This window comes from Uloborus diversus, chromosome 4, assembly GCF_026930045.1.
Source record: "Uloborus diversus isolate 005 chromosome 4, Udiv.v.3.1, whole genome shotgun sequence".
Lineage (NCBI taxonomy): Eukaryota > Metazoa > Arthropoda > Arachnida > Araneae > Uloboridae > Uloborus > Uloborus diversus.
This window is the reverse complement of record NC_072734.1, coordinates 86,467,930-86,592,267: the sequence shown is the minus strand read 5'-3', so window position 1 is coordinate 86,592,267 and position 124,338 is coordinate 86,467,930. Positions and strand designations below refer to the sequence as shown.

The window sequence follows — 124,338 nt, the reverse complement described above, 5'->3', positions numbered from 1 at the left end:
GCAAGTTACGTGCATTTCCTTGTATAATGCCGTAGAATAGCTATGGCACTGCGCGGTTCCCCACAAAATGGAACTGTACAATTGTCCCACACTTAAGGCAAGTGACATGATCTAATTGAAGCAGAAAATTTGTTTACCAATTTTTAGATTGTTTTACTTTGAAAAGGCCATGTCACATATTGTTTGTTTACATAAATTATACACACCAGAAAATATGTAAGTTGGTACTTTCAAGGAACAAAAATCTCAATTCTTTTCGGGGGGGGGGGGGCCTTCGTGCTTTAACATACTCCCTAGACCCCGGTGACATCCGGCACATCCAATAATTTTTTCAAGTCGGCGCCCCTGGGCATGGCTTCTTATCTTCCTTGATTGAATAGTGCATCTTAAACAAATCCATACCAAGTGCTTTTCGAACTGTATTTAGTAAAATTGTTTGTTATTGAAACATAGATTATCTCTTCTCTCTTTTTTTTCAGGTTTCAAGATTAATAAATCCATTGATTTTGAACAAATTTGATAAACAGTCTATGAAATGCAGGGAAAGTAGTTACTTATCCAATAAAATGGCACCACTCGGCAAAGCTCCTGTATTTAACATACCTGCTAAAACTTCTGAATTGAGATTTGGAATTGCTAGTAACAAAGGTAAATTTAAATTAAAAAAATTGTGGAGACGTTTTGAAAACTTGCTCAAGATAAAAAGCATTGTAGTCTTGAAATTATATCTAAAATGAAAATGTTTTGCCTAAACATTTAATGACCTTTAAATCATCTCTAATTTTGAGTCTTGATTTTTTACTTCTCTTTTACTCTAAAAATGTTTTTGTATATTGTTCATAGAACTACAAACCCACTTTTTTTAGCCTGTAAAGTACAAACTGAGAGAAATACATAACTCTTTGGTTTTTTTGCTCATAAAATCTTTCTGTAAACTATACAGTAGAAGACCGTTATAACACCGACCTATATAACGCAATTCTCTATAAACCGCACAACTTTTCAGAAGTAAACAATTGGTTTTGAAGCTTAAAAATCCCTCTGTTTTGCTTTGCAAAAATAAAAATTGTTAGGCAAATTAAATTTTGAAAGTATTTCATCTTCCCATCTTAATTCAAAGCTTTTAAATTTAGAATTAGTAATCATAATAAACAGAAAATACCAGAATGCTCTTGAAAATGCAGCGTTTATGCAAACCATGAAACTAGCAGAATTGCAGGATAATGCACTTTCTTTTGATTGTGAAACATATTTATTTGTGAATAACTAATTGTAATACATAAAAAGTAGTCGAAAACTTTGTACTGCATAGTGAATAAAATATGACAACGTATATAAAGTACAAATTCAGAATGAAAAAAGGTTAAAAAACCAGCAGGTTTTGCTGGTATGCTGGTTTTTTAACTTTTTTTCATTCTGAATTTGTACTTTATATACGTTGTCATATTTTATTAACTAATTGTAATATTGGTGCTTTAATACTCATTGCAGATAAAACTCATTCTGAAGTGCTAATATATAGATATATTCTGAATGTTAGTTTCAAAATTTGTGAAATGATCTATATAACGCAAAATCCTGTATAATGCAAAAGCTGTGGTCCCAAACATGCGTTATAACGGTCTTCTATTGTAATCCCAAGCTCTGGGCCCAGAGCCTGTTGCTGGTCGTCATTTATGTTTATATAAAACATAAATGGGGAAAAAAGAGCCAAGTTCGGTCGAGATGATGTTTGGGGTAGGTGTCGCTGACAAATGAGTTCAGATCTAAACGGGTACCAAGTTCCATAGCAGTTCCTCATAGATGTTGGATTTCCCCATGTTCTTCAATTCATTTCGAAAACAATTTTTTACTTTCTTTGGTAATGGATTTTAAACTAGTGGCAAGTTTTAGTCATCAGTAAACTTTTTAAAAAACATTTGACTACTCAAATTATAAAGTAACTTGCCAAGTTTTAAATCCAATAAAGAAAATAAAAAATTGTTTTCAAAATGAATTGAAGAACATAGGAAAATCCAACATCTATGAGGAACTGCTATGGAACATGGTACCCGTTTAAATCTGAACTCTTTTGTCGCTGACACTGTCTACCCCGAGCATCATTTCGACCGAACTTGACTCTTTTCTCACATTTATGTTTTGTTGGGCTATTATTAATTTTTAAAAAGCTAAATCAAAGGTTATGTTCTAATTCAGATAATTAAATGTGAAAGTGTGTACAAATATATTATTCCTTTTATCCTTTGCTTTTGCGGTGCACTGTTTTTTTTTAACTAGTAGTTTTGGGGATATGTCAGTAACTGGGGACTTGGTGCGATAGCCAATTTTGGCAATAACCATCTGTTTCTGCCACTATCACCATGGTCGGAAGTACCTTAGCTTTTAGTCTTTGGCGTCCACAAATTTGACGACAATTGAAAAAATTGCGAAGACTTAATAGTCCTCAAAATATGTCTGCAATTTCTACATTTTCCAGGGAATTATCATAACGTAGATCGTAAAATGTGCATTTGTTTTTTTTTATTCCTTTGAAATTACTTTTATATCACAAATATCTGAAGTCTACATTTTATCCCAAAGAAGGTGTTTAATGTTTTAACTCTTTGGCTAAATTTTTAAATGGCAGCAATGTGGCAAATTCAAGCTATAGATTGGCAAATTTAATTATATGGTGGATCATTTTTCATTTTAGTGAAACTTTAAGTATTGTTTAAAGCCCCATTCTGTATAAAAGTTAAACATTAAATTTTAAACTACAACAATCTTGTGTTGGCAATGTTTAAAAAGCAGTGCTTTGTTATTTTGATTTATTTGGCGAAACATTTTGAAAATGTGCTGTGAAGTGATCACACCATGATGCTAATAAAAAATAGCGTTAGTTTTTTGCTGTATTAACCCTCTGGCGGTCCTGGGTCATGAGTAAGGTGCATGATTGAAGTTCTTCCCTTTGAAAATATTTTTTTGAGTAACCTGCCAAGTTAATAAAGAGCCCTACCTTCTACCAATGCCGAGCTATTGCCCTGTGCCTTGGACTGTTTGACAGCAAGCATTTAGCATCAGAAAAATAACTGCAAAATGCTTTTGAAACTGGCTTGGTAGGGCGTGATAAGATGTACAGAACCACCAGAGAGTTAATGTAGTTTTTTGACTTTTTAGATTTTTTTCCTTTACATGTGCATGAAAATCTATCTTTGTGCCAAATTTCAAGTATGTGAGGCACTTGGATGTTCGTAAACATTTTGATGAGTGAATGAGTCAGTCAGTGTAAAAAAATGACGCTTTTTATATTTTAATAATTCTTTAACTGTAAGAGGTACATTCTTTTCCATACTATCCCTTCAATGTAAGCCAACTTTTTAACCCATGAACTGAATTCCCACAAATATTTTTTTACAACTGGGCAGAAGAAATATAGCACAGTTGAGTAAGCAGCAACAAGAGTAATTCAATTCATATGAAAAATTACAACCATTGAAAAAAGCAATATGCCTAACCTAAAACCCATGGGCCACATCCAGACCGCGAGCTTGATCGATGTGGCTTGTTGTTCCGTTTAAATGCTACAAATCGAAAAACACAATTAACGAGATATTACAAATTTTGATCCAAATATTCAGAAATTAGTTTCTGAAAAGCAGATGCAATTAATAAAAGAAGCATCTAGTAGTGGTAGCAATAATTGAACCATTCATTTTTAAAAACCACTCAAGAGACAAACTCCTAAAATTTTGCAAAGCATTTTTACCTTCATATTAATTTTTTTCTACAACAATTACTATCTTTTAAACTGAAAGGAATGGATATTTAGACATATTTCCTTCAATAAATAATGTTGCAATCTTCATTGAATAATTTGATATAGTGATACAAATGTTTTCCTAAAATCAGTAAGTAGTTCAGGTGTTGGACTGGTTTTTGAAATAAGCAATTCAATTATTGGTTTTAAATGTTCCTTCCTTTTTCACAATTTTTCCACTTTATTTAGAAAAAATGCAAATATTGTAAAATTTAATACATGTTCTGGCCCAGAAAAATAATTCTAATATGAGAGGCCGCTCTTGGGTTGAAAAAGGTTGAGCACCACTGATTATAACCATCACTTTACCCTTGGGATAGATATCTACCCCAGGTAAACTGGGTTTTCAGCACTTTTACCTTTTTAGATAGTATTTTCACCAACTAAAACTCGATAGAATTTGCTCTTCCCCATTCTCTTCAGCATGAAAAATAAAAAAATCATGTACTTAAGAGCCAAATTTAGACACATGGCAGTGTGTCAGCCAAGTTCAGAAAATAAGGAGATGCATCTGCCAGCGTGTATGTTACATGAACCATTTCAAGCTACCTTTGACTCTCTCATTTCTCAAAAACTATTAAATCTACGTGCTTGAAATTTTGTATATGTCTGATAGAACTGCATAGAATTACATCTAAGTTACAACTAGTGGTAGATTAATCTGTAACATATACTTTCATGAAAGAAAAAATGTTTGGCTCTGTTTGCTTATACAGTCGACGCTCATTATAACGACCACACACTATAAAGACCACTCCATTAAAACGACCAGTGGTAAAAGCCCGAACTTTGTCCCTATGAACTTAATGTTAATTTGCTTTCGGTATAACGACCGTTCTGTATCTTCTAATCCAATACAACGACCGAACTCAGCGGACACTATTTCCGGTGTTTTTTCCAATAAAGCAAATTTGTAACTTGAAATAACCTTGATTATTGTTTACGGACAGCTGCATGTAGTCTTCAGTGTTCAATCCAACTTTGAGAGGGGGTGGGAGTGGAGGGGGATTACTACTCAAAACAGCACAGAAAAAATAAAGGGGGAAAAAGTGAAATTTCCAGATTTCGAAGGAAAAGGGGATGACACATTTTATGTTAGTTTGGGGTTTGATCACGTGGTTTTTAAGATCTTTACAGTTTTGCATCTCTCTGAAGCAGCATGGAATGAAGCCTCAGAAAAGATCATCAAGAATTGCTTTCATCATGCTGATTTTGAAAAGCAAAAGGAAATGGAATTTACTGTTGAAGTGCAAAAGCAACTTGCTGAAGTCAGGCAATCCAAGATGAAAATTTCGATGAAGGTGAAATGCTGTAAAATGTTTTTAAGAAAATTAAACTATATGAAGCATTAAACTTAAACAATTATGCTAACATCGATTCTGATTTAGAATGTGTCGAGCATCTGTCAGAAGATGAACTATTTCTCGATACTGGTGCACAAAAATGAATTGATGTATCATGATCAGATGAAGAAGAAATTGAGACCAAAGTATGAAAAATGTTTCGAATGTTCAAGGGACTTTTAAATGTTCTTTCAAAGGCAAAAAAAAAAAAAAAAACCACTACTTGTCATCTATAACTGAAATGGAAAATTATGTTTTGCAAAAATCACGTGCACTAAAAAGGCAAACAAGTGTTTCTGATTTTATCTTCAGAAAATAAATGATTTTTAAGTAAATGATTTTTAAGTATGTAATCAGTTTTTTTTTCCGTATTTTCTACTTTAAAATCCGTCACAATATTTTTCACCCATTATTTTTTTCAAAATATCTATGATAAAAAATACCTTGGGCATTTAACTGGAATCTTTGCAAAAGTGCCAATTTTATTCGAGCAACGTAACATGCATGATGCATGTATATATGTTTTTTAACTTCTACCTCTTATAACGACCACTCATTATAAAGACCTTTTTCTCTGGGACGGAGATGGTCGTTATATCGAGTGTCGACTGTAGCAGTGTGATCCAACCTGCGACTCATACTGCTTTAAGCTCCAGGAGAAATTTGAAATAATGGACCTAAATACACATTTTTTAGAAGTCATTCAATCAGTAATGTTAAAATTCAATGCTATAGAAACATATATTTTTTACACCCTTCCCCTTCCCTCTTTTGACCCTTTCCCCTGTTTTTTGGTGCACCAGTCATCTATGATACAGGGTAAATATTAGAACGCGATCCCCCTACCCCTTGGAGGAGTTCTGAATCTATCCTTGTTTTCAGATTAAGTTTTGAAATAAGCATGTAGCAAATGTGACATGCATAATGAAATATTACTTTCATCTTTTTGTGTAATAGGTAATTTTGCTTCTGATTTGATGTATCCATTTGTACATGGGCCTCATCAGTCGGTTTATTCAACAGCATTTGTACCATTTTCCAAGTAAGTTAGTTAAAGATAACTGTAAGTAAATTGCATTTTGAAAAAAAAGTTCATAATTGAATAGGTTTCTTCTGGTGCTACAGTCTAACCTCCATGCCTCAAACTTCCACTGCTCAAAATTTTCTATGTATCAAACTTCTAGCAAATTTTCTACATGTTCATTGTATGGTAAAACTGTTTCTATATCTTGCAAAAATTTCCATTTATCGAATTTTTTTAAAGAGATATTGGAGATTTGTTTTCACCTTAAGATTTTACCTTGTGAAAAATGAAAGTCGGAGGAAAAGTGAAATTAGTAAAGGTTATTACAAAGCCCACAAAACAGTTGGAGTTGAAATGTGAACCTCTGTGGTGGAAAAACACATTATTTTTGCGTTCAAAAATTCCTGCATTCCGTTCTGGAATTCCCACATTAATAATAATTATTAATTTAAAATAAATAAAGAATAAAATAATTCAAAAGCAAATCAATACGATAAATAACCATTTTTTATGTTTATCTGCCTATTTGCATATATCGGTAATTATGATTCATTTCTTTACTGACATGTAATTTGCTAACTGATAATCATGGTACAACTACAAGCACAAATTGCATAAAATATCACTCCCCCTCAAGGGACAGAGACAGATGGCAATTAGGACTGAAAAAGGGGGGGGGGGTAAAAAAAAGACTACCAAAAGCCAAATGACTTTTAGCGGCAGCAAAAAAAGGAGAGAAAAAAGTACAAGATTTGCTAGGGCTGGTTTAGGGAGCAGATGAATGGTTGTTGATGCAAGTCTAGTAGCTTAACTCGCATTTGTATTAAGATTTTGATGAATTTTGTACAATAACTTTTCCTGAAGAAATACTTAGACATGAATTAGACTTACATTATTTACTCCGAAGTGTTTTGAGATGTCACAAACAGTGGTGTTCCCATAGGATATACTCCATATATGCCGTATGCTCTCAAATTTTTTTTAGACATATAGCCTATGCCCTAAAGCTTTAAAAATTTCCATATTATGACATATTTCACATACACATATTGTGCGTAATGGATTACTGGGAGTATACCCTCAGAAAAATTGATCGGAACATCACTAGTCACAAACACTTGGTAATAATTTCATTGAACAAGTATGTCTCATTTTGTAGTAAGTTACCGCCCTAAGCCAGGGCTAAGGCAGAAATACTTAAAATACACCAGCAGCTCAGTTATTCCATCCGAGGACTGCAGTTTCGTGAGTGCTAAAAAGCACGAAACTGCAGTCCTTGGATGGAATAACCGAGCTGGTGGTGTATTTTAAGTATGTCTCATTTTTAAGTAAAACAATTAAATTGCTAATATCTAAACTAAAAGTCACTGCTCGTGCTAAATAATGTTTCGTAAACAGATTCACAAAGTGAAACAAATAATTATATTCCAAAATTTTGACATTGGTCTCTTTTTTTTTAGTTTTTGTTTACAAATTAGAAAATAAATAAATGACTCATAAAAAGCGGGGGGGGGGGGCAATTCCCCACCCCCAAATTGCCACCACTGCTTAGAGACAGGGGTGTTCCTATAGGGTTTTCTTGATATACGCTGTATACTCTAAAACACTTTTTAGACATATAGCGTTGATTCTCAAGCTTAAAAAATTTTCATATTGTGACATATGTATATGATCGCATACAAATATTGTGTGTCATGGATTACTATGAGTATACCCTCAGAAAAATTGATGGGAACATCACTGCTTAGAGATACTGTTTTCCTTGTGTTGCACTTCTTGAACTACACTTATTGTAACTATTGTGCGTTTGTCAAAAATTGTACCCTAAATCTAAAAGTAAATCCCTAATAAATGCTTGTGTTATAAAGTTCCAGTGATAGTATAAATCCTGCTGGACTGAATTCAGAAACACCTGATATTTCCGGTGAGCAAATGGGAGAAATTTTTTCGATGAGTTCCGACCCTTCAAAATCTTTCATTGTGCCTTCATCTAGAACCCAGAAGACATATTCAGATAAATTTGATGTGTAAGTATATGTTTAGTTTTTATAGTTTTTGCTCCCAAGCATTGATTTAAATGTGAAGGAAACAATGTTGTATGTGACACACTAACTTGAAAAATAAATTGTATATAATGCAATTATTTTATAGAATACCTAGTTATTCCATGAAATAACTGATCATGTCCACATTAAAGTGTGTAATATGTTATTAATTTGACATTTTAACTAGTTATTCTATGAAATAACTAGGTATTCAATAAATTAACTAATGAGAGATAATTAAAATAAAAAAGAAGCAGTTTATCTAATTTATGCAGCGTATAAATGGTATTTATGGAAATGGTATTTATGGTAATGTACGTGTAAGCAATCAATTAACCGGAATGAACTGGCGCCAACACGCTAAACAAGTTCTCTCCCTATGGCCTGGAATAGTTCATAAATGTATTAGGGGTGGAAGGTAAATGTATTTGTCGTGCAAGATATATGATATATAGATTATTTTACACTTTAATGGGCTACAGATCATTATTCTATGAAATAACTAGTTAAACCATGAAATACAAGAGAGTTTTACACTTTAACGGACAAGATCAATTACTCTGTGAAATAACTACAGTGGCTCCCAAAAGTGTTCGTACACCTACGACTTTCAATGAAATAGGCCATTATCCATTGGTTAGAATTAATATTTCGGAATAGGTATTTTATTATAAGATCTATGGTCTATATTTAACAAAACTACAAGAAAATTTTTAATAAAACATTAAAACATAATTTTTAAAAAATCAAAAACCAAAAATTGCCGGAAATTTTATCTCACAAAAGTCTTCGTACACTTTGAAAAAATGTCAAAAAATTAGAAAATGATCTAACTTTTTACAAAGTTATTATATAGTAGAACATCATGCAGTATCAACAAGAGCTTTTAAACGTCTGGGAATAGATTTCATTGTTTTTTCTTTTCTTTTTTTGCGTAATTTCTGAGTAAGTGTTCAACCAAAGTTTGAGTCTTACTGTTTCTAACTCTATTTTCGTTTTAAAGCCGCATTTTCGTAATCTAGCCCCCTGGTATCTCTAAATATGTTACATTAAGTTCAAATCTGGAGATTGAGGGGGTATTTCTAAGCTTAAGGACAATTTTTGAGGCACCAAACGCAAACGTGTGCTTCTTATCATTATCTCGATAAAAAACAAAGTTGTTTCCGATTACCAAATTTTGGGCTAATAGTTTAAAATTGTTTTTTAAAATATTTAAATGAACAGCATGATTCATTATTTAATCAAAAAATTCCAAATTTCCAAGTCCTGATGCTGTAATGCACCCTCACACTCAAACAACTTCACCGTCCTGATTAACTGATGCAACTAAGTTCTTCAGATTAAGTTCCTAATTTTTTCTTCTATTTACAATTATACAACAATTTAACCCAAAATGTTGAATTTATTTTCATCTATAAGTAAGACGTTGTTCCAAAACGTTTTGAGCTTATTTATCATTGATTTTGCGACAGAAAGCGTAAGCTTACTGTTATTCGCACGAACAAAAAAATTTCTGCAGGAAGAGGTCCCATTTAATCCAGCTAATCAGAGAACTTGGCGAACAATTTTAGGTGAAAATTAAACGTAAAATATTTCGTTCAATTCTGCAGAAATTTTTTCAGCACTCAAATGTGTATTTTTCATAATTTTTTTTTAACTGTAAACCTCCGATCACGCATTGTTAACTTTGCCGGTTGACCTTTTCTTACCGTGTTTTCGATCCAATTCTTGTCTTTAAAGCATTTTATCAAGCACTTCACTATAAAATAACATAAATTACCTAATTTCGAGACATTTCAAACCAATTTACCGCTACTGTGAGGAAACAATTCAAATTTCAAATGGTGTTTGTGGTGTTTTTCAAATACCAGTCATTTTAAAGTAATAAGCACAATATTAAGGAATAAATAAACAAAAAATTAAAGCCAAATGACTTTAAAGGGTCAACATAATGCAAAAATAATAAAAAATGACATATGATAGTTTTAATCATGAATTTATTCGAAAAAATGTGAGTGTACGATGACTTTTGTGACGCATTATTTCTCCGTCTCTTAATTATTTGACAAATTTCAAAAATAAAATCTGGCAATATTTTGAAAAAAACTACTGGGTTTTATTTAGAATGGCATAGAAATGGTGTGAAAAAAAATTGAACTTCATATTCAAATTCAGTTTTGCGTTATTTTGGTTTTACTACAAAATTTCAAGGTGTACGAACACTTTTGGGAGACACTGTAGGTATTTTATAAAATAACGGATTTCATACTTTAACGGTAACGCATCCACAATGGGATGGTGAAAACCATTGAAATTTAGAGAAAAAAAAAATAGATTCATGGTGCAAAGTTCTTTTGCGCATCCTATCGGGCAAATTTTTTCAATATCGATTAATTTCTTATGGTGCCTGGAAGTATTATCCAAAAGTCAATAATATTGGAAATTGAAAATTATAAATAAATAATGAGTGAAAGAATGAATTTTATAAGGTGAGAAGTAGACTGTGAATGAGAAAATCAATATAGAATGATCAAGCACTAATATTCAGCATTTTGCAGCGTTTCGCTTTTTTTTTGTGGCTCAGACTGTAACACAATCTTGACCTACTTCAAAGAGTGTACCCCAAACTTAACACTTGTTGAACAAAAGTACATTGCTATATGCAGGCCTGTATAAATTTTGGGGTCCCGCTGCAGAAAATCAGCAGGGCCCCTAACTGCCTACTGGATTTCTATGCCACTGAGAGCCACAGGCCCCTTTGAGTTAATAAGAACAACCTTTTGTGGATTCGGTTTGCTGTCACATACATTGTTTGAAAGAATATGATGCTGTTTGCTTTTGTTCTAATATTAAGTTCTGTTTAGTTCACAAAATATAAAATTTACTTAAAATCCCAAGAGTAAAATATAATATAAACAACAGGAGCAATAAAAAAAATAGAAAACAAAATACAGTCGAGTCCCGACTTACACGAGGGATGCATTCCAAGACGCCACACTTAAGTCTAAATTTCGCGTTGTGGAAAAATATATGTATACAATTTTTTTTAGAAGCATATCGTATTTTTTTAGAAGCATATCAGATTCTTTTAGACACTTATAAGCACCCCTCAAACTGTTTTAAAGCTTTCCTCAACTATACACTACAGTTTCTTACATAATGAACTAAACTTGTACTGTGTTAAAAAAAAAAAAAAAACTTTTTTATTCAACATTAAATATTTTTAGATGCACAAAATGAATGATCAATGGGAGAGAAAGACGTAAAATGAAACAACACGGTACGCATAGTATGTAGTAATAATAAAATCTGCACTATAATAGTACTATACAGTCATACAGTATCGATATTTATGGGTTAAAAAGTGAAGTGAAGATAATGATGATTGTGCTCCATGATCAGATAGTTATTCTTATCTAATGCATTTTTAAATGCAGTTGCTTCGCCATTTCTTTCATAACATTTCAATTTGTGGCAACAGCCTCTCTTACTGATCTCTTTCATCCACAATACAAGAGCAGCTTAGATTTTCATAATATTTATTTTGGTAGACTGGCAAGCTTCAATATTGAAACCAAGTTCTGAACTTTTTTGCTTTCACTTTTAATTTACGTATGAAAAATTCACTCATACTTATTTACGCGCTACTGTCGATGTTTTGCAGCTATTCAAGCATACAAGAATCTCATCTTTTTTTTCTTTTTATCAGAAACTTTCTTTTTCTTCCCATCTTCACAAACTTTAGATGAAGTCGCCACTAAGATGCCATTATATATCATCAACTTTAATATTTAGAATGAAAAAAATAAAAATAAAAATGCTGAGTGGTTATTTGATGCACTAGCAACGCCATGCATAGACTAGTTTGGTGTGGGAAGTTTCGCTGTCAGGGATGCTTAAAAGGATGTAATAGCATTTACGAAATCAATATTTAGTAGCCATTAACAAAGCCGATACTTCTTTCTAAAAAATTTCGTGTTGTGGACGAAAAACTCGTGGTAGCTCTAAAATTCGTTACTCGTGAAAAATTCGCATTATAGCCATTTCGCGTTTGTCAAATCGCATTGCAGCGGGAGTCGGCTGTAGAATGGATTGGAAATGAATGGGGGGGGGGGGGGAATTGGGAACATTATGAGGAAAAGTTTCTGGTCTTTGGACCACTTTTTGAACTTATTAAATCAAGTGCTGCTAACAGCATCTAATCTACTGAAATGTCATTTATTCATGAAGCCTAAAATGAAAATAATACAAATGTGACGACCAACGACAAGCTCTGAGCCCAGCTAGGTTGGTCCTAGTCAGTTTATCTTATCAGTAAGTTATTCTTATACTTTTTTGCTCCTACCTTAATATACAAGTGTTTTGGAATTTCTGAATAATTGATACCCAAATATTGTATGACATGTTGTATATGTTTTTGCAAAATATTTTATATGTAGATATTAATTAGAAAAATGAGAATATCTTAAATGAAAACACTGAGAAGGTTGATAAATTTGAGGAGATTTAAGGGAAAAATTCCTTACCTGATACTGAAAGTTTCAAAATTTTAAATTTCAAGTTCGTGTAATTTTTTTTTTTTTTTTGACAAATTAAAAAAAAAAATAAGTAAATGAAAATGTGAATGACATATTAAAAAATAAATAAGTAAATAAAAATGTGTTAGGGCCTGTTTTGTTTATTGTTTTTATGAACGATATTTATAAAAATATTTCTGGGAACATGAATTGTTTTGCTGATGATGTTAAAGTTATGGGGAGTGTAGAAAATGAAGAACAAGCAAATCAGCTGCAAAAGGATCTAGATCACATTACGGAGTGAGCTGATAAATGGGGTATGGCTGTTAACAGAGCCGGCCTTAAGCCGATTAGAGCAAAAGAGCCCAATGGGGCCCCGCGCCAGCAGGCGCCCCGCTCTAAAAAAAAAAAAAAAAAAAAATTCCCTCGTAAAAATAAATAAGAAAATAAAGAAAATAAAAAGTTCAAATGAACTTAACTGATAATAATTATAATATACTTAACTGATATTTAAGCTGGGGGTATGGAGCTACTTTCAGTGTGATTAAGGGAGTAAGGGGAGTTCCCTGAGACTTTTAGCATCCCTATTAAAGTAAGCAAATATCTGTCCCTAGAAACCTATCTGAAACTAGTAGTAACAGATAAATTTCCAGAAGAAAAAAAAAACATATAGCCAGTTGAACATTTTTAAATCCATATCTAAAGCCGTACCCACTGTACCCTATAACTTTTGATCAAGAGAAAGGAACTAGGTAGTGGGGAACCAAAGTACGATTTTTTAATGATTATCAGCAATTAATGCAGGCTCCTATTCCAGGATTTTACTATCACATCAGCAATGCGGAAACTTACTCCCAAGACTCCGAAATTTCAGGAATCTCTAAAGCTATCTTTTTAATTTATTTCATTTATATATTTACTTTTATTATTTTTTAACTTTCTTTATTTGTGTTGATAAAAAATCTTAAAACTCAGCAGCAATGACAATTTTTTTATTACACTATTAACACAAACGTAGGTGCATTTCTGAAAAATAAACAAACAAAGGATACTTCAAATACTGTGTGCTTTTATTAGCGTAAAACATCTCCATAATAAGTCTATAAAGCAAATTGCCATTAATCTTCTAACGTTTCTACATATAGCCTGGAAATAGGTTTTTAAATCTTCAAGCCAAAAAATTTCTTGGGACAGCCACCAAATCCTGACATATCTCCTAACGTGACTGCAGATGCATTTTTAAAATTCAATTTCAAAAAATTCAAGAGGAGGTTACTCAAGTGTCCCACCCTTACCTCAACTTAATCACAAAAAAACTGACTAAAATTATATCATTCAGTTTCAATTTTAAGATTTTCAATGAAAGAAAATTCATGAATTTCACCACCCTCCTCCCCTTCTTCTCCTCTAACGTCTCCAAAGCAGGGGCGTGCACAGAAATTTTGGGGCCGTCACAAATGACTTTTCCAGGCCCCCCTTCCATACTGTTTATCCCTATATTTCATCCCTAGTTAAAAAAATATTGGATCCCCTTCAGGCTCAGGTCCGGGCCAACAGGTGTCCATCTCGCCCCAGCACGCCCCTGCTCCAAAGGCAGCCTAAAATAGTGTTGTTTAAGATTTAAATTTCAAAATATTTTCTGGTAAAGGTCTCAGAAACCTATTTCCTAACTATTGATACCTTTCTTTAGAATTAGCACAATAGCTTAAAATTTCCGTTTTAGAAAATACTACTACGAGAAAACCCTCGAACCCTTCTTTCTCATGGATAGCATAAAATTGATTTCAGTTTCGAAAAAAATTAAAGGAAGAATCTCTTCCATTTCCTCCATCGTTTCCAAACAGAGCCTAAAATTGAGTTTTTAACACTTCAATATCGAAAATTTTTCGAAGAGTCACTGAATCCCCTAACGTCACCAATGATAGTCTAAAATTGCACCTTAAAGCCCTTGATAGGAGAACACCAAATTCTTTCATCTCCATTTTCACCAACATCATCTTGGGACTAAAATTTCAGGAAAAAAATCTGAGAGGAACCCTCAATTCCCTATCATTACCACAATTAATCTAAACTTATCTTAAATTTTAAAAATAATACGGTAGACAGGGAACCTCCGCCTTACTCCTTTCCCTTCATTTTACACAGAATTGTCCAAATTTGTGATTTCAGACGTCAGCTTTGAAGACTCTTCCAGGGACCCTGGGTGGTTTATCTGACCTCTAACGCCCCTCACCCCCCCAACCCTTGTCCTTGCCGGAATCGGAAAAATCGGTCGGCACTTCTCGAATTTGTATCACCGTTCTGTAAAGAACCCTGCCAGATCTCTCTAATTGGGCCCCGCATCTGCTAAGGCCGCCTCTGGCTGTTAATGTTGGGAAATGTCAAGTGCTACATTTAGGGCATGGAAATAAGTGTGCAAGTTATTATTTACAAGGTTCAGTCATTGGTCAGGCAGAAAAAGTTACTGATCTGGGCGTCTTAATAAGTCAGGATTTAAAGTTCAGCCAACACAGTGTAGCATAGCTAGTAACAAAGCCAATACGATACTTGGGTTTATCAATAGATCTATTTCAAACAAATCTAAAGAAGTTCTTCTGCCCTTATATAGAAGTTTGGTAAGACCTCATTTGGAGTAGGCTGTTCAGTTTTGGTCTCCTTATCTTAAGAAAGATATTAATGTATTGGAAAGGGTTCAAAGGCGGGCTACAAGGCTAATAAATGGACTTTCTCATTTAGACTATGATTCCAGGCTTAGAAGGCTAAAAATGTAGTCTTGAGCAAAGAAGAGACCGAGGGGACATGATTCAGTTTTTACTTTCTTCTATATCTAATATATAGAAGAAAGTATTGGATTCGTGCAAATTTTCGAATTTCAAATTTTGACGGATTCGAACGTTTTGAGGTGTGCTGAGTCCATTTCGACTATTTTTGGAAAATGTATGTCTGTGTGTGTGTCACGTCTGTGTGTGACCAGTTTTTTGTGGCCGCTCTACAGCAAAAACTACCGCATGAAATCGAACGAAAATTGGTACACATATGTGCCCCTATGTGAACTTGTGCCCATTGGTTTTTGGCGCGAATTCCTCCAAGGGGGGTGGAGCAATGGGACGTTTTTTGAGTTACGCGTGCTTGCAATTCCTCAGGAAGTAACTGGCGGAATCAAACAAAATTTGGTCCATATGTTGCCCCTAACAGGAACAGGTGCTGATTCAATTTTGGTGTCAATAACTCAAACGGGGGTTGAGCTTATAGAACGTTTTTTGTCGTCAATTGTGACTGCTGTATCTCAAGAAATAATGAACGGAATCAAGAAAAATTTATCGGCAAGTAGCCCTTAGTGGGTATAAGAGCTGATTTTATTTTGGTGTCAACAGCTAAAAAGGGGGTAGCGCAATCGCCCGTTCTTTTTTTCCATTGTGAGTGCCCTATCTCAAGAAGTAATGCTACGTTCTGGTTTAAATTTGGAATATATGTGAATCCATATGTAAACAGGCTTTGGTTCAATTTTGACGCCAATCGCTCCAAGAGGTGTTGATTTTTTTTTTTTTTTTGAATAAAAATAGCTTTATTAATGCAACAATAAGAAAGATAAATCGTAATAGATTGTCGTCTGCGTATTTCTCGTGATTTTAATTGTATGGAAATGATCGGAAATATTATCTCAATGATTTAAAATTTTTAACTGTTGCCATCTTATGTTTGTTAACAAATAAAATATTTGTAATTAATTCAAGCAAGGCTTTTAAAATAACTTTCAATTTTCGCTCTTTGCTTTGCTTTTGCAATAATTCAGACATTGGGATGGTCGTCAAGTTTTTGTATGTGTAATTTTGTTTTTGTTAGGAATATTGCTTCTTCGTCAAGCATGGGGAGGGATCAGAAAAAGGAAAAATATAGAAGAAAGTTTCGTGATGGCCACAACATACTAGTTTAAATTTATTAAAATGAAAGATGTTACGGGGCTGAAATTTAGCACTGAAAACAGGACAAGGGGTCATTGTTTTAAGCTATTTAAATCTCAGGCTAACATGGATATTGGGAAAAGTTATTATTATAGCAGGGTAGTGGAACCTTAGAACAGCTTACCGGAAGAGGTGGTAATGAGTACAGGAGTAGATAGTTTTAAGAGGGCCATTGATCTTCACTGGGGATTGTAAATTGACTAGGACCAGTCTTGTTGCTGGTTGTCACTTTTGTATTTGTATTTGAAATAAGATTAATATCACTAAGGATAATTTATCTTGTGTCTTCATTAGTCTTAATATTAGGGATGCAACGGGTATCTGGTCAACGTACTGTAGGCACATTCTGCAAATATACCAGATAATTGGCAGTAGCTGGATATTGTAATTATTCAGCCGTACATTAGGCCTAAAATTACATATGTACTGTGAAACAAAATTAATTTAAAAAATAAGCAATCAAACAATGGAAAATATGAAATTGCAAAATATTGTAGTAAGCAATGAGTTTACAAAATAGAAAAAAAGCCTAGTAAATCATCCCCCATTTACTATCACTAATTAGGGAAACCTCTGATTTTCTTTCTGTCTAAGTCCTCTTGATAATCTTTTGAGGATTTCTAAAGAATTGTCTTCATTCAAGGATGCTAATGTTGAAGTTTTTACTCCTTCAAAACATTCCTTGTTGGGAAAAAAAAAGCTTTTTGAACCTAAGATCTGAAATTGCAGTTTTGGAAAAATATTTTATTAACCAAAAAGCTATAGTATGCTATGGTTCAAGGGCAGATTCAGGGGAGGGTCAAGGGGTCAGCTGACCACCTGTGAGAGGAATTTTGTTATGTTTATTAAACTTCAATTTTTTAAATCCCCAAAAAAGTACATGGAACCAATGTTGACCCTTTTTTGACTTGGTTCTGTAAGGTATTTCCTCTTAGCGTGTCATAATTCAAAAGAATTGACTGGGTTCGTTTACTAGGCTGGTGCTGTTTTGAGTTTTTATTAATTTTCAAAAGAACAATCATCTCAAATGAACTCAGTTTCTTCAGAACACTCTCCCACCTCAAACACATGGGTGTTGTGTGCTTTTTCCAACTATTTTACAGCTGTAATAACATGTGTTCAAAGCTTACGGTAATGGAACCAGCCTGTCTGCCTAAAAAATAAGCCTTTTGAAGAAAATTTGAGGGAATGCGATCCATGGTGCAGGCTGTGGCATTGAAAAATAAAGGGGAGGGGGATTATAGAGTTTTTTATCTTATTGCAGGATGGGGAGGCTTCGTAGCCAGGGTTGGCCGGAATGGACCCTATTGGGTTGGACCCAATGGGTTTTTTGAAAAACCCATTTAAAAAAACCCATTATTTAGCCCACTTTTGGGTTTTTAAAAATTTTCTGAGAAGTTTTTTAAAAAAAATTAATGAAATATTAATTTGAACTTTAATAGTATTTCTTAATTCTTAAAGGCTAACTGGTCAATAAAAAACTCAAATTATCTTGACTAAGTCTTGTCACGTCTGATTTTCTCAATATTTGTAGATTGTACAGCAGAAACTACTCTAGCTAAAAGGCTTTCATGTGAATTATTTTCTGCAAACCAACACATCACAAATCTCGAATAAACAAGGTATATTTTTTAGAAATTAACAAGTTTTACAAACGGTCGAACAGAAAACAAAATAGGATGTACAGTATTTTCATTTTCTTACGAAAAAGTTTTAATATTTCTTACTCTGTACACAGAAGTAGAAAAACAGGCAACAAAGTTCAAAGAAATGTTCTGATTAAGCTGGAATTCAGTAAAAAGGGATTTAAACTACTTAAGGTTTTACAAAAAATTTTGCATAACAAAATGAAATACAATAAAGTAAAATGCCAAAAAAAAAAAATTATTAAAAACGAACAATAGATTTTATCCCTCGAGAAGTAGCTTTGCCTTAACTGTTAGTAATCATAGAAATTAAGAAATCTGAAACTTCACAATTCTTGGATTTCGTCATCTTTTTTCCTTTTCTTCAGAAAACGCCGAATTTTCCACCTTTTTTTACCCCAAAAAAATTTTCGTGCTTTGTCCATATACTTACGCTACAATATGCTACAATTACCCCACATTTTCCCTAAAAAAAGAAAAAAAAACACACATTTCTTTTAAAAAACCCAGCTTTAGTTGGGTTTTTTTGGGTTTTATTTAAAAAAACCCAAAAACCCTGGGTCCATGGGCTTTTTAAAAAAAAAAAACAGGTTTTTGCCAACCCTGTTTGTAGCATATAAGGTGCTCCATGACACTTGGAGAGATGGGCAGCCCCGCTTAACTGATACTTTTTAACATATGAGGCATGACGCTAGCCATTGAAACTTGAACCCCCTTACAAAAATGTCTGGATTAGCCCCTGCTCTTGATCTGGTTATGCATATACATGAAAATGCAATCTGTTATAGAAAGGATAAGGGTCTGTTAAAAAAGATATTGAACTTTAATTTTTCTAATTAAGAAAATATGAATTTGGTATATTTTAATATAATAAAAATATTACACTGACATTACTTTTGGTTACCATTAAAAAAAATTATGCAGTTCTTTATCATGTTATGAAATTGAGTTCTGAAAATGAAACTTAAAAAAAATAATTTTAACGGGGAAATTTATTTAAGAAGTAAATTGACAAAAAGAGGAACAAAATTGATCTCTGTTGCATCATTACTTTAATTACTTGATAAGTTCATCATTAAATGTCATATTTCATTTTCTCTGGCTAGGCTAGATGATGCAATTGCTCAGAACACAAAAAAATTCCTCTACATAAATGAAGATAAAGACTTTTCTCTCAATGACACCGTAAAAATTCCTGCAAGAAAATTTGGCAAAGAAAGACACTTGTTAGAAATTTTATGGAATTTGGTAAAGAAGAAAAATCACTGTTGTTTTGAAGATTTAACATCTGCTTTCAATTCATATACAGTAAACTTCTCTTGTTTCTTTGTCGTTTTGAAATTGTAAGGATATAAATTGAAATTATTTAATTTATACTGTACACACATTCTCATTTTGAAATGATTAGATATCAAACATCTTGTCTTTATTTTATGTTCTGTGCATGTTTAGGAAAGTTTCTAGTTTAAATTGTTTTTAATTTGCACGTGATGTTTCAATCTGAAGTTACTGTATCAAAATTTTCTTTTTCTTTTTTTTTTTCTTTTTTTTTCTTTTGCGAATACAATACTTTTTTTTTTTTGTAAAAAGTAAACATTCAAAAATCGGCCTAAATCTTCATTTTGCTCACCCATGAATGAATGTTGAGTTTTTTTCCCAACCCGACCACACTTGAATAAGTGCCTAATAAGGTATAGACCTCCGAAATATCCATTTTGAGTTAATTGCAATGAGTTTTCTCGTCACGTCCATATGTGCGTATGTGTATCGTATAACTCAAGAACAGTATGTCCTAGAAAGTTGAAATTTGGTGCGTAGACTCCTAGTGGGGTCTAGTTGTGCACCTCCCCTTTTGGTTGCTTTCGGGTGTTTCTAAAGGGTGCTTTTGCTCCTTTTTGGGGGGGGGGGAGGGAATCATTGTTAATTTCGAGGCAAACTCAAGTGGTGTTATAATTTGGCGGACACTTGACAACATATCGCCAGTCTTTTGGTCACCAAGTTTTGTCGCCCACTTGGCGACAAATTTGGTGAATCTGTTTCTAATTTTGGCCACTGTTGGTGATATTTAGAGTTAACTATTGAATCACATTAAAATTGCCAATAATGGGGAAATAACATTAAGTTGGTGTAAAACGAAATCATGTGATCATCAGCTCGTTTTTTTTTCCATCTCTTAAAAAAATTGTTGAAAAACAAAAACAGGATGAGCCCAAATGGTGGACCAGATTTTGACAAATCATATTTTCCAAACTACTGCACATGTTGAAGCTAAGCTCGGTTACTCCCTACTGACTGAGGAGTTGTAATAAGGACGAAACTGCAGTCTCAGGATGCAATAACCGGGCTATCTGGTATATTGCATTCATTTCTAAAGATTAATATTTTTGTGGGGTAAAAAAGACTTACACTGAATATCTTTGAAACAGTGTAAAAGTAAAGTATTTTCAGAAACGCAGAAAAAATATCAAATTAAGTTCGTTATCCATCTGCATAAAAGATTCATAATAAGTATGTAAAGAATTAACTTTAATGACCAAATGCGCTTTTGAATTTTTGTCATATGTTCATATTCCATTATAGAGTGCATGTTGTACCAGATTGGTTGATACAAGACTCTTTATTTTTTATTTTAGTCTTTCCCATTTTCCATGGACCTAAATTATGTAAAACAGAAAACTCTGCTCAATTCAACTGTAGACGAGAGGCTTAAGAAAAAGCTGAAATAAACTTTTTTTTTTTTTGAAGGTACCACTACCAGATGATCTCTTGCCATTCGCCCTGTCTTGTCGAGGGTTTTTGCATGTGCTGGAAAAAATACATAAGATACAAGTATAGCATATAAATAAGTTTAAAAAAAAAATGTATCAATCAGTAGATTCAATTTCAGGAAAGATGAGGATCCTTGGCATTAAAGCCATTAAAATGCAAAAAAAAAAAGCAGTCTGCTTTCTGAAGCTACTGATTTTTCGTCTGAAGGTCATCCTCATTTAGAAAATGGATTTTTCTTTATTGTATCTCCTCTTGACTTCTGCTTACTGGCAGTGAGGGGGTGCCTGGAACCCTCAAATTTTTTTGGGGGGGGGAGGGTGCTTGAGCGCCATAGCACCCCCGTATTTAACAGCCCCGTCTTTGACATAACCCCACAGAAGGAAATCATGTTGTGCTAGGTCGGGAGATCTTGTTAACTGTGTGATTAAGGGCCAATCACAGTCACTCACATACTCCATACATTGGTGTTGTTGTGATTTTACTGCCATCCGTTGATCATTGGTGCAAAAACAGCTTGTTGCATTTCTCTTTAAATGTATCCCTTATTAGAACGTGTACAGTAGTTTCGAAAATATGATTTTTTGAAATCAGGTCCATCATTTGTGCTCACCAGTAAATTGTTTTTCTGATTCTACAACCTTTTAAAAAAAAAATTTTCTAGATATAATTTATTGCATTGTTTTAGTTTGTATAAAGTGATTCATAATTATTTCTTGAATTTCCAGAATGGCACCAACAAAATAACAGTTTTAGACTTGCAGAAGATGTGCCAAAAGTTTGGGATTTCTGTACCACAGCACATGTATGAAAAATTGCTCGAGGAATGTGATATTATTGATAAAGATGGAGCAATAAGCTATGATGAGTTTGTTCATTGTTTGAACTGGAAAGATTTGCTCAAAGAAAATGCTAAATTGAAAAGTATGCATATATTTCAGAAATAATTCATATTAAGTTAATTCATTTAATACATGAATAAGGATAAAATAAATTTTTTTATGACGCCCATAGATTGTTTTTTCGTTTTTACTTTATGCTTTGAAATGTAAAACAGTATTGCCTGTCAGACAGACCTGTCATTTTAAAGTTTTCCAAATGCAGGGGTGCCCAACTGGGGGGGGGGGGGTCATGACACAGAGTGCCCCATTGAAATTTTTAGGGGGAGAGTTGTTTTAAGGCATATTTTTCTCTTTTTTTTAAGGGGAGCCTTTTTAGGTTTAGGGGGGTGTACCCTTCCTCTTATGGAGGCACCCCTTCCAAATGAGGGGGAGGCAAGGGGAAGCAAAGAGTATGTTGTATCAATTTTAAGGGGGAAAAAGAGAAAAAAAATACACATAACCCCAATTTAATATGTATTTTTGTGACAATAGAAACTGTCTTGCATTGTGGATTAAAGAGACTAGGAAACGATTGTTGCATAGATGGAAACATTAAAAAAAAAAGGCGAAGCTACTGTAGTTTTTCCTTTAGCGCTTGAATTATTTCAAAAATCATTGGATTGTGCTTGAAATTCTTTAAAAAATATTTCATCAGTGCAATTTTCTGAACGTATGTCCGATATGCAATATCGCAAAAAATTGCTTTCGTGTTTGAGGTTTTCAATCTTTTTGCATCTTGTAAATATTTTGATGTTTTTCACAATCAAAAATTAATTTGACAAATTCTACCTTAAATTAGCTTATTTTTGTTTAATTTCCATAAATAATAATGGATTTTTTTTTATTTTGAAACCACAGCAACATTGAACTTACTCGGACTTCACGGAAAATTACTTGTTGTGTTTGAAATTTCAATCTTTTTGCATCTTGTGAATATTTAAATATTTTGACCAATCGGATGTTAGTTTTACATATGTTTCTTTAGCATATAATAATATTTTATGTTTAATTTAGTAGAAAATAAATAATGTTTTAAAATGTTTTTTATCTTATATCAGGGGTGATTGTGGTCCGGTATTTTACAGAATTTCTGGTATTTTCGGACATATTTCCGGTATTTTCATGTCTGAAAATACCGGAATTATGTTCTTTTTTCGTTATGCTTTTATCTCCCTACCTCCGCAATTTATTTTAAATTATATAATACTCATCAAATATACCTGCAAGAGCCTTAAGATGGACAACTATCCCTTAAGATGGACAAATGTCAAGATAATTTGTATAACACCAGCTCAAAAGTAACTTCGTAATCCATTAAAAATTTAATTAAATGTGCACGCAATATTTTGACTCAGAACTATTTAAAACTATGGCAAAGGTGCACTTAAGTAATAGGGGCCAAAGATTACCCCCCCCCCCCCCGTTCTCGTTTTGAAACTTTCAGGTATTTTTTGATGAACTCACAATCACCCCTGTTATATGCTCGTTTCTTAATTTTAGAATCAAGGTATGCAAATGATTGGAGAGAAAACTGCATCAATTGCAACAGCAAAAACTCACTTGAAGATTTCAGAACAACATATTCAGCAATTGGAGATCACAGTCATAAAGGTAACTTGGATAATTTTTTTCTTAACCTTAGTCATGTTTTATAATGTTTTTGAAAGTTTAATAAACTTAGTTATTTTTACTTTAGTCTATTCATCAATCTCCAGGGTAATAGAAGTATTAGTTATTCCAATTATTCAGTGCTTGAATAGATTTTACAGTTACCAATACCCTTCGCCAGTGGTATCATATACAAGATACAGTGGAGGACAAAATTATAGACTCAAATTTTTGATTTTGTTTTTATTGTAACTTAACTCAATTTAACTTTTTTTCATTGAACAAAAGATGAATAATTGAAAAAAAAAAAAATCTTCTAAAATTAGTACAACTCATCAATTAAATTACAACATTGATGAAATAAGAAAATTTGCAACTTTAATATTTAATTATTATGGGAAGCCTGGACAAAAGTAGATACTTGAAGGTAAAAAATCAAAGACTATGTTAAAGTTTTTTCAAATACGTTGATTTAAAGTCATAGGATGAATAAAAGTTGCCATTAGTGGTTGTTAAATATTTTGTTTTTAAAATTAATGAGAAACATTAAAGTGCATTGCTGGACAAAGTTATAAACTCAAAAATCTTTCATTGTTTCAATCATAACTTAACCCATATTCTTTTTTTTTTTTTTTGTTAAAGTAAAGATAAATAACTGACTAAATTGTCTCAAATTCAGTATCGTTCATAAATTTAATAAAACAAATAATGTGATTTAAAGAAGGTAAAATATATCTTATCAAGTTAAACCTCAACAAAAGTATCAACCCAAAGGTAAGAAACTGAAGTTTCCAAGAACTATGTTCCAATATTTAATCATTTTATATCTTAAAATAAATCAATGTTGGGTTGTTGGGTCATTGCATACAAAATTAACAAAATTTCTGAAATCTTTGTGCCGCACCATTTTTGATTTTGATGAAATTAGGAAGGTATTAATGATGCATCAATATTCTATGCTCCCAAACTGTTATATTCTTTCCTTGGAAAAATTTTATTCTCGAGGTTAAGCTATTTTTTTGCTATGCAGATGAGTAACATTTGGCATTTTTGATCCTCTTTCTAAAAGCATTGCTAAATTTATTTAAATTATTGGAAGATCAAACATTGCTTATTTTAAAGCTGAAAAAATGAACTTTTATTTGTACATAAAAAGAAAGTATTTCCATTATGTCTAACTAAAAAATTTCCTGCTTCAAATTGAGTTAAAACCAAGCAAAAACTGCCTTGTTATTCTAAAGCGAAGAAAAAATACAAACCTCTGAAGATAACGTTTGTTTTTGATGAAAAGTTATGTTTTGTTAATATAGTCAATAAAAATTGAAAGCTATTTGTTGCACATTTTTTTTTGTAAATATATTTCAATGAAGTTTGGTTACATAGTGTTTTATTAGGTGTTTATCCAGTCTATTTAGCCTCTTTTAAGAAATGTACCAAAGTTATTACTCTATTATTTTAAAGGCTTATATCCTGTTTATGCCTTTGAATAACAAGACAGATTTTTTTTTTCGTTTTAATGGCAATGTAACAGCTTCTTACCCTAGCATTATCAAATTTTTATGTTGGGGAGTGAAAAAAAAGTTTTTTACACCCCATTCATTTTTTCTCAAGTTGAAATTTTTTTTTTCCAAAATGAGACTATCAGTTTTTTTTCTGTACTTCTAGTACACATAACTAACTGCAAAAGGGGGGAAAAATGGCCTCCTTAGTAAGTCCCTCGTTGACTTTTTTTATGCTCGAAATGACCAAAACTGCACTTTTTTATCCGGTAAATTTCTAATTATGCTGTTTACCTCATTTTGAGCATAAAAAAGTTGATTAGGGGTAGGAGGCTATTTTTTTTCTGTTGTAGTTAATTATGCATACTAGAAGTGCAGAAAAAAATAAGCGGAGACTGAGAGTCTTTTATTTAAAAAAAAAAAACATGCTTAAACTTAAGAAAAATAGAAAATGGTTTTGTTTTCACTCTCCAAAAATGGCCAGTGAGTTAGGTAAGAATTTAGCAGAATTACTACTAATAAGATTCCCCTTGATCAGGGATGGATTGAGCTATAAGCTAACTAGTAAGCAGGCTATAGCTTAGGGCCGCCGCTTCCTAGGGGGCCCCAAAAGGGCATGATTCGTTCATAAGAAAAGGAACAGTACTTGGAAAAGGAAATTTAATTTTGAAGTTTTTGGAAAAATATATTAAATACTTTTTTTTCAAATTTCTAAAAAAGCGGTGGGGAAAGTGGAAGTCCAAAAGGTGTCATATTCAGCTCCTTATTACTTCCTGCATCATAAACTTTGGTTTGTGTGACATATTGCTTGAGAAATTTTTGATAGTCATATGTTTCATATCTTGCTAATCATGTTATCCCAAATTCAGTATTTTGGAAGTTTTTGTTATTGCTTGCTTTTCATCTTACTTAAACAGCACACTGCTGATCTGTTTAGTTATTTACATCTGTTCTTTTTCATTTTCTGCATTTTTTATAATGGAAAAAAGTTCTCACAGTGAGAAATCTATATATATTTTTTAAACAGGAGTTTCTTTTAAGATTAAAACAATTTTTGTTGAAACTATACAATCGAGTATTAAATTGTTAGAGACTCGAAAGTGCTAATGAAGTGCTTTTAATAATTTTAATTGTTTTAGAGTCCTAACAAATAATTAAATATTGAGACTACTTGAAAAGTGCTTGTTTTATTTTGTACTAGGGCCCCATCCCAAACTTGTTCGGGTTGAAAAAGTTATCTGTCTTAATTATATATTCTACAGATTTTTTTGTTTTAAAATATTATAGTATACAATCTAACATGGTATACTCGAACAATGAGCTTTTTGTTTTGTTTTCATGAGGCTTTGAAATAAATTGATTCACTTCCTTTCCTAATCAAGAGAGACCAACCATTACTTCCATGTGAACAATATAATCATCCCATATGTAACGTTGTACGTATGACCTTCAGTTTTGATGGTGATGGCATAAGAAATTTTCATTGGAAATTGCAATGACACCTCTTCTAATGTTTCCCTAATCTTTTAGTACTTTTAAAATCCCCGGCTTCTATATTAAAACAGTGGCTCTTCGAACATCAGTAATACATTATGCGGCAGACCTTTTGAAGACGTTTTCAAACTGGCCCATTTGTTATTTTATGAAACATACGGAGTTTTTCTGAAGGGAGCCATTCAAAGTAGTTTAAACCTGGAGTGATCAGTCTATCAAGCACTAAGAAAAATTGCTGCAATTATGTTTAAAAAAAAAAACTGCAAACACATCTTCAGTCTGCCAGTTTATTTTGGTTAAAGTTATAAAACGTTTTTCAGTTCCACCGGGTATGCCGACAAACATTACTTTGCTTTCTGGTATCATAGTCACTGATTGGTTACTAATTTAATTGCTTGGTTGGAAACATGCTCATTCAGTAGGTTGCAATAATATATTAATCTTGTCCATAACATATAAAATAAACCCTCTCTCTTTATAATATTAGTATAGATAAAAAATCTCAAAGGCTAGCCCGAAATGCATGCAAAATTACAGCTTTTAGAATTGCGGACTGATATCTTCTATCTGCACTATTTGAATTAAAAAATTAATTTACTGGAAACGAACCCTATTTACAATTCATTTGAATAAATTTTATTGCATTAACATTCTGCGAGTCTAAATGTTTCACGATGTCCAAGGCTAGAGTTCTATATACCTTATCCTCTGCAGCCTCAAGTACTTATATAGGTAATGGCGGTCCTTAATGCCATCATCGTTCTTCTTGTTTCTATTCCTTAGCATTCGTTTCATAGGGAACCTTCAAGTATTTTATCAATGCAAGTGCGAGACAATCAGCGTACGTATATAACAATAGATCAGTACGAAACATAAACTCGTAGCAATTACAAACTATTGGTTTAAAAAATTAGTATAAGTACATATATGCAAAATATATAGCCTATGTCACTCAGTAAGAATGCACCTTTCATATAGTGAAAGAATTTTTCAAATAGCTGCAATAGTTCCGGAGATTACCTCGAACATATAAACACACAAAAATCCACTCTCTCTCTCTTTATAATATTAGTATAGATTAAGTGTATAAATTATGAATTGTTTGAATGACTAGTCTTATTTTCTTGTTACCTATTTTCTAAACCTCTGCACCATTTCTTTTAAAGAATTTGATGCATTTTTATTATTGATCATTTTACATTTAATTCAGTGTTTTGTTTGTAGGGCTGAGGGTGGAGGGATTAAAAATAAACTCTTCACAAAAGCCCATCGGAGCAAGTGACAGTGCGTCAGCTTTTCTGTTTCCTCTGTCTAATATTAAAAATTTGTCAAACAATTTTTTTTAATATTTTGCATTATACAGGGGTCGAAGTAGTCCTATATATCCTATATTTCCTTTATTTTCAAGAAAAGCATCAAAATCGTCCTATATTTTTGAAAAATGTCCTATATTTCCGTTTTTTGTTGTTGTTGAACCAGGAGGACAATAATTCTACAAATTTTGGTGCATGGTTCACTAAAGGAAAAGATGATTTTACCGCTTTTTGCCATTTTTGCAACTGTTCAGTGCCCATAAGCAATAGTAGATTTTCGTAATCGAGGCAGCATGCTAAAACATTCAAGCATAAAGAAGACTCTGAAAAACGTCAAGAGGATCCTTCTCAAGCTCTGTTTGTTTTTAATACAAGTGTTAAAGGGTTCAGTTTAGATATAAAATCAAAGAACTGTGGAATTAGTACTTGGGTCATGAGTGAGGAAGAAAAAATACAAATTTTCTTTGTTCAAATTTTGTTTAATTATTTCGTCTATAAAGTACACTGTTTTTTTTCCAAAAATTTTCTTTCAACTTCAGATGTAAGGAATAATTTTATTTGAAGTTTTTTTTTAAACAAAATCATTGATAAGAATAAATAAATAATATATGATATGTATTATTTCTTTTTTCATAGCAAAATTATTCATATAATGTGTCCTATATTTGTCCTTTATTTTTTGCGGAAAATGTCCTATATGTGACAAGTCGGTCACTTCTACCCCTGATTATATTAATTTGCAAAAGGGTGTAACCTTTAAAAAATAGTTTTGTTTGCCTATTTTTTTTTTTTTTTCATATTTTTGTAGTTCCAGTTATCCTTTATAAGACCTCAAATGCAGAATTTTATATCTATTTTTTAAATAAATTCCCAGGGAGGAGGAAAACCCCCCGGAACCCCTGAAATTGAAGTGTTTTGTACCACATCTTTGAATTACTCTTCTGATACCCCTCTCCCTCCGAGGTCAATCCAACACAAAACAGCCGACAGCATTAAGAGAATTTTAAAAAACCCAGTTTTTTTGTACCAGAGGAAAATACACACATAGTAAGAAAAATCCGTTTAAAATTTTGCTCGTTTTGTCCAAACATGAGATAGCTTAGGGCTCCCTGAAGGCTAAATCAAGTCCTGCCCTTGATTCTGGTGGCTATGCGACGAAAAACTTGAAAATTTCGTTGATATCCAACAAAATGCCACCTGCTGATGTTTTGCTCCAAAACCAATTGATTTTTATTAATTTGAGATACAAGATTTGCTTACTGGATTCCAAAATGCAGACATGCACACTCTTCTGCTTTAGGCAGGAGGGTCTCCAGCCCCCAGAGTAATTTCATCTGCTTTATTATCTTTAAATATCGTTAACTTAAAACAAAAATGTTATAGTCTTGATTAATTTTTAATAATTTATGCCTAACAAATATGAAAATTATCAATTTTGAACTAGCATTCATCTGGTTTCAAGGTATGCAATTTTCTCTTTCCTTTTCATTTTGTTTGTCAAACTTTTCCACTTAGTAAGGTTTGCAAGTCTGAAAATGTTATTGATAATGAGAGTAATTACATCAAAATGATTGAAAATAAAAACTTGTCAAAAATTTAAGGTTTGGAAAACTATTTACTTTCCAGTCCTCCCCCCCCCCCCCCCCCTCCAACACCCAAGAAACTTTGCATAGTTTTCCTCCAAAATCTTAATATATGAATCCTGATTGGGAATTTTCAGGAGGTATTCTTATTTTTTGGCAATTTTTATGTACTTTGAGCTGACCTAATTTAGGAACTGTTATTACTTTAATGCAGGTTTTAAGGGCCTACTGGTGAAATGTCTGAAGGGTGCTTTTAAGGACTTTTATCCTTGAAGATTTATTATTTGTTTTGGAGAGAATGTTAGGGATATGTCTGATTGTGACCTCGCATTCTTTTCCCTAATGCAATGTTCAAGAAAACGTATGCTACTGGACCTTAGTTCTACCATACTTAACCATAGTTCTTTTATGCTTTCATTTTCAGCATAATTTTTCAACCACTTCGACAAGTCAATTTTAATTGAACAGAAAGTCTATTCTCACACGTGCTTTACCTTGTATTTGAAACAAAATTGCTTGCTTGCTGTCTATAATCAACAGTTAAATCTCATAGAAGCTTCAATATCTCACACATCACAAAGAAAAAGTTCAATTCCTTTGAATTTATGGAAGAGGTCCGCACAATCTAAGCTCAAAAACCATTGTTTTTGAGCTTTAGCTGCTCATCCTTTTAGTTTTAGTGTTTCTGCACGTTTGGACAGGAGGAGGGGGGGGGGGGGAATGGATGGATTTAATCATAAATTGTAACACTAGCAAAATATGCTTATGTTTTAAGCAGGGTTGGCTTTCTGCCGGCAGAAGCTAGTTTTTGCTGCGCCAGTGGCAGAAACTGGTTATAACCGGTAAAAACCGGCAGAAACTGGCAAAAACTTAAAAATGTCTTCAATAACTCAAGTAATTAGTAAATGATATTTGTTTAAGTAAACTAAAAAATTAACCATCATTTCATCATTTAAAAAAATAAAATCCCATGCTAGTGCCCTTGATTTAGTTCAGAAAGGGAACTTTCCAATTTCAGAGGCTCGTAGTATTTGGATTAATTTAACAAAGGGTAAAAAATCATACAGAATTAAACAGGCATTACTGATTGTAATTTGCTCACTATGCTTCCTCTAAATTGTTTGTGATAGAAATTATCATGTCACATGCTTCAAGAAGAAAGTGCCAGAATTTTACTTGCCTAAATTTTGTACCTAATGTCACAGCTTTGCAAAACAAATTGGCCCCATTTCTCCAAATTTATTTTTCCAATCATATTTTTACCACAACCCAAGTTACTACATGGTGGACCAGTTATACGATAGATGAAAGTTTCACGAACATTGCTTGCTCCTTGATGCATTGTCTGCTAGCTCTTCTGTTTCAAGAATATTCTAAAATTTCTCATTTGTGCATATTAAATTGAGAACCTGTTTAGATTTTTGAAACCACCTTTTCTAAGAGGCAATTACAGGGTCCAAACAATGTAACATTTGATTTTGAATGGCAATAATTTTGTATTAAAATTACAGTACTTTGGTTAACAATAAATTATTTTTTCCATGCATTTTCTGTTGTATATCAAGAATTAATTTTTCATTTATGAGTTTTTGCCAGTTTCTGCCGCAAAGTGGCAGAAAGTGGTTTTTGCCATGCCGGTTTTAACCGGTTTCTACCAGTGGTTTTAACTGCCTTGGCAGAAACTTGCCAACCCTGGTTTTAAGTAAGTTTTTGATTCCATGCAGTGTTGTGTAAATTATTTTTGACAATATTTCTAAAAATGATTATTTTATATGAAATTTAAAAAAAAAATAAGATGCTTTCATTTTTAGAGTTTAAAAAGACAGCAGGACTCCCTAATCGTAGATTTGAATGTGGAGATGTTAAAAATGGTGCTGAAGTTATACAACCAAATGTATTTGCTAAGTATGGTGTATATGATGATGACCTTAATATGCCCCGAATGAAGCAAGAGGTAAGCAGTTAATTTTGGTTTCATCTCTTTCCTTTCCAAATTTCTTATTTTAGAAATTCTGTTAAGTGTTCACACGGAAGTCAAAGTGATCATTCACCGAAATTCAAAAAATTAACGAGCTGTTCTTTCAATGTGCTAAATGTTAAGAAGAGGGTTATCTATGTTTTCTGCTTTACTACAACCAGGCTCGATCAAACCTAGGTGATAACCAGATCCCGGCAAAATTTGGTGCCCCCTCTCAAAAAAAAAAAAGAATGTTTTCAAAGTACAGTAGACTCTCTCTATCCTGAACCATGGGCGAAGGGGGTTTTGGGAACAAACCCCCCGAAAAGTTAGTCTCAAAAAAAAAAAGAGAAAAAGAAGAGAGAAGAGAAAGAAAAAAAAAGAAGAAAAGGAAAAAATTCCAAGCGATTATACATATATATATATATATATATATATATATATATATATATATATATATATATATATATATATATATATATATATATATAAGAAGTAACCCCCGAAAGTCGGGTCTAGCTACGCCACTGTCCTGAACACTGATATAACTGAACTAGTCTTCAGATTATGGGGGTGTTCAATTTAGAGGGTGACGTAATTAATCTACGTGTGCTCCACAGGAGCATCAAAACTTATTCAGAATATCGGGATGTTCACATTAGAGAGTGTTTAGACAGTCCACTGTAGTAGTTTCCACATAAGGGAAGAAAGAATCGCTTTATTTTGTGACCTCTAAAATTGTGGTCCCAGGTCAGCGGACCTGCGTTCATCGGCCCTGCTACTGTAAAAATTTTACTTGATCCATCTTTACTTGACCCATCTTATTTACAGTAGCATTTTAAAATATTTTAGCAGTATGCTTTAGCTAAATTTTACTTATCAGTTTGAATTTTCTGCATAGGTGCAAATATTATTCTATAGAAGTGGAATAAATGTTGACTCTGAAATGTTTGAAATGGTATGGAAAGGTGTGAACAAGAATGGTAAAGCAAGTATTTTATCAGTATGGAATGAAATGAAGAAATTGTGTTTAATTTGAAATAAAAAAACGAACTGTTTCCCCGATTAAATATTAAAAATCTATCTCAAAGGTATAATGCCAGTTTATTGTGCCTGTAAAAAACCTGAATGTTTTCAAGTCTTCATGACAGTGATACTATTTCTAATAAACTTGGTCATCTGTTGTGGAATTTAAATTTTAATCAATAATTCACATACTTCCCTTTAAGTTTTTTTTTATTTATGAAATAATGTCTCAATCTTTTCCAAAATTCTCGAAATGTTTGCACTGTGATACCAATGAACCAAAGCTTCGTATTTTTGAAAATGAAATAAACTATTGGATAAGTTTAAAGGAGCCTATGGTATAGAGGCAGGGGCGGACTGACCAGGTCGGCTAGTCGGGGATCCCCGACTGGGCCACTTCAAGCGATTTTTTTTCTTGAACTTAATACGTTTTAAATTCACATAACATTCTTTAAAGTGTCATAATAATAATTTTAAAAAAACCATATAATTTGCATACTCAATGTGAAAAAAGCGTTTGGAAACAGGTTTATTTTTTTCCATCCTAAGCAGGGATCAAAGTAAATGGCCGAAGTTCACACGTGCGAATGCTTTCCTCTCTCTTCAACTTTCTCTCTAGTTTTTAGGGCTCTGTGGGCCAAGGCTTCCGCATTGAGGAAACGGAAGGGGGCCAGAAAAACTCGAGTCCGACGAGGCCTGAAAGAGGGCCCGGGACTAAAAAAGAGCGTTAAAAACTTGTACGTCTATTAACAAAAGTTGAAGGGGCCTGCACTATTAGACAAAGCGGCCCCAGCCCAGCTATATAAATGAGTGGCCCATGCTTTGGGGGGGGGGAGAAGGGACACCCGGTTGAACCAATTCCGAGCCTGAAGGAGGTCCGATCCGAGATTTTTTAAATGAGGGGTGAAATATATGTAGGGACATAGGGATAAACAAGATAAAAGTGGGTCCGTAAAAGTCATTTGTGACGGACCCCAAAATTTCCATGGAAGCTCATGGTATTCGATGGTTGTGACAGATTCAATTAAATGCTGTCAGTTGGCAAGATATTTCATTGATCTATAGTTAATTATCGTTATACAAGTATTTTCATCTCAAAATCGCATACGGGAAAGCAAGTCTGGGCTACGATATACTGAATCAGAAGCAGGTCAAAATTTCGACTTAGAAGAGAGAGCTCCTGAATATAGGCGGATTTAGGACTGAATTCTAAGGGAAGGGGAGGGGGGAGGCAAGGTTTCAGAGTTCATTTTCAGAATTCTGATTTTGAAAATTCACGGGAGGACAGTAGCCACTTACTCGCTCCATATATGCCGTCGTATCAAACAAAATAGAAAATCATGTTTCTTAGACTTCGATTGCAAACAGTTTTCCCTGAGAAACCTCTTTTTCCTTGTCTAATGCTACCAAAGAGAACTTTAGAATGTGTTTTAAGAAGAGAAAACTCCTAAATTTCCATCTCCTTCCCGTAAACTCATCCAAAGAAAATTTGTAGTGACGTTTAGTCTCATTGTAAAACATTTGAGAACTCCCGACTCATCTCCTAATTTGAGAACCCCCAGCGTCATAAACGTAGGTCTTATAACTTAAAAAAAAATTTCTGAGTTATAGCAACGACCTCCTCCTCTAGCATGTCAACATGTATCCCAAAATTGCGTTTTTACAACTCCAATAACAAAAATTATCCGGGACAGTCCCAAATGCATTTTTAACGCTTCAAAAACTTCCGAGGGACTATCTGCGAGCCAAATCATTCCCCTTGCGTTACTACCTAATGTAGCCTGAATTTTGTTTAAAGAAATGTCTTCTGAAATTGCGTCTAAAATGAGATACTGAACCCAGTGTCAGTTTGGCATGAATTTCAAAATATTAAAAATACTCCTATGTCTGCTCCTCACTTACAATCATTTGGGTGCTCCTGATCCTCAGAACTCATGAAAAGTGATTGGTGGTATATATTACTATTTCATGTCCAAATTGAGCGCCAATTAAAGGTCCTTATGACATTGATATCTTTCGCAATTGCGACATTTACGGCACCACACATTTTTTTTTTTTTTTTTGAACCAACAAAACTTGTTTATTATTGAATTTTGATTCAATGATATTATAATAATAAATATAAATTATCTGAGAAAACATTTCTTCACATTTTGATAAAGTAACTTTAACTCTTTGTAATTCAGTAAAATTACTGCTCAAAAGAAAAAATTCCAAAAAACAACCAATAATACCTTTACCATCAGTCTTCCACGTTTGCTTCCAAAAAAAACTTTCACTTTGCTGTGTTGCCCCCCCCCCCCTCTTACTGCTATATGTCTATCAATGCACAATGCTTCAAAAATCATATACAACAGGTGACTTTTTCGTCTTTTTGTCAAAAATTTTCGCCCCCCCCCCCCCCCCCCCCCCCCCCGTAACAAAATGCTGTCCACAATCTTGCCCGATGCTTCCCTGCTCCATTAGTTTTACCAAGGGTAACCTTAAATTGCATTTCTAAAACTTCTCATTTCGGATAATGTCTGGGAAGAGCACTCCACATTCTATTGTAAACAAAGATAGACTAAAATAGATTTCAAATTTGAAGAAAAAAAAAGTTAAGGTAACAAAGTTGTGGGGGAACCCCTTTTCCCTCTCCTCAATGTTACCAAAAATTGTAAAATTGCGGTTTTTGACATCAACTTTGGAAATAACACTTGGAAGGGAACTAGAACCCCTTCTCAGGCCTGATCAACTAATTTCGGAAAAATTCCGGGAGAATAACGTGATTCCTCCTTGACTTCCTATGTTGTCATTATACAAGCCTAAAGATGGGCCTCTTCAGACTTATAATCATTAGTATCCTTCTTTGAAAGCACATAAAAAATGTGTCAGTGTTAGCTTAATTTTACGTTTCACACTTTTCTTTTGAAACTTGATTTAGAAACTTAATGGAAAATAGGAACCTGCTGTAGTTTAATATTTTTGCTTGACTAAGAAGAATCGAGATCCGGTACTGGTTAATTTAACTTTTTTAAAATTTACAGAGGTGGGCCAAAATACTCTTTTGCCAACTGGGCCAATGTCAACCAGTCCGCCCCTGTATAGAGGCATAGCTCAAGTACCAAATGATCATAAAATAAGTATAAATTTAAAAAATTAATAATGCAAGGAATAATATATGTAGATTGGGGAAAATTGACCCTTATGCTTGTAATGATATGGGAGTTTTATTGTAACCACAAAAATAAAAATATGTTGACATTGCATTGGCTGTTGTCATCTTTCAGCAGCCCTGTTCATGTTGCCCGATCACTGTAGACTGTCGATTTCAGGTATAAGCAGAGCCAATAATTATATGAAGTGAGATCTGGGAACCTGGGAGGCCAAGTATGACGAAAATGGCAGCTCAGCACACAATCATCATCAAACTAGGTGTGCAAGAAATCTTTTACACATCTAAGCAGAATGTGGTGTAGTGCTGTCCTGCATAAAAAAAATCTGCACACATTTTTTTTAATGGTTGCAATAAAACCTCATGTCATTTCAAGCGTGTCTGTCAATTTTTACCTATCTACATACGTGATGCAGTGTATTATGCATTTTTCAAATGTATAGTAATTTTCTTATTATCCGGTACTTACCTGGGGAGACAGGACTTGATCATGCCAAAGTGATGACCAGAACGTGATAAAAGTTCGTAACCCCCCCATAAAAAAATCCATACATTTTCAAAGCAGGGCTGCCAACAGATTTTTTTTTGTCCCAAGAGAGAATTAAACAAAGGGACCTTTGTCTCAACTTTTAAAGGTCAAAATTAGGGATGCACTAATTAATCAGCAGTAGTAGGTCGTCTTACCAGTTACTTATAATTGGCCAATTTTTACTGAATAATCGCCTGAAAATTATTTTTAACATTAAAATTACTGAGAAACTATGCTGAATAAGTTTATTGCACCTATCAGTAGTTTTGAACTGTAGCTGTTATGTCCCCATTTGATTTAAAATTTAAATAATTGTGGTAGGGGATTGGTTAAATGAGTTCGAGAGGTTACACGAAAATTATAAATGAAACTGAAATTTTGAAGTTAAAAATGGGATCAGATTTTGATTTAAAAAAAAAAGGCTGAACTTTTAAGTATTTAAATATAAAAACAGGACTTTTAGGAATAAAAGAAACCAGTTAAGAGCTTTGTCAAAGCAGTTGTGTACTAAAAAAACCAGTTAAACATTGAGACCTATACAATACTTTACTTTAAACTTACTAAAATGTACATTGAAATTTCTATAATGTTAGATTTACTATAGAAAGTAAAGAAAAAGAAATATACACAATTTTGGTGGCCCTAAAATTATGGTTCCCAGGTCAGTAAAAAAAAAATCAGTATTTCATCTTTAATGAAGTTTTAGGTTTCCTTGTCGGCAAAGCTGTTTGTGAATTCAACCTTTTGAGATAAAACGAAGGCGTGAAAAACATCGTGTAAAACAACGGCAAAGAAAATGACACATTTAATAGCTGCAAATTTTAATGCCATTAGTCACATATTTAAAACATACTACATTCAATGAACAATGACAGTAAACTTCAAATAACAGCAGATGAAAAGTGCACCAAAGTCATTTCAAAAGATGTTTTAATGCAAAATGTTCTTAAAATAATGAGGTTTTATTCAGTACTAGTGGCACCCGCACGGCTTCGCCCGTAGTAGAAAAATTAAAAGGTCTTTTGGTTCGCCTGTATTTACAAATAATGTATTGTGAATTTTCTCGTCAATTGGCTTGTGCCCATGTTACGGTTCCACGTTACGATAATTTCGTAATTTATGATACTTTTTTTCTTAAAATTGGAATAAAAAAAGAACCACATCGAATTTTCGAAAAATCGCTTCGAGGCGCACACCCCCATGCTACATACTAACTTTGTGCCAAATTTCATGAAAATCGGCCGAACGGTTTAAGCGCTATGCGCGTCACAGAGATCCAGACATCCTCCGGACAGAGAGACTTACTGCTTTATTATTAGTAAAGATTTGAGCTAAAACTATGCTTACTGCAACGCACGTTTTAGCTTTTTTTTTTAGTTCAATGAAAATATAAACTGAAACTGGTAGTCTAGTTTCTCTGCTTATTCGAGCAAAGAAGGTTGGTAGATGCATGGTAAATAAGAGAATTATTGAATGGTACCGAATCACCATATCGGCTGAAACCAGACTGAATCTTTCGAAAACACAACCTTTCTAATGTTTGGACTGAGAATCATAGCGAATTTAAAGAGAAAAGCTTAGATGGTTATTTAGATTACTTTACATTTATTATGATAATTTTTTTAAAATTCGTAAAATATGAGCATCCTACATCTTTGTTTTTCTGAAATATATGCCACAGTTAAGAGGTTAGTTCATTTATGAAACAATAGATGGTAATAGTTCAAAAAACCTTCATTTTAAATATAAAATTGCCCTCTTAAAAAAGTTGACGTTTATGCTCATTCACTTCCTTTGCAAAATGTGTTACTTGTGGCTTTATTTCGGAATTTAATCCAGCGTTAGTAAAATATCAAGTAATGAGCTTCAAATTTCTATCAAATCAGTTTTTATTAAGAGGGTAGAGAACATATTTGAAGAAAAAGTGATTGTAATAAATGCAACAATTAAAAAAAAAAGGCACTTATTTAGGAACGAGTGAAACATAATAGCATCATAAAACCAATAAAATTTTGAGGATTTTCCAAAAGTCATATAACATCGACAATGTGTTAATCCTAAATAAAACGCATTTCTCTTTTTGAAAAATAAAAACAATACTCGAAATGTTTACAGTTATATACAATATATATTCTTCAAAACGTAATAAATTTGAATGAATCTTTAAAATTTATAATTGTACAAAAAAAAAAAAAAGAACCTTTGTCCAACATTGCATTGCATCTTAATACATATTACAATATTTTTATGTACAAACTTGGTTAAAATATTTTAATTACAAAGTAAAGTTGTTCTCAAATTATGTATTTAAATTACACACACACAAAAAAATGTCCTTTTCAAACAAGGATTGCTCTCTGTCTCAAACCATCTGTGAAGGTTGCTGTAGTCCAGACATCATGACTTTGGTTACAAAATTAACAATTGCACTTGCTGGTTGTTCAGGCTCTAACTCAGCAAAAAGATGGCACTGGTTATCTGTTTGACTTGCAGGTTTTCGGGCAACAAATCCGAAAACACGGCTGAAACAAGATATTTAGATATTGTGTAAATTAAAAAGAAAATACTCTCAATAATTTATTACAATGCATAAAACTTTTTATTAATGAACAATATTTCATCATTAAAAACAACATGCAGTTGTGAAAAATGCAAAATTTTTTTTTAAATTTTGCATTTTCTTTATACAGTCAATTCGTGCAGTGGCGGGGTCTAACGGTAAGCGAACTAAGCAGCCTTGTGGGGCCCCAAGAAGGTTTCAGGGCCCCGAAGTTCGGCTAAAATCTAAAACAAGAGTACATTTCCGTTGTAGATACATATTACCAACTGTAACTAAACGAACGAGTTTATTTTACAGCCGGGTACTGACGGACTTATATACCAGTAGCTTTATAAAGCCTGGTAAGACACCCCCCCCCCCCCCCATCGCCCCAAATTTGTTTTACCAATATTTTGAAAAATCGACAATAAAAAAATTGATTTTGCTACCAATACAACATCACGAAAATTTTTATAGAGTGCTTAAATAAAAATTATGTAGCAACATTGCTTTTAATTTTTGTTTATAGTTTATTTTTTAATTGGAACTTCTATCTTTTACCTAAGTTTGGGGGGTCCCCAAAATTTTTACCGCTTAGGGCCCTCAATTCACTTGATCCGCCTCTGAATTCGCTATAACTCCAATCTAAAGGGACCGAGGAAAAACTTCGACTTATCAGAAGTTCGACGTACCGCTAGTTTCGGTTTTCGACATTTTAATACAAAAAACCATCGAATATTTTAATTAATATGTACATATAACAGACAAAAATGCAGAACTTAAAAGTTTTTTACGCACAATATTCAGTTTAATCAAAAATACTGAGAGAAAAATAATCAAAAGCGTGGTTTTGATACTGCTGGAAGAACTTGAATGGAGCTGATTCTACTTCAGGAAAGGTGCACATTCATTTCAAATTCGGATTCATGGATTCTACAGCTGTAGAAGTTTCTCTTTTTCTTTTAATATCGTTGACAGAGTATTTGCTTAGACATCTTTAACAGCGAAGAAAACTCACTCTGTCTCTCAGGAACTTATCAGCAAATAATCAAACTAAAGAATGAAGAGGAACGCATCTTAATTTAGGTCAGCCTTTGAATCAAGGTACAATCAGTTGACTTGACAGCTTAAAGGCAAATTCATAGTCCACTCAAAGTGTAAACAGTACAGTACAACAAAAGAAAACAAGCTAACTCATTTCTGCACCTGTAACTCCTTTATCGCACATTGGCTCAACAGGTACTCTTCTTGCTTTAGAGGTTTATGGTGCATGAATTGCAAGTGAATTAATTTTTCTCTCATAGTCACTTGTTTCTTTCAATTTTTTTTTTCCGTTCTTTGGAAAAACTTTGAGTTAAAGGAAGTTAACTTTGAGATATTGAGAATAATTAGCATGGAATTAGACAAAGGAGTCAGGACTTGATAAAAAGTTCGAGTTATGGTATTATTTCAGTTATCGAACTTCGAGTTATTGCAAATTGACTGTATTTACAGTTAAAAGCTGGATCGAGGTACAAAATATTAAAATGCTGCAATTTTTTGCGAATTTTCGTCGGCTACAACTATTATCAGGGGGAAATAATTTTCCTTTCAAAAAATCAAGTCTATAACAAATAGAATTTTTACAAATCCTCAAAAGAGCAAAACTTTTTTTAATTGATGTTCCCATTTGGAAACAATGGCACTTAAAAAAGGTTAGAGTCCTCGAGTATTTTATTTTCTAAAAAACTGCTGGACTTTGATGTTTTTAAGATTAAAACTGCAAAAAGATACATACCATGTATTTATAGGCACCCCATCATCATTTGTTTGAGTCCATTTTCTGTCCTCTAAATCTAACCCACAATGTGTAATAGACTTCACCGGATAATGGCGCCGAAAGAATGACCTGCAATGTTATAAAACTTTTGATTAGGGATATTTTTAAAGAGTTTTGAACTATCTTCAACTGATCATTCACTAAATTTTATTTGGAATGTATCACTGTACTAACATTTACATGAAAAATAATTATATTAATGTAAAAGAAACTTGATGCATACAGTTAACTCTCGCTTATGTGTGGACTCGAGACAGGCCTGTCATGTAGCAGGGGTCAGGAGGTGACAATTCTGCCGTGCTATATATATATATTTATATATATATTTATATTTGTAATCTACGTAATTAAAAATGTGAGGCATGTTTGCACGGATATTTAGCCAGATCTTACATTTTTATTTATTTCTAATTGAGCTTAATTCAGACAGAATTCGTTTTCTGTAGTTGCGGCCTTGTACATGTTGTCATGACCTAAGAATCTATAATTCTAAAATTCGATTTACATTTTGCAGATGTACTCATTGACTAGTCAACAAATTATGGCCCTTCAAAATACAGTTGTGAGAATGTAATTTTTAATGATGGAAAAAATAGCAGTAGCATTTGCTATGCAGTTGAAACTAGAGTCAGACCAGTGCCAGGCAAACATTGCTTTCTCAGGATCCACGTTTATATCTTAAGTGCTGTTTACTAGTTTTAGCAGCAGACGCATAAAATCAAATTCTTGATATCACATTTTCGGAAAATTTGCTGTGTTATTTAAAGATATAAAATCTTCTTTGAAATACTTGTTGCTTAAGTCTAGGCAACAATTAAGGGGATATGTCAAGGAAGAACACGGACAATCAGGCACTGCTCTAACTTTCGATATAAACCGGCATTTAGGATAAAGCCTTACATATAACACTCGCCAATGGTCTGCAATGGTGGTGACCGGCATACTGCCGTGCTAAGCACAGATGTGGTATCTGCACATTTTATCGAAATTGAGTTATTGTCACCAGGTGGTCGTTAGTAATTTAATTTGCCTAAATGTCAAGTTTTTTGACGATTTGTGAACGCGAAATATTAAAGATTCAAGAAAAAGTCGTAACTGGACAGTTTGCAGAGTTTGCAAATTCAATTTGAACATAAGTGACAAATACTGAGCCATTAAAGTGGTATCTGCGCAGTTACCACTTTTGTCCTTAGTTATTTGTAGATACGACTTTTATACCTTAATAAAGCAGCATATTTAATAATGTAGCAGTTTATTGCAACACAGAATATTAAAATTAGTTTACCGTTGAATAGTTGATACAGGTTGATAATAAAAACTAATACAACTTTGCATAATTGGAAAAGTAAATATTCAGCTTTTTCTATTTAAATGTTTATTTAAAATGCAAATTCTAAAAATAAAATGTATGTAAAATATTCATGTCTAATTCTTTCATGCAAAAAAAAAAAAACATTTCATTCTACGGCCAGTAATATTTTTATTTAAGTATCATCTGCTGTCAAAATTATCTTCATGCTCAATAAAAATGAATCTAGAAAATAAAACATTATAAAAAACACATTCTTTGAATATAAAAAACAGAAAATTTTTATGGATTACAGTTTTAACTGTCCTTAGTGTTGAAAATGTTATCTTTCAGAAGAGAGATTCCGTTAGATTCGTATTAACAAAATAAAGCGTCAAATGCAGCTAAGTCCAAAGAAAGCAGATGTTTTCAGTATTGTTTAATGATACATTGAGCTCATTTTACTAAGCTATTTTTGTCGTATCTGTGCAGATACCCCTAAAAATGCCTAGTAATTGTCACTTACGGTGAAAATAGCTTAGTATATGAAAAGGTTTTGAAAAGAAAATTTGTCGTAACTACATTTATTAATTTTAAATTAAGATTTTTACAAAAACACTCTCTTACAGTTTTTAGATAAGTTATTTACAAAACAACTACGGCAAGTTGAGCATTTAATTAAGTCATGAATCAAAGAAACGAGTTGTAAAACTTTAACCATCAATTTCTCATTTTGAGCTCTACTGCAGATACCACATCTGTGCTTAGCACAGCAGAATTGCCCCCCCCCCTTTCCCTTTGAGTTTTTGAAATTGATTTACAGTAGAGTCTGTAAAATCCTTGGTAATTGGGGCTCCACAAGGACGGATACAAGGGAGGGGCGATGGGGGTTATCGCCATTATTATTAGGGGTTATCGCTTTTAACAATAAAATTTCTAAAACACCAGTGTAGACCATTTTCGATGACATTAAGGAAAGGAATGGTGTTCAAATTTCACTCACGGAAACTTTTCGGAATTGAAGTTTCAAAAAAGCAATCCAAAGCGATGTTAGGAGGAGGGGTTTGGAGGCCTTCCCTGGGCATTTCTCAAAATTTAAGTCTTAAAGACGCGATTACAAACATCTCAGGTAGCGTTAGGGAAAAGAATGGGCTCACTAACTTTCCTAGGGTATTTTTTTTCGAAACTGAAGTTTCAAAGAGCTCAGTTTTTGACAACCTTCGATGATGTTAGGGTGATGGAATTTCGAAAAATTCCCCCGCGATTATTACGAAAGTTTTAAAATGCAATTTTAGAATACCACTTTCAACGGAAAAGAAAAGGAATAGGTTTGGGGACCTCCTTGGCAGAATCTCTATATTTTAGTAATTTAGACAAGAATGCTGTAGGAGTCCTCCCCCCTCCAGTATGTAAAATCAGATACGTAGTAAAAGCTAAGTTTAAAAAAAATTAACTCCTTGAAACTTTTTTGGATCCACCCTTGGGGCTCCAACTATCTCAGATTACTGTAAACTCTGATTAGACGGTAAATACTTAGCAATAGAAACTTTACACTTTTTGGAGGACTTGAGGATGGTTCCATTTTACTTTGTTTAAAGAATAGGAAATATTGTCTGCACAAAAAACTTATTGCTCAAATTTCAAAATGAATTTTCATTTTTAATTATTTCTACAAGAAACTTGACTACTTTTGTTTTACATGGTTTCAGTATTTGTTTATGTGTAAACTTGTAGGCTACCAAAAAATGCATTTTGCTTATCCCCAAATCTATTCAAGAAGTCAATGAATATTTGTGCCACTTGGCAAGTGTTGTTGACATCAACCTCTCACTCAGTCAATACCTTTTTATTACTTTGCTAGCGGTACATGCACTGCTTTGCCCTTAGTAGAAAATTAAAAGGTCATTTGGTTTGCCTGCATTTTTTGCAAATAATAGATGATGAATTACTTGCCAATTTGCTCGCCCATGGTCGCATATGACCATGAAAACATTTGAAAAATTGCTTCGAGGTGCTCACCCCTATGCTACAAACTAAATTTGTGTCAAATTTCATGAAAATTGGCTGAAAGGTCTAGGCGCTATGCACGTAACAGAGATCCAGACGCACGGACTTTCAGCTTTATTGTTAGTAAGGGTTATAAGTAATCAAGGAAGTTTTACACTCATATATTTAGCTATTAAAGATATGCCTTAAAATGCCAATAAAATAGCTCAAGTTAACCGAAACCTCAGACTTTTAAGGCTCAAATTTCTGCGACTCCACTGTATTTCCATATGTGTGGCTGAGTCTTTTGTTGTTTTTCAAAAAATTCCTGTCCACCTTGCAATTTAGCTTTCGTTCCAAAAAGTACAAGTTGTTTTTCAAGCCTTGTACTGATAATTTTCTTTTGATAAAGAAAATTAATTAAAAAAAAAAAACCTGTTTAGAATTTATGCACAATTATTTTTAAATTTTCATCCTTATCTAATCAAATTTTTCTTCATTGGTATTAGCTAAATGCATGTAAGTAGCTTTAACATTGAAAAGTGAAAATGGCGTCTAAGAAGGGGAAACATGGTTTGGAGACATGGTTTGCATGTGAACCCCCCAGAAACTTTAATTTTAACACTTATTGCCAATTCGAATATGATAGTGTATGTCCATGTAAATACTGTTAGGACCATAGACTAATAATAAGAGTAGACCGAACTATGGCAACCCTTTTGCTGCTCATAAACCAAACCATGTGACTGGTGGATATCCTAGCAACAGCAGGCGTTAATCGTAGCAGACGATCAACGCCCGCGAGAAATAAAATAAATAGAATTGATGGAACACGGAAGAATGATCTTTTATGGAGTCCGATTTGTAAATTTGTTATTCTAAGTTGTAAATACTTTGTTAATGTAGTGAGTTTTTCGTTTAGATAGTATTGTGCATTTTCTTCAGTCAATTTCAATAACTCTCTAACCAATTAAAGATGCAAGCTCCCAAAAAGAATCGGCAAACGGTAAGATTCTTACATACAATTTCAAGTTAAGATACCGATTAGTACATTTTTGTGTTAACGCAAAACGTTTACGCCATTCCGTTTACGCCAAAGCTGACATAGTAGTTCCGAATGAAATAAAAGTTACTGATAAATGTGATCAAAAACTAATTACTAATGTCAAAATAATGCATAACTAAAAGAAAAACAGTTCAATTATTTCTGCACATGGAAAAAAAAAATTATAATGAAAACACATTACGTCTTAAAATACATGTCGAGTGCCAAACTATAGATAATCCTGCCATCTAGCAACCATGCTGCCAAAGTTTTCGCCAAGCCTTCCACTGTCACATGATGTATCCATGAACCAATTTTTTCATCAGCAAGTCCGGGAAAGCTCTGTCTACTCTTATTATTAGTCTATGGTTAGGACCAAACCCGCAACCCCCAGAAGGTAAACTCTGGCATGTTAGAGTGTGGTGTGAAGTTGAAAATAGTGTTAATTTTCTGAACTGCAAAAGATGCACACATAGATGTGTGTTAAAGTTGTGAGAAAAACATTTTAGGATAAGGATCAAAATAAAAATGTAGTCATTCTTAAATCTGAAATAGTTTTTCGTTTTGTTTTTCAATGAATTTTCTTTATCAGTGCAAGATTTTTTAAACGCCCACTTTTGTATGTAGTCCAGCAAATTAATGGAAGTGTTACTTTTTTTATTTGACTCGTACTAATTGCTGAGGTGGTATTGTATATTATATGGTATTACCAATTATATTATGGTATTACCAATTATATAAGGTGCTATTATTACAAGACGCACCACCAAGTGCATATCCAGAAGGGGAGTCATGAAGTCAGGACCCTCCTTAAATGACCAATAAGAGCCTGAAGCTGCATTTTGGGGGCATATCAAAAAAAATCATCCTAGACCCCCATTTGTGCCCAAATATTACCCTTTAATCACCTTTTCTTTTCCATGATGACCCCCTTTGAAAACAAAATCTGGATCCACCCTTGCACACCACACTACATTAATTTTCTGTACTTCTAGCTTTTGAAAATCAACGTGCATAAAATAAGTGATGTATAAACAAAAGAATACTGTATTGTGAAAGAAAACTAAATATTGTTACGAATTCTGTAAATAGTAATTATTGTAGTAACGTAACCTGTAAATAGTTTCCCGTAATGAATATACAACCCCTTTTCATTCGGCTGAAGTATACGACCCCCTATTTCCTTTTCTTTTCATTGATAAAATTCGATAACGGTCTACGCATTTCGAGAAGCAGTAAGAATGTTGTGGAAACTTTTTCGATGTTTATAAAAGTGTCCCGCATGATAAAAAGTTAGTTTCGATTGAGAATTCGAACTGAGAGCGTATTAGCTCTGTTTATTGCGAGGCATTTCGCTGTGTTGTTTTTCGTATTTGGAAGTAAATACGTGTGTAACCGTTGAGTTTACGGTGATGTGTGATATTTGCTTAATTGCTGATGATTAATTTAGCAGTTGTTGACTATCTTTCCTGTTCATAGTGTAAATAAATTCCCTGTGTGTTTAATCAAGAACTGTGTCGTCATTTCAAGAAAGTTGGAAGTCTCACCGAATCCGTTACAATATGTAAGGGAGAGTTGGGTGGAATCGGACAGCTGCATTTATGCCATAAAAAAATGTTGAACATTTTTTGTTGCATGATCATGCTGTCCATATTCTAATACCACAACACAGTTACATTGCTTATTTTTCAAAAATGTCTTATGTTTCACCATATTTTATATTTAAAACTTGTATAATAAGTACTCCTTTATAAAATTAGCAAAACAAAAACTCAATTCCTTATGGAAAAAAGCTCTTTTTCTCATAATTTAATACCTCTCTATTAATATTTTAATTTGATCTAGGAAAAATAGAAACCGAATGTTACTGTAAATTGTATTGTGTTATTGTTGTTACATATAATAACTTAATTTATTAGTTTTTGCAAATTTCATCAGACTTAACGAAATGAAATAGCCATCAACAGATTGCATTATTCAGAAATAAAATTTTTAGCAGTTTGAAAGAGTGGAAAAATTCAATGCATGCTCAAGTCTGACTGCAAAGAGTTGACCTTTGGCTCAGCTTTGTTTCAGTGAAGGGGCAATATGGAGAGGAAAGTTGAACAGAATTAGCAATTGCATCATTGGTTCTAGAGCTTAAATACATCAACTTGGAATTTAAGAAGCTAACAAAAGAAATAAAACATTTTAATTTTGTGCTGTCAAGGGACAGGACCCATCCTACGTATGTAGGTGTGTCTTGGTTTTACTTTTTTCAGCAGCCGTTGGTCAGAGATAACAATGCCTCCTATAATTAATTTCAATTGAAAATTGGTGAGAGTAGAGTTGCAAATTAATGCAAAGCTTGACATTTACTTTTTCGCCAACTCAATGCAGTTATTGCTGCAACTAGAATTTTTCAGGTCTTATTTAGACATAACTAAAATATACTAGGAGCACTTTTTTTTTCATATCACCAAAATGTTGCTAAATTCCAAAATATGGCACGCATCCTTTCTTCCTTCTCTACCTATTTTAAGGAATAAACTTGTTTTCTCAAATGATTGACAAGGGTCATTTGTTTGCAGTCGGACTACAGCAATGTTTTAGTCAAGTTGCTTACGACCAAACGGCACGAACTTGAGGGTCACGGATTTGGATAAAATTCTAGATATAGGTCAAATCCCACTAGATATGAACCCTGGTAAAGTGGTTTGACTGCATAGGCCCTAGTTTAGCTGCAACGGGGGTCCAAAGTTGCTAAATTCGACCCAGAAATGCATTGATATTTCTATTGAAATTTGGGCACAATGTTCGTTTTCCAACACACTTGGAACGTCTTTTTTTAGTACAACGAGTGAAAGGGAGAAAGCCTATTTATTTATAGGCATTTTTTAAGTTATTTGAAAAGTCGAAACGGTCTTGTATTTTGTTTTTTTTTTTTATATGTCATGTGCAATAAATCGGTGTTTTTTTTCCCCTCTTTGATTTTTTTGCTTATCATTGTGTAATATCTCTGATAGCAAACGATAAACATCCAGTTAAAGTAAATGTTTTATCAACAAACGATAAATGTTTTTTTATAGCAGACGATCAATATAAAATGAAAATAATTAATTTCATTTTGCAAACGATAAATACCCTTCCACTATGTTAATGTAAGAAAAAACTTTCATTTTTAAATATCGCTTGGTTTTATCATCGAATATTTAATATTTTATCGTAAAAAGATTCTTTGAATGTTGGCAGCAAGAATATTTTGCTTTGGATTAAATAGAATTCATAAGTAATGGCTCTGATTTGTGCTTTTCCCACCACTCCTCCATAGTTTGTAAAAATGTAAATATAAAATGTTTTTCGTATTTAAATCATTTTGTAAATATTTTAGTTTACCCATTCTCTTTTTCTTCTGTTATATTTTTAAAACATTTTTTAAATGAACTAGTAATTATCATGCACCACATCAATAAGCAGAGTTATACGCGATTTGGTTGCAATAATGCAAGACAATTTTGACATGAATGTTCAAGGTCACTTGTTGTCTAGCGAAAAAGAGGCCTTGGATCGAATTCTGATTTTATGAACCATGTCTTCGACAATGACGAAATTGATGGTTTGGATGTAGATCTTGAAGATCAAGATCACTACGACGATGAGCTGGACGAAGACGAAGAACAGGCATTTTTTTATTACTTTGATCGCCCCATGATAGAAGAAATTCATGATGATCATGCTGAAGGAGAGCAGGATCCATCTTATGCTCTTCCAGTAAACAAAAAACAAAAAGTTGAATTATTCACTAAAGATAAAGTCCAGAAAATCTTCAATACTATCAAAAGATATCCAAATTCCAGTATTGAGTGGATATCTGACCGCCTATGTGTGTCTCCAGCTACAGTGTCCAGATACAAGAAGCAACTAGCGGAAAGTTCATCTCTTTTGGCGAAATATCGTATTTTAGACGAGAAACTGTTTGCACGTTTCTATGACATTCGTAACTTGGGTGCTCTGATTTGTGATCACAATCTTCGACAAATGGCACTTGACATTGCTCGGAAGCTTGATATTCCACCGAACAAATTCTGTGCGTCCTCTCGATGGGTCACAAAGTTTAAAAAGCGAAGACGAATTAAGAAGCGACGAGTGGCACATTTTTATACTCGACAGCTTGTTTCACTAAATGAGATTGAAGAAAGTGGAAAAGATTATATCAAAAAAGTTAATTCCATGCTTCCCATGTACAAGCCGGAATACGTGTTTTAACTGCGATCAGTCTAGCTTCTCTCGTGAAATCCATCGCAATATCACAATGGAAGTAATTGGTACGAAGAAAATAATTGGTAAAACACATAATATCAATGCAATGACTCACTCATATACTATCCTCCCACTCCTCAACCTATCAGGTCAGTTGGCACCAAAGTTGTACATAGTACTTCAGGAGAGTAAAGGCCAATTTCCACCAACACTAGTAGCAAAAATAAACGAATTGGTCGTTGCTCTCGGTAACATTGTCGTCGCGTGCACAACCTCCGGAAAAATGGGGACGAAGGAACTTCGTCACTTTCTCAACACTTGCTTTTGGCCATACGCTGCCAATAATGAGGATAATTTATTGAACATTGATAGCTGGACACCTTTTAAAAATGGAAGCAACTTTGTCGCACCAAGTGGTTCTAGGAAGACGGTCACTATAGTGAATATTCCACCGAAGACCACCTATGACCGGCAGCCACTCGATCGCCAGTTTTTTTAGAACATACAAAGGCATGGTCAAGTACCTGTCGGATTACTCACTTCGCGATGATTTTAAAAGCAAGCTGCATCATCGTGAAAGCATAATGTTGATACACTCTTTAGTATATAATCAGTTTTCCTCGCCTAGATTTGTTTTCATGGTTGAAAAGAGCTTGGCAACTGTGTGGGTTCAACATTGATGCTCCGTCAGAGTGGATTACTCGCAACAGTTTTGCTTTGAACTGAAGGAATTCTTGAACTGTGACACCTTGAACTGCCCCAGATGGTTTTTTTTTTGCCGCTGCAGCTGGTGTAAGCGTTTGGCTTGCTTTAATCATTATTTTAATGATGAAACTTTTCATTTTTCCACTTGTAAAAATTATATCCGGTGAAATTTTACTGTATCTTGAAACATTTTGTAATTTACTTTAACTCCAAAGTATTAAAATTGATTTTATTCTGTTAAATATTTCATCTTCCGACGTCTTTCCCAAATTTTCCAATCGTAATTTGGTGGCTTACCACCTTTTTAACTCTCTTCGTATATTTGGAAAAAAAAATTTCACCTTTGTGTATACTGCATTTTTCTTCACAATTTAAGATGTTTTTGGTATGAATGTTTTTAAATAACACTTTATTTCAAATTATAAGATTAACTGAATTTTTTTTTGTCATGAAATTACGAATTGAAACATTTTGGCATTCAAGTTATTGAGTTTAAAAGAACAATCCAATTAAAATTTGAGAACTACTTATTAAAAATTTGTATTCCACGTATTTAATTCAAAAGTAAGTGCATGCAAATGGCTCATACTGCAGTAAAATAGCAGAAAAAGAAGTCAAAATGGTAATTCTAAAAGAAACTCCATTGCATTTCTGGGTCAAAATTAGCAACTTTGGACCCCCGTTGCAGCCAAACTAGGGCCTATGCAGTCAAACCGCTTTACTGGGGTTCATATCTAGCGGGAATTAACCTATATCTAGAATTTTATCTAAATCCGTGACCCTCAAGTTCGTGCCGTTTGGTAGTTAGTAAAAAAAAAGCTAGCACAACTTGTTACACAATGTCCCTTCTCAAGTGCAGGATAATTTTTTAATTTTTAAGGAGCTGTATGTTTTTTAAATGCCTTCTATGCTTTGATTTTCCTAAGAAACGTAATCTCTTTATTTTCTTTGAAAAATAATAAATATTTAAAGTTTAGAAGGACCAAAATTATCATTAAATGTGGCCATGAAGATCCTAAAGTAACTTTTAAACTTACTTTCTAGTATTGTCTGTTAGAGTTATCCCTTGATTTGATACTTTGAAATGGACAGGAACTGCTGTTGGTAAAGGTTTTAAGGCCAACGTTTCCCCAAAGGCTTTTTTGACTGCTTGCGGTCCCGTCAGCGATTCCATTTCTACGCTGTTCAAGTATAATACATTGCAAGCTGAAAAAAAATAGTAATAAACAAAATTTTAAACAGTTGTTCAGAAATGCGCACTTGTTGACAAATAAGACCAAGTTTTCTAAAATAATTACTGGCAACCACATTTTTCTGGAATGGTCATACATGACTTGCAAATGAAACTAAAATAATTTTAATTCAATACTTTCTCCTTGTTTATACCACAGAAATAGAAATGTTACAAGTTGAAGTAATAATGCTATTACATACTTGTAGGTAGATTATATATTAGAAACGTACCGAGTACTCAGTAACTACTTGGTACTCGGCCTACTCGTCCAATTTGCCGAGTACTCGGTACTCGGCCAAATTTTGATCAGATACTCGGCCAATAACGAGTAGTTGCAAAAAATTGAATATTGTCCAAGGCAGATACTAAAATTTATAGAAAAAGAGCAAGCATTATATTCTGCAAACATTTACAATTAAAATTTATAAGTCAAATTTTAAATTTTGAGAATAATGAAGTTTGTAATGCTTCAATGGAATAAATCTTTATTTTAATGTCCCCAAAGTTGATAAAAATTATTTATGTAAAATTATGCAAAAAAAAAGTATAGAAAATATGGAATTTTATGTTGAAAATGGATTTTTGTTACAAACAAAAATTTATTATAAAAAATTATGAAAATACCTTTGCTTAAAAAATAAAATAGAAATAAAAACAATGTTAAAAGCACAGTGCAGGAACACTGCAGACATGTGTTTTGGCATTGCAAGGAATTCCTTTTTCAATGCACAACATGGGAGCTCGTGGATTTAAAGGCATCCGACAAAAGTCAGATTTTTTTGTCGAATGTCTTAACATTCTTTAGCTCACATGTTATGCACTGAAAAAGACGTTCCTTGTAACAGGGGGGGGGGGGGGGGGAGGCAGAAACACATGTCTGCAGTGTTCCTGCACATTTGTTGTATTAAAATTATTTATGTTTTGCGGACTAAAACTATAATTGATTGGTATAAATTTGTTTTAATTTCCAACTTGATTAATCATACCTTTTATTTATTTATTTTTAATTTTAAAAATAATTTTTTTGTAAAATTTTTTGACACAAACAAAATTGTTTATATAATGCGTAAATTGAATTTCAGCAGGAATTTAGTGTTAAAAAACTATTATATGGACAAGGAGGTCTATACTACTATTCTAATAAGTTCAAAATTCATCACATGTGTGTCGGTGGTTCTTCATAAAACATAATTGGTACTTGGTAACTCGGGCCGAGTAGTGAAAGGCCGAGTACTCGGTACTCGTCGAAAGTGCTACTCGGTACGTCTCTATTATATATTTAGGTAATACTTAAATAGAGCATAGTTTCATATTTAAAAGAAATGGGGGGGAAAATTAAACTTTTATGCATATTTGAGGCAGTGAGAAGCAAAGGGATGTAAGTGGACATTTTCAAGTTTTGATTAAAGCACGTGTAAAGATAACATCCTTGGTAGGCTTTCATTGAGATTTTTTTTTTCTAAATCATGTTATACAGCAGCACCTACCAGGGCTACTATAGTCCATTTAGCGAGAGCTGATAGTGGATGTAAACTAAGCAACATGACAATTGGCATTACCGCTGTCTGCTTGGTGCTGGGGTGATTGAAAACAGCCCCAATCAGGTAAGCGAAATGTCCGCACCGTTCAATGCGAACAACATTGCCAATCGGGCGAGTAAGTCACGAAAGTAGTAACCCTCTTTGTTTACTTCCTCTATCAGCACTCACTGAATTGAGTATAGTACTATCTTTTGGGGCCTCAAGACAGAGGAGAGGTTCACCTACCATGCATACTGTTTATCTCCAAATTTTAAATTTTCCCACTTACATCCCTTTGCTGCTCACTGCCTCATTTGTCTTTAATTACACTTAAATGAAAAAGTAGCACACAATATAAGTAGTAGTTAACTCAATAGATTTTTTGTTATACTTTGGATGTATGTTGGCTCCTAAACCTTTTGAAGACCTAGTATGTACCCTCAAATTCATCGATTTGGCACCCACTATCGAGGGGTGCTATTACTACCCCAGTTTCTCATTAGATGGTCACATTTAGATTTTCATGATGCAAATTGCTCTAGGAAGTTAATTTAAGCCAAAAGAAAGTTAGGGAACTTGAACATACCGTATACATGTTCAATATGAACACTGAAGGTTTTTTGCATTTTGAAATGTAAAGAGTCGCTACACTAACTTGAACCGGGTATGCAGTTAAATATTTGAAGTTCGGAATTTTTAGTTGAGGATCAAAAAATATGAAATGAAGTAAAAACAGGGTTGGCCGGATTGAACTCAATTGGGTTGGACCCAATGGGTTTTTTTTGGAAAAAACCCATTTAAAAAAAAAACCCATTATTTAGCCCACTTTTGGGTTTTTTTAAAATTTTTTGAGAAGTTTTTTAAAAAAGTAATTAATTTAAATACTTTTACAATTTAAATTTCTATTTTGTTTGTTCTTCACCACAGATAATGGACATAAAAAATGAATTTTGAACTTTAATAGTATTTCTTAACTCTTAACGGCATTAAAAATACTTCAAAGATTTAAAAAATATATATTTAACTTTTATCTTTAACTGGTCAATAAATAACTCAAATTATCTTGACTAAGTCCTGTCACGTCTGGTTTTCTCAATATTTGTAGATTGTACAGAGGAAACTACTCTAGCTAAAAGGCTTTCATGTGAATTATTTTCTGCAACCCGACACGTCACAAATTTCGAATTAACAAGTTATATTTTTTTTTAGAAAATAACAGGTTTTACAAATGGTCGGACAGAAAACAGAATAGGATGTACAGTATTTTCATTATCTTACAAAAAAGTTTAATATTTCTTAATCTGTACACAGAAATAGAAAAACAGGCAACATAAAATTCAAAGAAATGTCTTGATTAAGCTGGAATTCAGTAAATAGGGATTTAAACTACTTGAGGTTCTACAGTAGTTTTGCATAAAAAAATGAAATACAATAAAGTAAAATGCAAAAAAAAAAAAAAAATAGTAGTAACTAAAAACGAACAATAGATTTTATCACTCAAGAAGTAATTTTGCCTTAACTGTTGGTAATCATGGAAACTAAAAAATCTGAAACTTCACCATTCTTGGGTTTCGTCGTCTTTCATACTCTTCTTCAGAAAATGCTGAATTTTAACTAGTTTTCCAGCTTTTTTTACCCCAAGACAATTCTTGTGCTTTGTTCATATACTTCGCTACAATATGCTACAAGTACCCTACATTTTCCCTAAAAAAAGACAAAAAAACCCACATTTCTTTTAAAAAAACCCAGCTTTAGTTGGGTTTTTTGGGTTTTATTTAAAAAACCCTGGGTCCATGGGCTTTTTTAAAAAAACCCGGGTTTTTGCCAACCCTGGGTAAAAAACAAGAATTTTTTTAAAAATAAGAAAAAACAGCTCTTGGTTGCAAAGTAATTAAGAGTAACTTTTAAATACAAGAACTGATACATGCAGTTTTTAAAATACATGCTCAGTTGCCCAGGCCTGAGACCCTACCAATTGTGGCATTAACTTTAATTGAAAATAAAGTTAATTTTATTCCTGAATAACTCTTAAGTGCATTTTTGCATTCAGGTACATGTGTATAAGGCTGCAAAAGGCTAAGATATTTATTTATCAACTTACCAGCTCCTTGTGCCAACAAAGATTCATGATTGATATCATTTCCATCAGTGACTGGTGCTATATCTAAAAGGGAAAAGAAGTATTCTAAATGTTAAACAGGAAGTACAGAGTATTTAAGTTAAAAATTAAGGATCTCAGTTGATTCACTTTTTGTTAAAAGGGCATAAGTGAACATGCATCAGAAGTTGACTTACACCCTTTCAATGAAAACTGATTCAGTTGCAGAAACAGTTTAACACTGGGACTTGTGTCATATATTTACTCAAAAATGTGCTCAAATTGCTACTATGTTGGCATGCAATGGCCAAATCACTACATTTATTATAGAAACAAAGATGTCTAATATTCATACAGTTGCTATAAATGAGATTTGCATTTTTTGTACATTTTATGTTTCTAACGCGATTTAGATTTCACAATTAATCCAAAGCCGGTTTATTTTGCAGACAAGTTTTTCATTTTTAATCAGTGTTCCAGACTCCCAAAATGAATTCTGCTTTAAGATCAACTTTTTGTTATGCGAGGAACAATCACACATTAACAATAATCTGAAATATAATGCTCATTTTAGACTTTTCATTTCGTATTTAGTATTATTTTTACAAAGTAAACATGAGCATTTCTCCAGTTATTTTATAAATTTTATTCAAAAACAAACCATAGAACAAAACACATAGTTTAAGTGAATTTTTGATTTCTTGTACAGTAAGCCCTCTTTATATCGCTTATTAGGATATATCCCGCTTTTCCTTTGTCTCCCAAAAAATTGTTTAAAACGAGCTGATGTGTGCATCACATGACTTCCTTTTACTCCAATTTAATGTCATTTCCCCATTATTCGCTATTTTAATGTGATTCAATATTTATTCTCTAAATATCACCAACAATGGCCAAATTGAAACCAAAAAAAAAAAAAACTCCGCCAAATTTGTCGCCAAGTTGGCGACAAAACTTGGCGACCAAAAGACTGGCGATATATCGCCAAGTGTCCGACAAATTATAACGCCACTTGAGTTTACATCGAAATTAACAATGATTTCCCCCCAAAAAGGTGCAAAAGACCCCCTTAGGAACATCCGAAAGCAACCAAAAGGGGAGGTGCACAACTAGACCCCACTACGAGTCTATGTACCAAATTTCAACTTTCTAGGACATACCATTTTTGAGTTATGCGAGATACATACGCACATACGCACATACATACAGACGTCACGAGAAAAGTCGTTGTAATTACCTCGGTGATGGTCAAAATGGATATTTCGCGTGTCTATACATTCTTAGGCACTTTTCCGCATGTGGTCGAATCGAAAAAAAACTCAACATTCATTTGGGGGTGAGCAAAATGGAAATTAAGGGCGATTTTTGAGTGAAAATTTTTTCGCGAATACAATACTTCCTTTTTTGTAAAAGGAAGTAAAAATGTTAGTTTGAGCTTGACATCGAAAAAACATATATATTTCTCAGAAAAAAACTGTTTTATCTTTCTTCAACTAACTAAGAAACTAGTATGTTTTCCAACCATTTAAACTGGTAGTTCAAGCTACAACTATGGATTCATGTTCTAACACGAAACTATATAAATATTAATTTTTTTAAAAAGAACAATTGGAAGCTAATTTTCTCTTGCTTTTATTGAGAAACTCGTCTTAATATGATTGTAATGTTTTTGCAGATGGACAAAGTCAGTAATTTGTACATTAACTAAATCATTACTTTTTATGACCTAAGGTTACCTCGCTTTTTCAGCTGTGTAGCGCGCTTTTTTTTTTCTTTGCCTTCCTACAAGTGCAATATGACAAAGAGTTACTGTATTTTAAAAAACATAAAATCTTAGATAAAAATCATTCAATAGTTTCTTTTCCAGTTTTTAATATATGAAAGCTTTTTGGGTTTAAAACAGGGTTGGCAAGTTTCTGCCGAGGCGGTTAAAACCACTGGTAGAAACCGGTTAAAACCGACATGGCAAAAACCACTTTTTGCCACATTTGCGGCAAAAACTGGCAAAAACTCACAAAATGAAAAAAAATTAAATTATTGACATGCAATAGGAAGTGCATGGGAAAAATAATTATTAACCAAAGCACAATTTAATTACGATATTACCACAATTTAAAATCAAAATGTTACATTGTTTGGACCCTGCAGTTGCTTCTTAGAAAAGGTGGTTTATAAAATCTAAAGTTTCTCAATCTAATATGTACAAATGAGAAACTTTAGAATATTCCTGCAACAGAAGAGCTAGCAGGCAATGCATGAAGGAACAAGCAATGTTCGTGAAACTTTCATCTATTATATTTTTTTTTAACTGTTAGTAACTGAGGTAGTGGGAGAAATTCGACTGGAAAAATAAGTTTCGAAAAATAGGGCCAATTTGTTTTGCAAAGCTGTGACATTAGGAACAAAATCGATGTTAATATTGGCAAATAAAATTTTGGCACTTTCTTCTTGAAGCACGTGATAATTTCGATCACAAACAATTTAGATGAAGCACATAAGTGAGCAAATTAAAATCAGAATTGCCTTTTAATTTTGTAAGTCACTCCTCTTTCCTGATCACCTATATTATTTTTCGTCCTTTATTAGATTAATTCAAACATTAGGAGCATCTGCAATTGAAAAGTTCCCTTCTCGAACTAAATCAAGGGCATTAGCATAGGATTTTATTTTTTTAAATGATGAGTTTACTTAAATGAATATCATTTAGCAATCACGTAAGTAATTAAAAATGCTTTTAAATTTTTGCCAGTTTCTGCCGGTGTTTACCGGTTATAACCAGTTTCTGCCACTGGCACGGCAAAAACTAGTTTCTGCCGGCAGAAAGCCAACCCTGGTTTAAAAGTATTTATGTTAAGTCTGGTTTTTTATGAACTCATTTGCGTTAGTGCCTGGATTTCTTGATTAAAAGCAATAGGGACTAAAACCATATCTAATACATACCTTCTTCTGGTAGTACCAATTTACATGGCAGAGCTAACTGTGTGATGGTATGCTGATAAACAAAGGCAGATAAACTTCCTGAAAATAAAACTCAGTTTAATATATTTTTTACAATAGCAAAAGCTAAAACCAATATGCAAAGAAGGATTTTTGATTATGATTATTATTACGTACCAAACACAGGCTCATTGGGACAACCTTTTAAACGCACTCCCTTAGATGTTGGTTCAATGAGAAAATGCCTGACTAATTCATTAGACATGTCATCATCTAGAAAATAAAGATACCACAAAATTAAATAAAGAGGATATAAAGTGGAATGAATTAACTCAAAGTTCATCATTTTGTCATCCAATATCCAGTTTAAAATGTATATTACCTGGCTTAATTTGTACATTGGGTGGAAGTGCTACAACTTTTAATGCCAGACCATAGGCACCGGGGAAATTATTGCTGTCCCTGATGATAAAAGTACCAGGTGTTGCATTTCGCAAGACGTCTATGGCTAAATATAAAAGCATAGATTAGAAAATCAGTTTCATTAAAACAAATACTAATACAAAAGTGACGACCAGCAACAGGCTCTGGGCCCAGCTAGACTGGTCCTATTCAATTTACAATCCCCAGTGAAGATCAATGGCCCTCTTAAAACTATCTACTCCCTTGCTCATTACCACCTCTTCCGGTAAGCTGTTCCAAGGTTCCACTACCCTGCTAAAATAATAATTTTTCCTAATATCCATGTTAGCCTGAGATTTAAATAGCTCAAAACAATGACCCCTTGTCCTGTTTTCAGTGCTAAACTTTAGCCCCGTAACATCTTTCGTTTTAATAAATTTAAACAGCTGAATCATGTCCCCTCGGTCTCTTCTTTGCTCAAGACTGTACATTTTTAACCTTCTAAGCCTGGAATCATAATCTAAGTGGGAAAGTCCACTTATTAGCCTTGTAGCTCATCTTTGAACCCTTCCCAATACATTAATGTCTTTCTTAAGATAAGGAGACCAAAACTGAACAGCATACTCCAAATGGGGTCTTACCAAACTTCTATATAAGGGCAGAAGAACTTCTTTAGATTTATTTGAAATAGATCTATTGATAAACCCAAGCATCTTATTGGCTTTGTTGCTAGCAATGCTGCACTGTTGGCTAAACTTTAAATCCTGACTTATTAGGACCCCCAGATCAGTAACTTTGTCTGCCTGACTAATGACTGAACCTTGCAAACTACAGAGAACATTTTTATTTGTACGGAGTTTGAAAAAAAAAAATTCTTTAAAATGCAGTTCAGACCAGACCGTTGAACCGTAATTTTTTTTCACTATGTTTCAACTAAACAAAAATTTTTCAATTCTGGTTTTTGGTCCCTGACGGTTTTCGATTTTATGCATATTCTTATCCTTACTAAAAATATAATTCTAAAAGAATACAGACATTCTTTTTGGTATAAATACCTTGTTGTCTTGAAATATTTGGCTTGTACCAATATTTGGAAGTATCTTTCACAAACATTAACTGATGTTGAATTGCTTCGGATGACTCTGAAAGAAATGACATTTTGAAAATGCTGTAGCCGAAAAATTAAGCATTTTGAAAGCAAAATACACTAAAACATCACTCATGCTATTCAATTTTCAAATAACATAAAATGAAAAGACATTATCATTCAATTATTATTAGTTTGTTCAAGTTTTAATATTTTCTAATTTGTTCAGTGCTTTAAATATTTGTCAATTTTTAAAGCACTGAACTATTATTTCCTTAAAACCACAACATAACAGTTTTTAAAAATTCTTTTTTTTAAACAACTACTTACAGAAATTTATTTTATAATCTTTTTGAAGTATTAATGCATAAGTACTGAGTATTCATATGAAGGACATAGACGAAAGTTTTGTGATGCCTACAACTTTTTTTCTCTCTTTTGAACAAATAAAATTCCTTTACACAAATCCAACTAGTTTTATGAACCTTTTAGGAGAGCAAGGGAGGGGGAGGGGCAGTATCAATGCTCTTGAGACTTTAGAGGTAACTTGTTGTGTCTTGAAACTTTCAAAAGTGAAAAACAAGCTCTCTAATAAAGATATAAAAATTACTAACAAATAGTTTTTTAGTACCAATACATGCACTGTAAACCCTCAGTATCGATTAACTGTACTATTAACAGGGGTGATTGTGTTCCGGTATTTTACCGAATTTCCGGTATTTTCGGAAGTATTCCGGTATTTTCATGTCCGAAAATACCGGAATTATATTTTTTTTCCGTTATGCTTTTATCTCCCTACCTCCGCAATTTTTTTTTTTTTTTATTATTATATAATACTCATCAAATATACCTGCAAGAGCCTTAAGATGGACACCTAATCCCTTAAAATGGACAAATGTGAAGATAATTTGTATAACACCAGCTCAAAAGTAACTTTGTAATCCATTAAAAATTTAATTAAATGTACACACAAAATTTTGACTCAGAACTATTTAAAACTATGGCAAAGGTGCACTTAAGTAATAGGGGCCAAAGATTACACCCCCCCCCCCTCCGTTCTCGTTTTGCAACTTTCAGGTATTTTTTGATGAACTCACAATCATCCCTGTATTAAAAACCTATGCCTGTCTGTCTGCGTGTGTGCCTTAAACCCTATCTCTTCCGAGCTGTCAATGTCGACCAGTTCAATACTAATACTGCTTGGGGGGATAACTAACACCCAGGGAAACCATTCCTCCCTGACTCACCCCTCTAAACCTAAAATGGTCATCCAAACATCATCACCCCTTCGATATCTGGAAGACATATAGGGGTTAAAGCATTAAATTCATTATTGTCGCCCGCCACAGTTGGCATTGAGCCACCACAGGGGGCGGAGCCTCTTAGTTATCTTCTTTACTAATAATAAAGCTGAAAGTCTCTCTGACTGGAGGATGTCTGGATGTCTGTAGGATATCTGTAGGATGTCTGTAGGATGTCTGTGACGCGCATAGCGCCTAGACCGTTCGGCCGATTTTCATGAAATTTGGCACAAAGTTAGTATGTAGCATGGGGGTGTGCACCTCGAAGCGATTTTTCGAAAATTCGATGTGGTTCTTTTTTTATTCCTATTTTAAGAAAAAAAATATCATAAGATGGACGAGTAAATTACGAAATTATCATAACGTGGAACCGTAAGATGGGTACAAGCCAACTGGCGAGAAAATTCACCATACATTATTTGTAAATATACAGGCGAACCAAAAGACCTTTTCATTTTTTCTATTACGGGCAAAGCCGTGCGGGTATCACTAGTTACTAATAATAAAGCAGAAAGTCTCTCTGTCCGGAGGATGTCTGGATGTCTGTGACGCGCATAGCGCCTAGACCGTTCGGCCGATTTTCATGAAATTTGGCACAAAGTTAGTATGTAGCATGGGGGTGTGCACCTCGAAGCGATTTTTTGAAAATTCGATGTGGTTCTCTTTTTATTCCAATTTTAAGGAAAAAAAACTATCATAAATTACGAAATTATCATAACGTGGAACCGTACCATGGGCGCAAGCCAATGGGCGAGATACGAAATTATCATAACGTGGAACTGTAACGTCGGTACAAGCCAATTGGCGAGAAAATTCACCATACATTATTTGTAAATATACAGGCGAACCAAAAGACCTTTAATTTTTCTATTACGGGCGAAGCCGTGCGGGTGCCCCTAATTATTAATATTTTTCTTTTGTGTATTCATTGATTTAATTTATTTTCTACCTATAAATGTTAAATTTTTTTCTGGTCCCACCCCTTCCCCACATTCTGTGAAACTAAAAAAGTTAGGGGCTGTCCCCAAATGATGTCCCGCTTTGAGCAGGGAGGGAGTAACAAGAAGCGTAACGTCGCACAGTGTGGTTGATATAAAAACCTTTTTTATAGCAATAAATTTAAAATATGGTGTTGGTAGTGGTTAGAGGAGTAAGAGGGGTGTGGGGAATTGTGACACTTTGTGACAAAAGGAGGGAGGAGGGTCAAATATATTGGGGAAAAAAGTGTGACAACATTAATGGACAGACTCTTAGGGGAAAATGTATTCACCATTTAAGGAAACCATGCTAGAAGGTCTTGAGTGACTATAATATGGAGCAGGTGAGCTTTGACCATTGTAACTAGTTGAACGAGACAAGATGTCATGATGCAAACCAGGTATTGTGGCCGGGGAAGGACTGCGATCTTTACTATATAAAAAAGAACAAATATTAATAAATTAGCTCATAAAATATGACAAATGAAAATAACTGTGAGAGTGAAAAAAAAAAACTTAAGAATCTTTTTATATGACAAATAGACAGTTTAATAGATATCTACAATAAAATTTGCATGGATAGACTGCAACCCCTTGTTAAATTGAGCTTTTCCTCTGTCTCCCAAACAATTAAAGGTAATGAAATTTTGCTCCAAACTTGAGACTGTTTAAGTTTTTAAAACCTTGCATATCTCAGGAAAGTTCGTTACCTCCCTTTTTCTAACCAATAAACAGAATAAGAATGTATGCAATTCTTCTGAACTTGCTGCAATTTAAGTCATAATTGTTTGAATTCTTATTTCACCAAAAATAAATAAATAATTTTTGATCTTTTTTTTAATGCAAAAAAAAGGGGGTAAGAATTTTCTTTTGATGTTTTTATCAAACACAAAAATCAATTATGTTTGCTGAAAATACCCATATGGGAGTCATTTGAATGTTAGTTTTATCATTCTTTACAATGATCTTGGTTATATTGTGTTTTCAGATGTATTTTGTTTTTTCCCAACTAGCGCAATTTAACTAGGGGCTACGCTATTTTATATAGGTATATAAATCACACAATTAAAAAATATGTTCTAGACTGATCATCTATTTATGCCATGATACAGATTAGTCATTACCCCTGATAATCAGAATGAAAGCTTTAAACACTCCTGAATTACATAAATACTTCTGTGGAATTGACTGATAAAAATATGTTCTAAGGTAAATTAATTTAAAGTACGAAATAAAGTTTATTGAATTACAAAAAAAGTCAAAATACAGTTGTGAATATATGTAAGTTGATTAAAAACTTTTTGAATTAGAACTAAACTTATATTGATATCAGTTAAACTAACTAGGAGCATTTTTTAATTTACAGAAATTCATCAAGGGCATTCCTTACTGCCTTATTTAAAGTTCCTTTATTTTTATGTAACAGTTATGAAACATTTAGAGTAAGTGCAAGCATACACTCCATTTAGTAAATATTTTTGAGACTGATGCCTCTTTAATTACTAATATATTTAAAGTTAATGTTTGTTGTTCCTATAATTTTTTTTTACTGAAAAGGTAAACACAGAACTTGTTTTGAACAAAATATTTACAAATAATAAGCAGGAAGCTGACATTAAGTTTTATTATTTTTTTTACCAACAAATCATTTTAGTTTGTTTTTCTAACATTGATGGAGTTAAAATAATTATTAATTTTTTTAAAAAATCAACTTTTCTAATTGTAGAAAAAAAAATTTCTTAAATACAAAAATTACTGAAATAGTTGTTTATGCATGTTTTTTAATGCTTTTTAAGAAACTTATTTTGTAAATTTATTTAGTCATTAACATTACTATTATTTTTACAAAAATACTTATTGAAAATAATGTTTTTTTTTGTGATTGTTTTTGCTGTATGCAATTGAACATATGACAAAAAATTCAATTTTGCTAAGGAAAATAATTTAAAAAATATGGTAGCTATTAAGAAATTCTAAATTGTTTTCATTCATTGGAGGAAGGCTTTTACAAAAAATCTTTTAGCTGTTTTCAAAACCATAAACCTGCTTAGCTTCTTTTGCAAGCAGTATTTTGGCAATGTTTGCCAGCTGTTTTCAAGTATCGTTTGTTATAAAAGTAATAGTAGGAATTATTACAAAAGGTATTTTAAAAACTATCATGAGGAATCTTGGTAAGGATTTTAATCTTTTTCTTGTCAGATAACAAATAATATGAGGCAATACAAGCATAAGTAAGAGAGAAGAGGAAGCAACACATTAACAATGCATTTTTTCCCTTCCGCACAACATAAATACTTACTTCAAGCTTGTTTCCGTTAGACAGGACCATCTACGATGATTCATTATGGCATAAGAATCTCTAAAAGATAGTCTGTGGCTTGGAGGAAAGCTATTTGCAAAAGCTGTTAGTATGTTATTGAGAAAGTGTCCATATTACTAATGCATAGTGAAAAACATTTAAGATAGGTTAATAATAAGAGAGGGTTATGGAGAAAAACTATTAGTGGGTTAGAGGAAACACAAGCATTAACATTGCATGATAATGTGCAATGCTATTTAAGGATTGGTTAATAAGCAGGGAAGTTGAAGATTTTCAAAAAGAAGTAGGAATATACTGCATTTACAAATTCATTTTAAAAACTATCATGACTTTTTTTTTTCTCTAAAAACAAAACATTTTTATGAATTGAAATAGTCGAACCTCGTTAAGGCAAAATTCATGCAATTGTGATGATTATTTCATATTAACCAGTTTAATCTTTTCCACTGATTAATTATTTATTAACTTTATTACATAATTTGTTGATTATAAACTGTTCTTTATTGGTTTATAATTTTCTCATCGGTGTTTGTTTAATCCGTTATTTTTTAAGCTGCTTATCTCCCTTTTTCTTTTGTTGAATGTCTTTTCTTTCACATGCTCATTTATTTTGCAGTGAAGAAAGGGTTCCTTGAAACCCCAAAACATGTGTCCGCAATAATTTGCCATTTTGTGCGATTATGCATTGTTATTTCTTATTTTACTTTTCAACTACAAAGAGGTGTTTATTCAACTTTATTAATTGATTGTTGCTTTGCAGGATTAAACAAGTATTTCATGTCGAGTGATATTTCATGTAAAGCAAATTGCATTATTCGATTGTACTAGTAAGTTTTCTCTACACTTATTTACTTAAACTGCATGGTTTTGTTTAAAACTCATTTTCAAACATTCTGAAAAAATACATGTTGATCTACAAAAGTTCAAATGAAGTATTTTTTAAAAATTACAGGTTTTTAGATTTCAAAACAGATTCAATTGCTTAAAAATAAATAAAAAATAAAATAAATAATAATAATAAAATAAATAATAAAATAAATAAATAATAAAGTTAATAAATAATAAAGTTAATAAATAATAAAGTTAATAAATAAATCACTAAATATTAATGATTTAATTAGTCTTAGTTCAAGCTTATCAATAAAATAGAAAAACTGAATTTAGACAATCAAGAATAAATAGGCAAGAATATGGTGTTGCACTTAGGTGAGCATAAAGCATCAATATCGGAAAATGTAAGATAAATAATTTTAAGAATTTCTTTTTTTTTTACTTCGTAATAGCCAAAAAAAAAAAAAAAAAAGGACACAAAATAAGAGGGAGAAATTATCATGGTAAGGGGGAGGAGAAAATACTTTTGTACCAATTCATGATTATTTCTTTTGTTGTGTAACGAAAGCTCATGCAATTAAGTAAAAACAACTAATAATCTTCAGAACTCTTAACAAATTTTAATTTGCAAATTATTATAATTTTACTACTTAAGACCAAAAGTTAAAAAAAATAAGTGATGAAAAAAATTTGTTGTAAATACTGGTGTAGGTTAATAATTTCATTGTGCAAAATTTCACTTTGAACTACTGATTAAAGTGATAATGCATATTAAAATTAAGAAAAGAGTCATTTTTATTACTTTTGAAGTGAAAATAGCTTACACATTTTCCAAGATGATGCAGTAAATTTGAAAGTAATTACATGCAAAGTAATTAATAAGAATATTTTATGAATTTCATGTTGCATTGCCACAAAAAAGCATCTCTAAGGCAACTTCTGAAGAAAATACAGAGTAAAACAAGTCATCAAAACCTTCAAACTAATGCAAGACCATACCCTGAAAATATTGGAGGGGGGTTATTGTGATAGCTCAAAAATTTCCTTATTTGGCAAATTTTGCTAGAAATTCAGCAAATTTGGAGATAATTATTGTCTTTAACGTTTAAAATTACTTTTAATGATGGCCAATTCCTTCTCATGTTATGTATGTAAGATATGTATGTACGCTCGCATTTTGTTATTCAGTAAAGTTTGGAATTACATTCAGAAAATTGAAAATTTTCCCCTTCCCAAAAATTTAAGTTCAGGGCACTCCTAATCAGAGAATGCATATATTAGACATGTGTATTATATAACTCCCTAAACTACTGCCTAGTATAATTTGGGGGAAAAGGTCCAAACCCATCTGATTCTGCCCTCTGGGTACTGTCTTGAAACAAACCAATGAAAGTTTCTTAAATAATGTTTGTTTTCCTGATCTATAATGTAAAATGATTAAAAAGATGAAAATTACTAAAAGAAAAGTGCCTAAATCAATGAAAAAGACCGGGGAAAAAAATAAATTAAAAATAATAAGTAAAATTCAAAACTTGATGATCAGCTTGGAAATAATAAGCATGATTTTTTGGATAAATACTATCGATCATGAAAATCATGAGGAAATTCTAATGATTTTCAAATTTCAAATAAAGATTTGAAACATTTGGTGAAAAAATTAATGAGAAGAAAGAGAAATATAACATTATTTTTCTTAGAACTTACCGTGATAATAACGGACTCTTGGGAGGCAAAGCAGATCCAGTCATATCTATAATTTGAAAAATGAAAACAATTTATTTGAAATAATTCGAACATATTGTACAGAAAGCTTGAAATAATAAATCGGGAAGAGGATACAATTTGGAAGCATTAAATGGAGTTGTGCATGTTTTTAAAAACATTTTAAAACTAAATGCAACTGTTTAATATAAAAATGTAATTAAAAAAAATGAAAAGAAACACTACAAGACTTTTATGATAGTATTTACTTTAAGTTGTGTGGTAATAAGAATTGCTTGTACTGAATATTTTTCATTAAGCATTACCTGCATTTATATATTTAGGACAATGAAAATCTATACATAGTCTCTACTTTTTAGTTGAAAAATTCTGTAATGGTATTTGGTAATAATTTTTGTTGTACCTTTGAAACGATAAAAGTTTTTACGAAAATTCACTGTAACAAAAGCTTTTGAAGAAGTCTTGTTCTGAAAAAACCCATCACAAAGGCATTTTTTAAAGTCAACGTGGCATTTGAGATTCGTTGAACCCTGACCCCTGTCCACATGTTATTTCAATTTTAAGAGCTTAGAAACCATAATAGTTTCATTTTTTAAATATTTTGTCACTGTTCCTTAATTTTATTCTTCTATTGTCTTAAATAGTCAGAAATCTTTTCTAAGCTTGCATTATCTTTATCCACATAATCAATGATGTTGATGTTTTTCTCTTAGTTATTTCTTTCTGTATAACCTTGTAACAGAATAATTGCACTTGCAATGCCTATCTGAATGAACTACACACAAAAGGCTGAAATTTGATATACACACTTGTTATGTACTGGGTATCAAATTTGTACAACACAAATACAAATGTGACGACAAGCAACAGGTTCTGGGTCCAGCTAGGTTGGTCGTAATAAATTTATTAGTCCCAAATGAAGATCAATATCCCTCCTAAAGCTTGCATCTACACCTTTGATCATTATAACCTCTTCCGATAAACCGTTCTAAGTGCACTCAATCCTACTAAAGTAGTAATTTTCCTAATTTCCAGGTTAGCCCGATATTTGAATAGCTTTAAAAAACGACCATTTCTCTTGCTTTCCATGCAAAAAATTTAACCCATACACATCTTTCATTTTGATAAATTTAAACGACTGAATCATGAACTCCCTAACTTTCCTTAGCTGCCAGATATACATATTTGAACATTTCACCTATTTGTTCAAAAAAAAAATCTCTTTTCTTGTTGAAGCAGCATTTTTTGTAAGTGTATAAAAAGTCTCAAAATCATAAGTGAAATCATTAAAAGAGTTTGCAATTAAAACAAAAACAAATTAGCTTGAGAGTATAATTCTTGAAGTTATCAAAAACAGATCACTCTCTTAACTTTGCCGCCAATGCACGGTAAATATACTATCACTTGATGCCAAAAGCAAAATCATAAATGAACTTAGGACCTTTACATTGTTGGCGCCAACACAAGTGTTGTGTTCGACGACCTCAATCGGCCAACCGCTGACTAACTGGTTACTAACCACAGCGTTTTATGATCTACCGGTTACCGTTTTAAGCTGTTGATTAGTTAATTGAAGCACGTGATCAACGAACCGGTCGCTACCGGTCGAGGTCGTAGAAAGTAAGCAAGATAAGGTGGCTGAAAGGTAAAAACCCACCCCCATCTTCCCATACTTAACCAATTCAATGATAAATCTCATTTTAACATAAATGTACCCTGATAAAAGGCCAGCTTTTTAAAAACTTTACCTTGATTTTGATAAGGTGTGCCAGGCGGTACAGGAAAAGCTGGTGTTACAGGCCTGTCCATTCTGGAAGGACTACTAGGAGGACTTGAACCAACAACTGAAGGGGACCAAGAAGCAGAATCTCCAATATAATTACTCTGGATGAGAAAGAGAAAATACTTTTTGAATCAAGGTAGATTTGACACCTCTTAAATGTTTTAGAAAAAAATTACATTTTACCTTTAAAAAAAAGATTTATGATTAATGTTCAAACATAAAAAACTTTTAGTAACATTTTACTATTGATTAAACCTAAGTCTACTTTGAAAAATTCACAAAAACAGTCAATATGAAAATTTAGTGAAACAAATAAATTCGTCTTCTTCCATTCCAAAAATGAAACAGTTTTGAATTTTAAAATTGCACCAATATCATTAAAACTATTTACCTATTGCGTAATGTTTCTATTTGCATCTATGAAGCTTAAAGCAATGGAATTTCAACAAAAATTATTTGTTTCAGATATAAATACAGTGAAGCATCGTTTATACGTTTTTGAAGGGACTGTATGAAAAAAGCGTACAAACAAAAAAACGTATAATAGGTGTAGGTTAATGTGTATTAGACTTTACAGGGACCAATTTTAAAAATGTAAAGTTTATAAAAACGCATAAAATAAAAACTTATAAATGGTGCTTCACTGTACTGAAGTTTTTCCATATCGTGTCAAAGAGATAGATTTATACATAAAAAGTAGTCGAAAACTTTGTACTGCATAGTGAATAAAATATGACAACGTATATAAAGTACAAATTGAGAATGGAAAAAGGTTAAAAAACCAGCAAACAGCTGTTTCGGCACTCTAAAATACAAGTGCCATCATCAGTGCATTAAAAACGAAGACAGATTCACCCGAGTAAAACACAGTCGAGGCAAACAATGGAATGAGAGACGAGTTGTAAAAGATATGAGAGCAGTACCGGAAACGATGACGTCAAGGTTACGTCAGAACTCCAGAGGACTGTCCTCTCTTTACAACTCGTCTCTCATTCCATTGTTTGCCTCGACTGTGTTTTAGTCGGGTGAACCTGTCTTCGTTTTTAATGCACTGATGATGGCACTTGTATTTTAGAGTGCCGAAACAGCTGTTTGCTGGTTTTTTAATCTTTTTCCATTCTCAATTTGTACTTTATATACGTTGTCCATATTTTATTCACAGATAGATTTATAGTTACGTTATTGCCATAACGAGATCTCCGACATTAAAAATTATAAATAAAAACATTTTGCATACGGATTGGTTAAAAGCTTTACTTCACTGAAGTTAAAAAGATTTCTAATTTTTAGAGCATGAACTTTTTAAAATTTATGATAAACATTTGTGTTGTAATTAGTTAAATTCTACCATACCTTTGGTGTTGACTGCATGTAAGGGAGAGGCGAACTTTGCATGTCATGTGGACTGCTGGTTGGACTTCGAGAAGGTACTACTATAGCTTGAAGGGATTGTTCTAATTTGTCGAGTTTTGTATTTGCTGAAAGTTTTGAGAAAGATATTTTAATATTAAATCTCATTTAAAAAATAATATATATACTGTTGTTCACGTTTCTATGCATTATTTTTACATAAAAGAATTAGCCAGCTTTAAATTTCGTTCTTTTTTCATTATTTGACGATGGCATCGTAAAATACTGTGGCAAAATGTATATAGGATATAGCACAAGATCCTTGATTAATATATCAAAAGCAACTTATAAACAAGCTTTACCAACCTGGTGTATTATGTGCTACGCCTAAAAGTCCTGAATCTGGAGCATCGTGTTTTGGAGAGTAAATATTTCCATAGACAGCAGAAGATGCAATTACGTTCTGTGGAGAAGTTTGATTGTGTGCTATTTGTTCTTTTGCCAGTTGGTGAGCCTTCTTTGCTGTAACAAAAGGCCGCTCTCTGTCATACGATGTATCAGATTTTTGCCTTGTGAGGGATTTACTCTGGGTTTGAAACTGGGGGTACCTAAAAATTTAAATGTTTTAAAAATAAAAATATTAAGTGCTTTAAAAATATTTTAGTTAAAACTTACTACTCTACATGTTTTTCTTCAGATTTCAAAGATTATGCCTTAACAGTTTTCGGGTTTTATAAGCAGTAAAAGTTCTACTAGTAATAACTGAAATCTTATAACTACAAAATATAATGATGCTAAAACTAATGAGGAAATATTTTGAAATACCAAACAATCTACTGAAAATATGCTACTAAAAACAAATCTTGGGCTTGAAAAATGTTTAAACTGAATGGTAAGAGGTTCATTTGCAAAAGGAAAATTCCACGGATTAATCTAGAAGCTAATTTTAACATGGGAAAAATGTAGAAGATAATTGTTATATTTTATCTCAGATTAAGCACACATGCACATTTATAAAAACGAGCTGATGTGTGCATCACATGACTTCCTTTTACTCCAATTTAATATCATTTCCCCATTATTGGCAATTTTAGTGTGATTAAATAATTTACTCTCTAAATATCACCAACAATGGCCAAATTAAAACCAAACCATAGACTAATAATAAGAGTAGACCGAGCTATGGCAACCCTTTTGCTGCTCATAAACCAAACCATGTGACTGGTGGATATCCTAGCAACAGCGGGCGTTAAACGTAGCAGACGATCAACGCCCGCGATAAATAAAATAAATAGAATTTGTGGAACACGGAAGAATGATCTTTTATGGAGTCCGATTTGTAAATTTGTTATTCTAAGTTGTAAATATTTTGTTAATATAGTGAGTTTTTCGTTTAGATAGTATTATGCATTTTTTTAATCAATTTCAATAACTCTCTAAGCAATAAAAGATACAAGCGACCAAGAAGAATCAGCAAACGGTAAGATTTTTACCTACAGTTTCAATTTAAGATACCGATTAGTACATTTTTGCGTTAACGCAAAACGTTTACGCCATTTCGTTCACGCCAACGCTGACAGCTCCAAATGAAATAAAAGTTACCGAAAACTGATCAAAAACTATTACTAATGTCAAAATAATGCATAACTAAAAGAAAAACAGTTCAATCTCTGCACCTGGAAGTTTTTTTTAATGAAAAAACATTGTCTTAAAATACATGTTGAGTGCCAAACTATAGATAATGCTGCCATCTAGCAACCATGCTGCCAAAGTCTTCGCCAAGCCCTTCCACTAGTCACATGATACATCTATGAGCCAATTTTCTTCATCAGCAAGAATGAGAAAGCTCAGTCTACTCTTATTATTAGTCTATGAACCAAACTTTAAAATTAAAAAAAAAAAAATCGCCAAATTGGCGACCAAAAGACTGGCGATATAACGCCAAGTGACCTACAAATTATAACACACTTGAGTTTATATCGAAATTAAATTATTTCCCCCCAAAAAGGTGCAAAAGACCTTTTAGAAACACCCGAATGCAACCAAAAGGGGAGGTGCACAACTAGACCACACTAGGAGTCTACATACCAAATTTCAACTTTCTAAGACATACGGTTCTTGACTTATGCGATATACATACAGACGTCACGAGAAAACTCGTTGTAATTAACTTGGGAATCGTCAAAATGGATATTTCGCGTGTCTATATGTTCTTAACCACTTATCCCCATGTGGTCGAAAAAAAGAACTCAACATTCATTCGGGGGTGAGCAAAATGGAAATTAAGGTCGATTTTTGAGTGAAATTTTTTTTGCGAATACAATACTTTCTTTTACAAAAAAGGAAGTAAAAAATTAAATGTGCATCTAGAGTTCTTTATTGCAAAATGTTTTCAAATAACTTATAGTTTTATTGCAAAAGAATTTTTGATATTCAAGGGCGCCCCACACAATAATATGCAAGGAGTGTACAGGCATGTAAAGCACCATTTTTTTTGCTAGTTTTTAATTCTTTAAAAATTATTTTTCACTTATTTATTTTCTAATTATTATTATTTAAATTTCATTTCTTATTTATTTCCTATTTTTTAAATTAGTGTTTCTCAGCAGTTAGCTCTTGTAACATTTTATAATTATTCTAAAACTACTCAGTGTACATAAAGAAGAGTACATTTTCCTTAATTGAAAGAATTAAAAAGTACAAATGATCCATTTAAAATGTTATAAAAATTTGGGAGTATTTTAAGCAAAAATCAAAGAAGCAACATTACCTGTAACGAGTCACTTCTTTGCTGCTACTCCTTTGTGGAAGTAATGGAGAAGACGGGGCACTTGTATTCTTATACGTCGGAGGCTTTATTGGAGCAGGTTGTGTTGAAGATGAATGACCGTTATAAGTGTTAACATGCAATGGAAGTGTGTAGCTCAGACCCTAAAAATGTCAAGATAATTGATGTTTTACAAATATCTCAATAAATATTTAAGCTAAGAACAATAAAGGAACACTTGAGTAAGTTTTTTTCATAAAAGGTTTTGATTTTTTCACAGAATAAATATGCAGCACTGAAAATTAAAATTTTTTAAAATTATAATAATAACAAAATAGGTCTCTTGCTGATATTTTACAAAATATGAAGCAGCATTCGACACATCGAGAAAAATTCGTCTAAATCATGGTTCTCAGCTGTGTTAATGTTAATCTTGTTTCACAAAAGTATTCCTCGTTTTTATAATTATTTTATTTATTTATTTATTTATTTTTTTTTTTTGACAGAGAGACAAAATGCAACAGTAGTAAAACTATTCAGTTATTACAATTGTCCTTGACAAAGACTGGTGTACATTAAGTCCGTCATTGTTACAAAGTCCTCCGAGTTCCCATTCCAAAATAATGCTTCTGAAGCTGCTGAACCAGGAGTTGTTCGGCTTCTGGTTTGGATAAAAAAAAATTATTGATATGTTGATAAAGCTTCAAGGGTGCCCATATGCAAAATTTTAACGGGGGAGGGGGGGGGGGCTCATATTTTCCCCATGTTTTAGCTGAATATTTCCCCCATAGAAACAGATTTCAGTACAGATTAGAGTCATTGAAATTTGACATTTTTAATAACTTATTCATTAATTGCTGGAGAAGAAATGTTTTTATATTTTTGCAAGGTAAAAAGTACTAAAAGCAAGGAAGTTTAAATTCAAAGGGGGGGGGGGGCTTGAGCTCCATTTGTCCCCCCCCCCTAATAGGCGCCCTTGTGGAGCTTTGATCTATGGTGTGCTGCCTGAGCTCAATCAGACTTCCATCTCAATGGTGCTCTGTAAACAGTAGTAAAATGGCATTTCTGCCTTTAATTGGGTAGCATCGTCTACTCTGGTTTAGATACTCGAATGGTTTTAAGCAACTGCAGCTACAACACAAAGTAGGAACTATAATTTTTCAGGGGGTAAAAAATAATGATTTTCTAAATTAAAACTGTGGATTTCTTGAAGTTTAAATTAACATTTTTAGAAATTCTTAATTTTTTTTTTTTTCAAATATGGAAATAATATTCATTCATTTTTTAAAATTATTTTAATTTTCTTTTTAACAGTTGGAACTTGCAAGTGCACCCTCTGGCCCGTGCCCATGTGGACCCGTTGCCATGTGGTGTCATGCCCCTGCACCATCATATTTATCCCTTTCTTAGCTGGGCAATTCCACGGGTAACTGACATTTTTGAAGCAAAACCATAAATATATTTTGTAACATTCATTATTTTAAATATTTCCCCCTCGTTTATTATTCTTTTCAAGCCAAATTTAAAAGTGTAGTTAAATTCTCAAAATAACTTTTTGACGATTTTTAAAAAATAGTTTAAGCATGGTAACTTATGCATGGTAACCAACGCGTGGTAGTAAGCATGGTTAAGCATGGTAACATTAATGTATTGGAAAGGGTTCAAAGGCTGGCTACAAGGCTAATAAGTGAACTTTCCCACTTAGATTATGATTCCAGGCTTAGAAGGCTTAAAATGTACAGTCTTGAGCAAAGAAGAGACCGAGGGGACATGATTCAGCTGTTTAAATTTATTAAAACGAAAGATGTTACGGGGCTAAAGTTTAGCACTGAAAACAGGACAAGGGGTCATTGTTTTGAGCTATTTAAATCTCAGGCTAACATGGATATTAGGAAAAATTATTATTTTAGCAGGGTAGTGGAACCTTGGAACAGCTTACCGGAAGAGGTGGTAATGAGCAAAGGAGTAGACAGTTTTAAGAGGGCCATTGATCTTCACTGGGGATTGTAAATTGACTAGGACCAGTCTAGCTGGGCCCAGAGCCTGTTGCTGGTCGTCACTTTTGTATTTGTATCTGACTGACAAGCTACTTTTTAAAGTTTCAGTCAGTTACCATGTTTTTAACTATTTTTTAAAAACCACCCAAAGAATATTTTGGGAATTCAATTTCACCATTAAATTCAGCTTAAAAAGAACAATACATCAGGTGAAAAGATTTTCAAAATAATGTATATTTTGCTTGGAATGTGACAAAATGCATAAGGTTTTGCTTCAAAAATGTCAGTCAGTTACCCGTGGAGTTGCCCAGCTATTATTTTTTCTATGTGAACGAAAGAGAAAATAGTTTTACTTTTGGTGGTGATGTCTCTCTGGATGATGATGAAAAATCTAAGCCAAGACTAACGTCATCAGTTGATTCACCATTTGGCAACGTTCTTTTATGTGTCCTTCTTAGTTCATCTAGAAGTAATTGTTCTTTCTGATGACGATCTTCCCACGTCCTTCCTTCTCGGCGAGCTTTTAGTTTATCCTGCTGCCTCTGAAGCCACGAGTATTGGTTATCTCCTTTAGTCCTAAGATGAACATAAAGACATCCATAAATGCTAATTTTTATTTAAAAAAAATTTGTACTTAGCAAACTGGAGATTCTGCTTACAAGAGCAATCAGGATATGAAAATATTTTTTATTTACATTCCGTTAAAAATCTGTCAAGGTAAGTGGCTTAGTATTGTGGCATTGATTGGTCAAATACGAATGGCCATTCCAACAAAGCACAGATGATATGAGTGTGTTTTGAATATTACAAAGTTCAGAGACTATTTAGTCAAGGCCTGAAGTCCACTAAAATTATAAGAGATGGTCCAAGAGTTACCATTTATTGATTCTCCATGAAGACATTTGATGAAACGAGAAAATTGGAAGGAGTCTCATGACTGATCTGCAATATGCTAATTGGGGTGAATAAAAAATTGTGAATGTATGAAGAACAATAAATAAAGTGCAATTCATTTTCATGTTTTTATCAACTTTTATGTAGTTTCTTGTCTTTCAGTTTTTATTCATTAAAAAAAAAAGTTCCTTACTTTGCTCTGTATTTTTAATTTATGCCAGATCTATGCATAACTGCCAATAGTCTTCGTCAGGCAGCAAAATAGAGTTCATAAAAACATTTAAAACAATTGAAATTATGAGCAGTATTTTCAATCACTACATCATGAAACCCAGGACAAGAGTTTAAGTGGTCAGTGCAGTCAGTGGTCAGTACTCATGTTGGAATTAGTTGAGTACAGTGGGCTAGTTGTAGTGTCTGCCAGTCCAACTCAATGTAGATGTTTTCTAAGATATTCATGTCCTGTTACCATCCTAAACTTTGCATCACCCAGAGATCTGGGCATTGCAAATTTTGGGATAACAACAGGGCACTGACTTGATTGATGCACTTTAGTCCGGTCAATTTAGACAATGGAAATAACAAAAATTCCGGGAAAGCTAAATTTTTGTAGGGACTTTTGGCATCTTATTTGTAATAGTAAACCCAAAGTCCCCATTGATCCCATGTGCGCTAAAAAAGTTATTCGGGGTCAAAGGTCAAAATTTTAGGTTTTTTGGATTTTTTTTCAAAAACGGTAAGTTTTATCAAAAAGTACCGCAGACCAAAGTCGTAGATCTCAAAATTCTCTATAAAAATGGTCCTTATGATTTTTCTTTCCAAGACCAAACCTTCCCAGATATTGCGTACTCTCAAAAGACGGCCAGTCATTTACAGAATCCCTTCTACTCGCGTGGCCTTGAATAACATCTGGCTATTCTAGTCTGTGTGGCATCGTTCACATACCCAGAGGTGTCCAACCCACTGGACTCTAACTAAGAAAAAAAGGCGCACCCCCCTCATTTTCGTGGAAATCCCCCCCCAAAAGCATGCCTCCCCCCAAATGAAAAATACCCCTCAGAACAATCCCCCTAAAAATTTCGATGCTGCTGTCTGGGTCATGACCCCTCCTAGGGGGGGAGGGCACCCCTGACGTACCTGCTTCTTTTAGAGTTAAACGTGCAGTTCGAGTGAATAAACGTATTTATCACAAGCATCTACTGTTTGTGCTGATCAATATTTAAGAAAAATGTCACAATTTCGCTTTATTTGCAATAAACTTTTGACTGAAGGTGAAACTGTTGTGCTGGGCAGTTGTGGAATGCCAACTTTAATCGATGCAAGTCTCGGGAGAAGTTATAAGAATGCTGATTATTTAAGAAGTCAAAAGTCCGTTACAATACGCGTGGATTGCAGAAAATCATACACCCGGAAAAATTCAATCTCTGCAGAAACGTGAGGATAAAGAGGCTAGTTCTTCAAAAGTAAGTCCTCCCTGTACTGTAGCGCGATTAAGTGAATTTGAATCCAGCTTTTGTTTTTAAAAACACTGCTTATTTTGTGACTGTAAAGCGAATGAGGAGGCTGAGAAGAAGAAAACGCAGAATAATGAAAAAAAAAATTCATAAAGCAGCGACAAAATCATACTCAAAATTAAAACGTGCAAGAGCTTTTGACACACCTCAGAACGATCTTTAGCTAATTTTAAAAGGGATTCTTTGAATGTAAGTGGAAACTTTATAAATTTTTCTGCGATAATTCTGCGTTTTGTTCTTCTCAGCCTCTTCATCCGCTTCCTCGCCACAAAATAAGCAGTGTTTTTTACCACAAAAGCTGGATTCAGATTCTCTTAATCCCGCTCTAGTACGAGGGGGACTTACTTCTGAAGTGCTGGTCATGTTCATTAGGGTAGATTGAAAAAAATCAAAATCTGATAAACGCTAAGTAATAGCCCGGAAAAGTTGCCTTTTGTAGAGATATTTGGTTCAACAAAAGGATTTCGACCGCAAAAAATATCTTGAGGTGTCGCTCGCGCCTTGAAGTTGACCATAAATGCATAAAAACTGGAAAAAGTTATAATAATTTCATCAAATTCAAAATTTGAGAAATTTGATGTTATCGCTCTTAAGAGTAGGCTTTTTGTGTAGATTACACATTGCATAAGATCATTTTAATAATAAACTGTATTTTAAAGTTCCACACATGCGTTGAGTCTTGAATTTGACCAATATAGTCAGAATTGAATAACATCGTGTTGCTCCGTACTTAGAGAAAAAAAATTAGAAGTTATGATTTGTAAAAGTTTGTTTTCATATTAATTAATTCTTACATAGATACGAAAAAAAATAAGTAATAAAAGCATTTCTTATCTAGTAAAAAAACGTTTAATTCTCCACTTAGCAGATAACTTTGGCGCAAAATGTCAAATTTACCTGTGAAAGAGAACAAAGGTAAAGTATAAAAATTTTAAAATAATGTGGCTTGCAACAGCCCACATCAGTCACCCTTTGAAAGAAAAGACGTTGCTAAAGAAATTTTAATGGGTTTTGAGCCCTCAAACTGTAACCACATTGATTAGAATAAAACATAAGTTTGGCATGCGAGTTGAACTATTTTACTTCTCATAATTTTCAGTCTTGATTGAAATTGTGGCTTGATGGTATTGTGGCTTAATATTTCTAGATTCTAATCTGACTCGAATAAATCCATCCCTTTTGGTTAGGCAGCAAACCGTACCTGACATTTATTTTTCTTATTTTACCTATTGTCTCACTGCATTAGTATGACATGTGAGGTTTTGAGTACTTGACACTTCTTTTCCTTATTTTACCTATCGTCTCGCTGCTTTAGTATGACGTGAAGTTTTGAAAACCATACTACTCAGTAGGTACGCCACCAAGCAATCTCTTTCAAAGTTTTATTGGAAGTCCCCTTTTTTGAAAGAGGGAGCTGCTGAGTTTTACCAGTTCTGCTTATCGATGAGCTCATAGCAGTATCTCTGCTTCAAAATTGAAATCTGGAATTATACATGTTCATTGTCCATCTTTGAACTGATCATCGTAATCCGTCTTGAAACAAGTTCTCTGATGATGGTCATCCGCAATGCCTAGTGTTATATTTTTTAGATTCTCAAGGTAACCAGTTTGCAGAACAAGAGCTGATGATCCAAACATAGTACGATGGCAAGTTAAAAAAATTCGATTGTATAACGAAAATTTACAATTTCAGATTTCAACTTTAATTCTTTGATAAGCAGAAGTGGAAAAACTCGGATCATCTTCTTAAAAAAGGAATATCAGATAAACTTTAAAAGAAATGGTGCTTGAGGGCGTAACTACTGAATTATATGATTTCCAATACCTCACGTTATACTAAAGCAGTGAGACAATGCGTAAAATTAGACAAAGAAGCGTCAAACACAGTTTGTTGTCTAACCAAGAGAGATGGATTTCTTAAAGTCAGATTAGAATCCAGAAATCTTACTCACAATATATCACTAAGGCCAAACATTGTCAGAAGTCAAGATAATAATGCGACTCGCCAGCCAAACTATTTTTTATTGTATGAAATGTGGTTACAGTTTGAGAGCTCAAAAAATATTTAAAAGGGGGTTGTTTTGCGGGGTATTTTTCTCAGTTTTTGGAGGGGGATTCTTGCTTCTTAGGGGGGTGGGGGGGGGGGCTTCGCAATATTGAGGAATGCGCCCATGCCCTTAGTAGGTCCGACCCTTTTGGGTACGTGAACAATGCCACACTGAGTAGAATAGCCAGATGTTATTCAAGGCCATGCAAGTAGAGGGGATTCTGTAAGTGACTGGCTGTCTTTTGAGAGTACGCAATATCTGGGAAGGTTTGGTCTTGGAGAAAAAAATCATAAGGACCATTTTTATAGAGAAGTTTGAGATCTATGACTTTGGTCTGCGGTACTTTTTGATAAAACTTACCGTTTTTGAGAAAAATCCAAAAAACCTAAAATTTTGACCTTTGACCCCGAATAACGTTTTTAGCGCACATGGGATCGATGGGGACTTTTGGCACCTTATTTGTAATAGTAAGCCCAAAGTCCCTACAAAAATTTAGCTTTCCCGCAATTTTTGTTATTTGATCACTATTTTTATGTCGAAATTGACCGGGCTACTTGTAATAGATAGAAAATAAGGAACTAAACAAAAGCAAACATTTTACTTTGTAATTTTTTTAACAAAAATAAGTAATTGGAATATTGTCTTTCTTATTTTATGTTGCTATCTTTGGTTATATCACCCTCTTTTCAAATGAGTACTTACTTTTCTAGCAGACCAAGGGGTTGATGTCCATCTGATAACAAGCGTTTTCTTTCAAATACGGGACTTTGGACTCCATAAGAAAAGGGTGAAGTTGATTTTCTTGCATGGTAAGGGATATTTTCTTCATCTTCTGAAAAAACTTCTTGCTTCTGGTAATAAGAGTCTGATTTCGTAGAAGTTGGATAGTTCACCTGTTTGTTTCCATTCACACTGATGATGCTGGTAGGTGTTGAATACTCGATTCTTTGCATGTTTGTTGATGTTATGGTGTTAAAATTACGTGTTTTAGGAGATTGAGACGTTAATGTTGCAGCAAAGGGCCTTAAACTACTATAAACCGGAGCATCAGGTATAGACTGAATTTCTTTAAGCATTCCGTGCACTAACTCATCCAGCTCTGCCTGTTCATCTTTGAAATTGGAATATGGGGTACTTCGGGGAGCAGATGACTCAGATATAATATGGCTGTCTGCATCTAAAATTTTTCAAAATGGAAAAACTAAATTATGTATTTTCTAAGAAATATACAGGGTGTTCCATTTTAACCTGTAAGACCTTTATTTTCGCAACCGTTAGTTCAAGCTGCATACTTCCAATTGAAAAAATGTTCAAAATCAGATGCAGAGTTAAGATATTGAAAGTTTGAAGTAAAAATAAAAATAAGTCAAAAAATAAAAAATTAACTTTTTATACTGGCCCCATGTCCCCTAACTTATATTTAGGGAAATAATCTCCATTGAAAAACAATTCCAACATGGAAAGTTTGAAATTCGTACGACCAATATTAACCCAGATATGAGACGCAGTGTTTTGTGACTTACACCACTTCTCACTTGCCGTCAATAACACCTTTTGGGGGGAAAATATAGCAGTTAACATGTGTTTAAAATTATACAGTGAAACCTCCCTTAATGGACACCTCTAATTAACGGACATTTTTGCAAGTCCCAGTCCCTCAATATAGGCCATTCCATGTAATTCACTCTGAATAACGGACACTCCGAATAACGGACAGTTATTTCACAAAAAATTTCCCTTGCGATCGTAGCACTTCCGTTTTTTTTTTTCTTTTCACAGAATATCTTAGTGACTGTTTGCATTACAAAGCTTTTCATCCTCCACAACTGATATCCCCCCCCCCCCCCGGTCATTTCCTTATCACTGTTTCTTGGAATTAAAAGGGTGGTAATGGGCAGAGGCAGCGATTGGGGCTTAAAAGTTGGGGGCAGAAAAAAAAAGAACTAAAAGGCATGGTACTTTTTGCGGGCAGCAAAAAATGAAAAAGAAAATAAAAGTCATAATTTTGTTACGGCTAGTTTTGAGAGTATTGAAGCAGATAAGTGAAAACTGATGTCAGTCTAACACTTAACGTACGTTTTTCTTAAGATTTTAATGAATTTTGTACACAATAACTATTCAAAAGTTACGATAAAAAAGAGGAAATTGGGCGCTTTTTCTAACTGGGGCTCTCAGGACATGCAATTGAGCAGACCGGCGCCGATAGTAGTCGGCTTTATGGCGGCGTGGTTTCGTTGGGTTGTTTAATTTTTAGACATGAAGAAGATTTGCCCATATTCAAGGTCATATTGCCAAGTGTCAATCATGCATCATGCAATAGTGATACTCGAGATAAAATAAATTAATTAACCATAAAAAGTGTGTGTGGGGGGGGGGGGGGGGAATGCTCCGCCGAATCACCGCCGTTGGTACTGCAAAAAAGAGATGTCAAACTGTTTTAACTATTTACTTTAATTGATTAAATGCTTTTTAAGACAAGTGTGTGCTGTCAGTATACCTTTATTAAGAAAAAACAGATTAATTACACTTGACGTAAAATGTAGTAAACCTTTCGCAATTGTTTCGATTGCGTTCTAAAAAGGGAACAACAGCCCATTTTGAAAAAGGTAAATTAAGTAGTTCCTCCTAATAGCGGAGACCTCCCAATAACGGACAAAACTTCTAGTCCCTTGACTGTCCGCTATTCGGAGGTTTCACTGTACGTGTGCATAGAGTGTGGTTTTTTAAAATTGTTTGAGGTTTTGTCATATGTCTTTGCATATATCACGGCTTAACATTTGCATTAATTTTTGAATACCAATGAAAAATATAAAAACCTTGTTTTTCTTACTTTGACGACCTGTCATTCTTCTGAAAGGGCAGTAAATTCCAGTCTCATCTTTTGTATGGTCCCTTAAAACTTTAAATCGGAATATCTCCCTGAGTTTTGGTTGCACAAGTGTCAAGTTTTTTGTGTTAGTAATATCTTTCAATGGAAATTATTTCCCTAAATATAAGTTAGGAGACATGGGGCCCGTATAAAAAGTTATTCTTTTTTATTTTTTGAGTCATTTTTATTTTTGCTTCAAACTTTCAATATCTTAACTCTGCATCTGATTTTGAACATTTTTCCAAATGGAAGTATAAACTTAGGACTAATGGTTGCAGAAATATAGGTCTTGCAGGTTAAAACGGAACACTCTGTATAAAAAATACCTTTGTGATAAAATGTGTAAATGATGAACAACAATATTGCAAAAAAAAATTTATACACGTTTTGTGTATGAAAAGCACATTTTGTGCTTTTTGCCGACGCCAGAACGTTACTCAATCAGTGAATTCTCTATTATATATATGAGGATGACTTTTCAGTCTCTGACCCCCCACTGTAGTTTTATAAAATTCTGTTTAGGGACGCATTATACCTGAGGAAGATTTTTAGTGGAAGTCGTTTATCAATTTTTCATGTATATTGTAAGAAATAATGAATATGCTTCTTGTAAAAGACAGTTCGTTACAATTCACTCTACTAAATTAGCTATATAGTAAATTTCCATCCAGTTCACAGTGTATAAAAATATTTCTTTAAAATTCCTTCAAAGTAAAGTTTGGAAAACTTAACAAAAATCAGTAATTTTTTAAAGAATATTTGTGCAGCAAAACTTAATTATAAAATAATCATATTTTTCTTTTTTTTTTTTTTCACAAATGCATTTGATTTAGGAAATTAGTTAACGTCCAGATTTGAAATAAATAAGTAAAAAATAAGTAAATAAAATAAATGAAACGACAAAACGTATCACTTCTTGATGATAACAACCAATCCATTCTTACCACATTCTACAAAGTAAAGGAACTATTGTAATGACAAAAAGAATTCTGTGGAGAGTTGAATAGTGAAAGGTTTTCAGATTTTAACAGAATTTATCTTTTATCAATATCGTTCAATAGGTGTGTACATGAAAGCCAATTGGTGTCCCTCCATTCTTTGAGTGATAAGAATCATAGCTCCTATTTTCTGGCATCCAAAACCTTCCAAATTGTGGAGGTTAACTCCCCAAAACCCTCCTCTGGATCATATGCATTTTAACTGCAGTTCACCGTTACTAAAATTTTTTTAATGGAAATGCACTACATATTAAATTCAAGAGCAGGAAGTAATTGTGATTTCCAATCTCTTTAGATTCTTGGAGGTTAATCCAAAAACTATGTTCATAAATAATAATAACAAAAAGAATTGTAAAACAATTACACTATGAACAATTTGTACGAAAGTCAGTCAGAAAGTTAGTTGCACTGCTCAAGAAAACAAAAAAAGGATTGTAATTTTACAATAACTTTAATATTATGTTCAAGTTCCATTAAAAATCTACTTTTTAACGTAACCACCTCCATTATTTAAGCATTTGTCGAGGGGTGGTTCAAGTTTTTCGATGCAATCTGCAAAGAAACCCCGTTCAATGTCCGATAGCCATTGTTGGGTTGCAGCTTTCACTTCGTCACCCAAATGGCATCATCGCTTTGAAAGTTCCTGTTTCATGGGACCAAAAACATTGAAGTCAGGAGGTGAAAGGTTAGGTTGACTTGGGAAGGTGATCCCACACTTCCCACCTAAACTTGGTCTTCCCTTGCTGTCCATTCTCAAACACGTTGCACCATTTTACGTGACATTGCATTTTCACCATGAACTTTATGCTACTAACCATAAATTTCAGTGCAGTTGCACCTTTTTGCCCACAAAATTGAATTATTGCACGCATTTCCAATTTGGGCGCTACTTGTTGCTGTCGAGACATGTTTGCAACTGATAATCAGAAAAGCTAAACGTGACTTGGGGAAGCTGTTGCATTACTTGATAAAGGTACATGTCTGAAGTATTGCCACAGAATTTAATCAAAGTTGTCTTAGACGGAACAGATTTACGAAGAAGTGCAACTAACTTTCTGACTGACCTACGTAATTAAACAATCATAGGAAGCAAAAAAAGTCAGAAGATACATGTGGATGGATTAGAATAATAGTGGCATAAGTCAATAATTTTACAAATTGTGTGAAGCAGGGATTTAGGCTGTTGTTTAGTTCCTCTATAAGAGTACCCATTGCTTAAAAAATACTGTAATATAACGCCCATTACAAGCACACAAAAATTGCCCACTAACAAAAAATGATGCTGATGTTTGTACGAAACCTCTAATAGCTTAAAACTGTTTGGATAACTTACGCCACTCTCATTATAACCATGAAATATGAAACATGTACCAGTATTTAAGGAGAGAAAATGAAACATTTAGCAAAAGAAAATGAGAAATATGCTAATTAACATTCAACATAAAATTTTAAATTATGTTCTGCATTTATGCAATTATTGGAGTATAAATTTACTTTTATCTGATTTCTTTGAGTTTTTCCTGGCCTTATGAATATTACTTGAGTTTTCCAGACTTTTTAAAATTTTTAGAATTATATTCAATTTTTCAAATATTTCCATGTTTTCCTGACTTTTAATAATTCATGGACTTATTGAAAAGTTAAAATAAGAAATAAAATACTGAAAATGAACAGAGTATTTAATTTTCTTTTTGCCTATCTGCCTTAAAATAATGAATAGATTGGACTATTGCTCAGATAATACGAGCTCCTTACTAACGTCTTCAATTTAAAAATAGTAAATTTATTATAAACAATTTCAAAATAAAATCTTAAACCATTTATTGAACAATCACAATTAATAAATAAAAAAGTCGCCCGAAAGCAGAAGATAAAGGTAGAACTTTCAGAAAGAAAAAAAAAAGGACTGTTAGAGAAGAAATTAGTGGTGTTGAGAAGCACACTATAAAACATATAACATGCATTTATGCTTTGCACATGCTGTTATGTTATTCATTAAATTCAAAACTCAACTCACCAGTGTTACGTATACCAGAACTAGAAGATATTCCGGAATCAATACTGTGGGGTCCTTCAACGTCGCCAAATGTGTCTTGATTCATGTGTGTATGAATCAGGACATCAGAATATTTCTTCTTTGTGACAGTAGCGTACAAACTACCATCCAAAGGACCTTCTGTGTAAAAAACTACTTTAAATCAGTTTCTGTTTCGACTAAGACAACCATTTGTAAGATTCAAAGATCATTGGAAAAGCATTGATTTTTGCAAAAAAAAAAAAAAAAGTTCAGGGTCATAAAATGTCTTTTTAATTGAAAATTTGTTTCTACTTAAGTAGTTTAAAGCATTTTAGATATAAAAGTTTTTTGTGCAAGTGAACTGTAGACGGAATTTCCACGAGTTAGCTGCAGCAGGTGAAAGACTTCTCCTTGTTTAAATTCATCAAATGAGAATGAAAAGTGAAATGAAATTCTTTCAAAACCACTCAAATTCCTCAACTTTGTTAATAAGAAATGCTATTAATTCAGATCCCAAGTGCATTAAGCAACAAAAATTTAAATGTATTCCATTTGCTGCAAAACTTTAAATTTTATTCAAATTCAATATTAGCAAGTGTTAATAAAGAACAAAACCACATCATTAGCAAGCATTTTTAAAAGCTAAAGCTTGCATTAGAAAACTTTTTCATAATTTTAACTATACCTACAAATTAAATTCAAAAACAATCAAAATATTTTATTTAATGACATGCATCAAAAAAGGAAATAAAAAATCTTAAATTTATGCCCAAACAAGCATCTTGCTACTATTCAGTTCAATAAGGTGCATCATGTACTATAATAACAAAAACACATGCATACAAAACTTTAAAAACGTTCAGCAGCAAATAGCGCTTCATACAAATTGCATTTTACTCACCATTTAAGTCATCATCAAGAAAACCAACATCTAAGAAAAAAACATCGGTAGTAGAATGTTTCAGACAATTTTCTAATCCTCATTAATAGTATTTAGTGAAGAAGGTTTTATTTTAAGTTTTAATATTGTATTACCCCGCATTATCCGACATTCTGGAAAAAAGCAAGGTTGACCGGCATGCCAGTATTTTAAAATTTTATGGCATGCTGGATAATTTAAAGTTTATTTTGCAACAAAACAAAAGTAAATTTCCCCATTCATTTCCGATCAGAAAGCAAACTACAGAAAAAAAATTAATAATAATGAGTCCCGAAAGTAACCTTCGTTCAAAAAAAAAAAAAAGTGTATTGCTTGTAAATGTGTATGTGCTTGTTATTTATGATAGGTCATTATTAATAGATTTAATTATACGCTAATTAGTTATCAATTCAGAAGCAATCATCCTTACTGCAATTTGTTCATAATTTTTTTAAATAAATTATTTTAGATTCCTTTTAGAAAGGCAAGTTTAATTTTTATTTATTGAATAGCTATGGCAAATTCTTTAGCACTGGATTAAGAGCGGTAACTTACTACTTAAATGTTTGTTTACTTAGTTTTAATTTAATTTTTGTAAAATTATTCGTCATTAAACAATATTTTTCTTGTTAAAATAACAAATGACATTGTCAGTAAATGTTTTTGCAAAATTAGACTGTTTATCAATACTAATAAGATATGTATAGAACTTATATTCATTTTTAAGCTGAACATATATTTTTTATAGTATAAATTTTTTTCCCTAACCTCAATTTTCCCGGCATGCCGGAAAAGATAAGGCCATTTTTATAGCAAATCTGGTGGCCCCCAAATTTTGCGGCATGCCGGACAATGCGGGGTAATACGGTAAAAACGTCAAAAACAGTTGTCATTTTGAAGACTTGCCTTCAAAGAAAAGGAAAGTAAGATGTTAAAATGAAACTTAAAAAGTACACTTACCATCCATATTATCTTCAGGTATAATATCAAAATTTTCATATGAGTCCCATTTCACTAGAGGATCATTGGAACCATCAAGGGGCACAACAGAATCTTGAACCGAGCCATTTCCTAAAAAGAAATAATAATTCAAAAAAAAAGAAAAAGATTACTTCACCATTTTTAGGAAACAGAAGTGTCCTCCATTTTCATTAATTCTACTTTTTTAACTCCATACTCTTGACAATTTATTTAAACATTTTAATCTGTCTTTTGATGCAAGAGCTTTATAATACAGTAAAACCTGTAAAGTTGACCACCCTTGTTAGTTGACCACCTGTCTATGTTGACCGCTTTTGTCAGGAACGGAATTAGTCCTATCTCATATAATGAAGGAAAACCTCTGTAACTCGACTACCTCTCTATCTTGACCACCTGTCTATCTTGACCACTAATGTACGCCAAATTTTCTTTGGAGTATTGTAAAAATCCTTTATAAGTTGACCACTTGGTTTATTTTTTTAAACTTTCTTCAGAAAATTATTTTATTTTATTATTTACTTATTTTTTATTCTTATTTCTTTTTCTTTCTTTTTTGAAAGCTTTCCAAAAATGTTTTTAATGCTTTGATGACAGAATAGCATTTTACTAACTAAACAGCAGCATAAAGCTTATGCTGCTCTTTATTCTCCACACTTGTTTTTCATTTGTTGTTCTATTTGAGATAGCTTTTTGTACTCTATTCAGTGAAAACAGGTGTCAGTAGAAAAGTTCAGTCTTTTCTTTCAATTGCAATATGTTGTGGCGACATAGGAATCGTGCTAAAAAGAGCAGGCCCGGATCTATACATTTTGGGTCACCCCTGCAGCAAAATATCTAAGGCCCCTCCCTAGTGGCCAGCAGTGTCTATTTGTAAAGTGGATAAGTCTTAGTGCTAGTTTTTTTTTTCTATTTTTTCTTCAATTTCTAGGGTCGTTAGCCCCTTTAAGTACGTGGGCCCCTCGCACTGCGGGTACGCAGATCTGGGCCTGCTAATGAATAAAGTTACATGTTTCTGGTGCAAAGGATTAAGATATAGGACATTTTAATTTTCCCTTTATGAACTGGGAGAGTCGTGCTTATTGCTCTTTGTGCTATAAGTTGTACAAAAAAGGCTTGAAAAAGAAAGTTAGCTGAACTTGAGATTAATAAAAAGTATGAAATATATTAGAATTAATTGAAAATAGAGAAAGCCAAAGAAAATCAGCCGGCACATATGGAATTTCTAAAACTAGTGTCTAATGCAGTTAAAAACAAGGAAAAAATAACAAAATTATTTGAATAGTATTTTTAACTGTTGTTTCACTTTCAATAATGTTAAACAATGAAAGTGAGTTGAACAGAAAGAATAAGGGTAAATTACTCAAAAAATGAGTACACGGTGCAAGAAATGACAAAAAATTAAAAAAAAAATCATTACCACCCTTTATAAGTTGACCACTTGTCTAAGTTGACCACCAAAGTACTGCACCGCAAGTGGTCAACTTACACAGGGTTTCACTGTATCAAGAAATTTAAATTTTTAAATAACAGACAGAGCAACAGTTCCCAAACTAAGAGTGCTCCAAGAAATGACTTGGAGAAGGAGTTGTTTATTAGTTAAACCAATTTAATGATTCCTCTGATGTTAGACTAATCTTTAAATTGTCAACTCTCTGCATCTCTAGCATGCTGTTTCTGCTTTCTAAGACAAGTCCCTGCTTTAAGGCAGAGGGGCAGCGCCGTGTCCAAGGGGAGGGTTTTAGGGGTTAAACCCCTCCCTTGGGGGAAAAATAAGCAAAATGAAAAAAACATATATTTGACTTAAATTTACTTTAATGAGAAAGTTTGCGTTCAGGGTTTTTATTTTATTTTAATTTTCTCTCTGAAGTTTTTTGCGATTTACAACTGCTAAAGCCTTACAAACTGATGTAATATTTCGGAAAAAGTATGGCGGACGAACCGCTGAATGATCTACGAATGCAAAGAAAGAATATTGCTTATTGTAAGGAGCTTATGGTGAATTTGGCATATGTTACATCTATGAAGATGCATTAGTGATTGTGCTTGGCTATGTAATTTGCATCTGCAAAGAGCTCTTTCTTGTTTAATTTATTAAGCATTATTTCAGAACATAACAACCTGATATACATTCTACATCATAAAAGAATTTGTGAAGAGTTTTTAATACTCATTGCAATATACTACATAGTAAACAGATTTAATTAAAAAGAAGCAAGCAAAGTTTGATTAAAGCGAATCTGTGAAACAAAGGAATACTTTGGTAACTTGTACAGCTAGAGGTATCCTTCAAGAATACAGCAGTCCTTACATGTGAATAAACGCCATACTGGGATCGGCAACTTGTCGTAAAACTAAAAGCTGTAAGGGGGTTGAATTCTCCCCCCCCCTCTACTGGTAAGATTAAAACCCCTCCCTTTATGAAAATCTGGACACGGGCCTGCAGAGGGGAATGCAGAAAAAATGGGTGACAGAAAATTGGAGAAATTCAAGAAGAGGAAAATGATGTACTTTACATCGCATAAATATTCTTTGCCAGTATAATAGACAAATTCATTGGGACTGCGATGATACAATGTTTAAATAGGAGACGTCTAAATTACACTTTAACTCTGGTATAAACACATGAAAAAAATATTTAATGCTTTAAAATTTGAAGTAAATAACGTTTGAAAAGAAAATTCACATTTACATGGCAGAGAGAATAAAGAGATGTATGAAATATTAAAGTAATTTATATACATCTCCTCCCTAATAAACGCAGACAGGGTTATATTATTGTGTTAAAAGGGACAGTAAAATTATGATTTCAGAGATTGAAAAAGTTTCTATGTCCTGCGTGTGACAGTTCATATATTTCATTAAAAAGTAATAATTTTAAAGGATAATGGCAAAATGTTTTGCGAAAGAAATCACGTATAAGTTTGTAACTTGTTTAGAAGAAAAATTTTTCATTAATATTTCAAAGTTATTTTTGATGAAATGTATGAGGCGTCACGTACAGGACAATATGGCTGTTTTCCTTGGCATGGCTCTATTACAGAAAAAATTTGCCATGAAAGTTATTTTATATGCAAAAAGTTTTTTGCAATTAGGATTTACAGTCGAGTCCCGACTTAGGCGAGGGTTGCATTCCAAGACCCCTCGCGCAAGTCGAAATTTCGCGTTGTGGAAGAAAGTATGTTTAGAAATTTTTTTTTATAAGCATGCCAAATTATTTCAGACATGTGTTAACACCCCTCAAATTGTTTCAAACCATTTCTCAACTATATATTACCGTATCTTTTATAAAGAACTGACTTTTTACTGTATTTTAGATAAAGCGTTACTATTTAATATAAATTACTCTTATGATGCACAAAATCAATAATCAATGAGAGACATGAATTAAAACAGTATGGCACTTCCATTAAGTACATAACTGCATTATAATAGCTCTGAACAGTAGATATTGCAAACTTAATTATAGTTTCTGAAATGATGCAGATGATGGTTTATGCAGTGTGGGACTCTCTTTCTGACTTCTTTTAGCCACAATGAAAGAGCAGTTTCCATTTTCATGATGTTTTTATTTTACTCTTCAGACACTACTCCGCCAGCTTCAGTATTAAAACTGAGTTCTGAACTTTTACGGATTTCCATTTTCTTGAATTTTAATGGAACGTATCGAAGATTCACTCACACTTAATTGTCGTGCTACCTTCGATGCACTTTTTAATTGTTCAACCATATCGAGATTCTTGACCTTTTCTTTAATGCTCAGAAACTTTCTCTTTTTCTTTACACTTTCACCAACTTAAAATGAAAACGCGCGTTTGGGAGCCATTCCATTTTATCAAAGTTCATTATGTAGAATGAAGGGGGAAAAAAACACGTTAAGAATTGGAGCGTTTATTTGTATAAACTAAAGCAAAGCGTTGTTTAGACTAATGCAGTGTGTGAACTTCCGCTTTCAGTGATGCTAAAGGGATGAAAGTCCATTCACAAAACCAAAATTTAGTGTCAACGAAGCCCATTCTAACGCTTGGCTGCTAATTTTCAAAAAATTCATGTTGCAGGCGAGGAATTTGTGTCCGCAATAAAAAAATTCATTACTCATGGAAAAACTCGCGTTATAGCCATTTCGCGTAAGTCGGATCGCGTTGTAGCGGGATCCGACTGTATTCCGATTTTTAGCTTCTTTTGGAATTTAGAATAATATACAGGGTGTCCCAAAAGGTGGTTTACAAACTTAACATGCTGGTCTGTCATATCATGATTAACAAGATTTACATAGTAACATACGTTCGCAAACACAATGCTGGTCACTACATACACACAAAGTCAGACACTAACGGATGCACACATGTCGCATATTTATTACACAAAAATGATTTTACGCAACATTTTAGTTGTCAAGGAAGGCTAATAGCTGTTGTTGAAATTTGTTGCCTTTAACTGCCATACACGCGTCGCAACGACAAAGTACCGACCGTCGTAATAACGATCTATTCCGACAAGATTTCACCGATAGCTGCATTGTCGTTGCAACGTGATTATGAGAGCTGGCGGGTTGCAAATTTTAGCAATTGCTTCAAGCTTTCCATAAAAACTAAAATTTTGTGTAAAATCGTCTTTGTGTAAGAGATATGCGACATGTCGTGTATCCGTTAGTGTCTGACTTTAGTGCATGTAGTGCGCCAACATTGCGTTTGCAAGCACATGTTCCTATGTAAATCTTGTTCATCATGATATGACAGACCAGCATGTTAAGTTTGTAAACGACCTTTTGAGACACCCTGTATGATTTAAGTAAAATGTCTGATAATTGAAAAAGCATTTTTATTAATGAAATTTATATACCTCGGAAGTCTTCTCGATGAAAAGAAAATAAGAGTTCCACTTTCCCAACTGAAGGAAAACGAGAATCTAGGACACAAATAATGGAAATTAATAAATAAATAATTATGCATTACATTGAAACATATTCATTATATTGAAACATACTTGAAATTTTATAAAAGAAAGTTTCTCAACAGGAGTGTCAATAAAGAAACTGCACAATAAAGTAGGCCCTTGTTTTACCCGGTGGTTTTGTTTTGTGACAGTGGGTGTAAATCAAAATCACGTTAATTAAGACCTATTATCAGTGTTGAAATAAGGTTTAGGTTCTATAAATAAAAAAACTTCATTTTAGTGATTATGTAATAATGTGTATTTATTTCGATACATATGCACAATGTGTATAAAGAAAACATGAATTAACTTAGTGTTTATAAGAAAAGAGCCGGTTAGGATGTTATTTTGTCAGTCATTAGTTTTCTCTCTAGTTCTTTGTAGGGCATTAACGCATCCATTATTCCGCTCCTCCCTTATATGCCTGGATTTTCCTTCACTAACAAATCAGAACGATCGTTTGCTATCGTCAAGGAATGGCTCAAAATTTTCAATATGAAAGATTTTGTTTGTATGTCGTCAATTTGGGTATCCTCGTTGGTTTTTCCCTCCTATGTCACTTCTTAAAGCTCTTCTTCCAGTGAGCTCTGGATTGTATAACTCTTAATAACTTTACTTCTGAAAAGAGCTCTGTAGCAAATTAAAAAAAAAAAAAAATCTACATGCCAAAATGACGTTCATTCCCTGTTATTTACAATCTCAGGAGTTTTGATTTTGAAAGAGTGGGAAAATTTATCTGTTTGCAATGCCACAGTGTAAAACCAAAACTCATCCTTGTAAAATAAAATAATTCAAATCTTAAATTATGTACAGTTAAACTCGCATAGAAAAAAAACCTGCGTAAAATGAAGATCTACTGTATAACCTTTAGAATTAGACAAGCAATCACTATTTTGTACTTGAGCATCATCATTGATTTTCAGATGCTGGCCAAAATAAATTTCACACTGATATGCCGTCAATAATTCAAGGGGAAAAAAATTCATAAAAATTTTTATTGGCAGGGAAAAAAAAAGATTTTGAATGAAATAATGCTTCTGATAATTTAATTGGTAATATTTTGAATTTTAGAATATAATTGGGACATGATTTCACACGTAAGTTTTTCCTAAACCTTTTTTTTTTCTTTTGAAAAAGCAGACTGGGATTTCTTGCAATACATTTGATCCATATTTTTTTATTTTAATGGCATGCTAAGAATCTTCCACAGAAAATTTCAAATATTTTGTGAAGTTAAGGCATATGAAGGCAAAGCCCCTTTTTTTCAAAAGGAAATAAGGAAATTTATGTCTTTCTACCCGCACCCTTCTAGGAGACAGGGGTTGGATAGTTACTTGTTTTTGAAGCTAAGATCTTGCGAGGTAAGATGTGTTAGTGTAACTAGATCCAGATACCATGATGGGAATTCATTTCTTAGATTGCAGGGACAAATAAGTCTTGCCGCAGATTGGAGAAAATGTGATGACGTTGTGATGGATTTCACCATACACCATATCATTAGTGAATAATAATACAGTAGAAGACCATTATAATGCACACCTTGGGACCTGAGCTTTTGCATTATACACGTTTTTGCGTTACATAGATCATTTCACAAATTTTGAAACTAATATTCAGAATATATTTACACTTGAGAATGAGTTTTAACTGCAATGAGTATTTATGCACTAATTATGTAATTTAATATATATATATATATAATCATTCACAAATAAATATGTTTTGCAATCAAAAGAAAGTGGATTATCTTGCACTTCCGCTTGCTTCATGATTTGCATAACAGCTGCGCTTTCTAGAGCAATCTGGCATATTTTTTACTGTGAATACTAATTTTCCTTTAAAAGCTTTGAATTAAAATGGAAAGATGAAAAACTGTTTCAAAATTCAATTTGCCTTAGAATTTTTATGTATTCTAAGTGGAATAAAGTCCTTTTTTAACTGCAAAACTTATTGTTTACGTCTGAAAAGTTGTGCGCTTTATAGAGAATTGTGTTATGTAGGTTGGCGTTATAAAGGTGTTCTACTGTAATAAAAATTAAAAAAAAAACACTAGTACATATAATTAGACATTTTAAAAAATAACCACATGTTACCAAATTTTACAGCAACATCTATCATTTACCTGAGTTTGCAGAGTCTAATTCTTGTTTTTCAAATGTCAAGTGATCAGATTCAACTGTACAGGTGTGGAATTGAAGTTGGAAAATAGTATACCTTGCCAGAGGACGGGTACTTTTGTGATAACATTTAATAAATACATCGCCTCTGACCTGCAGTCCAGCATCGAAGGAAACTATTATCTTTCGAGACTTTTCCGTTGCAGAACTAGAAGGAAAAAAAGAGAGAGTCAAAACATTTTCAATTATAAAGTTAAGTGTATTCAACATCTAGTCACATAAGCATGATTATTTGGAAATTAAAAAATAATCTGATTTTGATTCATTGTGAAACTTTAAAAAACAAACTTTTATGATCTCTCATAATTCTAAAAAAGAATGAAATTTCTTTTTTCCGAAAAATTTTACTTATGTACCCTAACATACATATAAAATACTTATTCATAGAGAAATATAAAAATTGCTTAAGTAATCCAAGATTTATATATGCTAGATATCAACTATTAGTGAAAAAATATTTAAATAAGTAAAGCAAAATTTTAGTTATTATTTAAAAAAAAACACACACACACACACTTTTCATATGAACTTCAAAAAATTTAATGTTTTGGAGTATACAAAAGAGCTTTGCAACTGTGCATTAATAATCACTTTATATATAATGATCAAGGTGATCCCCAGATGTGGGGGCTAAAGGGGTATATGCCAATAATAATCAAAGAATGTTATCATTTTTAACACTAAAGATAGTTGTAAGATTTCTAAATATTATTGCTATACTGTATTGAATGTGCAATACATGTTATGTTCATGAATACATATACTAGTTTAATTCATATAATTGTCAACAGAGTAGTTCGAAAAATAAAATACTTACTAGATTCCAGATGTGTGAATGAGCTGCATCCCTTGATATATTTTTAAAAAAGGTTTGCATCCTAAACAAACAAGAAAAATGGCTTATTAATTGAGGAGAAAAATAATTTTTTCACTTAGCAAAATAAGCAATGGGAGCAAAAATATTACCTCCTCTTGCATCAAAATTTGGCACTCCATGTATAATTAGACGATGCAAGTATAAAGGATTATTATTCATTCTTATTGCACCAGATAAAAGACCAGCAAAGTAGTGAACATACCTGGAAACAATGATGAAATACTAAATTTAGAAAATAATTACTTTTTGCATGTATTCATAAATAGCTATTTTACACAAAACCACAAGACTGCATCAAACATAGCACATTTTGTATTACAATGTGAAGTCTGACTGTGAAAAATTGACCCTTGACTCCGCCTTGTTTCAGAAGTGTTCATTTTTGTGAAGGGGTGATGAAGAGCGGAAAGATGAAGAATGGAATTTGCAATTGCGTTATTGGGTCTACAAATTGAATATGTCACCTAAAAAATATGTTTGGTTAAAAAAATTAACCAAAGAGGTAAAACATTTCAATTTTGTGCTGTCAAGGCAGACGTCTCATTGGCCAGGTTGTAGTCCAAGTAAGTGGGTGGGTCTTTCAGCAGCCATTGGTCTGAGGCAACAATGCCTCCTATAATTAATTTGAACTGAAAATTGGCGAGTGCAGGGTTGCAATAAAGACTGCAAAGCTAGTCATTTTTACTTTTATGCCTACTGAAGGCAGTTATTGCTGCTACTTAAACATTTCAGAATCGAATATATATTAGGAATACATATTTTTTCCATATCGCCAAAATATTGCTAAAATCTAAAATATTTCAAGCGTCCTTCCTTCCTTCTCAACCTATTTTAAGGAATAGACTCGTTTTCTTAAACGATCGACAAGGATCATTTGTTCATGGTCAGACTATATCTTATGAATAGTTACTTTGGTGCGTATTGTACTGGTAAAGAAGTTTAATAAGCAGGCCCACATCTATAAGTTTTGCCCCCCCCCCTGCAACAAAATCTCTAGGGCCCCTCCACAGAGGCCAGCAATGCATATTAATTTGCAACATTATAAGTCTTAGTGCTATTTTTTTCAATTTCTTCGGCCATTGAACCCTTTAAGGATGTGGGCCCCATTCCACTACGAATACATAAATCCGAACCTGACAATAAGATATCAGTTTTACATTATGGGGAGATAACATTTCCGGGCTTATTGGCCGTGGTCTAATTGGAGTAGAAGTTCAAGACGTTTCGGCTTGCTTTGCTGCAGCCATCATCAGTGGTTTGAGTTTGGTGAGACTGTTTGGTGGTCTCACCAAATGATGGCTGCAGCAAAGCAAGCCGAAACGTCTGGTACTTCTACTCCAATTAGACCATGGCCAATAAGCCTGGAAATGTTATCTCCCCATATTGGCGCCGGTCGTGAAAGCCTTAAATCAATAATTTATTTTGCCTTATATACATTTTAATTCTTAGCACGCCAAAATGCCTCAACTATCAGGAATGCCCTCAAAACATTCCCGTCAGTGCAATGGCATACACTCTATACATTTTAAGAACTTCATGTTCATTTCAAAAAATAAAACAACAAAAAAGCTGCAATCTATTGGCAGTATCTATGAGAAATACACAGCACCAGCAGTTTAAATGTTTTTGCTTAAATGCAAAATGGATTGTTTAAAATAATTAGTAAATTCATTGTTTAAAACAATATTAATTGAAAAATTATATACCTTTTCTGTGAGGGCTGCATAGAATCTGATAATTTGTCATCAAAAAACTGTTTCATAGCAAATCTGTCAAGAGCTTGATCAGCACTAAAATACATAAATTTATTGAAATAATAAGCAGTTGTTGTTAAGACTATTTGTAGTAAGAAGAAAATCTTTTGCAGATTGTTTATACTAAAAAAAAACTTGTTTTTCTTAAGCAACTTTTTGAAATAAGAATAAATAATTTTGAATAAATAATCATCTTTATAAAATAAGTTCTATGGAGAAAAAAAGTCATGCATCCAAAAAGAAAATAAATCCTTCATTAATTGAGTTTTGATTAACCATAGTTACTGCTGCCCTAGCCGATAATAAGGTTGCTATTTTTTTTTTTTGTAAATAGGTAAGTCCCTGGAAAGACAAGGTGTTTTATTTCTGTTTTTCAGGTGTTTTATTTATTTATTTATATAAATAATGTAAATTTAATAAAATGATGAATTTCTAATTTTGGAATAAAAACGTGTTCTAGATTTTTTTTTTCATGCATATTTTAATATTTAACTTGACACTAAAAAAAATCAGTGGACTTTTTAAAACTTACAATCAGTTATTTTCCGATTTTAGTTTTTCAACCGTAAAACCTTACTTTTTATATGTTCATTTTCATCTTTTAAAAATAGTCCATAGCTTTTTTAATTAATACATTTTAAAAATTTGCTATCCTGACAAGTTTTTTCTTCAGAGTTTCTACTAACTGAAATTGCCGAGGCGCCAGCGGCCCCAATCTGATAATCAAGTTTCTACTGTACATCTATACATATAATAAAATAAGATGTTTGTGTGTGTGTGTGTGGCGCGCTTTCCGGGAAAACGGTAAGGCCTAGAAAGATGAAATTTGGTATACAGGTACAGTTTCTGCCGAAGAAGTGCACCTCAGGCTTCGATTTTTGATATTTTAATTAGAAAAAAAGTTATTTAATGTTTTATGTGTTTTTTGCACTTTTTAGTACTTTTTACCTCACAGACCCCGAACCAATCGCACCACACAAGTATTTTTGTACTATAGTGTTGGAAATTTAATTTTAAATATGATGAATGAAAAATTTTTGAAGATAGAGCAATTTTTGTATTTTTTATGAATTTTTGAAAAAACCTTCAATTTGCATTTTTTCCTGGCTTTTACATTTTTCTAATATCCTGCGAGAAGTATCACAGCCTCATTTCTAAAATTTAAGTTGGTAATAGTAAAAACATTTCGCCCTCTTCAAAAGAAAAAAGTTCTTAAAAATACGCAATAGTTTTTTTTTACAATTTTTTTAATGCTGAACACATATCTTTCTACGCATCGCATCGGTCGGAAAAAGCATTCTTCAATCTTCTATGCTTCTGACGTCACTACTTGGATTTCGATTCGATATTTACGACGGAATCTTAATCGCAAACAATGTTAATCTTTTTTTTTCTCACTATATAGCTTACTTCTACATTTTATGACGTGATGACCACGTGTTTTTCCGGCAGCGCTTGCTTTTTTTCTTTCCTTTTTTTTTTTTTTTTGTTTAATTTAGGGAATGCATTTATTTCATTTTCCATCTCCCCTCCCCCCCCCCCCAAGCTGGACGCTTTGCTGTTTCGATATTACGTTACATTTCATAGTTGTGCGCATTTAATTCAATAAAAACAGCGAGATTTTTTTTTATTTGTCACTTACTTTACTTTGTTACATTTTGCACACTACGGGGAGTTTTGGAGATAACTTTTTTTTTTTTTGTTCTACTTAAATAAAAAAAGCGGTTTTTTGAGTGATATTTGTTTTTATTAGGAAATGAGCGGGGAGGTTAAAATAAATAGAGATGTAAAAGAAAATTTAGAGATTGATCGTAAAGGTAGATAGCCGCCGAAGGCGTCAATCTTGGCGTAAAAATGTGAATGACAAGTTAGCCAAACAGCCGCCGTAGGTGGCTGCTTGCATAGAAAGGTGAATGACGTAAGAAGGCGAACCAGCTGGTCGCCGCAGGCGGCTAGTAAATTAATAAAATAAGTTTTAAAAATAAAAATTCATCAGGTAACATTTCTACTCTATATGTTACTCAAATATTAAATAAAGGCTTTGACTATTTTATGCACTTACCTTGCACAAATGTTGCTATAATGCATATATGCAGCAATCACAATACCGGCTCTGCCTTTATCACCCTAAAAATATTCTCAATTTCAGTACATATAATGTGTAATAGTGTTCAGTACATTGTAAGCATTTTAAAAAGCTAATACTAACCTTAGAATGGATTATGGCTATATTTTGTGGATCACTGTATATCCATGAGTCAATTGATTTACAAATACTACACAACCTTTCCAAAGGTGGGGCTAGATTTTGGGGCCAGCCAAATTCTAATACCTAGGGAGAGAATAATTTCGAAATCAGAAATAGTATACATTTCCGATAAAATTATGATACAGCACTGATTTTTTAGTATAAAATTTAATTATAATAATGTACACGTACCCTGTTGTTGAATTTTGCCAAGTCATAACGCTTTTCTGACAAATTGAAAACCTGAAAGAATTAAGATCAGTATTTATATTAATATGCAGTTGCATTCAGGCAAATAATAAAATATAATAAAGCTCATAACTCTTGAAAATATTTATCGGAAAGGAAAATTTAAAATCCAAACATTGAAGCTTGTTTATAAAAAATATTATACTATATGCATGTATTTATTGATGCATTAGTCCTTAACAGTGATAGGTCCTTAACAGTTAACTAGTTCTAACTTATTCGGCAGATTATTTAGTGCAGCATGTACGGCACACTGTAAAAAATTACGGAAACCTTTTTTGTTAAAATGGAAAGGTTTCTGAGTATAACAAAATCCTGCCTTCTATAGCACTTTTCTGATCAAAAGAGAAACCTTTTTTGTATATTCAGTAAGTCGAGTGCTGCGCTTCCGCTTTGCGATTCTATCTCAGGGAGAAGTGAAACTGAAACTAGAACTGCAGTGACCATGGGAAGAATTTTGAGTTGGTCGCTTAACTCCGGTAAGTGTAAGACAATTTTAGGTAAGTCTTTTTATATTATGATAATTAATCTTAGATTTAAGCTGAAGATATGCATAACATTTTTTTAGTTTCAAAATAAGAAGGGGAACTCTCGTAGTGCATGTTCAAAGGAGAACTGAAACTTGAATTTTAGTTGACGCCATGAAAGCGAATCTGTGTTTTGTTGCTTAATTTCTGAGTGTTTTTTCCTCTTTGTCACCCCACTTTGATAAACATCACTGACTTCTCGATATATAGTGCTAATTCTTTCTTTCCCATTTTTCTAATTGAAAGCATATTTAGAGTAACGGTTCGGATACTGTAGATAAAACAGATCGCTGGGTGTTTCATGTCTGAAGAGAATATGTAGAAATTGTGTTTTTGACTTAGTACTTCGGGCTTGGAAGATGTTCGTGCTATTTTCGGACAGGCAGATACGTTTTGTTTTGATCGCCTTGGTGATGGGATGTGGATTTTACCGAGTTGGTATACTTTTCCATTAGTTAGTTTATTATATGTTCCAGCAGTGAGAATAATTTTTGGATCCCGTGTTATCAAGTTTAAACAAAGCCTTTTGGATTACAACATCCAGATGCAATGGAGATACATTTATATAATTGAGCACTGCTGCGCTGGTAACATTTAAGTATTGTTGAATATATTCATATATTTAAATATATGATATATTTCTTGTAAACATATGTATATTTCTTGTTGATATACATTTGATAGAATTCCAACGGCAATTGATTTAGAATTTTTAAAACTATTTTAAAGTTATTGTTTGTTGCTCAAACGCATTATACTGTGATAGTCTTATTTTGTGAATAATGTTTATGTTGAATTTTAACATTTATACCACTCCCAAAAAATTGAACACTGGCAGAGTCAATTAACAGAAAAATGACTAATTTTTAAAATTGTTGCAAGTTTCGTGTGAAAACTGTATTAGTAAATAGAACTGATTGATATGCTTAAGTAAAATGATTGTGTACAAAACTTCTACTTTGCTATTCTAATGAATGAGCAATTTTTTATGTGTAAGTAAATTGTTTTAATTTAAAACACAATTAATATGCAGTACTCCCCATCAGATATATTATTCCATAATAACGTCAATCTGTTTTAAATATGTAATGTTTTATTTGAGTTATTCTACTGATAAAAATATTATTTTTTAAGAATTCGATTTTTCATTCCCAAACAGTGTACATTTTGAGTTAGGTTTTGTATTTTTGCTGGACTGGGTCAAGAAAAAAAGAAAAGTAAATGTCGAACAGTGTCAGCATCGGAAATTGGTGTCATAATCAAATCCACCAATTTCCCTGTTAGTACTTTTCGATTATTTTTGCTCATCTGAAGATGCTGAAAAGGTTTTGAAGACATCGTGATGGATGCTTGAAGAAGAACTGTATGGAGGTAGGTACGTTATCTGTCAACTTTATCATTAAAAAATATTTGAGCAGCTAATGCAAAAAAAAAAAAGTTGTAATTTCAGAATGGTTAAATATTTCTGTATAAGATGTCATTTTAAAGAACTCAATTTTTAATGAAATAAAAAGCCAATTCTTGCAATACTTTTCAGATATTTTTAAAAAACAAAATGTTTAATTTTTAAGACTAAATTCTTCCTCAGGATTTTGTTTTAAGAATGTTATGTATGAAAGTCCAGCATTATTTTGAGAATTATGTAATGTTGAACCACAAATGATTTCAAAATTGCTTATTTAAAAGATTTACTGCTAATAGATATGAAAGAATTGAAACTGATATTGCAACATTGTAGTTAAAATTTATATTTTGGAAAAAAAATCGCAGAAAAAGGATTCCGAAATGCTCGGAAACGTTTTTTAAAACTGCATGGAGAATTCCGAAATATTCAGAAACGTATTTGATAATTTCATGAACTGCAGCTGCACAATATACTCGGAAACGTTTTTGAAAATTACAGAAAAGGTTTCAGAAATACTCAGAAACGTTTCTGAAAATTACAGAAAGTGAATTCCGAAATACTTAGAAACGTTTCTGGAAATTACAGAAAGAGGATTCCGAAATACCATGAACGTTTCCGGATTTTTTTTACAATGCAGTCCGAACACACTCGATGAATGGGCATTTGTTTCTTTTCTTTTGTTTTTCATTCTTTTTAAAAAGGTTCAAAAGTTTTTATTTGATGAATTGGCAACAACAATTCTTCTGTATAATTCGGAAGAGGAAAAGACTACTAAATTTTGTGTTTGTCCGCTGTTTAGACGCTTTGAGTTATTGAGTTTCATCCCCCATCTCTTCATTTAAGCCCCCCAAAACCAGAAGCCTAAAGTTCTCTCAGATTTTTCTAAAAACAATTACACATCAATAATAATGTTTTTAGCACGTACTATATGCCCTAGTTTTTACTCAATAACAATCGTTTTTACCTTTTGAAAGGGAAATTTTGTTTATGGTCAGACTACCGCTTTTCACATTTCTACCACCAGAAGAATCTAGCCGAAACAGTTGTGAAGACGTTTCATTATCTTCATCGTCAAGGGGGGGGGGGATATTAAAAAAAAATATCATACCTCATTATTTTTCTCATTGTTTCTTTTAAACAATTACAAAAAATAATTTATAATCATAAATGTTCCATCTGCCAATTGGAAAAATCTGTTAGCCATCAGAAGTGTTATTAGGACCAGGAAATGAGGCTCAATAAATCCTGTCTTCTCTAGCTTCTTCTAATTCCCAGATTAGAGTCTCGCTTGAAAAATTTCTTCACTCAACTTTGATTTCTTAATCAAAAGCATACATGCAGTGGTGCCGTTGAAGTGGGATGGCGGCCCCTCATTTTTTTAGTAACTGTCATTGCCCACTTCAATAAAAATAAAATAATAGCAAAACTAAAAAGCTTTAGCACTCCTTTTGTTATTGACTGACCGCTCAAAGGGCAGGTTTCTTTAGGTAGGGTAGGTTTCTTTTCCCCACCTGATCTAAGAAAAATACTTTTTTCTCTCATTACTTGATTGCCTTTTCTTTCTATATTTCATAATCAACGTTTTTAGACCCAAATAATAGCCATTTTTCTGTCCCATATTCAAGTATTTCTTCAGAAAGAATATTGCAGAGTATTTGAAAACAATCTATGTATAAAATAAAAAATGTAGAAAATACTGCACCCGTTTTAAGTGAAGTAATACAAGCGACAAAAACATTTAGTGCAGCTAAGCACTCTCGAATATGCGTATTCTGAGCAAATTACCACGGAACTTTCGATTTCTTACAATTTTTGTGGCAAATTTTGAAACTAGCAATAATTTGATTCAATCGTATTGCAATTTTTTACAGTGAATTTTACACAAAACATTAAATTAATAAATAAATAAAAAGAACAATTACTATACCATGTAGCTTGTGCCATGTTTTGTGCGTAGCATGCGCGTTACTTCTTTCAAATTATTTTTATATGTGACATCAGATTCTGTCTTTGGGAAAACAACAACTAGAAAAACAAACATTGGTAAGAATACCAAAAGTTTTTCATGGTAATGATGAAAAAATATAACACTGAATAACTTACCAATGATTCTTTCGGTGACGTATGTAATATCCATAGCAAATGTAGGATGCCTGTCTAAGCTCCTAAAATTAACAAAAGGAAAATAAAATCAAACTGCCATTCATATGATAGAAAATTGCCCTGGATGATACAAAATCAAACTTATTCTTAATTAGCATACTTCTCAATAGGGTAACGACCCCAGTAATTGGCACTTTAAAAGTTTGTCCTTAAACTTACCTCTGTTTTCATTACTTAGAAAAAAATATTCACTTGCAAATATTTTTGTATCAAAGAATGCACATCTGTGCATCTATTTAGTTCACTAAAATCAAAAATATTTGAATTGATATTTTTATAAAAATATATGTGTAAGAAGTTACCAAGATCACCAGTAATTGGCACCTGATACCCCAATGTATGACACCTTGTGATCCAGTAATTGGCACATGTTAATAAAACTGGAAAATCGCTTTTTTTTTCACTTTTAGATTACAGTTAAATCCCGACTTACGCGAGGGATGCCTTCCAAAACCCCTCGCGTAAGTCGAAATTTCGCGTTGTGGCGAAGGGTGTGTGTAAAAGCTTTTATAAATATATCCAATTATTTTAAACACTTGTAAACACCACCTAAAACTGTTAAAAATCATTTCTCAACTATACATTACTGTTTCTTACATAAAAAAACTGAATTTTTCTTTGTATTTAAAAAAACGTTTTATTCAACCCAAAATACTGCTATGATGCACAAAATTAATGATCAATGGGAAAAAAAGATATAAAATAAACCAGTACGGTGTACATAGTGTATGTAGTAAGAAAAACAAACGCACTATAGTCTTAATGTAAAATAGATCCAGTAATGATATTTGTAACTTAATCAAGTGAAGATGATGATGATTTATGCTGCGTGATCAAACCGTTGTTCTTATATAATTTTAAAATAAACAACACAGTTGCCTCACTATTTTTTTTTTTTTTTTTTTTATAACGTTTCCATCTATGGTAACACCCCTCTTCCTGGTTTCTTGAATTCACAATACGACAGCAGCTTCCATTTTCATAATTTTTGCATTTTTCCGAGATACTACTCAGTGAACTTTTACGGATTTCCTTTTCTTGACTTTTAATTGTACATATGGAAGATTCACCCATACCTAATTGTAGTGCGACCTTCAACGCATTTAATAGTTGTTCATGCACATAACATTTAGCTTTTCTTTAACAGTCAAAAACTTTCTCATTTTCTTTCATCTACACAAACTTTAGATGAAACGGCGCTCTTAGGTGTCATTACATTTCATCAACATTCACATTTAGAATGAAATAACATTTAGAATGAAAATGAGGAGTATTTGTATAAGTGATGTTCAGACTAGTACGATGTTGGAACTTCCCCTCTCAGTGATGCTAAAGAGATGAAGGTCCATTCACGAAAACATTTTTTTAGTAGAAAATAACAAAGCCGATACTTACACTCCACAATTCCCTTCCGAAAATTTTCGTGCTGCGGGCGAGGAATTCGCGTTAGATCTAAAATTCTTTACTGGGGAAAAAACCGCGTTATAGCCATTTCGCGTAAGTCGGATCGGGTTGTAACGGGAGTCGACTATCGCGAACGATATTTCGAAAAAAAGAAAAGAAATTTTTTAATTTTACTCGTGCTTCAAAACGCCCCCCCCCCCCCCCCGATTTAATGAAGAGTTTTAGCTTCTAACGGAGTCTACACATCACTGTAAATCTGTTTATTTTACAATGTCTTTTAGTCAGCCGTGAAGCTATTTTACTAAGTCCCTCTTGGTGAGAGACAACGCACAGTAAAATAATAATCTCCAAAGTAAAAAAAAAAAAAAAATCCCTAGGACAACAGAAAAGAAAAATATTAATTTTGCACATGTACGTTTCAAAAAAAAAAAAAAAATTTCGATTCCTTGAAAAGGTTTTAGATTCCAAGCTGCCTGGAGCCAACTCCCCAACTGTAAATCTACTTATTTTACAATGTCTCCTTGCCTGCTGTAAAGTTATTTTACTAAGTCCTTCCTCTCTGATGGCAGACCAGACAAAGTAAAATAATCTTTTTTATGGCAAAAAAATAATAACTTTTATAATTAAAAAAAAAGAAAAATACTACTTTTGCTCATGCGCGTGAAAATGAAGAATTTTCATCTAAATAGCAAAACAAAGTTTATAAATTAAATAATAAATTTTTAATTGAAATTTGATACCACAAGTAAAAAAGAATATTTTTAATAAACTAGTTTTACTAGGTTTTTGAAATAAATATGCATGAAACTCGTTTTATCCGTGAAACTAACGCTTTTAAAGTAAATAATACAATTTCAGAGTATTCTTTTTCCTCTCTCCCCATTGCTAGATTAATTAATTAGTGATAATTTTGAAGTGAAGGAAATAAATAATACCCCCCCCCCCCCAAAAAAAAAAAATCATTATAATGAACATAATACTAGGTTAAGGCTGAGTTAATGAAGCACTATGACACATTTTACAGGAATGTATCATTAAATTAAATTATTATATTATTCATAAAAATTATCATTAATCAATTACTAATTGACGTTTACTTTTTTGATGAAATTAAAGTATCCAACAACTTGTAAATGTTCAGACGATTCTTTGTGGTCCTCACATGTTTCTGCATTGAAAAGGGGATTCTTGTAACCTTGAAACGCGCCTGAAATTCAATTTGGCTATTCATACGCATTCCCATTTTAGTTTCAGTATAAAGGTGAATGTTTGTAAGTTGATGCTCAGTTTTACTTTTAACAATAATTTAAATGAATTTTAAATATTAATCAAAATGCATAATTTTTCTTAATATAAAACCGGTTGGTGGCGTGATGGTTAGGCGCTGGCCTTCTACGCCTGCGGACCCGGGTTCGGGAATGCTTGAGGAGGGTAGTCGGTGGGATTTCGAGATGCAGAAAATCATCAGCGCCCATGTCGTATGATTATGCGGCATGTAAAAGATCCCTAGGGTATTCGTTTGGCATAGAATTCCCTCGGCAAAATTAAATTCCCGGTGCAATTTCGCATCAAAAGAGAGCCCGGGTGCCTCCATCTGGTGGAAACTGGGCGTCAAAAAAAAAAAAAAAAAAAAACTACGGTGTCATGCATTAGCGCCTTAATGCTGACACACGAAAGACTGATGCATTGTAGGTCTGGTTATGGCCTAGACGCCGCGAGGTGGGTCTCTTATACAGCCCCATTGGGAAAAAAAACCTCACTCAATTTGTTTATATCGACATAATTCGTCAACACATGTTAATTGCTACACTTTGTTTCAAAGCAATTTTTTTTCTTTTTTATTTGTGTGTTTTCTTCATTTGTTATTGGATTCAAATTATTGTAAATGGTTGTTCGTAAAGCACGTTGTACGTATACTGAGGGTTTCTAAAAAATAAAGTCCATGACCCAAAAATGTAAAAATTTACTTAAAGTTGAAAATAAGTGCGGGAGCTGAACTTCTGTGAGCTCCCATGCAAATTAAGCCCTTACGTTTTCTTAAAATAATAATAGTAATAAAATAAATAAATAAATATTAATAGTAACTAAAAGTTTTAGTACTTTAACGAGTTGATTAAATTGTGTTCATCGCAATATTGATTTTTTTATATTTATTTTTTCTAATACTATTTTTTTTTCGTCTGTAATTTATTTTCTAAGTTTTAAGTAAATGAGGAATTTTTAAAAAAGAAAAAAATAAATAAATAAAAAAACACTCAGAAAAATGCTTAATAGAGCAGAAATAATTTCTTATTTTTCCAGACAAAAAAGTTATTTCTATTAGGAATTATTTTGGTCTCTGTCAACTTTATAGTTGGACAAAGAGACATAGTCAAACAAACAAACTTACAGTAGATCAAATAGACATTGTAAATTAAACAACTTTACAGTGAGGCAAAGGGGCATTGGAAAATAATATCAACTTTACAGCAAGGGACAGGGCATAGTAAAATAAACAGCTTTACAGTGAGGTGAAGGGGCGTTGTAAACAAACGAAACAACCTTACAGTAGGGAAAGGACATTGTAAAATAAACAACTTTACAAAAGGGCCAATGGACACAGAGAGAGGAAAAGAAATAAAACTTTCAGTGTGGCAAATGGACATTGTAAAACAAACAAATTTGGAGAGATTTAAGCGCGCTGTCTCCATATTTTTCATCATCTACTAACCAACTAGACAACTGCTGTTTGTTTGCTGATGTATAAATGAATGAAAAGTTCGTTAATGTGGGAAAAACACTTTAACCCCAAATGCATTGTGATTTCGGTGAACATAAACCTTACAGATTACTTCGTTTGATAAGGAAAAATGTAGTTTTAAAAATAAAAGATAACCTCGAATTCTGAGCTCATGCGCAGCGCAGACGAACCCAGCAGACATCTAGATAGTTTTCTTTCTCTGTCTCTCGCAATCAAATGATCGACCGCTTCTGGAAATCTTAATTTCAGATTATCAACCTTATGTTTCATTATTCAATTTAATTTCACATTCTTAAACTTTCTTTTTAAGAAGGGGAACTTTCAAGATTCACCTCTTGGACAGGCCCGTTATTTCAAATTTTTCCACTGGACGAAGAGTTTCTACTCGATGCAAATTCTATCTAAACAACAAGTAAACAAACAGGGTGCTTTTTTTTTGGGTTTTCTCTGTGATTAAAAAAAAAAAAAAAAAGTAAACCCATAGCATTCGCATTCACCGTCTGCTTAGCATCAGTTTTTTATTTCTCCAAGCCAAACACCAAATTTTATTTATTTATTATTATTATTTATTTGTTTTCTTAGGTCTTGTCTATCTTTCTCGTGAACGCAGTATGGAGTAGTCACATTTCCGTTCTGGATAATGGTGATTTTAATCTCGCTCGTTTCTTTAAACCCGTCTTTGATGTACCCTTATCTTGAGGAGATGTTTTCTTTCTTCCCTTTTTTTTTTTTGAAAGTGCACCTTTACTGAATGCAAGTGTACTAAATTTCTGGAAACTGGGCTTCTATAAATGTTTCTAGTTACCATATAGCTTCACCTTAAGTAACGCTACTTAAAAAGAAGAAGCTGTATCGTTACTAAGTCCAGTTTCTTAGAGATTTTTAAGTAGTACTGCAGATTTTTTTTTTAATTTACAGTGTAGAAATACGTATTGATCAGCCACCTTTTGATCAAGAAAAATGGAATTAAAAGCTGCCATACACATAAAATTGCTTTTTGATGAAGACTGTTGGCATTGAGAGAACGTTTATTATTCTCACGAATAATAAAAGTTCTCTCACGAATTAAAAATAAAAAAAGATAATCTTTATAGAGAGAAAATGTCTCTCACGAAAATATTACTTTAGTGTTAAAAACATTATAAGAGTTATAAAAAGCATTCCTTACCTAGATCTTCTGATTTTTTCAGGTGCTTTTACCAGTGAAGGGCTTTTCTGAAATGGAAAATGACAATTATTTTGGCTGTGAGAAATTATTAATAGTGAATTATTAATGAACTATTAAATTATTGAAAGTGAGTTCTTCAAAACCTGTATTAATTATTCGACTCCATATTAAATAATCCTATCGTATATATAATTGTGATATTTATTAATGGGTCATGATAGCTTGCAGCGGTTGCATTTTTAATTAGTACCAGGGGCTCCGCCGCCGCTCGAAGACGCTTATCACCCCTCAAAGATTGCTGCGCATTCTTGCGTGGTTTGCGAAGATTTAAATCGTCTGTTAGGGAGAATCAAGATTAAAATACGTGTTACGATTAGAACAAAACGAAAATCTCGATCCCCCTTCCATAGGAAATACAATTTAATTAAAGAAAACATTATAATTAGAACTATATTAAAATATCTCTCCCATCCGAATAGAAAAAGAACTCTATGAAAATACTCGTAACAAAATTTTTATTTAAAAAAAAAAAAAAAACACTTCAAAGAGTTATCTTTCCTCCGGATCCAAACGAATTTGTACCATATTTCACAGCTAAAAGTGCCAAGGAGATCCAGAACATTGCAAAACTGTAGACCAATGATACAACGTCTATTTACTTAGCTACGTTAGTCCATGAGCGTTTTGCACGTTTGAAAATCTGCTTTCAAATTCGTGGTCTCCTGTAATATTTTGCGCTTTATCTCCAGAATTGAATTGAGTTTTGCCTAGAACTTTCGCTAAAAGAGAAACCCTTATATCTCCTACTCTAGCTAATTGAGAAAATTGGAACACACTTCATCTTGTAAAAAAAGATAAGCTCTTTCGAATAACATCAAATAAAGGGTGTGCAAATTTTTTCCATTTCCTTAAAAGGCAGGTTATGGAAAATTTTAGCTTAAAAAATAAATTACAAAAAAAGTCAATTAAAAATAAGAAAAAAAAAAAAACGCTCAGAGGTGTAAACCTCGGGGGTTCGAAATAATTTTATAATTTTCAAGGCTGTAGGTGTTATGGGGTCTCCATGTACGTGGGACAGTCACAGAGATAATTTCATTGATGTTACTTTTTTTCTTAATATATATTTAAAAAGAAATATTGAGAAAAAAATATATACATACATACATATAAATCAGGGCTTCGCAACCGGTGTGCCGCGGCACACTGGTGCGCCGTGACAAGGAACCCGGTGTGCCGCGGCATTTTCGTAGTTATATAAAAAGAAAGAGCCTTGATGCATTTTATTTTAAAGTTACGACCGAATAGCGTTTGTATCGTTCTGTAACTTCTTAATTCACCATGTCGATCTTGTGCAATAAGACAAACCCAAGAAGGGGAGAGGCGGGATTTGCCGCCTCACCTCTTTTAACTTCTTGTGATCCTATTACTTTCAGTTTTTGAAAACGAATTCTAATTTCGACGAAATCAACTAATTATACAGAATCTTTTCTAAATCTTTCGCAAACGGGATTATCGCCCCCTCCCTCAGGCAGGGATCGTGCCCTCCCGCCCAGAATTTTAGCCACAGCTTCAACTTTTGTTTTCCTTATTTCCGGTTCCGATACTAATTTCATTTTATCGTGGTTTCTCAAAGTTCGGTTCTGAGACTTAGCAAACTGGAAATTAAAACCATATACTCAAGGGCGCCCATATAGGGGGGCAAGGGGGGCTCAAGCCCACTTTGAAATTAGAACTTCCTTGCTTTTAGAACTTTTTTCTTTGCAAAAATGTAAAAACATTTCTTCTCCAGCTATTAATGAATAAGTTATTAAAAATGTCAAATTTTAATGACTCTAATCTGTCCAGAAATCAGTTTCCATGAGGAAAATATTCAGCTAAACCACGGGGAAAATATTTGAACTGGGTGCAAATCACCACTCCCTACTTCTTCATACAAAGATTCGCTGGCTTTCATGTGGTAAGGTACTATCAATAATTTTCGAATTGAGGGACGAGGTACGACAGTTTTTGATTTTAAAAAACGGAATGGAGTACGCCAGTTTGTTGCAAGACAAATATTGACTGGGAAAACTAGCGTACATGGCTGACATTTTTGAACACTTTAACAAATTGAATCGGAAAATGCAAGGACAAGAAGAGAATTTGAATTACATGTATGGACAAGCTAAACGGGTTAAAATAAAAAATTTCGTTGTGGGGAGAAGTAGACCGTGGCTCATTGGACATGTTCAAACGGACCGTCAACATGGTATCTGAAGGAACTGGCATGGAAGAAAAGCTGCTGAATGTGATGGCAGAGCTTTTAGTCATACTTCAGGACAAGTTTAAGCACTATTTCAAGAATACTGACACATAACAGTATGACTGGATTCGCGATCCATTCTCTTCATCTGCGGATGCATCAATTAAATACATTTCTTTGAAGGCGCGAGTATAATTTATGGACCTTAAGAGCGACCGTACTCTTAAACTTGGGTTGAGAGAAGTGTCTCTGGACGAATTTTGGTTACTGGTTAAGAATGAGTATCCCACCATCTCTTATTTTGCTATTGAGGTGCTGCTACAATTTTTAACTACATATCATTTCAAACTCAGCTTCTTAGCCCTCATACTTATAAAAAACAGCAAGAGATCATCCCTAAAGAGCCTAGATCAGAACTTCGTGTAGCTTTTTCCAGCATAGAGCCGAACATCAAACGTCTTTGCTCCTCAAGGTAGGCTCAAGTGTCTCATTAGTGTCAAACGGAAGTTGGGCGCTTGGTTTTAATTTCTGGCTTGCTTCTTCCTTGAAACATTATTTGATAAATCGCTTAACTGCACTGTGCACTTTAATGACATGTTTGACAGAAATGCTTTGGAACATATGAAGCATAATTTTCTGTTAAGTCTGATATATGTAGTTTTGTTGTTCATTATCAGCCTCAATACATTCAAAATATTTCTACTATCTAAATAAATTTAAATACACTACGTTAGTTATAATTGTTTTATTCATATGAAAAAAGCCCCCCCCCCCCGTCTTTTTACATGTGAATGATAAAAACATTTCTATATTACCATTGCGAAATTAAGTTCAGTGTGCCCCGTTGATCTAGAAATTTTTTAAGTGTGCCGCAAAGTAAAAAAGGTTGAGAAGCACTGATATAAATAATACTTTTCTCCTCAATCTATTTTTTTTTTTTTTGCTGTCAAAGGTAATTTATTTATTTCATTTGCAATTTCCTATTCTATGTTAACCTACTACTTTTTTCACACGAAATGACTTTTTTTAAACGTTTTTGAGCGAAGAAAGACTTAAAAAAACATCATTTTAAAAATTCATCCATGCCTCCACCTCCCTCACTCCTCTACACCTTTTATATGCCCTGCCAACACGCTTCTAACAGTATATCAATCATTCTGAGTTAGACATCCTCATTACACGATGGACAATCAACCGTCTGTTGCGTTTCCATCGTCTTCATTGAAAGAAGCATCAATCAAGGAGTAAGTTTTTTTTTTTTTCAAGCGAAGACGGGTTTTTTTAATATCGATCCTCCGAAAGATGCTCTGTTTTGTTGCTTAGTCTTGGCATTCTTTGCTAGAAACGATGTCGAGGCTTATCTATGGGTTCAGACCTTTTTGTTGCTTGAGCAGAGTCATCTCCTAAAGGAAAGTCCTCTTAGGTTGCGTCTGGAGAAACGGCGAAATCTGTGGTTGCTTAAGCAAGTTGTAGTCTATTCCACTGCAAATTTCAGCCGACATCTGTTTGTTATACAAAAAATCTTACACAGGATCAAGGCAGTCAGACCTCTTTCACTCTTCCCTGTATAGAGATTACGACTACTCTTGCACATTAAAAATATGAAAAACTTCAAGGACTTTCATGACAAGATTGTATTTACTGAAGAACAATCAGGAACACATCGCAGTTTACCAACCAAATTACGTGTTTCCAGGTGAAAAATAGACATAGAAAGATTTTTTTTCTTCAGTATGCTGCATGTGCTAACTGAAATATGTCTTATGAATTATCTTTATTAAACATTCCCGAAGTTTTTTGACAACATTTGTTTTGACGAACGATAAGAAATTTCATTCAATTTTGCAAAAACAAAAAAAAAAAAGTTCGAAAGAGACATTTCATTTTGGAACATTTGAACTTTGGAAATGTTTATGTGCATTCAAATTGAGCGTGACGACTTAATTTTTCTTTCCCCAACTGAAACAACGAATTTCAGATGAATTTTAAACTGTTCGAAGTAATGTAATGTTCTTGAATTATACATATTATTTTTGAAATCGACTGCTACGACTGTTTAACGGTTTCTAATTTAGGTAGATTTTTAAAAACATTCTTGCAGAATCTGATACATTCATTTTAGGTGGATCCAGTGGTGGATTCCTAAATAGACTAGCTATGCTATAGCCTACTGCTACTAATTTTCATAGGTGGCAACTTTTTTTGAATGCTGAGATTTCTTCGACGGCAACTAGAAACAGAGTATTCCTTTTACTTTTGAAATTTGTTTCAGCCTGTGAGCAGCAATTAGTTTCATCCCATAAGCGGCAACTAGTTTCAGCCTATAGTCGGCGCATTTGTAAACCCCCCTCTGTTTCAGAGCCTGTGATTACTGAATAGGTCAACAAGGCCGTGGTCGAGGGCCCTCACTTTTTGGGGACCCCCAACTGTCTGAACTGGTTTGGCCAACTCTTAAAATTGTAAGGTTTGACCACAGTGGCTCCCCAAATGTATTTGGCCTACCCAACATCTTACTAGTAGGGCTCTGCTCTGGTTGAAATCATCACAAAATCCCAATTTCACATCGAAGCTGATTCTCCACTTATTAATAAAGGCGAATTGTAATACTATTGTCTCCATTTTACGTGCCTTATCACTCAAAGCAGTCACGACGTCTCCATTCACAACAGGATACAAAACATCAAAAAACCTCAAGATTCCGGTGTGCTTTATACATCGCCCTTATTAAAGAAACTTAACTGCATGATCGCATTCGAGAAATAATGACGTTAATAAAGACGCATGACGTGACATGGCTAAATACAAGGGGTTGTTACCATATGCCTCCTCCGATATCGAAGTTTGGAAAAGGTAGAACAGCCTCAGAGGACAGGCCGACCTATCCGACATTTTGGTTCCAAGAGTACTTTGGACTTGAGCTTGCAATATCGGTATGCCGGTGTACCAATTACCGGTATTTCGTGCTGTTCAGTAATTTCTTAAAACTGGTATTTTATAGGGCAGAACGGTATTTTCGGTAGTTCCGGAAAATAATAAGTAAGTGAAACCTGTGTAAGTTGACCACTCGCGGTGCAGTACTTTGATGGTCAACTTAGACAGGTGGTCAACTTATAAAGGGCGGTAATGATTTTTTTTTTAAATTTTTTGTCATTTCTTGCACCATGTATTCATTTTTTGAGTTATTCATCCTTATTCTTTCTGTTCAATTCACTTTCTTTGTTCAACATTATTGAAAGTGAAACAATAATTAAAAATACTATTCAAATAATTTTGTTATTTTTTCCTTGTTTTTAACTATATTAGACTGTAGTTTTAGAAATTCCATATGTACCGGCTAATTTTCTCTGGCTTTCTCCATTTTCAATTAATTTTAATATAATATTTCATACTTTTTATTAATCTCAAGTTCAACTAACTTTCTTTTTCAAGCCTTTTTTGTACAACTTATAGTACAAAGAGCAATAAGCGCGACTCTCCCAGTTCATAAAGGCAAAATTAAATTGTTTTATCTCTTAATCCCTTGCGCCAGAAACATGTAACTTTACCCATTAGCAGGCCCAGATCTGCGTACCCACGGTGCGAGGGGCCCGCGTCCTTAAAGGGGCTAACGGCCCTAGAAATTGAAGAAGAAATCGAAAAAAACTAGCACTAAGACTTATTCACTTTACAAATAGACACAGCTGGCGACTAGGGAGGGGCCCTACACATTTTACTGCAGGGGGGCCCAAAACGTATAGATCCGGGCCTGCTTTTTTTAGCACAATTCATGTGTTGCCACAACATATTGCAACTGAAAGAAAAGACTTTGAACTTTTCTACTGACACCTATTTTCATTGAACAGAGTACAAAAAGCTATCTTATTTAGAACAACAAATGAAAAACAAGTTGAGAATAAAGAGCAGCATAAGCTTTATGCTGCTGTTTAGTTAGTATAATGCTAGTCTGTCATCAAAGCATTAAAAACATTTTTGGAAAGTTATATATATAAAAAAAATAATAATAATAAATGAATAAATAATAAAATAAAATAATTTGCTGAAGAATGTTTAATAAAATAAACCAAGTGGTCAACTTACAAAGGGTTTTTACAATACTCCAAACCAAATTTGGCGTACATTAGTGGTTAAGATAGACAGGTGGTCAAGATAGAGAGGTGGTCAAGTTACGGAGGTTTTCCTACACTATATGAGATAGGACTAATTCCGTTCCTGACAAAAGCGGTCAACATAGACAGGTAGTCAACTTTACAGGTTTTACTGTATTTTCAAATTGAAGATTTTCTAGTTTAACTTATTCGATATCTACTTTTATTTTAAATGCGTATTTTTTGTATTGATAAGACTCAAAATCAAACATTTGGTGGCTAAATTTGGCAAACACAAACTAATAGAGAATCAGTTAATAATATAGCAGCGGAGATTTTCATCACTGTATGATGTGGTGAATCAGTTTCGCGTGAATAAAAAACTAACAAAATTTTTATGAGTTGCTATTTATTCCTTTTTGTAACAATGCTGTGCGTTTTATTAATTCGTTGTATTGAAATATTGGTTCGGTTCATTTTCAACTTTATATTTTGTATCTGAAGTTATAAATTCGTATATTTTTATTTTAATTATGACATTTCCTCTTTACCTGATATTTGCTCATAATAAAAATTTTTACCTTTTCATACGGATATTGATACAGCGTCCAGGTATCGCGTTTTAAAAAATACCGAATACCGATATCGTATTTTTGATCCAGTTATGTAATCGCTAATTCAGTCCCGTTTTAAGCAATTGTTTAAAAACACGTTATTATAGTCTCTTGTTGATATGTTATAAAAATAACTGGTGATAACTGAGTAAAACGACACCTAGAGCAAATCTAGCCAGATAATTGATTTCTTAAATTAAATAACTTATCGAGAAATGTGTTTGCTGTGCTGAACACCATTTTTACACATCATTTGTTTTAAATCTGATTGAATGAAATCTTCTCCCTTTATAGTATGAAATAGTCAAGCATCAATTATGTAACGCATCTATAACTTAGACCCAGGTTTTCTTAAACACAGTTTTCGAACACGTACTACTAGCACACTTAGTACATGGGTACGAAACAGGGAACCCCGCTCTGCTATGCCATTTGTGGCTTCCAGAGAACTGACCTTTCGGCCGGGGCCCCCTTACCCGTAAGGGAACGAGATCTAAACCTCTTACGACTCTAGACACCGTGGACCCAGGTACGGACCTGACTCCGGTGGTGCCCATTGCCTACTCACTGTCCCACTCGATAGCCGTTGGGCAGATACAAATCTGCTCACACGCAAGTAAAGAGTGGTCGTTTTACATACGTGGATGCTACACCATCGTAAAACCCTCCCCATTTACCCGGGCTTGGGACCGGCATAGGGACGGGCCTGGCCCCTAAAGACCAGACCCCACCTACGGCTGGGTTCTTAGTACATGGGTATACTTTTGCGCAGGGCTGCGGATTAGGAAGGAAAGTGCCCAGCTCCGACTCCGATAATTTTAGAACTTACGACCCGACAACTTAACCCCAAAATCAGTTCGATTCCAACTCCGACTCATCAGCACTAGCAGAGTTGCGGGCTCTGGGGGAAAATGACCGACTCCGACTCGTTTACCCCAAAATCAGTTCGATTCCGACTCCGATTCAGCAGCACGAGCAGAGTTGAGGACTCTGAGGGAAAATGACCGACTCCGACTCTTGGTATCTTCAACTACCGACTCCAACTCGTTTAACCCAAAATCAGTTCGATTCCAACTCCGATTCAGCAACACGAGCAGAGTTGCGGGCTCTGGGGGAAAATGACCGACTCCAACTCTTGGTATCTTCAGCTTCTGACTTGTTTACCCCAAAATCAGTTCGATTCCAACTCCGATTCAGCAACACGAGCAGAGTTGCGGGCTCTGGGGGAAAATACCGACTCCGACTCTCGGTATCTTCAACTCCCGACTCCGACTCGTTTACCCCAAAATCAGTTCGATTCCAACTCCGACTCATCAGCACTAGCAGAGTTGCGGGCACTGGGGGAAAATAACCGACTCCAACTCTTGGTATCTTCAAATTCCGACTCGTTTACCCCAAAATCAGTTCGATTCCAACTCCGATTCAGCAGCACGAGCAGAGTTGAGGACTCTGAGGCAAGGGCGCCCATATGCAAAATTGTAAGCGGGGTGGGGGGGCTCAGATATTTTCCCCATGGGTTAGAAGGGTATTTTCTCCATGGAAACTGATTTCAGGAAACATTAGAGTTATTAAAATATTTCCTTTTTAATGACTTATTCATAAATGGCTGGAGAATAAACGTTTTTACATTTTTGCAAAGAAAAAAAAATACCAAAAGCAAGGAAGTTCTAATTTCAAAGGGGGTCTCGAGCTCCCCTTGCCCCCCTATAAGGGCGCCCTTGCCTGAGGGAAAATGACCGACTCCGACTCGTTTACACCAAAATCAGTCCAACTCCGACTTCACAGGCCTGCTTTTGGGACAAAAATGTCGGATGAGTCAGCTCTCCTAATATAGTGGACTCGGGAAAAGGTCACAAGGCGAGAATGAATATGTCAGCTCGACGTGCTCTTTAAAGTATACAACACAATTATCCGAATTGCTAAACGAGCGGCGCGCGATCCGCAAAATAATCCCCTATTACGATGTTTTATTTTTATTTGGGTTTGTTCTTTTTGCAGAGAATGTGGTGTGCTTTTTAAAAGTGGACAGCAATTGTTCGTGATCGACGTGAAATTCTGGTCGTGATTTCGGGGAAGTTCTCCCATTCCACGTTCCTCCGCGTAACTGGCCTGAGAAATATTCTCTAGAGCTGGAATTCTCACTCAGCGTTTTAACCAGGATTGCGGAGTCGGAAGAAAAATGACAAACTCCGACTCCTAGAATTTTAGAGTCTGATTCCGCAACCATTTCAGAAATTATCACTCGAAAAGGAAAAACCAAACTCCAGACTGTTAGAAATTTAAAGCCCTCAACTGCGGCTTCTTAACTCCAAAACCAGTCGGATTCTGCAGCCGTTTTATTAATCCTTTAAGGACTGTTTGGGCCATACGCGTCCTCAATGCGCAAAATGTATTTTATAAATTATTAAACGCAAGTAATTCATTAATCTTTTTTTTTTCTTTTTTTTTCAGTTATATTTTCGAATTTCGTTACGATTCACGGAGAATTTTCGCGAGAAAACTTTTACTTCTTCTGATTTACGTATATTTTTTTCTCCACACATATGATAGAAAATCAGTGACCTCTCTTTTCATCGCACCTCATCATACCGCTCATTCGGCTATACCGCGCTTTTCCTTTGTCTCCCAAAAATTTTTAAAACTTTTAAAAATTGTTGCTTTATACATTTAACATCACAGGAAAATATATATATATTTCGCAGAAAAAGTGTTTTTTTTTTTTTTTTGAATCAATGAGCAAAACTGACATATTTTCCACGCACTTAATTCGTTGCAGTTTAGGCTGCAGCTTTCGATTCGTATTCTTTCACAAAACAATAAAAATAGTTTAAATGGGGTCGTTTCCAAAATTTTAAAAGTATTTTTTTTTCTGAAAGAACATGCTTAAAAACATAGGATCTGACCATTTTTTGATAAATTTGTTTAAGTTTAATTTTTTTTTTAAATTACTTAAATCGGCGCGCTTTCATCGTTTACGCTTCTGTCCGATGACATCACAAATGATGAAATGCCATTCAGTGTTGCCATTCATAGAGCAAAATATTTAATTCGCATCTTTACTCACGTGTATTGGCAACGATAGGGTTGATAGCAAGCGTAGAGCGCAATTTTAATTCGCTTCTTGATTATCATAACGTGGAAACGTGATAGAAAGATGCGCCAAAGAGCATCATTTGTGATGTCATCAAGCCCACGCCTTGTTTTTAAAATCGGACATTTGAAAAAATTAATTAAAAAATAACTGTTGGGAAAATAAAAGTATTTTCTGGGTCCATGTTTTTTTTTTTTTTTTTTTTTGCTTATTCTATCAATTTCAGTGACAAAAGGTACTACTTTTGACTGAAGGAAACAACTCCATTGCTTGATTTAGTTTAAAAGAAAAATCGGAAGATGAATAGTTTTTCCGTTTTTATATAAAAAAAAACGTCTTAATATGAAAAAAAACTAATATTTTTGTAGAGGCACATGTCATTAGCTTTTAAGCTAATTGACTTTTACTTTTTATGACCTCGGTTATATCGCGTTTTCGGACATGTTGCGCTTTTTTGGTTGTCTCCCGACAAGCGCAGCATAACAAAAGGGCTTACTGAATTCATATTTATAAAGGGAATGTTCCCATTTCGGAAGCTTTACTTTGTTGAATATGCAAGAAATATTTCATATTTATAATTTTACTATTTTATATCTTGCTAAAATTATTTGAAGTAGACACGAAATATATTTTTGGAAAATTTGGTTTCTTCGCAGACGGAAAACAAATCAAGAGTTTTTTCGAATCAATTTTTGACGGGGGGGGGGGGACCTTTTAGCTAATATTATTTTTAGGTATCAGATATGCATTTTCTTTTCTTTTTTCAAATCAAAATGCAAAAATGCATCAAATAATACTGTTTGTAAAATTTATGACTTTAATTAGTATTATTCCTTACACAAAATTAAAATCGTAAATTTTGAAAAAAAAAAATGTTCTAGCCGATTCGCATAAGTTCAGGGCCGGCTCTAGTAGTTCTAGGCGATATTGACAAGTGCTGCCCCCCTCCCCCACCATTGAATAAAAATAATAGTAGATTGTTTGCAATTAAAAGGAGTTTCTAATTGAATTTTATACAGGGTTTTGTATATCCAAGCACTGTTACACACTTTAAATTATATTTTTATTAACATTAAAGTTGTGCATCTTATGGCGCTGAAACATACATTAATATTTTTTCAAATGATTTTTAAATCGCGCAATTTTACCGCCTCTAAAAGTAAATTGGTTTTATAGTTTTAATTCCGAACTATGTTTTGCACACACAAGCACTGGAAAACACTCTAAATTATTATTATTATTAATATTTTTTTTATCATTGAAACAGTGAATCTTATGGCGCTAAAACAGATATTCGTACTCATATAAAAAAAAAATATATATTCGTTTTCGTATTTAAAAAAAATCAATTTTGAAATTTGCCGTCCCTAAAATCTGCCGCCCTAGGCGGCCGCCTAGGTAGCCTACCCCAAGAGCTGGGCCCCCATTAGTTAATTGTATCAATTCGATTGAGAGACGATTATTTCGCTCTTAATGTGAACGATACCAAAATAAGAGAAGGGCCGGATAATTTCTTCCCCCAGATGTTTCTTTGACTGGAATATTTCTTAGGACTTCTTCCAAAGAAAGAGAAAAAAACATCCAAAAGTGAATGCTGCTGGCATGGTGTCAAAAAAACCTTTACCATCTTCAAGTGCCGCACGATTGCCCTCGGGGTAAATTAGGAGCAATTTGAACTTAACACCTGGCTTCCTTCACGTCGGCCCACTCGACAGAATTAATAGAGGCAATTTGCCGCTTTAGTGCATATTTTCCTTCAAAGTATCTGCCCGTCATGGAGTTATTATTAATATTATATTATCATTATTACGATTTTCCCTTATTTTCAGTATTGTAATTGCTTCCAACTATTAAAAATGTCCATTTCCCACGCTGAAAAAAAAAAAACCTGCTTAAACCAAAAAACCAATATGGTATTTTATACGTATCACACCTCCAGTGTAACAAGGGAATACAAACTAAAACAAGCGCAGGACAAAAAAAAAAGCTTTTTTGCTGGTTACTATTATCGCGAGAAGCGTCGAAAACCTCTCTTATTTTGGAAAAAACGAGCTGATGTGTGCATCACATGGCTTCCTTTTACTCCAATTTAATGTCATTTCCCCATTACTGGCAACTTTAATGTGATTCAATAGTTTACTCTCTAAATATCACCAACAGTGACTAAATTAAAATCAGATTAAAAAAAAAAAAAGAAAAAAAGAAATCGCTAAATTTGTCGCCAAGTTGGCGACAAAACTTGGCGACCAAAAGACTGGCAATATATCGCCAAGTGTCCGCAAAATTATAACACAACTTGAGTTTACATCGAAATTAACAATAATTTCCGCCCCAAAAAGGGGCAAAAGACCCCTTTAGAAACACTCGAATGCAACCAAAAAGTGCACAACTAGACCCCATTAGGAGTCTACGTACCAAATTTCAACTTTCTAGGATTTACCGTTCTTGAGTTATGCGACATACATACGCACATGCGCACATACATACATACGTACATACAGACGTCACGAGAAAATTCGTTGTAATTAACTCGGAAATCGTTATTACGGATATTTTGCGTGTCTATACGTTCTTAGGTACGTCTGGTCGAGTCGAAAAAAAAATCAATATTCATTCGGGGGTGAGTAAAATGGAAATTAAGGTCGATTTTTGAGTGAAATTTTTTCATGAATACAATATTTCCTTTTTTGTAAAAGGAAGTAAAAAAGGGGGGGGAATCCTCTAATCAATGTCTGCTTAGGTAAAAAAAGAAATACCTATAATTACCATTAATCATTTTTGTTTTTGTCAACAACCAAAAAACTTTGTCCACCGATCAACGACAGAGAGCACGTATGATAAAAGCTATTTTCAAAAGAAATAAAAAATGCAGTAAATTTAGACTTAAATGTGTTTCACATAATGCTTCTTCCTGAGCTAAAGTGGTGTCATTTTTTGCGTTAATTTATAAATTTTTCAAGATAGTTCAAGGACTAAATTTACATATACCTACGCGAGATTATAACAATCTGAAACGTTTTTTAAGACACACTTAAAATACACCGCCAGCTCAGTTATTCCATCCGAGGACTGCAGTTTCGTGCTTTTTAGCACTCATCAGCCCGGAATAGGAATCACATGAGCTGGAGGCGAAAAATCTCTTAAGGGAGCCAAACAAACTGGTAGGTAATGCAGAATTAGCAAACCAGATAGATGAGCGACCGCAGCAATGGTACGGTTCAACTCAAAGATTGATGGCAAAGCTAAGGTATTTTGCAGTAAGTTACCACCCTAAAGCCAGAGCTAAGGCAGAAATACTTAAAATACAGTTTAGGGAAAACCAAATTAAAACTAAGACTACATTTTTAATAAAATCTTGGTTAAAAATTTTAAATGCCTCTCTTGAGCAAGTATTCGATTTTGAGTTGTGTCTTTCTTCTACAGGAGATGCGACAGGTAAAGATGGCTATGATCAAGCCCTCTCCCCCAGAAGGTGGCTTCTGGCTACCCTAGTACAGTGAATAGAGCATCGATTTACAAAAACGTATAAATTCGGAAAGTGGCGCTTCATTGGCCTTCCTTGCACTGGACTGCTAAAAATTTATCAAATTATCGTATCATTAACCAAAATTCAGAAACTAAATTCCATTTTTTCCCTTTAAGGAATTCCCTGCTATTAACATATAGCAGTCATTGAAAGATGACGCAAATGAATTGCTGTTTTGTAGAGGTGCGACATCGATGGCAAAACATCGATGTTTCAAAACATCGATGTTAGAAATTAAAAAAAATCGATGGTATTGATCCATCGACCAAAAAACATCGATGTTTTAAAACATCGATCTTTTTATCAATGTATAACATATATTTTTGAATATACTACACTAAGTTAAGCAATACAAAAGAATACGTACCCGACGAATATATTGAAAATACTGAACCTCAAATCATGAATATAATTTAATAAGAATAATTTCGCAACATCTTGGTAATATAGTAGAACAAAAATTCGTAATAAGACAAGCACCGATTAATAAAAACTAGTTATAGTAATAAGGAAATATTTTGAAACTGAATGAAACTAAAAGTAAATTTACATCAAGAAAGAATCTAAAAAAAAATGTATTATAGCATTACCGCCAGTTGAATAATGAGAAAAAGTTGTGCTAATTTTTTTAAAAATACAAAATTAATCCTAATAATTATTTTTAAGAGCAAGAAATATGTGTTGTACTGTTAGTTAATAATTAAACACAAATTGTAAGTAATAGAAGGACGACTTGTTGGGGGAAATCGATAAGTAACCCCGAATATTGGTGTTGACAGTTTGGAGAAAAAGAAGTTTGTTTACTTAGACCCCGAGAAGCGCATTTCTCTTTTCGCAGACTTCCCACCAGTCAGAGAAACATGTCTTTCCAATGGAACAGAAGTTGCCACCACTATCAAATACTTTAAAGCAACTTTTACCAGCTCTGAATTTTTAAAGTTATAATTTTCATCTTAGTAACGTACAGGATTTTGCTTTAGTTTAAGAACTGGAGCCTTGAAATAGACTGCAAGTTTTGGCACCTGACTACCATTGTCAGGTTCTTCTAATAGCTTTGACCTCTTCCTCACTCTCTAGTTAATCTTCTACTATCTTGTAGTGGTATTCCCAAAAATCATCCTCTACACAGAAAAATTAATCTTATAAAAAGGGTGCAAACAAAAAAGTTTTTTTTTTTTTTTTTTTGGCAACTCCATAAGTAAACTTAATTACCTAGCGAGAAAATTAGAGCAAATTTTATGATAATTTTCAATTAAAATGCAAAAACATCAACATTGAACAAACATCGAAACCAAAACATCGATGGTCCAAAAACATCGATGTTAAACATCGATGTTTCCAAAACATCGACGTTGATGTCGCACCCCTACTGTTTTGATTCACTGACACACATTCAGTGGACACGTGGGTAAATTACGTCAGCTGCCAGAGAAAGTAAACACGGCACTTATTATGACGGATTAGAAGCATCAAATTTCTCACTTTAATTCTGAACGAACTGTTTGCTATAAATTGATTAAGTTGTGACTATTAACATGAAACAACTATAAGGTTCATTTGAATGGTTACGATGTACGGTCGCTGTCAAATGCAGCACTGGAATGATGTGCATGAATAATGTAAAATTTTCTCGGTCAACAAATTAAGGGTTTTTTTTTATATTTTTTAAATCGGACATTCGCCGAAAAAAAGGTTGCTTAAGCCCTGGTTTCCTAGGAGCGAATCGCAGATCTTCGACGTCGCTCCTCGCCGTGACGCAGAAATCAAAGTCAAGTGGATTATTTCGTGGTCATTCACGATGTCGATTTAGCTCGGGCGCGCATGAGCGGAAGAAGCAAGTTTTCGCCTCGGCGAGGAGCGACGCCGACGATCGGCGTGTTCGCTCCTAGGAAACCAAGGCTTTAGACGTGTGGCTCAACGTTAAAGACTCGTTTAAACTTATCACTTTGAATATTCGTTTGGGGGAAATTATTCAAAGTGATATTACCTATAATTTTTTTCATCCAAAGTGAACACTAAAAATTAACGAAAAAGCATTTGAGGCACTGAGAAATAAAGGGATGTGACAGAACTTTTTTAATTTAGAGTAAAACGCCACGCGTTTTACCCTAGACCCTTGGTCATTGAAAAGTTTGGTTCGATCGTCAATTCTCTGGCGTTTAGAAGAAGCTAGAGGGACACAGATAGATGCATTAATACACCTGCTGTTTAATGGTGTAGGATAAGCCGAGGAAGACCCATGTTCGAATTTGGAGAATTGTGGAGGTTGAGAGGAATCAGGCAGGATAGACCTTTGAGCGGGAATTAGAAAATAGAGAGAGCAAGTCCGATCATTGGCTTTGATCCCAAGTCACGTGACTCAACAACGACAAATGGTCCACGCGTTTTGCGTGCGACTAGCAAAAGAAACTAGATTTCTTCCAATGCTTTGCATTAAATCTATCACGTGACTTGGGGTCCCTCCTTCACGAATGAAAGTCTTCTCTCCCTCCATTTTATCTCTTATCAATGGGATAAAAAAGCTGGTTGGAAGCAAAGAGTAAAGAAATTACATAGAGAGGCTCCGCTATACTAAGTAATTGAAGCCAGAAGTTGCACCGCTGTATCCCAAGATCCTTAGCTTCCTGCTAAATACTTGAGATACATTTTGATTCAAAACATTCCATTACTGGATTTCAATTGGTTATTAATTTAAACTTAGATATTGTTGCAAGTTTGAGAAGCACGTTATTGAAATTGCATTAAAACATGAATTGAAACGCAAACCAATCCGCCAGCTACTCTGTTCGGTCTCTTCGTGAGATTG

At 33.3% G+C, this 124,338-nt stretch overlaps 2 protein-coding genes across 2 annotated transcripts; one reads left to right on the top strand and one right to left on the bottom strand.

The window, feature by feature from the left end:
* Positions 1 to 19,056: 19,056 nt before the first annotated feature.
* LOC129220689 (EF-hand domain-containing family member B-like) lies at positions 19,057 to 32,475 on the top strand. The gene is made up of 5 exons (XM_054855119.1): positions 19,057 to 19,086; positions 21,828 to 22,023; positions 23,481 to 23,591; positions 31,289 to 31,431; positions 32,336 to 32,475. Exons 1-5 carry the CDS (start codon positions 19,057 to 19,059, stop codon positions 32,471 to 32,473), a joined length of 618 nt encoding a protein of 205 aa, XP_054711094.1. The 3' UTR covers positions 32,474 to 32,475.
* Positions 32,476 to 37,472: 4,997 nt separating this feature from the next.
* Positions 37,473 to 108,016, bottom strand: LOC129219862 (tensin-1-like). The gene is made up of 29 exons (XM_054854174.1): positions 107,975 to 108,016; positions 102,603 to 102,664; positions 102,427 to 102,524; positions 98,511 to 98,561; positions 98,280 to 98,402; positions 98,133 to 98,197; positions 96,023 to 96,106; positions 94,406 to 94,518; positions 94,257 to 94,317; positions 93,385 to 93,587; positions 91,170 to 91,235; positions 86,310 to 86,420; positions 84,431 to 84,589; positions 79,249 to 79,723; positions 74,444 to 74,666; positions 72,097 to 72,257; positions 69,693 to 69,934; positions 69,330 to 69,454; positions 67,942 to 68,077; positions 66,176 to 66,221; positions 61,614 to 61,753; positions 59,011 to 59,097; positions 57,936 to 58,061; positions 57,731 to 57,826; positions 57,557 to 57,634; positions 54,620 to 54,682; positions 50,802 to 50,970; positions 40,460 to 40,570; positions 37,473 to 38,665 (listed from the first exon to the last, which is right to left on the bottom strand). Exons 2-29 carry the CDS (start codon positions 102,634 to 102,636, stop codon positions 38,506 to 38,508), a joined length of 3,606 nt encoding a protein of 1,201 aa, XP_054710149.1. The 5' UTR covers positions 102,637 to 102,664; positions 107,975 to 108,016; the 3' UTR covers positions 37,473 to 38,505.
* Between the last annotated feature and the right edge of the window lie 16,322 nt (positions 108,017 to 124,338).

What these genes read in the sequence shown, in the direction of transcription:
- LOC129220689 (XM_054855119.1), top strand. Translation starts at nt 19,057, where the DNA reads ATGTCTGGATTAGCCCCTGCTCTTGATCTG. An exon ending in TAGCCCCTGCTCTTGATCTG is followed by an intron (nt 19,087 to 21,827) that starts GTTATGCATATA and finishes TTGAATTTCCAG; the next exon opens with AATGGCACCAACAAAATAAC. An exon ending in AGAAAATGCTAAATTGAAAA is followed by an intron (nt 22,024 to 23,480) that starts GTATGCATATAT and finishes TCTTAATTTTAG; the next exon opens with AATCAAGGTATGCAAATGAT.
- LOC129219862 (XM_054854174.1), bottom strand. Translation starts at nt 102,636, where the DNA reads ATGGATATTACATACGTCACCGAAAGAATCATTG. An exon ending in AAATTTTGATGCAAGAGGAG is followed by an intron (nt 94,318 to 94,405) that starts GTAATATTTTTG and finishes TTGTTTGTTTAG; the next exon opens with GATGCAAACCTTTTTTAAAA. An exon ending in CTAACAGACAATACTAGAAA is followed by an intron (nt 40,571 to 50,801) that starts GTAAGTTTAAAA and finishes ATAACATTGCAG; the next exon opens with GTCATTCTTTCGGCGCCATT.